The following is a 116424-nucleotide window of genomic DNA, read 5'->3' as shown; positions in this document are numbered from 1 at the left end:
AATAGTTCTACATAATTCCCGGACGACAGACATTGATCCACTACATTTGTGTTATCGCCTTCTAGCCCTTGAATCAGAACCGGGAACTGCGGACACCTCATGGTCAACCATGGAACAGCGTAATTCTGTACCTTGTTGGCCTTAAGGATGTCATTGCACCGAATCTATTTAATTATTCAACAAATGAAACTCTACTCATACAGGTTTATTAAGAAAATATCTTAAAATTAATTAAATCCGGATTTGGGTTGTAGATTTGAATCCATGAGCCTTAATACGTGTTTTTAATTAAATTCACAAACCAACTAAATGTATAAGTACGGTCTAATTGTTAAGTAATTATATCCAATCTATCCTTAATCATGCAAGAGGACAAGACTGGTCCATTTGGCCACACCTGCTCATGCCATCACAACATAACGCCTTTGGGAATAGAACAGGGGATGCTTCCACAACACACTTACGTGCCTGCCCGATTACGCTACACATCATTTGGCACAATCAGGAGAGAGAGAAAGAGAGGTCACAATAGAAAGCTATTGAAGCACTTCAAATTTACAATAACCAGGTAGACATTGAAATAATTTACACCATTCTTTACAGTTTCTTACTTACATACCATTTCCAGTAACTTGTCCATAGGAGTAGCCTGATAGCGAAGACAAGGTTTAAAGTTGGTAGCAATGCAGTGTGCAGATCTAAAAGTGCAACTTGTATTATGGGATATGGTCTTCCACATGATTGTAGAATACATACTCCTCTTCGAGCTTAGTGGCATCTCCAGTTACTGAAACCCATGATTCTGCTGCTCTTACTAACTTCCCATCCAACATTTCAACAACTGTAAATTCACGAACACTTCCTCTAGGTTTAGGTACAGTGAGACGACTACTGGTTGTTGCAGAATTGGAAATGCTGGCTTCTTGTGTATGCATCAATCTTTTTACTCTTGGAACAACAGCTCCATTAAGATAAATGATGCCATCAGTTCCATGAACAACCATTTTCCTAAGGCCTCTTCTATATGCCAACTGCTTATGCATATGACCAAATATAACCAATGGAATAGATAACTTGTACCCTTCTTTCAAGTCAGATATAGCTTGTGCTAGATCTGTACCACAGGAAAGTTGAAGATGAGGGGCTGTTAATTCCCATGCAACAAAAGGGTAAACAGATGCTGCAGAAGAAGGAACACTGACCTGGGTCTCCATGGTCACCTCCTTCCAACACCCAATCCCTTCCACAGATGGCACTTATCTGGGAGCCCAAACCTACATAAAAAAGAATGCTTCTCTCAGAGTATTTCCACCTGGACTTCCACAACATCCAAATATCATAGCTTGAGTATCTGATATAATATCAAAGGAACCACAAAGCAATAACTGAGAAAGTGTGCCTGTGGGCCCATTATGTGCAAGAAATATGATGGAATGACCCTCAGGAGTTCCTATTGCTGCTTGACAGATCTTTCTTGCGCTTTCCTTCATATCATGGACCCCATATCTGAAAAGCATATGAAAAAACTTTCAGTGGTCATGTATGCAAAGAAAAACAAAGAAAAGGCAAACACATAAAAGCTTATCAAGAACTAACAAAGAAAATGAAGGTTAAAAGAAGCAATATGCTTCTAAGGAGACTAGAAAAATCTTCACCAGCTGTTGAATGTACCGTGTTTCCCATAATGCTAGCAAATAGCAATCAACAGCTTATTCAACTTTTGAACTTATTCATATTGACATGATGCCCAACACTATTGTCTCTTTTTCAGGAACATGTTTGTGAATGACTAATCTCAGTTTGCATGAGAAACATTTGCAACCAGCCAAGCAAGCCCATTTACCATCTAACAACCAAATTCAAGTTTGTATAAGTAAACGAGCAGAATACAGTTGCCCAATCAAACAACGCAAGCTTGTATAAACACAGAAACACTTGTAAAGAAAAGGAAGGCAACAAGTCAAGGACTCCAGACGAGCAAACCCTGGATACTTGGCTCTGGACCCAGAGCAGTCACTCTCTTTATTGGGTCAGTAGGAGACGCAGACATCAAAAGTCTTACATGAGTAGACACGTCAAAATATTTCCAAATTAACTAAAATTTGTGACAAAGCAAATGGGATAGAAAAGGCATTCATGAAATTTTCTGATTAAGATCAAGAAATTGACTCTTAATGAAGGTTCAGACATCATGTGTGGAAAGCCAGTTGAACAAATTTGAGGACTGCGTATAACTTGAAAGGGGAGGATGACAGTAGGTAAAATCATTTAGGAACTAATTAACGGAATTCTCCTCTTGAATTATTCCCAAGCACCAATTCTTGTTGCATGGGGTTGTTTTATGTTTCGGTTTCAAAGTAGGACCTGTAAGTACATTAATTTATGGTTTGTGTCCATGTATATGGGTGGCAATCCTGCTCCAAACTCCATGAAATTATTGTAAGAATTCATCCACCATTCGAGAAGTATGGACATTTCCTTTTACATGGTTATGACATTTTGGGTTTGCACCATCCCTTTGGAAATAGCACTGTTCGTTGCTCTACATTGACAAGTACAGGCTTCACACTCCAAAAAGAAGAAAAAAAAAAGAATAAGTCGTCATGGCTATCTAAGTGCAACTTAAATGAGCATCCATGAAATTATTGTAAGAGCTCATCCACCATTCGAGAAGTATGAACATTTCCTTGTACATGGTTATGACATTTTGGGTTTGCACCATCCCTTTGGAAATAGCACCGTTAGTTGCTCTACATTGACAAGTACAGGCTTCACACTCCAAAAAGAAGAAGAAAAAAAAAAAGAATAAGTCGTCATGGCTATCTAACTGCAACTTAAATTACCATCAAGATAGCCTTGTTCTCTGGGGTGTTCAACAAGTTACACGGTTGCACTTCTGACTTCCCAGATCTTCGCATTTAGCTGTAGGGATTCTTTTTCTTTGTCCTCCAAAACATAGAACAGGAAAATGTAGTGCTTGTAAAAGTCCAAAAGGATCACTTTTTACGATATTGGGTTACTTAAAGACATTTAATTATGGGATCCAACCACCAATACTCACTACAGCAACCATTTCAGGCTTCCAGCACTGTGCTGAGGGTCATAAGATGCAACACAAAATACAGCTTCAATTGGATACACAGAAAGGTTAGAAAAAAAAACCGCCAATAATCAAATGTAGAAGTAAATCCACAGAAGTCTATTAATTCAAGGAATACATCACATTGACATTTTACAACCATGGCTCCTTCTTTAGCCATTGGTGCATTTATGCGTATCCACTGACCTTGCAGAAATAAGTTCAGGCCGAAAGATGACATCACCACCACAAGAGAATGGGCGACCTCCAACAATGCTAAGCTTTAAGCCAGGGAAATCAATACGACGATAACCAACATGCTCCTCACCAAGACTGATTCAGTAGCATAACGGTGAGAATATTTTCCTAACAAGAGCAACCAACATATGATAGCAGCACAAACTTTTTAAGCAAGTAAAACTATTATGATTATGCCCATATAGCATTTGATAACAAGAAGGATAAACGATTACAAGGTCTACTCTCTCTCTCCCTCTCCTCGTTTCCATTTTTTCTTGGACCATTTGACAACATATTTGGATCTGACCCAGGAGTAATGAACTTGCAAAGGCTTTTCTGACATGCAATATTTGATTTTCTTTTCTTGGATTTGAAAAAAAATTGATCTTCCTAAGGCAGGAAAAGTTCTTTGTAAAAGGCAAATTATTTTGATAGAAAAAATAAGCCGTGACATACAAGCTCTTCATTTTGCATGCATATCACGTATTGCATGATATGGTACTCAGAATGCCAGGATATTCATGAACGCAGTTAAATCAGTATCGGAGATAATCAAACACCATTTCATTATCTTTATGTGTTTTCTTGTATAATCCTGATTGCTCTGTGCAAATTCACTTGCATCCTTTTCCTTTAAAAGCATCAAAATTACATGACATTAATAAAGTACAGTTCTTCACCAGGCTGGTAGTTTAACTCCAATGATCTATATTTTGTATTCAATAGTTTGGACTTGAGATGGTATTTATATCTTTACTGCTTTAAGTTCTACAGGCATATTTTATTTATGTTGACATGATACGACTATGTCCCTACATGACTTTTGAATTGATCATGTCATTAAACTAGAGATGATATTCAAATTTTGTTGCTTTTAAATTATATATGCTGCATATATGTGTATTTCTAAATGTTGCTGTGCATACAGCAATATCTATATGTCCTTTTCAAGAACTGTCCCATTCGTAAATGCCAAGTATACGTACAACCTCTCCCATTCCTACATGCCAAGTATACCTATATTACACCTCATCATACACTTGTATCCATGTGACACAATATATGAGTCTCACCATGCAAGCAGGATTTGCAAAAATAGACTGGACTATGATTTAAGGAAGAGAGGAAATTCGCTATGGCAACCAGGTTCTAGAACAAATAGTAGGTATCTAGCGCAAGAAAAGGGAAGGTTGAGCAACAAAAATTAGGTGATATAGCCAAAAATCTTGTCATGGATGACAGGCAGAAAAGATGCCATGAGTTCTTTAAATGTTACAACAGAGAAAGATTCCATATTGTTGGCATGATGTTTGACTTTAGGAATCCTATGGATTTGGCCCACTCGATTAAATTAGCTACTCTTTGAAAGACAAATAATTAACAACTATGAAGAAATAAGGAAGCCAGGAAAAAAGAAACCAGGTCCTCTCATGGCTATAAGTTATAACTGAGATCATTCAAACGTGTGGAAGGAATGGAACTGAATCCTTCTACTATTTCAATGAAAAAGGACTCGGGATATCAAACTGGAATCCCAAAATTTCCCAAAGAAGTTGATCGCCCTCCTGCAGTACCCGGAGATTGCATTTCTAGAACACTATCAGAGGCGTTTCTATCTCGACGGTGCAGGAACTCAAGGAGCGGATACCTGCTAGCTTCAGTGAAGGGCATGCAGTGGCACCTACTCTCTCTGAGATTTTGAACTTGCAAAGCAAACTCTAACCCTGGCAATTGTTCAAGTAAAGGAACAGAAACCAGATTCCAAATAGCAAATAAAGTGCCTTAGCAGCATTGTGGTTTCTTCAGTCTATGTAACTCAACAGTTCAGGAACTTCCATACACGAGAAACCAGAAAAAAGTGCTAGAATAGTTGGTCAAAAAGTAAAAAATCTATCCAAGTGTGATACTCTTAAAAAGTTAAATCGATCTCCCAAGGTCAACATCGACTAGAAGAAATTTTGGAGCTTCAAGCCTTACAGAACATCCCACCTTCATGGCTTATTGAAGATGGCTTTCATCAAATAGAAGATTTGGATGTGCAAAAACCCAAAGTGAATAAAGTGAAAATAGAAAGGTGTTGTGCTTTAGAAAGAGAGAGAGAGAGAGAGAAAGTGAAAACAGAAAGGTGTTTGAGTTGCTTTAGAAAGAGAGAGAGTAGAGTATGAGGTGGTGAAAGCCAATGATATTGTTAAAGAGACTTGCCCTCTCTTCACACTTTTCACACTTTTCTTCTGTGAAGAACATGGAAAGATGTTAAGTCCTTCACCTAATTCAGAAAGTCCTGAGAGGTGGTTAACATGAAAACTCAACAAACTTGAGGCAAAGATAGCTTTTGAGGTTAAGTGCTATTGAAGAATAAGGCCAACATCCTACTTGCCAATGGTAGCTCACTCTGCCATGCAACACTACATAATCACACTCTTAGTGATTTCTTTCTGTAAAGAAAGTTAATGCCCTTGGGCTCACAGGCCATATGGGGTTTGTATTATAATTTTCAATATCAGGTTATGGATGATGCCCATGGTCAGTTCCACAGAGAACAAGAAGAAAGAGAGAGAGATGTGTGCAAAGACTGGGGCAGCAGGCACAAAACTGCCTCCTAACCCTATTTCATTATATTAGGAGAATTGAGGTACTTTATTGGGGTAGAGGTTGATAGACAAGGGGATGCATTGATACTCATGCAGCAAAAAGTATACTCTTGATCTTTTGGAAAAGATGGGCATGACAAATTGTAGACCGGTTACTACTCCTAGTGTATTACAACAGAGATTAAGTTCTGAAAATGGGGAGGCTTATGCCAATCCTACAAGATATTGAAGCATTGTTTGTATGTTATAGTATCTTACATTTACCATGTCTGACATTGTTTATGTTGTCAATCAGGTTTGTCAGTTTATGCATGCTCCAAGAGAAGGTCATATGGAGGCAATGAAGCACATTTTAAGATATCTAAAAGGCATTGTAAAAGACAGCCTTGTTTACCATAAGAATAACAATGTGGAAAATGGACATGAGATAATCACTTATACAGATGTGGATTGGGCAGGTGATCCAAATGAGAGGAGATCAGTGAGTGGCTATTGTGTTTTTTGTAGGGCATAATCTTATGTCTTGGAGCAGTCAAAAACAAAAGACTGTGACATGATCTAGTACTGAGGCAGACTATCGGTCAATGGCTGCAGGTACAACAGAAGCTACTTGGATTAGACATTTGTTGAATGATTTAGGGGAGAAGATTGCTTGCTCAGTGCTCTTATGTGACAATCAAAGCGCAATTAACATTGCTTTTAATCCCACTCAGCATAGCAGGACCAAGCACATTGAAATCGATAACATTTTATTTGAGAAAAGGTGAGGAAAAGGAGATAGAGCCCCAACATGTTAGAATTGAAGATCAACTGGCTGACTTATTTACTAAAGGATTAACAGGACAACAATTCTGGTCACTAAAGAATAAGTTGTACATGATGCAAGACCATGTACAACTTGAGGGAGGGTGTTAAACCTGTGTAAGGTTTGGGTCATGATGTTTGGATCTAGATCCAAATCCAGACGTCATATTAGGTGTTTCCCTTTTAACATTATGTTTTCTCATCAATGGCATGGCTGTAATATTCTTTGTTTTTAATAGGACTTATTAGTCCATGGTGTAAAAGATTGATTTTATAATATAATCTTAGGGTTCAGCAGACAGTTATTGTTGTTGCCATCCCTATCCTTTGGCACTTCTCTTCTCCTTCTTTCTTGTTTTTCTGTGCTAAGTCTTCCGTGGATGACACAGTAATCTGATATTACAAAATCTTACAGCCATTAACGATGCATAACATGTTAAAACGGAAAATGCACCACCAGAACAGACATGTCCGGATCCGGATCCAGATCCAGACACATCAAACTTATATCTTAACAGTTTGTGCACTATAAATGTGTCACCACTGTTGCTAATAGCCTAATTAAGCAGTCCAAAGGCTTGGAAAATGAATACTGAAACAGTTAAAACCTGTAGACCCCTAGAAATTTTTTCCTCTGAGTAGCTGATTATTTATTTGCTCCACATTAGTATTTTAATAATTATTGTACTTATATTATTCTCTTAAATAGGTAATTGTATAGTAATCCTACACATTAAGCACAAGTTTCATGCAAGTTTGACAACCATGAAATCGAAATTCCCAGAAAAGAAAAACTGTAATAGAAAAGTCTTGCAGGTCCTTGACTGCTAGTTCTTGAAATATATATCCAAGTCAAACTCACCATTCTAACTGAGCTTTGACACGATCTTTCCCCCTGCCAAGCACAGTACATAAGAGAAGAGCGTAGATCAAGAAGTCTTCATAGAAAAAAATGCACATGAAATGCTTGCCACTAGAAAAGCACAGACTGAAGCAAAATTTTGATATACTTTTCCAGTTTGCTATTGTTCCTTGTTTAGAGTTAACCTAGAAAGTCTTAAGCAAGAAGGAAATAAAATGTAAACTGGGTAAGAATGTCTTACTTCATTGAGAATCTCCTGGTGTACCAGCAATCATGATTTCCCAGAATAGCTGCTTTTGGAAATTTAAGACCAGCAATGCTCCTAACAAGGTCAACATTTTCATTACCAAAGTCACCTGGCATGGAAGAAAAGTTTCACATAGAACAAGTAAATCACAGAACTAAAGTATGAAAATAATCAAGAAGTGAACCGCGAGGGAGGGGAAAAAAAAAAGGAAAAGGAAGGAAGCTCAGAACTAAATCACCCCATTCCTTTCAACAACTCCAAATGTAAAGTGTCCAGGAAGAGGAAAGCATGCCTGTAAAAAGTACCAAATCGGGCTGCATGCCCATGCATATTGTCAGTTAAAAACGCCTTCTAATGCAATTTCCCAATATGTAAAGAAATTAAATTGGACTATAGTAGTGAGTAATAAACAAAATATTACAAATTTACAACAGACCAGCTTCTATGTACTATATTGCATTCTACGAGGACCATCAAGCATTTCAAATTTAAGAGAATCAAAGCTGGAACATCACTGCCTTGAAGGGAGCAGTAACAACTACGTCTGGAATAATCTACGAGTAATTTAGCTGTAGGAACCATTCTCAGTGATTCCCTGAAGATGCATATACAATAAATAGTTCTCAACTTCCCATATGTATGCTGTCTTGCAGATAACTGCAACAATGCATAAAAACCATGATCTGAACATCATTATGCCCCAAAGAACAAACCAATTCCACAATTGTCATCTATTCCAAAGCTTTCAAATGATTTAACTTGGATAGGGATTAAATCAAAAAATGAGAATTTCAATTGGATAATCAAGGTTTATAATTCTTTCTAGTTTCTTCCACTCCTGGTCTATTCCAGATTCTTTCATTACTTCACTACCTGGTCTCTGCTAAGGCATTGTTTCTGATTTTTTTAACCTGCAACATATAAATGTGCTCTTTGTAACCAAGAAGACACTTGCTCGTTTGGCTTCTCTGCCATATTCAAGTTTCCAAATTTAGCATGGAGTGGCTGTCCTATTAGTTATTTAGTCTCCTGAGCTTCAATAAAATTTATCTAAGCAATATCCTACACAGACACTTTCTTGAGAAGAGAATCACTATTGATGGGTTCAAGTTAGGTCCTTTACCTCTCTTCTTGATCATAACTTCAATTTTTCCATCCAGCAGAACTCATACTTATATAAATCAAGTAGATTGATCAACGGATTTTTCTTTGCCTATCCTGAAGGGTGTAAATGTCTAGTTCTCATAATTCATGATTTTGATCGGATATTAGTACATTGCTGCTACTCTTCCATTTTGTTATCAACTATTCTCCAATAACTTCCCGAAGTTAAGGATATTAAATGCACCAACTCTCCACAGATAGCTTCAACATCCCTGAGATTAACCTCTGAGAAGATAAGAAAACTCCTATCAGGCTAGCATCAATACTACCACCACCCCAAGCATGAATGCACATCTTTGATAGGTCATACAGATTATTTGGACAGAATGAAGGTTTGATTTTGTTTTAATATGCTTCTATTCTATCCCTGACAACCCCTTGCCTGAAACTAGCCTATTATTTTCAACACTTATAGTAAAGCATCTCTGTTAATCCCATAAACAAAGAATTACCTGTAAAAATTGAAGTGCTTTTCCATCTTCTTGCAGGTCCCAGTCGTCATGCTTCATCAACAAAAGAGGAAAAAATTATTTTTTCTAGGGGTATATAATACTTGTATTTAATTTTTAAGCTGTCACTCGAGATAAGTATTGCACTCTGATAAATTGACAGATCAGTATATAAGAAGCCAACAGAGAAACTAAAAGTCTGTGACAGTCAGCTCAATACAATGACATAAGGATGCAACAATGAAATATAAGTATACAGTCAAACAGGAATGCTGCATGAAGAACCAATTGGTAAAAGGGAAATGATAAAGACATATTATGAGTGGAAAATGTTCAATCGACCTTCAATGATTACACAAACAGACATGCAGTAGTGGAACTGGACCACTTCAGGAAACAACAGAACTGCACATCTCCCAGGGAGATTGAAAGAAAAAAATATATTAAAATACCCATATAATGCAAACATGCACAAAAAGAGAGATTATCAACAACTATATTTGAGTAGAAAAATTTGCCAAGAAGTTATAACAAACTATGAGGTTGTCTGATCACTGGACAAATGCCCTGTTGCAAGAGCATCGTGTTCTGTCCGATCATTACCAAGATCAACAAAAAAGGAGGAAGAATTGTGTTTGGTTTGATCACTACTAAGATCAACAGAAAAGGAGCAAGAACTGTCAAGAAGATCAATATAAGCTAATTTATGTTCTCCTAGCTAATGCCATCGGGCATAATCTAAGAAAGTCCAGGCACTTGAAGAACAATAGTGTAGCTGTCAATCTACTAGGAAATACTGCAACCACAAAAGAACACAAGATATTTGGTCCAATGAATGGATTGGCATGATATTTCTTTATATCATACTGATGATGCACATGCCCGACATACAACAAGTGGACATAACAGCTCTGCTTTTCACCCAGAAACTTGCATCCAAGATCAAACTAAATATCAAATAGAGTGAAGAGTTATTACTAAAAAATCAACTATAATTGAGGTAAGTCTCATTAAAAAAAGCTTAGAGAGCTGAATGATGCTTTCTTGCCAAAACATCAAATATAAACAAGGATAACCTTTATCTGATTCTGACCCATTGATTTATCTCCACGTGGATGAAAACTAAATGAAGAAAAGATGTAGAAATATCTGTGTGATCCTTTTGAGCCGTGTAATGAACCTATTGATGTCACCAATCAAGCTCTTCCATTTTCTTCTAGTTTCAACAACCAAAACCATAACTCCATTGATCCAGTGTAAATTAGAAAACCTTCCTTTTGTCAAAGTTGATAAAAATCTTGGTCAAGGGGAACAACATCATGGAACCCATTGAGTGACAACATCCCCATCGCTTTGTTATTTTGCAGCTCCTCCCCAAGGAGTTTCAACAAAACCCAACACAGTGTTACAGGACATAGCGAAATTGTTAGCCAGCATCCCCGGTTTCAGGATGCTGTTGTAGGTTCATTTCAAGTTCTGAACTAAATAGATCTTCGTGCATTGAGCTGGAATGAAATATGGTTCACTGACGAAGTAGACTACTCCACAAGGTATGAGGGAGGACGACGGGCATCCCACTGCCACCTTAATAAATAACTAAGGATCCATTATCCTCAATCAAGTAAAAAGAATGTAGTCTTCCCAACCACTTTTTCTTCTTTGTGGCTTTCGGTGGGAAGGGGTGGTGGGAGTTGATAAGAACACTTCTATGCAAGAAATGCTGTTGAAAGACTCGGACTAATAATTTTTCTTGGGAATTAAACAGTTGGCCATATCCGGAATTTTAGGCGGAATCTCCTAGATTCATATCTCCCAAAGAGAACTTTTGGCAAATGTTTAAGATTATTCATAATGAATTTTATAAATTCTGCTTATATGACTCAGCTTATTTTACAATGAAATATCTGTCAGAAGACCTGTCGTTGTGTAAGGCTGGCTCAAAATATCCCAAACAGAATTGATGATGTGGCAGATTGCGTAAGGCTACAAAACTATTCGGTTTCTCTTGGAATCTCATTGTAATATCTTGTATCAAATATACATTAAATAATTTTATTTCATTCTTTATTTTTCAGCAGTGTACAAATATCCATTCATCAAATGAATGAAACGAGAGGCTCTGCTTTCACTCCCTTCAACTTTTCATACCCTGGTTTCATTAAATTCTGTACACAGAAAGGGTCAACTGTCTGTTCCTCCTTTCACCGACCAACTAAGCTTTCCTCATAACGACTGTATCCCTCAATAACAACGGTAAATTGGAGTCCATTCCCAAACAACTACTGTTCATGAAAACGTGTCAATCTCTTAATACGTAGAGAACAGAGTTGAACAGATTCCAGTGAAGTACATCACACGCTGTTTCTGCATCATCGAATTTGACACCGATTTCGTCCTCTGGACAAATCAAAAGACAGCTCAACGCTGATTGTTCGAAGAGAAGAGGGAAATTTAGGACTGCCCATGATCCCGTACCACGATAAAGAGGCCAGTAGAGGAGCAACAGCAAACAAAAAGAAAGCAAGGGAAACAGAATATAGAAGGAAACACTACGACGCTATGTTGGTGGGGAGAGAGGCAAGAGGATTCAGAGTACTACTCACGACATCTCCAACGACGGCAATTCTGATGGAGGAACGAGTCATTGTGAGAAGACGCCTCTTTAAGGGAGATGTGGAGGAGGAGGAGGAAGCGGAGGAGAGTGATGAACCGCAGGACACGGTCGCTCCGAAGCCGCTAGACGGCCTCATAAGCATCATCTCTCCCTCCCACAGGTCCCAACGACTGCTGGTCGCCGAGGCTTGGCCCCATTGGTGCAACCATGGCTTTCTAAGCGGCTCAGTGCAGACACAACCAAGGCCAATTTTTACCACACGCTCCGAACGTGCTGGTTAACGAGGAAGTGAATTATAGTGAATGGTACCGGCCATCCGACTCGGAGCATCGAGTCAGGTCAGAGAGCGACTAGTCCAGCAACTCGACTCGGAAAGCTCGAGTTTACATTCGCCTGGAGCAGATCGACCTCCACTTATTTTATATTTAGTTTATTTATTGTATTTTGTTTGATTTGATTTCCCAATATTTCGTTTGTATTGACGACTATATAGTGTCATGGTCGAGCTCACTCAACTCATTTAACTAGGATGTGTTGACCTGTCTCATTTTTTTAACTCGTTTAGTTTGTCAACCTGTTTAACTAGTTTGGTTGTACTAATTCAAGTAGGATGAACTGGTTTTTTGTAATGAAACCACCTTGAGTTTAAATGAGTCGAGTCCTCGAACCTGACTTGTTTAACATTTCAAGTATAAAGTTAAACTCAAGCTCGACTCATTTATAAAAGAATAGATGTCGAATTGAATTTCTTTAAGCAATTTCGAGTCAAGCCCGAGTCGTTGTGCAGCCCTAGGTCAGAGCTTGCAACATCGAGTGGAGTAGGGATGAGAACAGTTCAAACTTAGGTTGCTTTCACCTTTTCTCTTATTTGACTTCCTTAAATTCGAAGTAGAATCAATAATGTGTAAAGCCTATTTTGAACTCAAAGGCAACGTATTGATGATGCATGGTCGGTTTGATTCCAATGACTACTACTCCACTAAAACCATATATTGTGGGATCACGACATTCCTTGAAAGGTATACCATATTCAACCCAGGTCACCGACGTATCCCAAGATCCCAGAAGGGAGAATGAGGGGAAGGGGGGCCTTCAGACCATTGTTAAGCTCCTGCTCACAAAGAAAGTCTGGATGTTGCATTTGGATTTAGATTTAGGTTTACAACGAATGTTTGGCACCTAAAATGACTATAATACCCTTTATGATATGACAAAAGCAAGCACTGCAAGGGCAAAGATTGAAGGAAAAAACATCTTTTCATAGAAATGAAAATACCCTCCCGTGTAATCTTGCAGCAGATCACAATCTAGAATTTTTTGACTTAAAAGGTAGTAAGTTCCACAAATCCACCAGGTGGAATACGATCGACTTGATGACTTTTGAATACCTTGAGCTAAGACGCTTCCACAATCAATACCTTTCGGGTGAGCGAGAGGTTAATTTCATCGCCCAAGTGAAGGCCAAAGCTGCCTCCTTTGGTTTGGTGCCTTGAGAAGGTGCCCCCACTAAGCACTATTTGCATATCGTTGTCTTTTCTTTTGCAGCACAAAGGGTTGACACTAAGGGAGATCAAAACAGAGACTGGCAGCCTCCGCCTCGGCCGTTGCACCAACCCCTTTGAAAATAATATTTTTATGATGAAATTGACCACAACTGGACCAGCTCTATCAGTTGGTTGTTGATATCTGGTGGCCCCTCAGATAGCCTCTCTTTCTCGGCTCTATGCCTCTATCAGTTGGTATCTCGGGTAGGTTGGTTAATGTAGCTCAGATAGAAACTTGGCTCTCTTACCATCATTACCCACCTCCATGGAAACAGCAATAATCTTCAATTAAGCTACCCTTGTAGATGAGCAGATGACAGACCAGACCAGTGGCACGAATAATGTCTAATTACCACATCCATTCACCATTTAAATGGTTTTCTAGAAAAAAAAAACAATTCTGCACTCCTCAAAAAGCAACTCTTTCAGTAACTTTGGATTTGATGATTGAGAGGGTATTCATAGTGTCCACAGAACAGGAAGAACAAACATGACCCAAGCGGGCCACATTTAAAAGTTAACTGCAAGTGTAGAGACGAGAGAAACTGCGTAGAAGCTACTGATCTTGGTATGGCGAACCCTGAAACGATCTAACTTTAGTACCGGAATACTAACTCTGAATTAATCAGATATCTGAGGTGGTAAGGCTATTGTACAAAACTGCCTTCTTAATACACTGTTGGGATCTCCAAATCTCCAGTATTATCCCTCTAAGAAACAGCCAACAAGAAAAAAAAAATATTACTAGGCAAACATCCATGCTACATTACCCAACCGGAACTAACTTTTTGGGCTCATAGCGTAGATGCAGAATCAAGTTGTAGGTCTGCTTCAGCCTTGTCAACCCAAAACAGGCACAGCTGACAAACGTCCAAAAATGTGGATGGCCACCGGGATAACTGGGCATGAATTTTAGTTTTACTGTTGCTTTTATTACACGGATCCTTGTTATGGGTGCTCGATTTTAGATCAGATCACCCATTGCTTTTGCTCAACAAGGCGACATGACACCGGTCCACCGTTTAACTTGTCAATGTCTTGACAAGACCAAAGGTGCAGTCCACATTATTTCGCATGCGAGACAAGGATTTGATCTCAATCCCACCTGCTAATCCGTTGCACCAGCTCAGGCGAAAGTTCCGGAAATTCAAGAAGCTTGAGGGAAAGTGTACAGACGGTGGCTATCAACCAGGGGATAGAACTAGACGGAAAAACCCCTTTTGTCCCACGTTTGTCATTTTGCTGACACAGATTAAGTTCCGTCCAAATCTTCCCCTACAATGAAGGCCTTCATATCCGGAAAGTGCAGCCCATCTTTCGAAGAAATTAACATGTTAACAGGCTGATTTCATTTTGATGAGACAAAGATGGCAGTAAATGGTAGGCCCCATGACCAAAAGGGGAATCAGGGAATGCCCACTGTTGTACATATACACCAAAAAATTATATGACCACAAAAATGTTGCTGGAACTCAGTTATCGAGAACAACAACATTGCTACCTGGCTGTGCAGCCTTCTCGTTCTGCAGGGCGCCAGAATCTTTCCTGGTTGGTGAGCTCTTCACATTATTTATCTCCATAGGAGTATGTGAATGTTCCGGATGAGGTGCCGGCTTGTCAGTTTGAGGAAGTTCTGTTGAGGGAGGAGCCCGTGCTTCTGTTGAGGGAGGAATCTGTGCTGCTTCTGTTGAGCGACCTGCCTGTGCCGCTTCTGTGCTTTCTGCAGGTGGTGATGACAAGGTTGAAGTTGTTTGGGATGCTGAATTGTCAGACCGTTTTCTAGCCAAATTTGATTCATCAAACTTGGACTCTGGACATGATGCATCAGCAGCAACACCTGACGAAGCACTAGCGCTCGTAACACGCTGACTTTCCTCGGAACGAAATAATCCATTGGACTCCATATTTGGTCCACCGTGTGAAGATGTTTGTTGCACAGATAGTATCCGAAACACTTCTTCACAAGTAGCATCCAGCTGGCGCATGTTTTTTCTTAACCTTGAAGCTGCAGACTTGTTTCCAATGTATGCTTGGACCGCATCATGTTCATTGTCATTTAGCAATTTACACATCTAAGAAGATAAGAAGGTGGCATCAGTACCAAGTAAAGTTTGCTCCTTCTTAAGTGCATGTTACCAAGACCTACCTCATTATAAAGACGAGGCAAAACAAAACGATTTGGTTCACTATTACAGGCTGCTCCAAGAATTTCTATAGCGCCTGCAGGACATAATGTAATAGGATAATTAGCAAACGTATGGAGGCAAGTTAATGACAGCTAACAAATCACCACATAAGCAAAGTGGGAGATGAAATAACATCAGAACTGAAACAACTGAACTAGAAGATGAAAAGAAAGCTTCTCAGACATTTTTATTGATGATTTATGAGATTTCCTTCTATTATTGCACAAAGAAGTTACACTGAGAATGAGCGGCAGAGATGCTGAGGTACTCACCCAGCAGCATAAACCTTGATTGCAACCCCATCACTTAGGAGCAGCTAGATTCAGCTTGGACATGTTAGAGCGTCTGGTTACGTATGTGCACATGTATGTACACCCCATTGGGGTATACATATTTCGTATCTACAATTTTGTCCTTATTTATCCATTGTCTTCTAAGATCATTGTAGTTGTATATTGTAATTTGTCTTTTATTATTGTTAATTTTGCTGTTTGCTCAGGATTCCTACATTTCTATGGTTCTTCATTTCTATAAAAAAAAAAAAAACTCATTTGTGGAACACAAGGTGTCAGACAACCGAGGGCCCTGGCTGGTAAGTGGCAGATCATAGGTTCAAACTTCATTGTAGCCTTCCATTGGGGCGGAGCCACACCATGCTCACCTGGTTGAAGGTTCTTGGGGTTCAAACGGCCTTCGCCTTTAAAGTTTTACACTTGGGGAGGTGAGCATATGTATCACCAAGCTAGGTCTCCCCACCACAATAGTGGTTTCTTTGTTAATTTATATATATACACACACACACACACTCATCTGTTGCAAGAAAGCATAGTCTGCTTTAGGTACTGAAAGAAATTGTTACTAGAGGCGGCGGCTTCAGGTATCTTCCCCGACTTTGAAAGATTATATAAAGCTTCTGTCATAGCCATTCACTCCATTACACCATCGATGCATCGTAAAGCTAAAAGTTGTTCTGCACTAAATGTATAGAAGCCACTGACAACAGAAGCAGAAGCCTCCAAAAATATAAAAATTCAAAATTAACAATCAGAAGAGAAAATCATAGACCTTATACAGCCCAAAAAAGTCTAAACCAGTGATAATAATCTCTAGAGAAATACAGTATAGAATAGTTTCAAAAGACGGTCGTACTTAAATACTAACTAGGAAATTTTTGCACAATGAGTTTTGTTAGAATCTGTCCGTTGAAAGAAGTTTAGTAGCCAAAACTGCGCCTAAGTGGCCCACCTAGGCAGGCCCTAGTCATTTCACCTAGGAAGTCAAAAAAATGCTTTTAAATTTCTTTTTTCTCCCACTTCTTCTTTCACTTTTTTTTCATTCTTCTTCGTCTTCCTCCTGGTCTTTTTCCTTATAGGTGTCACATGTATTCATCCTTGCCCTCTCTTGTTTTCACCTACTGTGAGAGAAGCAGCAACTTCAACAACTTTGAACAAGATCCCCTTTTGGTGACTACGATATGATACAGGCGATCACACCATACATGAAACTATGACCTGTCATGCTATACTTTAGAACTCATTAACCTATGTTACCTTTGGTAAACACAAGACAGAAAAAGTAATTTGTTATTTGATGTATTGTTAGTCATTATTTATGTGTCAATAGACAAAACACAATGATGCAGATGAGTAACATGTTTCTGCACCTTGAGTTTTTTGAAACTGCCACATTGCACCTTCTGCAGATGCACCACATTCGTGACAGGACATTACAACATAAACTGTCTAGGTGGCTCTTTCCTTGGACTTGGATGTCAGCTAAAATTAAGTAGTGCTGTTTCTGATGATTTGAGTGACATTTAAAATCTCAAAAGTGTATTGAGTACATTAAGATCAATCTGTATGTTGAACAGAAACATGTCATCATTTTATAAAGTTTTCAGCAGAATATTTAACTTCTCAAAATTTTCACGCTAGACTGGTGAGTGGTGATAAGCCCTGTTGAAGCATCTGAAATTTGAGCGATGAATATAATATATTACACCAAATACGCTTTTGTACCTAATAGCTGTACACTGAGAAAAATAAAGCCAACGATTATTATCTTAGCAGCAAACTTTCACCCTTACTAGGGTTCTCTCATTTTCAAACAAATGATATTCTGCACAAGGACTGGAAGAATATTTCCGTCCAGCTTGCAGTGAGGATCAAAACTAGTTCCAAATGTCCTTTACCCTTAAGAATAGAGTCAAACAATGCACTTTTTTAACTCCCTGCAACTTTGTGCAGCAAACACACGTTTTCAATGCTCACGATTAGTACCTTGTTCTCTATTGAGTTATCTTGGCATTCACTTTATAAAAAAATTTCTTTAGAGAGAATGTTGAAATGGTTCTTAGTTCTTCCTATGGTACACATGTAATTTGTCTGGCGCATGCATGAAGTAGAAAAGAAATAATCATTTTACATCAATCAGTCCAACAGATCCAAAACAAACTTACCAATCGGCTCTAAAACTGATAAAGAACTGTACACAGGTAGATCACCATCAAAAGAATTTGGACTGGGAGTATCTGCCGACAATGGAGCCTCAACATTGACTTTGGGGTCAAGTTCAATTTCTTCGTTGGCAGATCCACATGTCCTACCATCCTAAATTTCAGACAAGTTGAAAGAAGTTGTTGAGTAAGCATAGTAAGCTTAGGTGTCACAACAATAAAATTTAGAGATGACAAAAAAAATCTAAGCCAATGAAGGCAATAGAAGAAGCAAAAGCTATTGTCATTTTTTTTCAGGCGAAAAGGCATATGTCAAGATCAAATCTTATGTACAGACTAACATATATAGATGTCCATAAATAGGTTAAGTACATTGAGCAGCAAACTACATAAAGTTAAGTTCATGACATCTATTACCTAAGTATTTAGAGAATATCGAACAATAACCGGTCTTATAAATGTGCAAGTACTGCATTTGTAGCATATTTGTCTCCACATATTTTGTTATGTTGTACTCAGTATCGATTAGTTATATTCTCTCCAATAACATAGAAACTACATAACAAGGAAACAACTGCCATAACAAGAAAATGGTAATAGCCAAAAATGAAAGATTGGATAGAATATATGTAATCAACCTATGGCTAAAATCTTGGCTTAGAGATGGAAAACCTTGATATTAAATATTACCACACATTATACAGTTTCACAGTTCACGAAGGAACAACTTGGGAAAGTGGCAACAACCAAAACTAAGGTCTGGAGAAGAACCACTGTGTGGCTAAAAACTTAGTTCAGACAGTGGATAAACCGTCCTATAGAACATCATACACGTTGCACCTTAATATGAGATGTTACCACACACATTACGATTTCAGAGACAGACTGAGAGAGAAGGGGGAAAAAAGATCAGTTCATTTAATAAACATATTTTCAGCATTGTATACAATTCCATGAAAAGTGTGTCCATTATATATTGCTTCAATATGGGGTTCATGAAATTTGAAAAAAACTTCCTTTCCATATGGAATCTAATAAAGGCTTTAATGAAGAAACAATTACATATCATAGTAATTGATGCGAAGAAGATTATATAAATTCCATACACATAAAAGTGGACGTTCAAGAAAGACACTGGTTCCAGATCAATTGAATTTCCTGCTTTCTTATTGTTTACGTTTATGGAAAAGTGGATTACAAAGAACCAGTGAATAATAAAACACATAAAGATGGAAACAACAGAAAGCAAAAAAACAAATCACAATAAAGTATCTAATGCATAACTTACAAAAAGTGTCTTCTGGTATTCTAAGCTAAGGGCTTTCTCCAAGAGAATAACCCTCTTTTTGACAAACTCAACAAGTCTCCGTTGCACTTCTCTAAAATGAATAATCTGGCTTTCTGACAACACATAGCTCTCTTGCTGCAATTGATTCCCTTTTGTATTTTCTTGGATATCCTCCATAGCTGCTTCAGAGACAACCCCGGGACCATTGGCTTTAGTAACACCAGAATTAGGAAAATGTGCACCTTCTTGCCCTAGGACATTGCCCATAGTCGAACTGTTCAAATAGGGAAGGTTTTGTTCTTGGCAGACAATTTCTTGGATCCCAAGCTCCCTATCCTCTATAATAGCTTGCCATCTCCCATAGCCATGCCTGGGGACACAAGTGCCAAAAGCATCATCATGGAAATGTAAATAACAAAAAAGTCACGGAAGCCAATTGCTGGCCAGCAAATGCAGGAAACATGACTCTTGGCATGAGAGTAAGACATTAGAAGCAGTAGAAAAAAGATTAAATCAAGAATTCCCAGTAAAGAAATTCAGTGATGGTAAATAAGACAAGTTTAGCAACGGTGAATAAACAACACATACTTCATTACAGCACGCAGTACGCACAAATCATGCTCCTCCTTCCAGACTCTACCGTTCATCAATCCGGGAAACCGTGACAAGACGTCTTCAGAAAAAAGTGGAGCTCCAAGCTTCTCAGACAACAGCTTCACCTGAACAAAAGACACAAAAATGATAGTGACATAGCTTCCACATCACATCAATGCAACTCCAGGAACTTGGATATTCCCATTCTGGAGATGTTTAAAAGATATTTCCATTCTGGAGAAGTTTAAAACAAAGCTGCTCATAAAGGGAGATAACAAATGGAGTACGAATGAAACAAACAGGAGTTTCATTTCACACAACCTAGTCAGCTATATCAGTTAACATATGGTAGCGACCATCATTTTAGCCTGTATTAATTAGTGTAGTTAGGATGCCCAATTGTCGTAAGGGCTTGGCCAGCCCCATTGGGTAATTGCAGGGCCCATTACCCAGCCCACTACTAATAGGGCCTGGCCAGGCCCAGAACTCGCTTCCCAGTACCCATCCCAATAAACTTTTTATTAATTAGCCTTACAAGTTTTTTCTTTTTTTTAAAAAAAAAGGATCAGAGCCCTTTTTATAATTTTCCATGGGGGCCTTCTTGAGTGCTGATCAATACAGGACTAAATGTTCTCCATGAAAGCCTTAACATTGAAGAATGTGCTCAAATTTGAAGTGTTGCATTGAAACCTTTTGAAAAAAGTGTAAAAGAAAACAAGAAGAAAAGCTCCCCCCTCACGTTTTTTAGTTCTATCCTGAAAAACTTGAAGAGTGGTAGCTCCTTTAGTGTATTAAGCAACTGGAACTGTGGTACACAATGATGATTGAACAACACGAAAAAAAGTTTTTTTTTTTAAAAAAAAAAAAGCTTGTGATATATCTTGGCCCATTGGGCTGATGTCTGTGCCTGGGCCCAGCCCAATCCGCAGCCTTAAGTGCAATCAACCATAAGAAAAAGGCCATAAAGCCATGGTTTCTTGAATGAGCAAGGCCCCAAACCAAAAAGAAACATTCTTCAAAAGGATAAACAATTTGGAACCATAAACAGATCAATGGAATCAAGTTAAAAGAGAATAGGTCCAGGTTGAATAAGTTGATGAATACATGAACCAAATAAAGAATTAAATGTACAATATTTCCTGCCACTAGCAATTTGCTTTGGAGCATGAAATATAAGAAAGTAAATAACCCCACTATTCTTATCAACGAAAGCTATAAGTCACTCCCACTTCCCCCTTTTTAAGATAATGACATTTCCTGTATAGCCCACACAATAGTTTTACTGCAAGTGATGTTCAAGATCATAAAGACAATAGTTTTACTACAGGTGATGTTCAAGGTCATAAAAATCTATTCCCAGACAGGATGCATCTTCAATATTATTATTTATAAATATATAAACATTACCAATAGCGACTAGTAGGACAAAGGATGACATTCTGATTGCTACTTAATTAATTAAAACATTCAACATCAATATCATACATGGCCTAGCTTTTAGGAGTTCTATCTTACTTGGTCATCTAAATGGTCAGGGCAATGAAGAACCAGGAAGCTGGCAACACTAGGCAAATTCACCAAGTCATTTGAATTTTATCATGACTCAGTTCAGCCATTCATGTATCTGACTCATGTGTATATATCACATAAACATACTATATGACAAATTGTATTTCTATGTCTACCCAATGTAATGCATGTACATCTGTGAGATTTTTTCACTATATAGTATATACAATCGTATGTTACATGTGCTGTAACATAATTGAGAAATATATGCTCCAGCTTGAGGGGGAGTGTTGGAAAATAATATTGTGTTGGGTGTTTTTAAGTAATTTTTGTTTAAAGTTGCATGGGTTATTTATTCTTACTAGTCTTTCTTGGTTATTTTTTATTTTCTTGTGGACTTTTTTTTGTAATTGAGGCCGCCGCCCCTTTCTTACCCTAATCATATATTATGTATGATTAAGGGATAATGAAATTAATCTTCTCTCTCTCAAAACTCACATTCAACAATAATCATAGAGATATCTTAAGTTCATTCTCTTTGGCCTCAAAGGAAGCATTTCTCATGCTTTGCTGTCACAACAAAATTCACTGACTGACTTTCCATGTGTCCTGTACAAACCATGATCAGAAACCAAAAGGAACTCCATGGAAATATTTCTTCAACTACAGATGGTGAGGGAACTTATACAGAAGATTATGGACAACTGAAAGAATATGCAAATCATCCTCATGCTCAGAGACCCAGATAGAAGCACAAATTCCAGCCACAAAAACGTGTAATGATGACGCTCTCAAGGTAAATTTTGCACGAAACTTGTTCAAACTTTTTGAGCCCCCAAAGAACTATATGATACTACAAGCTCCCATCATTGTCTTGAGACATCCTTAAAAATGATTCATCTGAGAGGAAAATGAAGTCGAACAAAGGAAACACATTAAGGCTGCTTTGAAACTATATGTCAGGATGTGCACCGTGATTTCCAACCCTAATATCATGTGACCATGATGTTCACTAACAAGTTGGCTGTGCATCCAAAACATTGATCTAAGGACCTTTATGAAAATCATTGGTTGCCAAAAGTTAGTTTTCTGTTTCAGTAAGCAAACCACATAACTGTGCTCCCAAAGCCGTTTCCTCAAAATTCCAATCACATTTCCTCAAAATTCCAATCACCTTCTTCATAAATGAAAAAGGAATGAAAAGCATCCACAGGTCTAACACTTTTTCAGCCATTTACTATAAAATACCAGAAAATAATGTTCAGAAATGAAACTCTACTATGATAAGTTTGCAACATACCTTGTCTCCGATTAACTGTAAAATGGCAACTCTAACAAGCACATCTGATATTCTTAATCCTTCTTTTGGAACACCATCTGGCAACCATCAATAAGAAATGGTTAGGGTGATAAAAAATGTCATACCATTGCAAATAAGAGGAATGAAGTCAATTCACCTGAAAAATATGGCGAATCCGTTATCTCTTCAGAAATGTGTGTAAGAAAGAGTTTGCCATATCTACCAAGAGAAAACATAAACTGACTGACATTATCGCAAGGATTGTTGAAAAGCGGTCAAGAACAGCATCATGTTAACCATACAATAATGAATATAACCATAAATAATCATGAAGTCTTTCTTATTTCCTCTACATGGACATAACGTGCCAAGCAATAAGAGGAGTCTAATAGATAGCCCTACTACTTAAGCAACAAAAACAATCTAATAGAACTAGGACAAGACAGATAATGTTCTCCAAGACTAGCATAGAATCCTAAGACCAGCCCAATAGTCAAGCCTTTGAGGTCAATTGAGTAGGCCAGAAAAGCAATTATTCTGACCCATATCCACGTCAACTACAGTGCTCCAGTGGAAGCACCCTGTTATGTAGGTTTTCAGAAAATTTTGTCAAGAACAAGAAATGGTGCCTACAATAAAGCAACAAAATTATTAAGATTATTAGATAATTTTCCAACCATAAGTATTTCCTCTCAATGTTTATAAAGGGATATTTTTCAAGTAAAATGAGGAACAGCCACAGGCTCAGGGTTCGCTTAGTAGTGGCAACAACAACTACTGCAAGGGCTCAATACCCATCCATAAGACAGTTTCTATATGGTTCCTGGTTCCAACAAGAAAGAAACTGGCAAGCTGGCCATCAATGGCCGATGCCCAGAAGGAAAGCAAATGTAGTCAAGAGATGGAGCGAGAACGATCAATATTGCAACTGCATATGAGCTTGAAAAGATGAGTCAGGAGATATATGTACATTAACTGTCAACCACTTCACATTATTGTTTTCTTTTTTTAGCATGATTAAATCCTATATTTCTTCAAGATTTGTTCATTGAAGCATGCATATATAGCATGCATATGTCAATGAATTAGATATTTTTCTAGGTGTGACCTCATTTTTTAAGGTCCAGTCGTATGCAATCAATGCTTGTGAAATACTGAGGTCATGATAGAAACCCAAGAATTTACCAGAATACTTCTGCTTGATTTAGACAAGTATCAACTAGTCTATCAACTGGCTATTTGAGCACTGTGCAAGTGTAAAATGTCAGAATCAAGTAAGTGATTAATGGAAGCTCAAAGCCTCCAGTTATGTTGCTCACATGCTTGGCACGACAATTGGACTAAGATGTTGTCGACATTGAAGGTAGATAGATAAAGATGTCTAGATTACAAGAAAAACACCTTCCGACATGGGCAAAAGTTTTCTTAGCATCTCCCTTAGGAGGCTGCTAGGATTGATGCCAACACAAGAAACAGTATCATCACCCATAAATGCAGGAATCAATCCTTTCCTATAGGTTATTTAGACTAAGACCACAAACCTTGGAAAGACGGAAAGATTAAGGGACTGATTTACTGAACTCAAGTACCCTCTCTATCGCCTATATCAAACACTGAATCCTATTAGACCTTTTTTTCTGCTGAAAAAGCTTGTGCGGAACAGGGACTACTTTGAGTTATCAGTCTGGTCTTGTTCCGCTTGGATGCCGTTTTTTTGTGCTGATGACGGCATGGACCTACTTCTAAGGCATTTGATCCTATGGCCCTTGCAGAACTTGCAGCATTGATTTCTAATAGCTATTAGAGAATGGAGTCATTTTCCCTAATGTTTTGCCTTGAGTAGCACCAAAGTTTTTCGTCAAGGAGAAGAATGATTCTCCATAATACTACATTGTTGGACTAGATTATGAACAAAAAGTACTTGTTAGACTAGCTAAACACCTAAAATCTACCTGAGGTATCTTCAGGAAGAGATCTGATAGCAGGATATCATCAAATAGACAACCAGCCTTCAAGATTAACACTTGACAAGGATGTCCTTCAAAACCAGATACAGACACTGTGAGTTCTGTTGCTTGAGACCAAGGGAGAAGAGAAGAGAGAGAGAGAGAGAGAGAGAGAGACGGTGAGAGAAAAGTTCTTTACTATTAAACCTAATCTGATTAAAAGAGATAAGGGAGAGCAGTAAAGACAAAAATTACATATGGGTCCTCAAGAAATATAAAAGATAACAAGTAAGACATGAAATTTCTTAAAATTCCATAAAACTACCTAACCCATCAACTAATATTATAGCACTCCTCCTCAAGCTGGAGCATAACTGTCAATCGTGCTCAGCTTGTCACAACCTCTCGTAAACTCGCCAATAGGTAGTGCCTTAGTGAGTAGGTCTGTTGTCCGGTTTTCTAATGAAACATGCACTGTAGATATAATTCTTTCCTGCACCAAATCCCTGATGAAGTGCCAATCAACCTCGATATGTTTTGTCCTCTCATGGAATACAAGATTGTCAGCTAAATATGTGGCAGTCTTGCTATCACAATACATCTTCATTGGAAGTATGACAGAGATCCCCAAATTTATAAGCATAGACCGAACCCAAGTCATTTCTGCAGCAGTTTAGGCCATAGCCCTATATTCAGATTCAGCACTAGACCTAGCCACCAGATTTTGGTTTTTGTTTCTCCATGATATAAGATTGCCTCCTACAAAGATGCAAAATCATGTAGTAGACTTTCTATCTTCTACTGAGTTGGCATAGTCAGCATTACTAAAAGTTTCAACTTCAAAAGTTAAACCAACCACAACCCTTTCCCTGTAGATGACTTTAAGTACCTGAGAACCATCATGGCTGCTTCTCAATGTACCTTCCTCGGTTTCTCCATAAATTGGCTCTGACATCCCACTACAAAACTTATGTCTGGACGAGTGATAGTTACATATAACAGTTTCCTAATGAGAGATCTATATGACCGTGAGTCTACAACTTCAAATTGATCTTCATGCAGGAGTAGATGAGGATTCATAGGGAGATTAGCAGCTTTTGCTCCAAGCATCCCAGTCTCCTGTAATAAGTCCAGTGCCTACTTACTTTGACATAAAATTATTCTTTTATTACTTCTAGCAACATCAATGCGTAGGAAGTATCTCAACTGACCAAGATCTTCTGTTACAAACTATTGTTGAAGAAACTTCTTTGTAGCAAAAATATCTTGATCATTGTCTCCTGTAAGAATAATATCATCCACATAAACAACTAGAATAACCATACATGAAGCCCTTTTTTTGATAAAAAGGGAATGATCCAATAGAGATCTCTGAAATCCATACATCAACAGGACCTCAAACAGTTTATGAAACCAAGCACGAGGGCTCAGTTTGAGTCCATATATAGCCTTTTTAAAGCCACACACCTTCGAACACTCCCCCTGACTTTCAAAGCCAGGTGGTTGCTGCATATACACTGTCTCAGATAGATCTCCATAAAGAAATTCATTTTTCACATCGAGTTGATACATAGGCCATTCGCTCTGCACGGCAACAGAAATGATAAGCCTGATGGTCCCAAGCCTGGCCACAGGGAAAAAGGTCTGAAAGAAGTCAACTCCATATGTTTGAGTAAACCTTTTCGCAACTAAGCATGTCTTATACCGCTTGAGAGTCCCATCTGAATGATACTTGATAGTGAATACCCACTTGGACCCAACAACATTACAATTAGGTGATGGAGCCACCAACCCCATGTGGCTCTGGACGTCAATGCATCTATCTCTTCTTGCATTGCTTTTTTCCACTTTGGGTCCATATGTGCTTGTTGATAACTTGGAGGAATAAAATGAACAGGCATAGCATGAATGAATTGATCGAGGCTACTACTCACATAGTCAGTACACACAACATGTGAGATAGGATGCAGTGTACACTGCCGTTTTCCTTTGTGAAGAGCTATAGGAAGGTCATCAGCCCCATCAGAGCCATGAGTGCCATAAACCAGGTTTTTATGAGAGCTTACCTCCTGATGAGACATTGGTGGAGTAGCAGTGGTAGCCTTATCTCGATGGATATAAATTTGTGGAGGATCCTTAGAGCGACTATTAGAAGGAGAAACAAACTCAAAGTGAGAATGAACCGACTACAATGGGAAGGGAGGAGTAGGAAGAGGAACATTGGGTGACACCTTCTCAATAGGACGAGTGGAGATGTAGCAAGGTTGAGACTCAAAGAATGTCACATTTGCATTGATAAATTCCTTATGAGTTAAGGGATCAAAACACTTGTAGCCTTTTTTTACGGGAAGTATAGCCAATGAAAACACATTTGATGGATTGAGTAGCAAGTTTATCCTTGTTTGGGCCAAGAAGATGAACAAAACAAGTACAAGCAATACCCTTGGAGGAATCTGAAATAGAGGTCGATTTGGAAACGTTTATTGGATGGAGATAGCATTTTGAGTAGCTGAGGATGGTAAAAGATTAATCAGGTAACAAGCAGTAAGTATGGCATCTCCTCAAAAACCTGCAGGGACATGAGTGTGCAACATAAAGATACGTGTCATGTCTAGAAGTTGGTGATATTTTCTCTCAGCAACCCCATTTTGTTGAGAATGTGGGGGCATGTAAACTGATGTCGAATACCATGATTGTTGTAAAATTGTATTAAATTGGATGCTTTGAATTCTAAAGCATCATCAGTGCAAATGCATTTGACAGTAGAAGAAAATTAAGTCTTTATTTCTAGAATGAAATTTTTGAGAATATATGACATCAAACCTCTCTCAAAACAAAAACACTCAATCGACTCCAGAATAATCATCAACAATGACCAGATAATAACGAAACTTAAACCTACTAGCAACTGGACTGGGACCCCACATATCAACATAAAGAAGATCAAAAAAACTCTGACTGGTTGGACTCAAACTAGAAGGAAACTTGCTTCGAGTGTGTTTGCGCTAGTCCCTTTTTTTTGTTGTGGCGCTAGTCCTTTTTTTTTTTTCTGATCAGCCTTATTCTGTTCTATATATTCTCTTTCGGCTGAACTATTGTGGACAGATTTACAATGGCTGAAAATCTCAAACCTGATTTCTCTCATGAGTTAAAAATTGGAGGCAATCCATTCTCATACGGTTCTACAGTTAAATTGGATGGTCTTAATTATGAAATCTGGTCGAGGTCATTCATGATGTCAGTCACTGGACATCGAAAAAAATACTTACTTGAGGAAGATGAACCAGTTATCAAGACTGGAAAGTATAATTCGTGGAAAGAGGATAACAGCATGGTTATGTCTTGGATCATGAATAGTGTAGACTCTTCTATTTCTCCTACCATTGCCTATTATACTACTGCTAAGGAGATGTGGGATTTTTTACGTGAGACTTATTCACATGACAAGAATATGAGCAAGGTATTCCAGGTAGAGGAAGAACTATACAAACTACAACAGGGTGATATGAGTTTGCCCAATATTTTGCAGCAGTCAAGGCCACTTTTGAGTTACTAAAATGCCTTCGGCCTCCATGTACGTCGTGCTATAAGACTCATTATGAGCAAAGTATGGTCTCCAAGTTTTTGGCAAGTCTTTCTCTAGAATATTCAGTGGCAAAGGCACAAATGCTCACTGGGAGTGATATCCCTAGTTTGGCAGAGGCATATAATAGGCTAAGTCGTCTGGCGGTTACTCTACCTTAGTCTGTCAGTGACACACTCCCATCAGCATTGGCTGCATCTAATGGGCGTGGGTCAAGTTCTTCCTCTATCTCTAGAGGAAGAGGCATAGGTAGAGAGTTCAGAGTTCAGAGGACATGGCAGATTTCACTGTACCCATTGTGGGAAAATAGGTCATCTTGTGGACAGGTGCTGAGATATCTATGGTTGACCATCTGGAGGCTCACAGGGAAGAGGGTCTAAGACTCCCACAGGTAGAGGTACTTCATCTTTACTTCCTACAGGAATGGCTCAGGCAGCAACCATTGGAGAGAATCCATCTACATCTGAGTCTTTCTCTCTTAGCCTGAATAAGGCAGAGTATGAGCATATATTATCTCAAAGAGCTGCTTCATCTTCCACATTAGTCTCTGCCTCGTCTGGAATAGTTGGTTCTGCTCTTTCCTCAGTTTCACACGACCCAGGTACAGTTTGGATGATTGATTCAGGTGCCTCGAGGCATTTTGTAGTCAGCCGCATTTGTTCTCTTCCTTGACCAAGTTTGATCGGCCACGGTTTGTTAAATTAGACGATGGCAGGTTCTCTCCCATTATGGGAAGTGGTGATGTTAAAATTTCCCCTTCATTAAGTTTATCAAATGTTTTATATACTCCAGAGTTTCCTACAAGCCTATTGTCAGTACAGTAGCTAACATCTAGTTTGCCATGTCATGTCATGTTTGACCATAATTCTTGTGTATTTCAGGACTTACAAACTGGGAAGATGATTGGTGGAGGTCATGAGCAAGGGGGAGTCTACCTTTTGTCGACATCTGTGGATTTTGCAGATATTTTTATGTCTCAAAAACCCACTCCATATCAATGACACCTGTGGTTGGGTCATCCTTCTCCATCGAAGCTGCGTCATGTTCTTCCCAATATGTCTATGTTTGACACCTTTGAGTGCGAAGCTTGTCAACTTGGCAAACACACTCGAAGTAGTTTTCCTTCAAGTGTGAGTCCATCCAGTCAGAGTCTTTTTGATCTTCTTCATGTTGACGTGTGGGGGCCTAGTCAGGTTGCTAGTAGGTCTAAGTTTCGTTATTACCTAGTCATTGTTGATGATTATTCTAGAGTCAGTTGGGCGTTTTTGTTGAAAGAGAGGTCTGATGTCATATGTATTCTCAAAAATTTCATTCTAGAAATAAAGACTCAATTTTCTTCTACTGTCAAATGCATTCGCACTGATAATGCCTTAAAGTTCAAAGCCTCCAACTTAATGCAATTTTACCACAATCATGGTATTCAACAACAGTTTACATGTCCTCACACGTCCCAACAAATGGGGTTGCTGAGAGAAAACATCGCCAACTTCTAGACATGGCTCGTACTCTTATGTTGCACTCTCATCTCCCTGCGGGTTTTTGGGGAGATGTCATACTTACTGTTTGTTACATGATCAATCGTTTACCATCCTCAGCTATTCAAAATGAACTTCTCATCCAAAGAATGTTTCCCAATCGACCACTATTTCACATTCCTCCAAAGGTGTTTGGTTGTACTTGTTTTGTTCATGTTCTAAGCACACACAGGGATAAACTTGCAGCTCAGTCCATCAAGTGTGTTTTCATTAGCTATCCTTCCCATCAAAAAGGCTACAAATGTTTTGATCTCTTAACTCATAAGGAATTTATCAGTGCGGATGTTACCTTCTTTGAGTCTCAACCTTATTACATCTCCTCTTGTCCTCCACAACAGGTGTCACCTTCCGTTCCTCTTTCCATTCCTCCCATCCCATTGGAGTCGGTTCCTTCTCACCTTGAGTCTGTGTCTCCCCCTAATAGTCGCTTTACAGATCCACCACAAACTTATATCCGTCGACATAAGGCTCCCACTGTCTCTCCACCAATGTCTCCTTAACCTCTTATGAAAACCTAGATTATGGCACTCATGGCTATGATGGGGCTGATGACCTTCTCATAGCTCTTCGCAAAGGTAAACGACAGTGTACTCTTCATCCTATATCTCAGTTTGTTTCTACTGATCATATTGGTGGTAGCCTGCAACAGTTCGTGTCAGCCTTGTCAGTGCACTTTGTTCCCTCTAGTCACCAATAGGCAGTACTTGACCCGAAGTGGCGGCAAGCTACGCAAGATGAGATGGAGACTCTACTACAACGAGGGACATGGGACTTGGTTGATCCTCCATCTGGTTGTGATGTCGTTGGCTCCAAATGGGTTTTCACCATCAAGTATTTATCCAATGGCTCAGTGGAATGCTACAAAGCTCGTCTTGTAGCCAAAAGGTATACACAAACATATGGTGTTGATTTCTTTGAGACTTTCTCGTCTGTAGCTAGGATGGGGACCATACATCTTCTTGTGTCAGTCGCAGTGCATTATGATTGGCCCTTATATCAGTTGGATGTCAAAAATGCCTTCTATATGGGGATCTTGATGAGACTGTTTACATGCAGCAACCCCCTGGCTTTGAACGTCAGGAGGAGTGTGGTAAGGTGTGCAGGTTGAAGAAAGCTATCTATGGATTGAAACAAAGTCCTCGTGCTTGGTTTCACAAATTCTCTGAAGTGGTGTTAGAATGTGGCTTTACGAGGTCTCAGCTGGACCATTCGTTGTTCATCAAGAAAGGATCTAGAGGTACAGTTGTGCTAGTGGTGTATGTTGATGATATTGTTTTGACAGGTGAATGTGAGTAGAAGGTAGCTCTAACAAAGCAGTTCTTGCAAAAACACTTTGTTACCAAATATCTTGATCAGCTACGATATTTTCTTGGCATCAAAGTTGCTCGTAGCAAGGAAGGAGTTGTGTTGTCGCAAAGGAAGTATGTTCTTGATCTTTTACAAGACACAGGGATGCTAGGAGCTAAACCAACAACTCTTCTTATGAATCCACGGGTACATCTATACGAGGATGACTCGAAAGATGTAGCTTCACAAGCATACAGGTCATTGATTGATAAGCTTCTTTATGTGACAGTGACTCAACCAAATATTAGCTTTGTCGTGGGAAAATTAAGCCAATTCATGGAAAAACCAAAACAATCACATTGGGATGCAGCTATGTTGATTGTCAAATATTTGAAGTCCTCCCTTGGCAAAGGCCTTTTCTTCAAAAAAGGTACATCTCTTGATGTTGAAGCTTACAGTGATGCAGATTATGCAGGCTCAATTGATGACAGGAAGTCTACAACAGGGTTTTGTGTGTTTGTGAGAGGAAATCTCATTTCCTGGAGGAGTAAGAAACAAAGTGTTGTTTCTAGGTCTAGTGCGGAGTCAGAATATCGTGCGATGGCTTAAACTGCTGCCAAAATGACTTGGTCTACATCCCGACTTGAGAGTCTTGGTATTCCAACTTCTTTGCCTATGAAAATGTTTTGTGATACCAGAGCTGCCACATACATTGCCAATAATCCTGTATTTCATGAGAGGACAAAGCACATTAAAGTTGATTGTCATTATATTCGTCATATGGTTCAAGGGGGAATCATCTCCACTATACATGTAGCCTCAGAGGATCAAACAGCTGATATCTTTACTAAGGCATTGCCTATTGTAGAGTTCTCTAGATGTTGTAACAAGCTGAGCATGATTAACATCCACGCTCCGGCTTGAAAGGGAGTGTTGAATAACATTTATAATAGGTGGTCTTTTGAATATTTAAAAGGTGTATTAACAACTTTTATTAATAGTTCTTCCAGTCTTGGACTGTTTTTGTAATTTCTTCTTTTTACCCTAATTCTCATTTAACGTGAGAAGTGGGCAGCTTAATGGATTAGATCGTGCAGCTCTCTCTCTCTCTCTCTCTCTCGACCTCTCCTCATCTCTCTTGATCTCTCGCAACACCTTCCAATCCCCCGGCCTGTACTTCTTCCTTCAGACAGGTGAAGAACTTGACCCACGTCCATTGGAAAACACCAATGCTGATGTGGGTGTGTCACCGATAGGATGATATAGAGTGACAACTAGACGACTTAGTCTGTTATATGCTTCTGCCAAACTAGGTATATCACTCCCAATGAGCATCTGAGCCTTAGCCACTGAATATTCTGGAGAGAGACATGCCAAAAACTTTGAAACCATACTTTGCTCATAATGAGTCTTATAGCACGACTTACATGGAGGCCGAAGGGATTTGAGTCACTCAAAAGTAGTCATGACAACTGCAAAATATTGGGGCAAACTCATATCACCCTGTTGTAGTGTGTATAATTCTTCCTTCACCTGGAATACCTTACTCATATTCTTATCATGTGAATAGGTCTGACATAAAAAGTCTCACATCTCCTTACCAGTGATGTAATATGCAATGGTAGCAATAGAAGAGTCCACACTATTCATTATCCATAAGACATAACCATGTCGTTATCCTCTTCCAAAGAAACATACTTTCCGGTCCTAATTACAGATTCATCTTCCTCAAGTAAATATTTTTTACGATGTCCAGTGACCGACGTCAGGAATGACCTCGACCAGATTTCATAGTTAAGGTTACCCAACTTAGCTGTAGAACCATAAGAGAATGGATTGCCCCCAATTTTAAACTCACGAGAAAAATCAGGTTTGGGATTTTCAGCCATCATAATTCTGTCCACAAGAATTCAGCCAAAAGAGAATATATAGAAAAGAAATCTGATCAGAAATGAACCATTGACTATCACCACACGGAAAAAAAATCTGTAGACTGTCAACACACAACAGATTGTAGAATAATGGATGGGAAAACTCCACATGGCATACTAAACTTCTGTTGAATCACAAACAAAGTACTCTTTTACCAAGCAGCCACTGCAGAATGACAAGAAAATTGATGGACGTCAAATGCCGAACTGAAAACTGATATACAATTTTGCAATGTTGCAACAGACTTGAGTAATCAACACCAACTACCATGCAGGAATAAGGAATTTTGGTCCAGCAGTAGGGAACTTAAAAAAAAAAAAATCATACCAGATAATGTCGACAACATCATTAACATACCAGACCAATATATCTTTGCTTCTCTGGCAGGCCTATAAAGTGTAAACTACAACCTCAAAACAAACGTAGACCAGCACAAACGTAAACCATAGTGCTCAAGTGATGTATTTAGACGTCCATCCACCTTGAAGACCACTTAACTACGTTCCAACCACGTCAACTTCAACAAAGCATGTCGATCTAGGGTTTTGACTTTTTTTTTTTTTGAGAAAACCCTAGATCAAGCCCAACAAACATGACCCAGCTGTTTTACCCAAAACAATAAGTAGAGTAGAAGAATGGGAAGACAATGGGTATGAAAAAGGAGTGGAGATGGCGATGAAAAGGAACAGTCTCAAGAAGAAACACGCTTTGATACCATGTTGCGTGAGACCAAGGGGGAAGAGAAGAAAGAGAGAGAGAGAGAGAGAGGGAGAGAGAGAGAGAGACGGTGAGAGAAAAAGTTCTTTATTATTAACCCCAATGGGCCTAATCTCTGATTAAAAGAGATTAGGGGGAGCGGTAAAGACAAAAATTACATATGGGTCCTCGAGAAATATAAAAGATAACAAATAAGACATGAAATTTCTTAAAATTCCATAAAACTACCTAACCCATCAACTAATATTCTAACAAGTTCTTCACGTCACTTGATTCTCAAGTAATGCATGGACAAGTCTGTCTAAGCACCACCAAGGATGTGATCAATAAATGCAATCCAGGAAACTAATCAGAAATACTTCAGTTACTCTGTTGGCTTCTATCCTTTTCAGCTTTGTCAGAAGGCAGCCAACGAAATGGATAATCAAAATATGAAGTTGAAGCTTAAAGCTCTTCTTTGTTATGACAACCCTTTCTTTGAAGATACAAAAGAAAACAGAGTGCTCAATATATGGACAACTAATGGAGAGGAATATGAGAGAAACTCTACAGAAAGAATGGCAAAAAGCTTGGGAAACAGATAAAAGAAGCTTGAAACACAGCAAAACAAGTAGAGGAGTACAAAGGCGGAATACAGATCTATCGCATCCACTATTGTGGAGGCTACTTGGGTGTGGCATATCTTAACAGAACTTGGAGAGAGTATACCTTGATATGTTCTTTTATGTGATAATCAAAGTGCAATAGATATGACCATCAATCCCGTCCACCACAGTCGAAGTAGAAGACAAAGACATTGAACCTGAGTTTGTTCGTACTGAGAACCAAGTTGTAGATCTTTTCACCAAAAGTCTTACGAAGGACAGATTTTGGATGTTAAAAGGCAAGTCGTTCATGCTCCAAAACCATGTACAACTTGAAGAGGGTAAAAAGATAGTGTGTTATAATAAATAACATGGGAGAGAAGTCGTGGATGATATAGATCCAGATCGTTACATTATAGACAGGGACATAAAGAAAATAATTGGTGGCATACTTCCAGTTATGTTAGTTTATGTTTGTATTTTAGTCATGAGCAGATAATTAATATAAGCTGAACATGAGGGCACGCCTGCAACTGCAGGGTTCTCTTCCAAATTGTGGGCTCTTCTTCAACCTTGTGCCGAGGTATTTCTGGTTTCTCATGATGTAATATTATCTATTGGTGCAGCTAAAAGTTTCAGGTATTTCATTCTGTAACTAGCTATTGTATGGAATACCATGTGCTAAAAAGACTTGACACATTATTATAGAATACCCTGTAACAGTCTGCCAAGCCAGTTTGTAGAGTCCAAAAATAAATGCTTAAATTATAAGTCATTTTGCTCACTCTTTAATCTCCTCCAAAGATTTATTCTTTAACCTAGGGACAAACTCGCGCCAATCATATTCTCCAAGGCCAAACCTGAAGAAAATACAAAAAGATTCAGACAAGCTAAATATAATTATAGAGTTCAAATTACAAGAAAGAAGGCTTGACAAAATGATATTGATTAAAGACCTCATTAGTATTTGAACAAACGCAGCCCGTTGTAGCCGGTTGAATCCCAGAACTCTGAAAGATTTTCCTTCACCATCCATAAGAGGAAGTGAATCCACATCAACTGAAATTTTTATCATGCCGTTCGTCAGAAGACTCAGAACATAGTTACCTCAGGAAGCAAGTTAAATGTCATGACAAAACTACAAAAATGTTAATCAGCAGGGTTACTAATCAGAAGATAAAAAATATACCACGATGTTTCTTCCTTGATCCATGTATTTTTCTAGCTTGTGCATTTCGAGATGGAAATGACTCACTGTCCATCCATTCTGCTTCATCTTCCTCAGCATCTGAAGTAACATCTTCCAAACCAGCAAGATCATCATCCTCAGCCAATACCATCTAAATTAAGCAAAAGAAAATTTCAAAGTATTACATAAATACAAAAAAATAATAAAAAAATAAAACTTGGAAGGACATTAATATGTGCAACATTAGAATCATCAAGCAGACATATAATGCAAGGTAGATATAATAGGAAGCAACCTGTCCTTGAGCAAAGATATATAAAAAAGGAATTTGTATACAAAGGCTGAATGCGACCTCTATGTTTGATAAAAAAATTAATAATACTTTAAAATGATTTTAAAATTAAAAAATAAGTGTCCACACTATGAGGGATGAAAGCATGTGTCACAGTACAATAGCGCTGAAGTGTGATGCTACTAAAATTCCATGAGGCATGCTGCAGTGAAAAGAATGACAATTATTTTGTTAGCTAAGAGAAGGTCAAAGCCCTCTAGCATCCAATTTTAATTATTTTGACCTAAAAAGGCTTTAAAACAAAAGGGCCAGCCATCATGATCTAGGGCTACTATTTCCATTTTTTGGCCTGGTTGCATCTGCATCCATGATTCCAAGAAGACTTCTCCAATGATCTCCAGCTGCCAGCAACATCCGTGCCAGATATTAAAGGACTACGGGGAGATCTATCTGTTCTACTTCTACCTCCTTCACCCTTCCTCATTCTTCTAACAGAAAATACATTTCTGTAATTTGTTCAGGTGCCCCTTTCTTATCTAGAGCGTTATTTTTGTGTGTTATTTTGTGTAACACATTACTTTGTAGGTTAAAGAAATCAAGTATGCTTCATGTTTTTGTTCTTTTGTCTTGTTTTCCTCCTTTTTCTTTCCTCCAGGAAAAAACCGGTATAATTTATGTGTTTGAATCACCTCAATCTCAATGTTTTAGCAACACTGGAAAAAATACATAATCTTTTAGGCATTAAGTGGTATGAATCATATGATGTATATCAGCCAGTCAGTCAAGCCGATGTGGTACAATTCCAAAACAATGGCATAAATAATCCACCAGTGGGGCAAAATTTTGATGGTTGGAGATTTTTAGACAACATTTTGCATACCCTGTGTTGTCTTCAGCACAATGAATAGAAAGACAGATAATTATATGAAGTATACTTTCAAATGATTTCAGGAATCTTAATAATGCAGCATTTGCAGCCATACTCTCCATCCAGAAATATAAGGTTGCCCTTCCCTTTATGCTATCGAGCAGGTGAGATGGTGAACTGTGAAGCTAAGGTAGTAAGGTACCTGTTTTCGACTGCGTTTCCCCTTGCCCAAAGCAGTGAACTCTTCAACTTGATGCACATCATATCTATCTTTCAGCAACTCTTCCCAGTAACTTGCTCTATCAGAACTGCTGACTGCAGAGGCATTTGCTTCAGCCTGTTTCCTGGCTTCTACTTCGTTGGCTGCAGCAGCTTCCACTTCGTCTATGTATTCAAAGTTCGCAACCTAGAAGTAATTTGATGGCATAAGAAACTGGCAGGTTTTATGCAAAACATAAATTATAATCCTGAGAACTCTATGTGAGCATGGGGGCACAGAAAAGACACAGTCAACTGTCCACTGATGAGTTATGCAAAAAATAAACAAGAAAAACAGATAGCAATAGCATTATAATGTTCACATAGATGAGTCATGCCACAATTTTTCCATGATGTAGCCCAGTGAAGGAAAATTCAGAAGAAAACCTATGGAGGAGCTAAAACTAGAAGCAATAGAATGTATATGCTTTTTCATCCAGAAAATGAATTTAAGATTTCAACCTCAAAAGGCCGAGAGAAAATGTTGTTCAATTACTCTAACAAAGGAACTATTGACAAATTGGAATCTCATGTAATAGAAGTGGATGGCTCCATCACCATGAAATTCCCCATTAACGCAGAAGTTGCTTAAAAAGGTACAACAAAGAAATACCCTACACAATGTTTAAGATGCAGAGAAATATGGAGGGTACTCTCCACAAAAAATAATGTCAATGCCAAACTAGAACCATACTAGGGATATCTTCCTTAGCTGCTGATTTACAGAAGGGAAACCAGGGACATTCAAATGACGTAATAAGTTTGATATGGATGAACCATCCTCTTTGCTCAATGACAATCCACACCATATGTGCATCTCTCTATACACCTAACAATTAACATAGCCATATACCACGTAACCACAGAGTTACTAAAGTAGCTGACAGATAGAGGTTGCCCTAACGCTTTATTTCATAAGAATGGACAATCATGTTCCAGAAATCGAACTTAGTCAAATGGTAGAATAACCAGAAAATAACACAAGTACCTTGAAAGCTTTCAGGAATTCATCATCTTCATCTTCGGTAACTGAAGCCTCTTCACCACCAACTTGTTCACGATCAAGCAACCTATAGGACAAGTTTCCAGTCAATATATCACATTGGCCCTCATAATAGTGAGAGTTAAAGAAAACAGAATCCAACCTATCAATTGCAGTATCATCATAATGTATGTGGCGTGACTTGCCACTTTCATCATTTTCGTCAGCAAATAACTCTTTTGATCCATATCGTATGATGTCATCCAACTCTTCCTATACACAAGCCACAAAGATCTCTGACATTAGGTTATTCACTTGAACACAAGGATGCCAAAACATGTCCATATCTCCATGAACAGTTTCTTTTTCCAAAACTCACCAAACCCATTATCATGATCAATGTAAAGGCAAGGAGAAAAGAAAGATCTAAATTTGAATATAACTTGAACTAAAATACTTGATCATTCAAGTAATAAAAACAACCAAAGCAAACAAAGTGACAGGTTAAAAGGTTAAATGCATTAGTCAAAGCGTAGTCACAAATAAATGTCTTGGAGTTTTAAACGGCGAGGTTTTTCTCGGGTATAATACAGCGGGCTTGAAAACTATGGGAAAAAAGGGGGAAAATAGTATTTTTTTAGAAAAATTAAAAAAACTAAAAATGGGGGAAAATAAAATAAGTGAGAAAATAATAACACAAACATCAAAAGATAAGTAAGTTTGCAACAAATAAAAAATAGAAAATGAAAAAAAAAACTGTTTGGCATTAAAAAAATGAAAAAAAAAGTGAAAAAAAAACGAAAAAACGCGTTAAAAAGACGTTTTTTTTGTTTTTCATGTTGTTTTCAAAAAAACGCATTTTTTTTAAGTTTTAAACATCATTTCATTTTCTGGCGTTTTTTTGCTTTTTTTTTTTAAAATAACATGTTTTTGTGACTATGAATCAAAGTAACTCAAACCAGAACCCTAAAAGTGTTACAAAATAGGAAAACTAGATTTCTTACCAATTTCCAAAGAGAAATAAAAAAAAAAAAGAGCAACCTTTTATAACTTGGCACAGCACAAAAAATTAAACTGAAAGAAGAAAAGAGTAACCTAGAAGTATTTCCAAATCAAACGTTCATTCTGCAACCAACTGCGATGGTGGTTCTGAGTGTTGAAGAAGAAGAAAAACCAAAGAAAGCAAGACATCAGACGGAATATGAAGAAAAGCTTCATTCAACCATGAAAGCAAAGAACTTTACATTTTAATTGCCTATCATGGAAAGAAACAAGTCCTGATAGCACTTCTCCCTTTTGTCTTGAGCTGAATGAAAAGAGCAAGCAAACAACCTATCTGAGGTTTTCAAAAGCATGATAAAAGTATCTCTGTCGTACAGATTATAAAACACATTCATCAATAATTCTTTGTGAAAATTTCTGGGTGCAAGACCTCTCTTGAAACTTCTTTTTTTTTTTTAATTGTGGAGCTTCTGGGAAAATCTTGAAAGGCTTTGAAATGGAAAGACAACAAATATAATCAACCAGACAACAGAATAACAAGTCCACTAATATCTTTCTTGCGAAGATATAAAGAAACAAGTAGAAAGACCTCAAAACATAAAAAGAAACAGAAAGAAGAAAGCATATAGTCCTGAGGGAAATCAAATAAACCACAGCTACAATATGACATGCTTCCAATAGCTTGAAGATAACACAACCCATTTGCCATTGTCATTGCCTAAACCTCATCTACAATACGACATGCTTCAAATACCTTGAAGATAACACAACCTATTTGCAGTATCATTGGCCGGCAAACTGGCTAACCCTAAAAATCAGTAAAATTGGTGATAATGATAAAAGCCACTAACTTTTATTGGATACCACAAGGAATATTTTAAATATAAATCTTGAAATAAAACTTAGTAGATTTCCTCTTTTGTGTCAACCACAGCTCAGGGGATACCTAAGCAAACTCCAGCCCTAAATGTGATAAAAAGAAAGCAGAAGATGCTCACAAAAGGTCACTCATATCAAGGTGCACGAGAGAACCATACTGACAGTTGGATCATCACAATTACCTGGTTTAGCATTTGGTTCTTTAGCCGTCCCACAACCAGATGTTCTAAAACCATTTTCTTCTTTGTCATCTGCATCATTCGCTCTTCAATTGTTCCTCGTGTAACAAGCCTATAAATCATTACCTGCAATGCATAGAATGAAGAGTTTGAACCATGTTCAGACAGAAAGAACAATCTGAAACAAGTACAACATTCACTGCACATGGCCCAACCTTGTTAGTCTGTCCAAGTCGATGAGCCCTAGCCATTGCCTGAAGATCGGCATGTGGATTCCAATCACTAAGGGTATTGAAAGGAAACATCAAACATGTGTAAGAAGATGTTGAATGACAATGAGCCACCACAACAACATCAAGAATGCAGCTTACCAGAATAAAAGCTACCTGTCATATATTATTACAGTATCTGCAGTCGCAAGGTTTATGCCAAGTCCACCAGCTCTTGTAGAAAGCAAAAAACAGAATCTTGTTGAGTTTTTGGCATTAAAACGATCTATGCGGATCTGCCGATCTGCTCCACTAATCATGCCATCAATCCGCTCATAGCTCCAATTCTTGAAAATAACAAAGTGTTAGAACAGGTTAAAAAATATAAGCATAACATCCTGTTAGTTACCTTGTAACTCATGTAATCTTCCAGTATGTCAAGCATGTGTCTGAACTGCGAGTAAATGAGGACTCTGTGGCCTTGCTCTTTAAGCTTTACCATCATCTTGTCCAACAAGTGCAATTTACCAGAAGAGTCCAATAGTTTTCTGAGAATAAGTAAATAGATTCATAATCTCAGAAATGAAAGTTTGATACAGCAAACCAGTGCTCAGGACACTGAGAAAACTGTAAACTATGCCTTGGTTATAACAAGAAAGTTACTATATGACCAGGGCTACTGAAAAAAGAAAGTGTCTTTTTAGCTATAAAAACGTAGTTATATACCAACTTAAAAGGCCATGTTAATCTAGTAAAGGAGTCAAAGACAACAACAGGGGATGAAAAGAAATAGCAGGTCTTCTTTTTAGAAAAAGTGGACAATGACAAATAACTAAACTTGGCTAAGTTCATGATATATTTGAAAACAAAACTCATTCTAAAACCACCTGTAGGCTTCACTCTCATCCTTGACATCAGGCTCTGCTCCTTCTATCATATAAGCGTGGCAACATATTTTTCGCAACTCCATCACCACGTTTATAAGTGAAAGCTGAAACCAAGTAGCTCCATTCAGTCATGCAATGAAAAATAGTAAGTAAAACGGTTATGGTGGCTTCTGTGATGGTTGTAACCTGGGGACCGCCTTTTCGAGTTAAGACCTGATAGTTACGTGTAAGAACAGCTCTATAGTATTCTTTCTGAACGGCACTTAATTCAACACGTAAAATTAGCTCCTTCTTTGGAGGAAGGTCCTTCATAACATCCTTCTTGACTCCTATAGATTGTGAAATCATTCAGAAAAGCATTTCAAAGGATTCTAGCCAACAGAGACAAAGTACAGACATTAAGAGAAGCCTTAAAGAGTACAAGTTGAAAGAGAAACAAAAAAAACAATTGAGAACATAAATTTTCATTCATGTCATCCAAAAATAGTGCACAAACAGTAGACCTTAGAGCTACAGGCTGGCATTTTTAGCATAAAGAAGCAACTCCTATATATTAACTTTTAAAAAATAATAAATAGCATTCCTCCAAACACATAAATAATTTAATAGAACAAAAGACATGCTGAATAAATAAAACATAAACCTACGCGTACAAAATCAGGAAGGTAATCAACATTATGTGTTAAGACGTGTTTATACTCAGTATTAGGCTTGAAAGGGCACTTGTGTAATAATGTTTCTTTTAATGACTTTCTTGTAACTTATCCCTCTCCTCTAGTCTATATAAAGAGGAGTTAGGGATTCTTTCGATGTTAATCAAAGATTAGTTCTCTTAACTTTATCATGGTATCAGAGATCCAGCCGTCTCCTCCTCAGCGAGTTGTCGCCGACTGAGCGGCGCCGCCGCCGCCTCATCGGCGTCAGTCGCCGCCGCCGCCCTTTGCCGCCCTGTCCATTGCCGCCTCGCCCTTTGCCGCCCTGTCCATTGCCGCCTCGCCCTTTGCCGCCCTGTCCATTGCCGCCCTGTCCATTGCCGCCCTGTCCATTGCCGCCTGATCCATCCCTGCTGCCCCTCGTCGCCCTACCCATTGTCTGCCTGCGCCGCCTCCGCCTGTGCCTCCTGCGCCCGTCCGCCTGCGCCCGTCTGCCTGCGCCGCCGCCTCCGCCTGTGCCTCTTGCGCCCGTCTGCCTGCGCCCGTCCGCCTGCGCCACCGCCGCCCGTCTGCCTGCGCCCGTCTCCCTGCGCCCGTCCTCCTGCGCCCGTCCGCCTGCGCCGCCGCCGCCCGTCTGCCTTCGCCGCCGCCTCAACGCTGATTTTTCCTCTCTGCGTCTTTCCGCTGCATGCTGCTCCGCCGCTGCTCTGCACGCTGCTCCTCCGCTGCACGCTGCTCCGCCGCTGTTCCGCCGTTGCTCTGCCCGTGGTTCTGCACGCTGATTTTATTCTCACCGTCGTCTCTGGTATCTCTCTTCGTTCAGCTCTGCTGTTGCCTCTTCTCGCCGATCGGACTTCTGGATTGCTACCTGCGTTAACTACATATTGCTTCATGATCAGCATGTTGTCTTTTGATATGTGATTGTATTCTTTTGCCTGCACTTCCTATTCCGTGGCTCGGTTTCCTCCTTTGTGTTGAAAGATGTCTGAAATTAGTAGTGGCGCTAATACCTCTTCCTTTGTATCGTCGGGAGAGATGAAGAGTTCCCCATTTTCCAGCATTATCACCAAAATGGATGGGGGTAATTACGAGATGTGGGCCATGCAAGTAAAAAGAACTTTGATCGCCCATGAGAAGGAACATCTCATATTGGAGCCCGAGCCCGTACAGAAGGTAGGAAAATATACTACTTGGTTTAAAGATAATTCATTGGTTATGGTATGGATTGTTGGTACTCTCTCACAAGAAATTGCAAATGAAGTCTTGCACAAGGACAGTGCAAAGGATATGTGGGATTCCCTTGCTGCCACTTATTCACAGGCAAGAAATGAAACGCGCATTATGCAGCTTCATCATGATATCCATCAGATGCGCCAAGATGGCAGACCTCTTCACACTTATTATTCTAGTCTCAAGTCCATGTTTGAGAGACTGAATAGCTACTTTCCCGCATGCAAGTGTGAACAACAAAAGGCATACAGAGATATGCTTATGGTAGGGGTCTTTCTTTCTGGTTTAGACTCTGTTTATGAATCCGCAAAGAATCAAATGCTTACTAGTCCCTCGATTCCTCCTATTGATGAGGCTTACAGTAGGCTCAGCAGAATTCCGATCTCTGCATCGACTGTTCCTGATACCACTTCTGCTATGCTTGCTACTCGTGGCAGAGGAGGACCCTTTTTTGCCAGAGGAAGAGGGGGCCGTGGCCGTGGCAATACCCCTTCGCGCCCTGTATGTCAGTTTTGTCACCGCATTGGTCATACTGTGGATAAGTGTTGGCAGAAACATGGTCGTCCAGCTTTTGCAAATCAGACTGTATCTACTGATTCTCCTGAGCAGCCTAAGCCTCAGCACATGGTATCCTCCAGTGAGTTGCATGTAGATGACATTCTCTCTCAGTTGAGGCACTTGATTGGCGACAGCGCCCATCCATCCCCTGGTCCGACCACTTCTACTGTTCCTACCGCTGCGAGTGCTTCTTCATCTGGTATGTATTCTGCTTGTACAGTCTGCTCTCCTCCTGACACTACAGATTGGCTTATTGATTCTGGTGCATCGACACATCTCTGTGGGGATAAGATGCAATTCACCTCTTACGTCCCTACTCCACCGGGTCGTTCGGTTATTCTAGCAGATGGAAAAGATTCACCAGTTGTTGGACATGGAGAGGTCCAACTTACTTCATCATTGCCGCTGCAGCACGTTCTTCATGCACCAGAATTCCCCCATAGCCTACTTTCTATCAGTCAGATTACCAGAGAATTAAATTGTCGTGCTATATTTGACTCTTCCTCTCTTGTGTTTCAGGATATACTGACGGGCAGGGTGATTGGCAGTGGCCGTGAACAGGGAGGTCTCTACAGGCTAGTGCACTCCTTTCCCTTTGCTGGATCTACCTCGTCGGGGTCGTCCTCATCCTCGGCTTATACTTGGCATTTACGTTTTGGACATCTCCCGTTTCAGAAACTGCTGCATGTTCTCCCTCAGCTGTCTCATAAGTCGTCTTTTCAATGTGAGTCTTGTCAGTTAGGCAAACACCATCGGTCATCCTTTCCTCCGCGGTCTAGTAGAAGTAGCCACTCTGTGTTTGAGTTACTTCATTTTGATGTTTGGGGCCCGAGTCGTACTCCTGACCTTCAGGGTCATCGGTATTATCTTGTTGCTGTTGATGATTACAGTCGTGTTAGTTGGGTTTTTCTTATGAAACACAAATCTGAAGCGGGTCATGTAATCAAAAATTTTATCAATGAAATTCTGACTCAGTTTGATACTTGTGTCAAGATTGTGCGCTCTGACAATGCTCTTGAGTTCTGTGCTTCCTCTTTAGAACAATTTTTCAGGGATAAGGGTATCATTCACCAAACTTCTTGTGCCTATACCTCTCAACAAAACGGGGTTGCTGAAAGAAAACACCGCCATATTCTTGATGTCGCCAGAACCATTATCATACACAGCCATGTTCCCCATTCTTATTGGGGAGATGCTGTTCTTACAGCATGCTATCTTATTAATCGCATGCCGTCATCCGTGTTGGGAGATCTTATTCCTTTCTCTGTTCTTTTTCCTGACAGAGAATTGTTTTCTGTTGCACCTCGTATTTTTGGATGTGTTGCCTTTGTTCAGTTACTTGGTCCTGGGCGAGATAAGTTATCCCCTCGGGCTATCAAAACGATCTTTGTTGGTTATTCCCGCACTCAAAAGGGATATCGTTGTTATGATCCTTCTACTCGTCGATATTATGTGAGTGCTGATGTTACATTTTTTGAGTCCACCTCTTATTTCTCTCCCAATGGAACTCAATTAAGGGTGCCTGAATTTAGTGATGAAGTCCACCTTCCTTTACCTCTCATGAGTTATCCACAACCCGTTGCTTCGCGTTTTGGGGCTATCTACCAACGTCGCACTAAACCTGTTCAACCTGCCCCCTGTGCTCCTGTGCCTTCACCCAGCATGCCCAAGGTACTTCCTGAACACACAAATCCTGCTGACCATTCTTTATGTGATGATGCCACAGGGGACTCTCCAGAGCATGCTACTGGTCCTCATATTAATGAACTTGATATGCCTATTGCTCAAAGGAAAGGCAAACGCAGTTGCACTATGCATCCTCTCTCTGGTCATTTGTCCATGGCTCGACTCACTCCTACTTACCGCCAGTTTGTCAAGGGACTGTCGGCTGTAGCTCTTCCACAGACTCCTATGGACGCTCTTTCTGATCCCAAATGGGCCGCAGCTATGCAAGAAGAGATGGATGCCCTTCAGTCTAGAGGCACCTGGACACTAGTTACTCCTTCATCTGATGCAGCTATTGTTGGTTGTCGATGGGTATTTACTGTTAAATACAGAGCAGATGGCAGCATTGAGAGATATAAGGCTCGCTTGGTTGCAAAAGGCTATACTCAGACTTATGGGGTTGATTATTATGATACCTTCTCTCCTGTGGCACGACATGCTTCTTTACGGGTTCTTCTCGCTGTTGCCGTCAGCAAGAATTGGTCTCTATCACAGCTTGATGTCAAAAATGCCTTTCTGTATGGTGACCTACATGAAGAAGTGTATATGCAGCAACCACCAGGGTTTGTTGCTGAGGGGGAGTGTCAAAAAGTGTGTAGATTGAGAAAGGCAATTTATGGTCTGAAACAAAGTCCTCGAGCTTGGTTTCAAAAATTATCAGAGAATATTGAGTATGAGGGCTTCAGACGTTCTTCGGCTGATCATTCCCTTTTTGTCAAGAAAACTTCTACAGGTACAGTGATAGTTCTTGTCTATGTTGATGATATCATTGTTACAGGGGATGATATTCAGGGGATTTCCAACATCAAGGGCGTCCTTGGACGACACTTTGTCACCAAGGATCTTGGTGAGCTACGCTATTTCCTAGGTATTGAGTTTGCCAGAAATCAGAAGGGTCTTATCATGTGCCAAAGGAAATACGTTACTGATGTCTTGCAAGAGACAGGTATGCTAGGATGTCGACCTGCCTCTACACCCATGGACATCAATACTCGCTTGTATGATGATGATACTGAAGATGTTGATGCTAGACAATATAGAGGGATTGTTGGGAAGCTCCTATATATCACTGTTACTCGACCTGATATTGCCTATGCTGTCAGCAGAGTGAGTCAATTTATGGATAAGCCCAAGAAAGTCCATTGGGATGCTGCCATGATGATTCTCAGGTATCTGAAAAATTCACCAGGAATGGGACTCTTCTTTCAAAATGGTACATCTCTCACTATATCTGTGTATGTTGATGCTGATTATGCGGGATGTCACCTTGACAGAAAATCCACTACTGGGTTTTGTGTGTTTATTGGATCCAACTTGGTTACATGGAAGAGTAAGAAGCAGACAGTGGTTGCCAGATCAAGTGCAGAATCTGAGTATAGAGCTATGGCTCAGGCTACTGCTGAAGTTATGTGGGTTAGATCTCTGATGTTGGATCTTACTGTGGAAGTGCCTCTTCCTATGCAATTGTTAGGTGATAACAAAGCTGCTCTGTTTATTGCTAATAATCCTGCTTTCCATGAGAGAACCAAGCATGTTGAAGTAGATTGTCACTATACCAGAGACATGATTCAAAAGGGGTTTGTAAGCACCTCCCATATTTCAACTACAGGGCAAACTGCTGATATTTTTACTAAAGCTCTTGCAAGAGGACCATTCCAAAGTTGTTGTTCCAAGTTGAGCTTGTTTGACATATACGCTCCAACTTGAGGGGGAGTGTTAAGACGTGTTTATACTCAGTATTAGGCTTGAAAGGGCACTTGTGTAATAATGTTTCTTTTAATGACTTTCTTGTAACTTATCCCTCTCCTCTAGTCTATATAAAGAGGAGTTAGGGATTCTTTCGATGTTAATCAAAGATTAGTTCTCTTAACTTTATCATTATGCATGTTAAAAGACCAACATTTTAGCTTCAAAAGGAAAGGACTAGACGAAAAAGAGTATCAGGCTATCAGGCCCTGTGACCATTGGGATGCTGATCTCTAAGTTTAGCTGCCACTGAGCTTGCGATGTTAGTATCCCTCAGAAAGGGAGACATAAAACTGCCATTCACCCAATATATGGAGTTTAACTTCCACAAAACTAAATCCAGTAAAACGTAAAAAATACTTCATAAATTGAAGAAGAAATTTGGCTGATATCAATGGGATCTAAGCATTTTTAAAATCCCTCGGTATTAATGAGTTTTTTGAAGAAATTAGTGACAACATCATTCTGTCGCATCCAGCAATTGAAAGCTTTAAACGTTAGGTTGATATGTAATTTTTGTCTCTCACTTTCTTCAGGAAAAAAAATGATATTTGCACCTTGGCTGAACTTAGGGTAAAGGCTAGAGAACATTCAGCTGACGTAACTTTCTGATTTACTTCTTGCAGAAAATATACAGCCAAAAGTTGTGCACATGGCACAGACACTTGGAGAGCACCAGATGTCAACCTCAGACAAGGCTGGATAATGATGTTGTCCTTTTCTGGACACTGCTCTGAATGAAGAGGGTTATTAAGCATAGCAAAGCAATTGACACTTCGACTGTCAACTCATGGACACTGCAGCCTCCTGAGCAAAGGAGGGTTGCTGGAGTTCACAAGGATCAAAGACCCTAGAAACACAGCATTTGTTGGAATCTTCCCATGATATTAGTATTAATTTACCCAAACAAATCCCCCCTTTTTATCACTTTATACCTCTCTCCTCTCTTTCTGCTCCCTTTGTGCTCTGTTTCTGAATCTGCTGTACTGGTACATTGCTCATTGGTTCAACTCTCTTGGAACATGTATTAGTAACATGGGTAATTTCTCGCTCCCACTCACCCCCCAACCCCCCCCCCTCCCTGAACAAATATATCATGTAAAATTTATTATTTTACTTGTGAAGGCTGTTAAGCACAGTCCTCCTCCTTAGCCCTGTTCCTTTTTTGACCCTTTACTTTATTCTGCTCACATAATCTTTGGCTTCTATTTTCTCCTTGTATACACTGCGTCCAAGTATTTGATTATTCAAAACTTGTCATATCCATCATTTTCCACCATGCTTAGATACTAACACCAATACCAATGTCAATGCATGAATGCAGGTACAGTGACAGCCTTTCATGGCCACATAAATGGTGAGTGCTTAAGCTCTTATTTAAAAAACCTTAACACATGTATGGTTTTCAACTGTTTGTGGCTATCTGCAATTTATTTTGTTTCATTTTTTATGAATTATTCATATTTCCAGTTCCAGTGTTCCATTTTCTCTATCCTTAACGAAACACTGTGCAGTTCTCCCCAGACCCCGCTCCCCCCCCCACCCAAACCTTCCCTTCTCCCCTCCAACAACCCCAACCAAAAAAACAGTCCCAACCCAACTAGGCCTTCTAGGGGACAGGCTGCTTTAGGCACCAGTACCACCTAGCTCTTTCTACTACTTAGGATCAAAGTGGTCAAAAATCATAACAGCTCAAGGATTGGACACGCTAATACACCACATACAATGCTGACAAAATATTACCAGGGATTCCTGAATCCTGAGAATAGGTCAAAGTAGCCTATAGCCATTGAGAAGAAAACTGTAAAAATTAAGATGTATCTTGGATCATCTACTAAATTGGATTATAAAATTGGGACCTGGAGCCTGTGGAGAGAAAAGACCTAAACACATGGAAATTAGACCAAAAATATTTATCTTCTTTTCCTTTTTTAATGAACAGAGAAAATTTATCTTTATTGCTCTTTCCACTTTATAGGTACAAATCGATTATTTTACAAACATAATCAAAGCTGCAAGAAGTTAGCCTTCCACTCAATTTCATGTTCCTCTTACCATTATCACAACAAACCAAACAAGCATAGTACCTACAATCCCATGAACCATGACACCAGGAAACATATCGATATAAATAACCACCTTAATGCAAGAACAATAAGAAAGGATATTCCATGTGCATGCATGAACAGTCAAGGTAAAGGAAAATGAGATGCCAGGAAAACAAATTAATGGAACTAAGAACATGACCTATTCTGCATATTGGACCGGACAAACCTCTTTAAATTTATTCTCTATATAACAAGTAGGTAAAGTGGCCATCTCAGACAAACTGACTTAGCATTTATAATCTACTAACACAAATCAAGAAGCAACAGGAAGACAATTAACATTAAAAAAGGCAGGAAAGGTGGAGCAATGAGAATAAAGCTTCAAACATCAGATGTTGACTTGAACTAACAAAATACAAAAACTTATAATGCAGAATAAAGTTTAACACGGTAAAGAGAAAGCCAAAGCAAAGTGCTAAAGCACAACATAGCCATCAACAAGAGTCTTTACTCCGAAGTAGATGAGGTGCTAGCATTTTGTGAAGCCTAGCAACTTGTTCCTCTTGATTAATGTCCTTGAACTCTTCCTGGAACTCCTCTAAGCTTGCAAACTAAACAAGAAGTAAAGAAAAAATTTGCTATAAGGGTTGCAAACCAAAAGGTTTTAATTGTTAAAAAAATAAATCAAGTGAAAAAGCCGAACCTTCCCAGCATCAAGAAAATGCATCAGCATAAATAGCTCGTCCAAGTTATTCTGAAGGAGAAAAATTAAAAAAAAAAAAAAGAATTCAGAAGAAGATGAAAATTGTTCATCATATATATACCCATGAGAGGAAATCTGCAAGCAGCTATCCATAAGGGTCTCAAATTGAGCTATCAAGAATGGAGAAAGTTGTATCTTTTAGAATTTCAGTTCAGAATTCAAGATGACACCATGAGAGACCTGGCTGCCCAATGCCTTGACTGAATGTTCTAGTCTGTGACAAGTTTATGGCTATCTGCATCTTACATCCAACTCCTTTTTGTTGTAATGAGATTTTGAGATGATCACTTACGAAAAGAAGTGGGGAAGCTAGATAGCATGACCACTGTGTACGTGCTTCTGGGCATAAGTACAGGTATTTCATGTGCAAAGTATCTTGGAGAACTCACAACTGGCTCTGTAAGCCAAAAAAAAATCAAGTCTGAAAGATGCCAACCTGTAAAGGAGTCCCAGTTAGGAGTACCCGGTGGTTAGTTGAGTAAAGCTTCAATGAGTTGAACAGCTTTGAATCTTTGTTCTTTAGCCGGTGACCCTCATCTACGATCTACAGCAGTAGAATTAAAAGATAATTAAAATGGTGCACATATGACATGAAGGAATCATCAAAGCTTAAATATTAGTACCATGCACTCCCACTTTATTGGCTTCAAAGAAACAGTGTCCATGTTAATCATCTCATATGATGTTAGGAGAACATCAAATTTCACCATGTCCTGCTTGTTTTTGGTGACACCTGTGGATTTCCTTTTCTTCTTCAGCTTCTTCAACTTGCTTTTAGGAAAGTAAAACTCGTGTTGCCTTATGACACTACGTGCATTAGCAGAACCAACATACAAGACCTACAAAAGAGTGTGTTTTACTGAATTAAATTGCACCATACTGAGGAAAAAAGATAAATAAGTAACAACAGCAAAGCCAACACGAAAGAAATTATCCATCATACCACATTCATATGTGGTGCCCAAGTTGCAAATTCACGTTCCCAGTTCCTCAGTGTAGAGAGAGGTGCCACAACCAAATGAGGAAACATCTTTTCTTCAAAAAGTGATGCCAGGAATGCAATACTTTGTATAGTCTTTCCTAAAGGAACAAATTGATCAAAACTTTTTTATTCAAAAGGCAAAAAACTGAAAAAGAATAAGTATTAGGGAAATTTAAAGAATAATAAAAAAAATTAAAAACTCACCAAGGCCCATCTCATCAGCAAGTATCACATGAGTTTGTTTAGCCCAAGAAAACCGTAAAAAATTCAACCCTTCAAGTTGATAGGGATGTAATGATCCTGTAAGAAGCCACATCAGATGACAAAATGTAAATGAAAAACTACAGACCAATAAATACACGTATACAACAGCTTTGAAGGAAAGCAATACCTCCAGTAAGAAACTTTGGACTCTCTTCATACTGTTTAAATGAGCTTTGTTTGCGTTTTGAATCTTTTCCATCTCGTGTGGAGCTTTTTGACTTGGCAAAAGATGATTTAAGCTTCCTATCATTTATTGAATTAAATCTCTCAAGTTGCAGCTTAAATGCACATATGTCTGATTCAACTTCCCAATAACATTCATCATATGGAAGGTCCTTCCATTTCACAAGATACTCACGTTCACCACTTCCCTTCCTGAAATAGAGGCCAGTTAGTATATGCCACATAATTGCAGACACAAAATACTGAAAACATGATCAACAAAATACTAGAAAGAACCTGTATAACCAGAAAAACACAAAGGGAAGAAGGGAGGTCTTCAAGAAATACATTTTTTATAATTAGGAAAGAGAACTTAGACAGCATTTCATATATGATTCTTCACCATCCAATTGTGATCCTCTAATCATGTGTCAAAATGGGCAGCTTTTCAAATCATTTTCCAGCAAGAGATTTCATGCAGCATGATGCCCCAATTTCACACATCTGCCATATACTGTCACCTTATTTTATTTTTAAGTGTTCTGAAAGGCGAGAAGCTTTAGGTGAATTACACAAGCAGACAAGGCGTGCCTCAAACGAATAAGGGGCTTGCAAGCCGACCCAAATCTAAAACTCTCTTCAGTAAGTCCACAGTAGCTCTAGATTCAGGAAATATCAATAATAATGGAAAATACAAGAAAGTGAATCCTGCAAACTGAACCTCTGCTGTTGTCATGTGCAGACATTGTACATCAGAGGTACAAAAATGGGAAAGAGTGCCTGCATGTGTGAATGCATACATTCATGTGTACGCAAAACTACATAGAAGGCTCTGCATACAAATTTACAGGTCTTGCACTAACTTAGAGTTATGTCAAAGACAATACCTAGTCAAATTATACATATAAACCCACGAGCAGCAACTTAGCTATCAATCTATGTCAACATGGCCATGGAACTGAGGTATCCGATGTACAGAGGTTTCTCTAGAAATTCCTCATTTTGAAAAGCTAAGCTGTTCTATTTTATTAAGAACTTAAGTTTTACTACTTAAACCAATTCCTTAATTTTCCTGACATGTAATTGAGGCAATTTGAAATGCTTTACATATCATATCTATTAATATACTATACTAGTGGAAAGCCAAACTATCAGAGATCATGAACGAGTACTTCCATACTAAAATTCCCAAAAAGCTATGGGGCATGATAAGAGGTTTAAGATACTATAAATGTTATTGTTTCAAAATCAACTCTTTCTAAAAGAAAATAGCTTAAAAAGCTATTAGACGCAGCATTCTTCTTATTTGGAGTACTTACATTTAAATTGGTCACTGTGAAGTTTTGATTTATAATTATTTCTTGTGAAACATGCATGTCCTTGATAATAAACACTGTTCATTACTGTGTCTAATGTGTGTATTTCAATGGTTATGCCATGTGACATCAAGTTTTTAAGCTAAAAAAGAGAACAATTTTTTCCACCACTATTGACTTTTTCATTTTTCTTGAATTTTATAAGAGCAATTTTGGGTTTTCTAACTTTTTTTGGAAAGATATAATTTCCAGAATAAGCTAAATACATTATGCACCTTATTTTGCACAGGACAAATACAACTGGCGCACTGCATTTAACTTTTTAAGTATAAACTGTAAATTTAGAACCATAACCTAAAGGTTAAACTCATGTATGTGTGAGTATCTTCTATACACCCAGAATTATTGCATCTTGAACAGGAAAACTACAACTATTGGCTGGATCAAGATATCCTCACATTTGAATTGTTTTCTTGACAGTGATTCCATTTCAGCCTGTAAATACAACATGATGACCCAGAAAATTTAATAGTGAAAAAATATGCCACAGAGATGCGGGGTGCAGATGCTGATGTGAGTGCTTCAAAAAAAACATGGGTGTTGGCTTGGGGAAGGATATACATAAATATATAGAAAAAGAGAGTTTTATGTCACTGTGTTTCAGATGTTATTGGATGACTAAAAATTAAAAATATGTCATTAAAAAACAGCCATCACATGAGCATTAGCGACAGTTTATGATGCAGCAACAGTTCATAGTGTTTTTAGCAACATTCATGGTGTTTTTAGCGACAAAGTTTTAACTTTTAGTCATCTAGAAAAATATTATAATTCAATAATTTCATCAATGATTCAATGAAAAAAAAAACAATTTGTTTGTTGTCGCACACAACCTGCACCCAGGCCGCACCTGACACAATGGGGTGCAGCAACTTTTTTGAAGAGTCCATGTTACTTGGGGTCATAAAATGGTCCACAAACTCTTCACAATCATAAGACCAAAAAGACAAACACAGAAGCACATAACAACCACTTACCTGGTAGCAAGTATTCGATCCACAGTTGTCCACTCAGGTCGTATGGCCACCCAGTCCTCATCTGAACCATTCAAATCCATCTGGCGATGAAAATTGTTTAACTTCGTCCTCAACCTTGGATTTGATTTGAAAGCCTTTTGAAATTCTGAATCTGGCACCCTATGAGAGCCCAATTCAGAGAAAATGAGAGAGAGAAAGAGAGAAAAGCAACAACTTGTTCCCAACAGCAACATCATGTGACTAAAAATATGAATAATACCATGAACAGTGCAAGTAAGATAATCTTTTCCATTTTACTAGGTATTGTTTGACAAACTTCTGCTTTGACACCTCCTTAGAATCATCGGTTTCGTTGCTCCCATAAGGCCTCATTTCACAGTCCAATATCTTATCAATTTCACTTAAAGGATTGACCTGCAAACAAATACAATTCATTTTACTCACAAAGCACAAGTAAAATAGCAGAAGATACACTCTGAGTTTTTCTGAGAATTACGCATTCTGGGCAGCTCCAACTTCCTTCAGGTGCAATTTTAAGAGGTGGGAGTAAACACTTAAGATGGTAGGAATAAGTGCAAGTATAACAATAGACCAGCTGCCCATTTCCTCCACAAGCCTGACAAGAATCCTCCTTCTGCATTGACATGTAAGATTTTTTTTGGTGTATTGGTTAAGAAAACAGGACAACATGAATAGTTTCAAGAATGCACATCGAGCAAACAACTTATTCAGGAAATAAATTTTGACCAGTGTTGTCAATATTAGTCCAGTAGGATCCACAAACTGAAATGATTCTGGCTGCTTACAGTATTTAGCATTTTCAATTTATTAAATATTGAAAGTTTACTAACCAATTTTAAAATAAGAAAAATAAAAATGGAAAACAAAGGTTTTCACAAACCCAAAAAAATATTGAAAAAAACGGGCGAAATATTGCACAATTGTCATGATAATGTGTGATGATTTCTTCAGGGACAATTTCAAATTGTGATTACATTTTGTCTTCTTCTTTTAAGGTCATATTATTGTAGTATTTTCAAGAATGTAGTGATATTGATGACAACTATTTAACTTGACCATTACATCTAAGATTAATTAATTGGAGAACGTTGATGTAAAAATAAAACCCTAAAGAAATTTTTTTCATCAACCTCTAAAACTAAAACAACCTATTGAGTATGTAATGCTCCAAATATAGAATATTCCAGCAAAAACTAATCCAACATAACACCTGAGGCATGTGAGGCAAATGCTGCACAAATTTTTACATCTTTCCAAAACCCATCTGAGAATATGGAAGTCGAGTTTCCTTCTACATGTTAAACCTTTATGAAAATCTGATACTTATCAATCACAATTATGACATTGTACCACGCCCATTTACCAAATAAATGGTGACAGAACCCTGAAATTCCATAGATTACAGTTTGCAAGCTAATCTCTTACTAAGAAGGTTTGGAGGAAATGTTGGTACTTAAAAAAATGGAGTTCAATGACTCTATAAATGATATGCAGATAAAAACGGAAGTAGCACCTTGAATGCAAACTCAGCAGAAAAGAAGGTAAATTTGTCACATCTGACGTGCATATGGAAACTTGAGAAACATCAAATATCACATTGGTGAGATTCTGCGGCGCGGCTCGAACAGCCAGCTTATTTGACGAGGAATTATAATGCAGACAAGCACGCGACCATGGACGAGCATGTAGAAAGAAAGATACGTAGAAAATAAATAATCATATGCCACCAACATCTGTATAAGATTGAAAAAAACTTGGAAAATCACACCGATCGGAAGCAGAACAACCATTCCAAACCCCACCAAAGACGTTCAGTCCATATCACGTGATCCAGGGGGAATGGGGCTCAGAATAAAGCCTCCGGTTCCCTAAGGACATCATAATGAGTGATACCGCTACGATGCGCCAAGAAGATCACAAAATCGACCTGAAAACTCTCAGGACTACGATCGACAAACTAAAAAAGACGTTCTTCTAAAATGCGAAACAACCCGTCTAAAGAAGCCTACCAACGCGAGATCAGAGAGCGATTCGGCTGCGGAACAGTAAAAAAATTACAGATTCAGTCGAAGCGGAACAAAAATGCTCGTGAAACGAATTGGCGACAGATGAAAACATGAATTCAACTGGTTGGCTACCGTGTACGCACGTCCATGTCCACGCAAGAAGCTACGAAGTTGCATGAATTCAGTAAAATTCAAATACCGGACAAGAATGAGCCGCTCGAAATTGATAAAATATTTAAAAACGAGCGAAGGAAAAGAAGGTGAGTACGTACCGCGTCGTCTCTGAGAACCTTCGACTGGCGCTTGTCGGAGTGAGATGACCGTCCATCCGTGACGGGCTCCATGTACTCGTCAAAGACATCGTCGTCGTTGTAGAGGGGCTTCCTCCCGGACCTTATCCGTAGCCTCTCCGCCATGCTCGTCATGTCCTGCACAGACGCACACATTCATCCCCGGTTCAGAAAACCAAACAAACAAAGAAACAACAAGAAGCCAACAATTGAATTGAGGAGTGGAAGCATAAGCAGTAAACAACGGCGCCACCACCTTCGACATGCTACGCAATCGAGGAACTGATTGTCTGAAGGGAGAGAGGACGAAAAAGACAGAGATCCAAACTCCGGCGAAGGGCCGATCTCAGGCCCCGGTGGAGGGATTTCGGAGCCCTAATGGCGGTCAAGCCCGGCACCGGGAAGAGACTCGTCCGACCCCAGTGACTGGGCGGATCGAGTCAATGACTTTATTAAAAAACCCGGTCCGATTACCCGACCATGAAAGCGGGCCCGATCAACCGGCGGCAGGTCTCGCCTAGAGATTCGGAGCTAATGGTGGCAGAGGTCGAGCCTGACCCGAATCCGACCCATAAGAACCTTTTGTCGCCTTGTCGGACGCCAAAGTAATGCGAATTTACGAGTAAAGAGGAAAGGTTGAAAGACAAAACAAGTAAGGCTGTTCAACAGAGTAGAGTTAACTCAGTTCAATTCAAACTCACTTCATAAACTATAAACTTGACTCGCTTATTAAACAAGTCAAGCTTGAGTTAAAAAATGAACTTGACAACCTAAACGAGTTGAGCTCGAGTTAAGTGAGTCAGTTCGGTTAAACTTAATTAAGCTCGAGCTGGCTCAACTGGGCTCGAACTCGCTCATGAACAGCCCTAAAAACAAAGGGTTCATATTGCCATGTATCATAGTTAGTTGGGCCAATGCCTATAAAGCACATAATAGATTCAAATTTTATAAGGTTTTATTCTTTTGGACGGTAAAAAATGGATCATGATACTCAGTTGACGGTGCCCTATGCAAGTCAGTTCAAAACCTTGCCGAGGAGTGGATTTGTTAACTTATTGCTCATCTTGAAAACAAAAGTGAGGTGGTTTGTGCATTTTGGTATCTTATATTCTCAGAGCTTAAACTGGCAACTATAGAATATTAAAATCTTAAAAAAACATAGGAAACATGTTGCAACTCAGTGACCTTGTATGGACAAATTATAACTTCTAGTACTTACGGCCTGTTTCCTAAAGTAGTATTTCTATGCCCAGATAAGTTATCAGTGAATAACTTATACAAAAAAGATTGTTCGTGGCAACTGCTGCACTTGATTGCTTCAGATATGCATTGACTTTAGATTAATAGATCATTTGTTGTCCAACACAAACACGAGGGTTCAAACAATAAAATATGCACAAACGTATGGAAAACATTATATATATATATATATATATATGAGCAAATTCATTCACATTTGGGTTTAACAACGTAAATCTCATATCATCTTGCTTGCTTCCGATATGACAGATTCCACCCCCATGGGAGAGTGAGGGATAGATTTAACAACCGGGGCCCTTGCAAGGCACTGTTTATTTCAAAGGTCTCCCTCTTGTTGGCCCTTTGCCCATCTATCTTTGGATTCCCAACATACAAGTTCTTCACCTTCTAGATTCAGGGCATTGGGCATGACTGTTCTTGATCCCTTTTACGGAAAATGATGTTTGTTTTTTTGTGAAAATATCTTTTACGTGTTTAAAAGTATAGATTCTTGCACCAAGCTGAAATAAAATGGCGTTCTGTTAGAGCTTCATTTGAGCAATCACAACGAAGATGACGATGGGACGGTGGAAGAACGCCAACGTTTAAAAGGCCTCCGAGAACTGGAACCAGGCACTTCATAGTTCATTCTCTATCGCTCTTTGCTTTAGCTCGTCAGATGGAGGCGACCGCCCTCCTCTGCAGCAGCTGTTCCTCGACCACCCCGCAGTTTCAGCCGAACACGGAGAAACTGAGGCGGCGGCTGCTCCGCCGCGGCGTCACTCCGACACCCAAAATCCTCCACGCCCTCAGCAAGAAGGAGCTGCAGAAATTCCGCCGCCGCTCCAACAAGAAGGAAAAGCAACCCGCGGAAGCGAGCTCCGTGTCCGTGGCTGACGCCGAGGAATCACGCTTCCGTGATGCCCTCGAGGAGTATCGGATGGTCATGAGGGAAGTGAAGGGAGGGGAGAAGGATGAGAAGGGCGGTGGATTAGTTAGGGTTTCCGGGAAGCCGTGGGAGGGAGGAATTCAGCTGCTGCGTGACAGTCTGGAGTTCGGTAAGGAGGATGTCGGCGAGAGGCTTAAGGAGGAGCACCTGGAGGAGTTAAGAGGAATTCTGGCCCAGCGCAACCGCGATAGTCTGAGTTGGCTACTGGACGACGATATGGGGGAGGCGGGAGGGAGCGAGCCAACTTACCGGAGAAGGGTGGGTGGTAATGAACGCATCCAGTGGCTTGTGAAGAGGTATGTCTGCGGCGCGGTCGTCATCCCACCATAACTCCGGTCGGTCTCTGTTTCTCAATTATGCAACGTTACTTCTGTTATCTGTTCGTGGTCATCTGTCGCTTCGCTGTATGGTGGTGGTGGTAATCCCGGTCTCCCTATGTCTTGTTCCTTCGATCAGATGCAACTAATCGTCTAAAGGAAGATGCCCGATTTGTCTCGTTATCCAGAATAAGGAAACGTGGACAAGCATTCTTTGTTGACAAAGAAATAGCTGCATTTTGCTACCAACACCATCACTGTTAAGGCAGCGGCAATGCAGTTCTACATTGCTTTTAAAAAGATCGACGTCAATAGAAAATATCCTTTTCTTGTTGCAGGACAGAGGGGTTTCTACCTCTACCATATAGGTTTTAACTTTTCGGGGAAAAGAATGTGGTACGAGATGCCATTTTTATGTTGTTCTATGTTTTAAATATTGTCAAACCCATCCTACTTGTCTCATAAATGGTACATTTACCCCTACCTTTGTTGCGGCGTTCTTGCGGATTGTTAAGTGCATAACCGATTTTCGACAGCTTTTTGACATGTGATTTCTTTGTTTAGGCTCTCCGCCATGGATCTTAGAAAGCGAGATTGGAAGTTCTCCAGATTAATGATCCAATCACGATTGGTGTTCTCTGAGGTGCATTTACTCAGGATAATCCAAGGACTTGGAAAGAATGGTAAATGGGAGCAGGCGCTGTCTGTGGTTGAATGGGTATACAGTAACGAGGAATATAAACATTATAAGAGCAGGTATTGTATTTGAAAACATTGCAGCTTCCATTGACAAAAGATATGACATCAAGGAAGTCTCGTAAGGTCCCTGTTGACTGGGTTAACATTTGTTCTTAATTTTAAAATTGACATGTAGAATCGTAGATGCTTATTCAAGTATATCTCCCAGGTCTCAAGTTTCAGTAAGTGGCTGTCCTTGGAATGACCCTTATGACCAGCTCCATCATAACAATAATTCGTTCCAAAGTACCTGTTATGGGTACAGAGTTCACAAATACCCCAGGTGCACAAATGTGGATTATTGTGGGGACATAATAACTCTCCAATGTCCATGTTTCTGAACATGCTTGAAATAAATATGTGATATGTTATTATCATTGTCACAGATATCATCATTTCTCAAAATATAACATTAAAACTGGAAAAATAAGGACAAGCAGAAAAAATGTGAAAACTTTACAATATCTTGAAAAAAATCTCTGAGACAGAATAATGCCTTTTTATCACACTTTTTTGCAAAAATATTTTTAATATATTTCAAAATTTTTTAGATATGTTTTACATTTAGTGACTATTTTAATTTTTATCAATGTTTTTGTAAAAAAATTAATATAAAATTCAAATTTTCATAAATTTTCAATCATTTTTATGTTTTTTTTTATTTTTTTGAATTCTTGAGATTTGCTCAAGAAAAACAAACATTCTGATTAGTATCTGAGAAATGTTGCCGATAAAACCCTGGGAACAATATGTCACAATGGCTTATATCATAATTATATGGGGATCAATTAGTTAGTTTTTCTGGTCAAAGAATAGATACCTGTATGCAAGTTCCTAAGGAAGGTGGTATAGGCATTGGGTCCCCCTTTTCAAGTTATTACTAATATTAATTTTCTCTGCATGCATATCTTTTATGTGCAGATGTGCATGAGCATGTGTGAATGCATACGTGCATGGTCCCTATTCGAGACACTGTGTGAAGCGTTCGACATGTTGAGTTTTGGAAATAAATACATCTACACGTTAGACATTGTATTAGTATATATGAGTCTACTAATGGTTCTACTGAGAGGTATATCTGTAGCTTTAGTTGTTTAATGGTAACTAAAGTCTAAAAAGGGTAAAAAGCCTTTAGTAGCTTTCAGGTCAATAGGTAACCTAGGGACCTACGCTTTGGAAACTAAACAACTTTTCTCTTTCTGAGATTAAGAAGGTGCTTGCATCACTACAATCATCTTCATTCTTTAGGTATACATCCTTTGGAAACTCTGAACTTACTCTTTTATGATATTGAAGAACTGCTTGCATCAATAAAATCGTCATATGCTAGTTGAACTTTTGATACTACTTTGGTCCGTGACCTTCATGCTTAATCACTCTATGGTTTCAAACCTGATTTTAGAGGGGTGCTTTTTGTTAACAAGTGGTTGTGTGATTTGTACAGTTAGCAAGGTGGGGTTTGCGCCTGCACCTATGTTTTTTCTTTTTCATTTACATTATCATATCATTTTATGTGGCAGATATGTATACACAAAACTCTTGGCAATCCTTGGAAAAGCAAGGCGACCTGTAGAAGCTTTGAACATTTTTAAAGGAATGCAGGTACTGTGTTCTTTCTATTACTTTCGGGTCATGACTGTTTCTTTATCGCAATACACTAATGGAGTTTTTTTAGTTTTCATAAATCTTACAGGAAGACTACCATATATATCCTGATATGGCTGCATACCACAGCATTTCTGTGACTCTCGGGCAAGCTGGTTTGATAAAAGAGTTACTGCATGTAATTGATTGCATGAGGAAACGACCTTCAAAATTATTACAAAAAATGCATCGTAAAGACTGGAATCGTTGTTTGGAACCTGATGTGGTGGTCTACAACTCAGTAAGTATTAGTGATGTTTATTGTCTGGATAGGCCGTAAACTCATAATCCAAGAATGAGGTAGGTGCAACACCAGCAAACCTGATGAGTACTTAAGGCCTAAGGGCATCGCTATTTACATGGTGTTGGGTTCTGGGGTAGTTTTGGCATTTGTAGTGCCTTTTTAAGCTGACATCTGCCTGGATTTACTGGACAGTGGCCGAAAGACCAACCAAATTCATCTTAGGTTCGAGCAGCTGAGTGGATAGGCATTTAACCTATTGTTTTCATTTTTTATTTCTAGGTGTTAAATGCTTGTGCCACTCATAAGCAGTGGAAAGGAGCACTTTGGGTGCTTGAAAAGCTCAAGCATAATGGCCTAAAACCTTCTTCAGCAACTTATGGCCTTGCAATGGAGGTAATATTCTCATAGCTTGTTTTTGAACAGTAAGTTTGTATGGTTGGACCTTTGGACCTTCTTTTGAATTTTGAAAACAAAGGAAGCACAAGGTGGTTGGGGATGGAATGATAGTGAAGCAACTCAGAATTCGAGGGGGAAAAGGTTCAGACATTGATAATCACTAAGAGAAGGGACAGTGATTACTGGAGTTTTGCCTTTTTTTTTATTATATTTGTATTAATTGGCCATAGATGGTCTTACATGTAGTTTAATGGTTATTGAACTATCCCAATGGATAATGATGCCTAATAGCTAGCAAATTCTAGCTAAAGCTATTTATGAAAAAGGAAAATGTTGCAATCAAATGGGCTAATAAACTTATTTATGAGCAAAATGTTATTGCTTCTGTGTATATGCATTGTGTATTTTTTTGGCTGATTTTGCTCGTACTGTTGTAAAACTGATTGTGTTTGTAAATGGAAAGTAGAACTGACACGTGAGAATATCTTTTATAAAATAGTGTACCTACAAGTTCCATGATATTGAGAGATTTCATGTGAAAATGAGGAGGATATGATATGAATTCATTATGGTGAGGATGTTGCCAAAGCTTCATGAAGTTGGGCATGATGGCATTTTGACCATATTGATGCTTTGTGGAAATTTCTTGAAAATGAGATGCTGCAAATTGCAATACGCCTAGAAAACATGCGTATATGACTTTGCTGGTTTCATGAAGATGAGAGCAATATGGTTGTGATGCATATGTACTTCATGAGATGTATTTTTGCTTCGTGCTTCTTATTAATGATTTGCTTCTGTCCTGAGATTCACTTTACATGCTATTTATAAAATTCCTCCTTTGGAAGGTGATGTTAAAAGCAGGAAAATATGAGCTTGTTCACAAGTTTTTTGGAAAAATGAGAAAAAGAGGACTTGCTCCAAATTCTCACACATATAAAGGTGACGTCATCTTTACTTTTTGGAAATGCATTTCATAGATATTAGTTAAGGCTAAAGTATGTGTTCTTCCTTTAACTTCTCAGTTCTTGTGACTGCCTATTGGAGAGAAGGTAAGATAGATGATGCTGTTGAAGCAGTTTTGGATATGGAACGGAGGGGAGTAGTTGGGTCAGCTAGTGTGTATTATGAACTGGCTTGCTGCCTTTGCAATAAAGGAAGGTGGAGAGATGCTATGGTTCAGGTTTGTTATTTTTAGTTTTAGCAATTATGTCAGTAGGTATATTTTTCAACGAATTTCCTGTCTTCATGTCTTTCCTGATTTATGACATATTTTTCTGTTCCTTTGGCGACTTAGGTGGTTTATTTTGTAATTCCAGGCTGCTGACGTATGAGTTAGTAATTTTCCTAGTCGATTTCATAATATTTAAGCGGTTGTTGTAGATGATCACAAGGATTTTAGATGGCTACAAAATCTCAGGATGGCTTGTATTAAATTCTCTGTAGTATTTGTCTTGTGCTGAGTAACAAATTGACAATTGTGGAACATTGTTCCTTGTTGGATAAGCTTCAAACAGGGCCGACTCTGTGCAAGTACTGTCAAAAGAGGGCCAGTTCCCTTAGTGCTTTCCCACTTAACCGTCTCTACTGAGAACCAAAACAAAAAATGTTTTTACTCTTCCTAGTTAAGGGTGTTAAACCAGTATAGATGGAGATGCAATTACTAATATCAATCTCATGTTAATTTTACTAAGTGTTTTCTTAGGAAAATTAAAAATGATTTAATTTTTCTGGGGGAAACCTCAGATGATGATTTCAAGGAACAAAGTAATGCAATGTAAGCATCTCAAAAATAATGTTATTGTCATTGTCTCAATCATATCTTTAGAACTACTATGCAATTTTGGAAATTTATTGTTAAAGAACTTTGGAAGCATAGAAAAGTGTAAAATCATAGATAATATTTGGTCACAATTTGGTTTAGGAACTTCTCAGTTTGGACTTCAAGATAAGATACTAGTGTGTTGAAGATCGTATCATAAATATCTTCGTCAGCAAGCTGTAGAGGAAGCACATAAAAGACAAAACTTACTAATTCGTCTTATAAGTCCATACCTTGAGTATAATCTAAACCCCTTAAAGATTGTTTTGTGTATCTAAGAGCAATGTTTTAAAACCGGGTGACTCAGGACTGGACTCGTTCATTCTTGACTCGTGACTCGGCGGGTCAACTCGGTAACTTGGTCTGGGTTTTGTTAACTATTGTTTTAAAAGAAAAACAATATGTAACTTGCCATTTAAATATAAAAAAATTGTAAAATGACTTGAATACATGTATAGTTCATACCATCAACTCATCAAGTATTAACTAAGTAATATTATCTCTTTTGATAACAAGAAATTGATGACTTGATCTATAATTGCATTTTTCAAAGAAAATTGTGTGGCAGGAATCAATATATCAACAAAAAACAAATCAATAAAAATCAAACACTAAGATTAAGACATTCAACATTTACAACTATCTAATGGTTAACAAATTTGACATCTATGTTAATATGATATAAAACTAAAAATCGAAAAGTAAAGAGTTCAATGTCATAAAAGCTTGAAAAAATACACCGTACAAGAAGTTAAAGTATTAAAGTTAATTAGTTTTACCTTTTCATTTGTAGTATATAAATTTAATAAATGAAAAACCATTCTAAATTCTTATATTTCAATAAGTTAGAAGATTCATGTCAAAATTTAAGTAATTAAATAATTAATAAACAAATGAACTTGTTAATTACAAAATACGAAATTTATCACTATACTAGACCGAGTCAAACCGAGTTTCGGCCGAGCCAGACCGAGTCATGCCAACTTTTGATAAAAACTGAGTCCCCTTACTGGGGTGACTCGTTAGAAGGGTGAGTCAAACTGAGTCAACTGAGTGAACGAGTTGACTCAGCAAGCTTTTAAACAGTCTAAGAGAAATAATATCTTCTTGCCATATATTTTTATTAGGGTTGCAAAGAGGTTGGATCCGATACAGCAAAACACATAGAAGGTCAGGTTTATAATTCAATCGGGTAAATGGGAAAGGAAAATATGAAAACAGTCCTGACCAATTTCTGACCCTAAATTCTTATGTCTCTAATGATTTTACCCTGAACAGTGTGTTTTTATTTTGACGTTTGTTTGGATTCTCTGCAGAAATATATTGCCCTTCAATTTCTTTGTTCCATCATGCACTTGGAAAAAACAATGATCAACTATCATATAAATGGTATGCCTAATCCTGTGAGGCAAACTTGTTTCAATAGTACCCTTTGGTGGGCAAATTAATGTCATATGTTTTTTGTATATTTCTGCTTACCTGGACGATCATTGGTTTCGGATACTGGATATTTTTCATCCTCTTCCTTCTTATGCTGTCTGAATGATGTTTATCCTGGTCTCTGGCAATTGCTGCCAGTTGTTTTTACAACAGCCTGTGCTCTTTCTGTTGGTTAATCGTTAATGTTGTATAAATTTCTAATGCTTGTTTAAGTGTGATGAAGCATGTGCTCTTTAGAATTGCATGATTTAAATAATTTATTTAAGTGGTTTGTTTTTTAATGTTTTGTTTGATGTACTTTCAGATTGAGAAGCTGAAAAAAGACCCTTCTCATAGGCCATTGGAGATAGCATTTACTGGCATGATTCGGTCATGCATGGAAGGTGGACACATGCAGGACTGCATATCTATGTTTGATCACATCAAGAGTTTTGTTCCTCCAAGTATAGGAATCATAAATATCATGCTCAAAGTTTATGGACGGAGTGATATGTTTGCTGAAGCTAAAGGTCTTTTTGAATCAATTAAAATGCTTCCTGCCTGTTCACCTGCATCCTTTGATGGTTCTGCTACTGTTTCTCCTGATTCATACTCCTACAGTTCTATTTTAGAGGCTTCTGCTGCTGCGCAGCAATGGGAGTATTTTGAATATGTGTATAAGGAGATGATACTCAGTGGCTTCCAGTTAGATCAGCAAAAGCATGCACTTTTGCTTGTGGAGGCATCCAGAGCTGGGAAGGTGAATTTCTTTTGGCCATTCCTCGTATCCATTCCTTTACTTTTGGATTTAGATGAGAAACAAAATAGGGGGAAATAACATGTTGAATTTATAAATCTTCTCCTTGGAAGCAATGTCCTCAGTTACGGAAGCATATGTCTCTTAGTGGCTTGAAGTTTTATCACACCCGTACCATCAATGAAACTTTTCATGGAGAAGTCTTTTCGAGTCTTTGACCCATTGTACCCTTTCCTTGGTCTCCAGTTTCCAACAATATTTTATGCTAGCTGGGATCATATGGTGTTTTCTCCTATCTTTGAAGCTTTGTTACATAGAGAATGCGATGGCTTTTATTCTGAAATGGAACATGAACTTTTCAACTGCCTTTTATGTTTCTGAATATTCATACCCATGTACATTCACATGACAAATGAGGTGGGAAACTTATAAAGTTTGCGTCTTCCTAAACCTTTGTGATGGTTACTTTGTAAAAGTGCAGCATGGCTATTGCATTGCATGTGCACCCGCATAGTCACATGCACACACTGGGAGAAAGGGAAAAACCTGGTAAATGGCTTTGTCATGCCTTATGTTATGCTTCCTTAATCCTTGGATATTTACATCAAATAATGTAAACTGCGGTAATGACAAATTACATGTACTGTCAGCAACATATTCAGTTGTTGTATTTGTTCTTTCCTGTATGCAGTGGCATTTACTGGAACATGCATTTGACCTGCTGTTGGAGGCTGAAGAAATCCCTTGCCAGTTGCTGTTCATGGAAATGATATGTCAGAACATAGCTCGGCTTGACTTTGAAAGAGCTGTCACTCTTATCAAAGGTATGGAGCATGCATTGCTTCATGTGAATGATAGGCAGTGGATAGATCTATTTAGAAGAAACTGTGTGCGTATTGGCAAAGAAAAAGTACAGAAGTTATTGAGCTTTTTTGATCACTGCAATACAATGTCGGATACCCCCATCTCGAGCCTGTTAAAAGCTTTGAACTCTCTTTCTTCAGTGGATGATTCTACCTCTGTCTGCAATAGTGCATCTCCTGTTCCAAGTGAAACCTCGAATTCAAGTTTGGAATGCCACAATGATCTTGTAGCTGTCACTTTAACCAGTTCCACTGATGAAGTTGGGCAAGACTGTTCTGGTGAAATTATTGGTCTGGGGTCTGATAGTCACAAGGGGGGAACGTGGGATATATCTACACGAAGCAACAATGTAGAAAATGCTGATTTTGATGTGCCAACCGATATAATAACATCTTATTTCAACAGTAATTCTGGTCATGTTGTCACTGATTTATCAGTCAATGATCAATATGATCTCGAGGCTGTAAATGGCAGCCAGCTACTTCATTTACCCAGCCATAGTATTCTGTCAGCCGTTTCCGAGTTACCATCTGCATCTGAAATTCTGAAGTCATGGAAGAAAGCAGAATAAGGGGTAGCATTTTGCAAAGACATGGTTGATTGGTGGTCCTGCAGACTTGCAATGTAAAACTATCAGAGCCAGAGTTTAATGTGATAACTGGTGTATTTTTCAGAAAGTTCACCAGAAACGAAGTTGGGTGTGTTCACTATGTATATATGCTGGTAAAAGATAACATAAACAGGACATGCCTGACCTCCGTGTTTATCAGTAGTTTGGTCTGTTTGGTGATAGCATTGGCTGTGAAGACTCCAAATCGCTGTGTTTCAATCTTTTTTTATTTTCCTCTGAGGGGAAAACGAAGAAATTTGCATTGCCAAACAAGAGTGGCAAGACATGAGAAACCCAAGAAATTTCAGATGTCACATGGGCATCCTATTCTGTCTGGGTGATAGCGGGAACCGATCTTCACACAGAATTGATATTCAACTAATTTCTATGGTCCTTTGTAGTCTCCAGTGCATGAGTATTAACAAAAAAGCAGCTTTCGAAATTCAATGGTATCTTCATGACTTAACTATGCGGAGTAACCAGAACTCAAGTGTTTTGGACAATTTCTGCAATCTGGCCTCTGCAGCTGGTGCTATGCGTAATAACAAAAAGGTGGTTGTGGAGAGCAGTAGTTGCTTAATATGTGCTGGATCAGAATAGATGGTTCTCTGTTTGCCTCTTGCGACAGCACGTCGTTCTGTGGGAATCTGAATCTTCAGAGCATTGTTGTCTGAAACAGGATTAACAATGAGACGGCCCAGCCGATTACAGTGAGTTGCTTAGATCTTCATGTATAGAATGAAAATATTGTGTGCACAGCTGCCTTAACCTTTTCTAACAACGACATCTCATTCTTTAATCTTGATCATTATATGTTCCTGTCGTTGTCAAACGTGTACATGTGATCTGGTGATTATTGGAAACTCCGTTTGCTGTATTTCAAGCATTTTGCACCTCTGCTTACAGACATTTAAATGGTTTATGGTGGAAATATGCCTTTCCTATCAAAATAACTACGGTCTATATGCTTAACAAATGAACCATGATGATCACATCTATGGGGTCAAATCTTGGAAAAGTGATTGGAGATACGGCTGCACTTTCAATCTGGTCGTCATAACCCAGTTATTCGTGTGCGCGTGGGCAGCCAATCATGTCACCAGAAGAATTCAGGATCCTCCCTCTCATGGTCCGGCACCCAAGCTACTCACGACAACATGCTGAGTATTGCAGGTGACGTTTGATGAGGTATATATATATATATATATGTGTGTTTTTGAATGATTGCCCTTTAGTGGCGCACAAACTAGGTTGCATTGGCCTAATTACAAGTGAGAGATTTACTTAGGCTATGTTTAGATGGATGGAAAAGAAAGGATTTTTGTGGACGAGGACGAGACGAGAATTCTTTATTTGGCAATCAACTTTAATTACTTAATAAGATCTAAATTTTGGAAATGACGATTCCATAAGTTACAGTAACCAGCGTGGACCTTCCCACGGTGTATACTTTTCTGAATCCACACATCTGACATTACCCACATCTGAAAAGGGACAAAACAATAACGGCAATGCTGAACATTATTAGACACGGGAGGTCAAGTTACAGTGTTTTCCCCAGATTTGAATGGGATCCATGGTAAACCAAGTCAATAGTGTAGCTGGTTGGTTTGAGGGTGCTGATGGTAGGTTTTTAGTTTGATTCTTATGAGTGCTATTCATTTGAACTGCAAACTGTGGCGTATCGATTCGAAGGGTTTATCATATATGCTGACAAAGGTCCTAAAACAAATGGGTGGCCTATGCAACCCTCTTGCATACCTCGAAGTCGATTAGGTGGCCGATTCAAATGTGCCACAAGTTAGCTTTTAGCTATAGAATATTTTAAAATTGATTGCATTTTAATTAATTATTTTATTTTATTTTTGGCTGATTCACAACGAACTCAAGGTGGGGCTCAAGAACCGATTCATCCCCTACGGGTTTTGCCAACACATGAAACATAACGTGTTCATTAGGCAACAGAAAACATTGAACGAGATCTGGTGCTTTTTAGCGGAGCCAAAACCTGAACTTAATCTTGCAAACCTAAATCCAGATCCATGCCTTGTTCACCAAACTTGATCCAACGGATTACTGATCACTTGGATATCTGACTTTGACAACGTTGTAGCAGAGATGGGTTTACCATTTATCATGTAAAAGAAAAGCAAACGTTTAACAAGAACAGTACCTGTGTTTTATTCATTAAACACAAAATCTTGGCCAAGAAAAATGTGTAAATGAGTCACATCCCTCCCTCGTTTGCAAAAACAAACAAACAAAAAATGCAGTACTAAAGATGAATCCGATTCAAAGGTTAAATTCTCTTGTTTTGCCTCCTGGCCATACATACTCAAATAGGACGTTTTTTGCCTTCTTCAAACGCAATCCGGGAATACAGACATTTTTCCTTTTTGAAAAATACTTTGCTCGTAACCGGAAGCTCAAGCAAAAAAGTTGAAAAGGGAAAAAAGGGAAGAATTTAATTCCCAATGCTTGATCATATGACTTCATTATCTACAGCATCAAATACATATCCAACTGCTCGAATCGCCCGGAGAGTCTCTCAATGTCATGAAAAATATGGTTTTCTTGGAAACAATTTGAGAAGACATCAGTCCATATAAGACTATATTTACAGACAAAACTATTAGCATAATATAGAAAAATACAAAAATGAAATGAAATCATTTCAATCAGGTTATCATGTTTGATGTTAGAAACACGATATTTCCAAGCAAGATGGCAACTTGTAATTGAAAACATTGGCCATTAAAAATGTAATGGCAAAGCTAAGATGGCTACGTATGGCGGATAAGAAAACCAAGGACAAAAGATGAACCGAAATGCTATTCTTGAAAGATATATTAGACATACTTGCCAGAAGCAGAGATCACTGAGTATGATACTGATACTTGAGACAGAACAAAGGATGGTCGACTGAAACTTAATTTTGACATACGAAACAATAACCAGACAACCTGTACAAGCAACTTTATTAACATCTTATATACTGTAAAATGTGGACAGAGCATGGGCCTTCATGATAAAGCTCAAGGTCACACCATCTTAACATTTGGAATCTTGAGAAGGCGCCTTTCACCATTCTCTGGAAGAAGAAATAGTTGGCCACAAACCACAAACTGTTAAACTCATAGAATTTAAGTCCCATCGATACAAAATGCTAACAGCTTAGACAAAATGCGAAGGCCAAGTTTTTTTTTTTTTTTTTTTTTTTTTTTTTTTTTTTTTTTGCAAATATCAGCAGAAAATGCTGACCAGCAACTAAAGAGTCCTATTCAGTCAATGAAATTATGTATGCCCAAGAAACACAATATAACCATTTCAAATAGGAGCTTAAACATAAATCATGCACGACTGATGCTGAGGAACTGTCACTTGAAGAAAACAAATCACAACTATACTGATGTGGACATTTCAAAACCACATAAAATAGCCCCACACGCTAAATAATTTCCTCCTCCTTTAGAGTTGTCGTTCACAACTAGTTAATTAAGCCAATATCCAATTATACCACTAAATTACTCCTGTGACAGGCTGGAAACCAGTTCAAGATTGGCGTCCCCAATGACCATGTAACGTGAAATCTAAATAGCCACGTTTAGATCCTGTCAAACAAGAGCATTGATCCAAAGGTTGTCTCCCACTTGGCACACTTGGCCAATGGTATCCTAAGGATTGCATAGGATATCACGATCACATGCATTATCAACTGAAACTACTTATTAACAAACATACTATACCATAGGCAAACATCACATTTATTACTTGCACCAAAATATCATTTTAAAATTTTAATACAGGAATACTCAGTCAAAGGGTTAATCAAATTATGACATTCTGCACATGTTATGAATCTGAATGACAGCAAAATAGTTCTTATCAAGGTTTATCGAATTGAATACTCAATGCCATGATTTTGATTTTAACTTAGTTAATCTAGATTTTTTATTCAATTTCAATTTCACCATGCATTTTGATGATAATTCCATGAACTGTCCTCCACGTACTCATATGGATTCTCATTCAGGTATTATGTCCATGACATTTTCTTTTCAAGAAACTGCCATATATGGCTAAAGTTTCCTTTTTCGTTGTGAAGAACAAATTACAGCGCGATGCCTTCCTCCCACTTCCTTTTCTTCAGTTCTCTAGTTGTATATATCTATAGATATGAGGTTCTACAATAACCAGTTTTCTTGTTCTCAACCAGATAACTGTTTCAGTGCATAAAATTAAAGAAATATCTTAAGCACATGCACAGGACATAAAAAAGTGTGTGAATACTAGTCAACCTGCAGTGACGCCTAGCAGGTTGACATGAAAATAAGATCGATCACGACTACCCCTATACCAATTCAGGAATCTGATTGAGCTGAATCAAGAGAGGACATGGTGTGACAGTGTCGATTAAAGATTTTCGTGGAGGGGGACAAGCAATAGGAAGACTCCTATCTATTTTCCAACCTACAAGTTTTATGTCCCACTATGGGCTAAATACGTTCCTTGGTTGCTGCACTTTTGTGGGTCCAGTTCAACCATTCAATTATGCCATTACTTTTTTTGTGCAATCTGCAATGCCACCTAACAGAAAATTAGGATGACCGGCAGATTTTACCTATTAATTCAGATTTGTGGCATCCAATGCATATTCCAATGAGAGACCAACATAATCAGGTTCAGTTCATTTCAAGTTTTTATCGGATCTAAGGTCAATAAGTTCATCACGTCTAATGACTGATCCTCTCGCTACATAATCTATGCATGCCTTGTTTGGAACATTTGAAGAGTAAGCGTATCGGTACTGATATCAACCCTAAGAATCAGAGAAACGTCAAATGAAGAGATCCTTTAACGTTGCATATAAGAATCAAACTGAAACAGATCTCACATCGTTCAAACTATCTACAGTTCCAAGCAAGTTTCAGCGCCCAATAATGACAGCTTTTTGTAGAAAATTCACAGCGAAACCATATAACGCAAAGATTATAAGCATAAAAGATCAACGCAAACTTACGTTTGTTCAAATTGAATAACAGAATAATACATCTGCATTTCATCCCATTTGCCACTGTAACAATTCCAAAGTAGAAGGCCAGTGAGAACAATAACGAAAAGATGATTTCTGGATCCAAAATTCTGAAGAAATGGGAAAAAAAGAAAAGCAATCACCTTCAGAACTGGCTCTCCCGTGTTGGTGGCCTGTGACTGTTTAGCTTGTGCATTGATCTGTGCACGCGTGGCTCTCCCATATGCAGATTTTTCAAATTCTTCTTGCCTACGTCACGTTTCCGGCTCCATATTAGTAAAACAACCCCGTCCAATTTACAGAAGCATTCGGAAAGCAATCAAATTCCAGATTAGAAAAAGAAAAAGCACTAACTGGAAAAAGCAACCCCCACCAAGCATTTACTTCCTGTTCCAGAAACCAACCGTGAAAATCCCCAGTCAATCTAAAGAAGATAATCTGTGGCGCTCAAAATTCAATTGGATCAAACTCCGAGGCCTTAACTAATTCAAGCAGTATCTAAACCTACCCACTATGAACAAGAATCTTGTCCGACCAGGAAGTTGACAATGCCCAATAAGAAGAGGAACAGCGAATTCATCAATAAATTGTCCCACATATCTCTCAAACAGACTAAAGAATCCTATGGAGCAAAGAGGAAAAGAACAGAAAAGGCGATGGAAGTGAAGAACGGACACACAAAATTCGCACCAAGAAATCGAGAAAAGCATTAAGATGAAGGAAAGAGGAAGGAGGAGAGGCTGGGAGGGAGGAGATCCATGCCTTCTCTCAGCGGCTTCCGCCGCCCTTTTTCGAGCTTCCTCAGATTGGAGACGATCGGCCTCTGCTCTCTCTCTTCTGGACTCCTCTCCGGCGCCAAAGCAAGAGGAGCACGCCCCCATCTGCCCCTCGCCGATTCCCTCCCTCCCCACCACTCCTCCCGACTCCCGCGTTGACGAGCGCGTCGTTTTGATCGATGGTAGTTATATTCCATGGCGCCCTGTGTGGGACTCGCCGTTCTAAGAAAAAAAGTTCAACTTCTGAGAACCAGAATGGTAAAATCAACCACGTCAAATGATATTCAGGTCAATTTTTTTCCATTTTGGGAAGCTACATTTACCTTGATTTTTCTTTGTTCTTAAATCTAATTTCAGTCTTGGATATTATAAAAGTTGGGAGGAAAGATAAGCTAGAAAATGCAGTTTTTGTTCTACTGGTTTTAATTTTTAAGAAAATTTTGCCAATTTTCTGGTTTTTTTTATTTCAAATGGCAGTCGATTATTTGATTGTATTAGTTCACATGTTAAAACTCAAGAGCAGCCAATATGTCAAAGGTAATTATATTCCCATGGTACTTCCCCTGATACAGGCTGATCCACATATATATTGTTTTATGAAGTATCTGACACGATATGAAATCCGATATATATCTACAATATTGCTCATAGTAACTCCTAAAAACAAAAGTAAAGTTTATTACTATGTGTAAACAGACTAAACTTAAGTGGCTTCAAACTCCTCTAAACTATAATCGGTAAATGTATTGTACTCTAGTTGATGGGTATCTCACTTTTTCACCCAGATTCCAAAACATCCATATTTTCTTGGAAAGCAGGAAGAAATGGGAGGCAGTTTTGATCTCCAATCACCAATTAGTTTCAAACTAAGTAGCTTCTATGTATGTTGCGAAACGTTTTATAATTGATTTAGTAGAGAAAACAAGTCGAACCAAGTAGCTGTGTTGAGAAATGTTTTCCGATAATTGCTCGTGTAAACATTTTCAGTATCAAATCAAAAGATGGTGCAAAACCAGGTGAATCAGCCTAGCTAAATAATTTCCACATAAAGAGCAAGAAAAACACGAGATGGGCGGTAGAAGTGAAAGAAGAGGGGAGGCCAAGAAAGTTAAAAAGTGAATAATAATTAACAAGAGTTCAGTCCATTTGAGGGCTGGATTTAAGGCCTTCAAGTTGAAAGAATCAAGAGTTTAGTACACACAAAGTTATTATATAAATTAGAAGGGGTTTACCTAACCCCAGAGGGGCCGCATGGGCCCTGGCCCCACTTCACTTTTTTTAAAAAAAAAATTTACATGTAAAATTTAGAAAATTTCACTTGTCCTACATAAAAAGATAAAAATTTTGAAAAATGATATTAGAAACTTTAATTCGGATCTCCTCATGAAAAATTCGAGCTCTGCCCCTTTCTAACCCTAACTTCAGCCTATCAAAGAAGAAAGCGGTAACTGTGCATTTTTGTTTAGTGCTTCTTTCTTCCAAATTGCATTACTAATACATAGATCTTTGCCATTTCCACCTTGCCCTTAGGTATAAGAGTAAAAATTCCAATTGGCTTCGATCTTGGAGGGGTTTAGTGCATTGACTTGGGCCAATAACTGGTAGGCTGTAGCTCGCTAGTTCTCTATTATGGGTCCGGGCCGTAGGTGGGCGCTCGGTATAGGTGGGAGCTCGACACACCCAGCATGACACATGGGCCCTGCATGACACACTGGCCCTTAGGCCACCACATGGGCTGGGCCATGTCCATTTCACATCACCTCTAACCAGGGGACACATTTTTTTTTTTCAGTTTAAAGGCAAGTAATCCACCAGTTGAGATGCTTCAATTTAGACACCGATGCAGCCCTGGACCTTAGAAGTGAGGAAAGGACTTCAACTCTCGCTCAGGCATCTCTTCTTCTCATCCCAATTGACTTGACAACTGAGGATCGATGCAAATGGTTCTAGTGTCTCAATTAAATTTATAGTTGTATTAAATCCATTTTCCTTTGTATTTTAGCTAATTCGTGTATGAACCATTTACAGCCTTTCTCAACAAACCTTTTTTCTTTTCAAGGCTTGATTGTCGGTACTCATTCATGGTTCCCCTTATTAAAGAGTTCATTATGAAAAAAAAGCATACTTCTTTAAGGCCCTTCATATTTCCCTATATTGGGCACTTTCACCTCTTTATATTTCCCTATATTGGGCACATTCACCAGTGGTGTATGCAATACATACACAAAGGGGACGGGATGGAGGTATTTTAGATTTTTTTTTTATAAAAAAATGTACTTTTTAGATTTTTTAAACTTCTGACGATCTTTTTTACTCTTGTAAAAAACTCCCTTTTTACTTAGTCGAGGTATTTTGGTCATTATATACTCACATGGACAATTATTTGTGTACATAACCAGTTTGGCAGCAAGTAAAGTTATCTAGCATATCCATGTCTTTGGTGCAGCAGTTCTTGCTTCCCAAGCTTGGCTCTAACCTTCATGACCATTATACTGTCGCGGTTGCAAATGAGACAGATTTAACCGCTTGAAGGTTCTGTCGTTCTATATTATATTGGATTTGATTCGGACCCTCCCTTTAGGTGTATTTTTTTACATTGGATTTGAGATTCGAGGTGTTTTGAGGTTACTGAGATCAGGCCTTCCCTTTTATCACTGAGGATTTTAGTAGCATATAATGTGGATATCAAGTCTAAGAAATCTACTATTTGTTTAATCAGCGGGTTGCCACACAGTATGAGATCCGATGCTATCAAACGCAATCTTAAGGTAATAGTTAAGGACTATGAAAGAAATAGAAGGAGCGGGAAATGGCCTCATTCTTTGCTAAACATCTCCACTCAAATAAAAAAACAAGCAAACCTAGTTTATTTTTGTACATACATGTGAATTTTTTGATGGACAAACAATTAAGTAGGTACTTCCTAACAGAATAAACTTTTAAAGGTCAAAATAAACGACTTTTCAAATTAGTCCGGGTTCCCTAAATGAATTTTAAAGACGGAACTCCCAATCAGCGTATTGGTAGAGGTGTCGATGGTCAAATGAATATAATCTGGTAATTATTTCAAACTTGATTTCAAGTACTTGAATATGGCAAGAAAATTACATGCATCCAAATAGTAATCGGATGCAGATATGTAGGGCTTTTGTTACTGAATCCAACAAATATATGTAATTTCTGTAAACATAAAAAATCTGGTAATAGTATTATATATACATGTGTGTGTCACTTATATATTTGAATCTAAATCTGTTCTCCAATCAGATTAGGTAATATGTAAATGATCATATATGATAGTAGCTACATCCAATATGAATATATGTAAGTTGATCCATAACAGATATATAACCCAGTCTGACCTGATCAATGTAGATTCTTGTATAATAAATGAACTCTTTCAACACCCGGACACTCTACTATTCATCTATCTCCAAAGTTGTTGATACTAAGTTATTTGTTCGTCAACTGTTTTGCTGCTAATTTATTCATCAACTGCAAGGCTCACAGAAATCATAGTTCTGTAGCTGCGCTCATAAGCCTGGGAGTTGCACCCGCACAGGAGACTTCAAGAAAGTAGTCGTGTTCTTGCATTTCGAGTAGTATAATCAGGTGGCACAGATGGCGGGAGACACTGTCTGATGCCTCAGGCCGGTATTGTTCCTTGCTATATCAGATCACATCTTTTGTTGCAGACATGCGAGTCTTTTGATGAAGTCTATCTACCAATTTCACCCTCCCCAATAAAACCTCGAGTCTTTTGTTGCAGACAAGTGATCAGACCCCATGATCTGCTCACCTTTCCACCATTCTCCTTTTCCTTGATTGACTTCCATCATCTACAAGTGAGAATTTAAAGAAGGAAGAAAAATGAGGAGACAGGAGGAATCACAAGCATTCATGAACCTAAACTAATCAAGGGAGAGATGAACAGTCATGTAATAAGAAAAACTGAAAGTCTGAAAGAAACTAATGGTTGCTGCTCAAGGTTGTAAAGGAGACTTTGGCATGCCTGCTCTCTGCTGCACTTACCATTATCAGTACTACTGGAGAGTAAGTTTCAAGGTAAAGAATTGTGAAGGGTGCACTGTTACCATTTCTACCATCATTACTGGAGAGCAAGTTGCAAGAAATTAAAGAACTTTGAAAGAGTGTTGAGATGAAGCCTCGGAGATGAAGCTTCAACTCTTCCATTATGCACTCTGGTTTTGTCAGCATGATTGTTGGGGCTTACTCAAGGTTTGCCTTTTAGGGGACATGGGCATTAAACGGTCCAGCCATTAGAGGGCACCTCATCATTGAGAGCAATTCACTATCAGTTATTAGTTTGAGACATGAGAGGAGACAATTTCTTACCCTTCCGAAAAGCTATCAGGTTTCTCAGCCATTTCTTGATACAAGATGCAGATCTTCCGAACAACTGTACCAAATTATAAAGTGCGCCACATTGGAATATGAAAGTATGTGTCTTCTGTCTTTTGAAGTTGAAAATTAATTGTTTACTGTCATTTAGAAAGAGAAAGGCATTGCTGGTGTTTTGTTTAACCAAAACGCTTAACTAATCAAGAGCAACGGTAAAGTTAGGCAAGTATTTGGTTATTATATGGCAACAAAACTACGGCTCTTATAAATTATCTAGGAGTTTTAGAAGTGCCTGACATATTGCGTTGCTGATGGAGTTGATGCTAATTTCACACTAATCTAGAACACTTAGGTATTCATAGTGCAAGTTTTTGATGCAGCTTGAATGCTCAGGCGTGCATGTTAATTAGTTTCAAGAAAAAAGCCAAAACCATTAAAAAAATCAACAGGTGTTGTAAAGAAAAACTTGCAGAGTTCTTAATTTAACACATTTGAAAGCTATGCTACTGTTGAACGCTAGGCCTATAGGAAAATTCAAGTGGGGGGGACTTCCATTGAACGGGAACAGAGAGCAAAAGAGGAAAGTGGGGACTTGGGGCTCTGATATTGAGAGAGATGGCGTGGCTAAGGCATCATGTCCCCCATGCCAAAAGAACATGATCAATATAATAGATTATAAGTTTTAATTGCATCATCTACAATGAAATATCAACAGCATACAAACTCATACGGCCCCTCAAACATGTATTTTAGAAAACAAAAGGCTATCATTTTAGAAAACAAAAAGCTCTTGGGTCATGACTGCACTTAAGAAACAGGATAATCTTGGATATGCCTTTTCAGATGAAGTGGAAGTTGCTTCTGACCACAAACAAACAAGGCATATAAGGATTTCAGAGCACCATCGAATCTGTCTTCATATGGATGCATAGACTCTCTCTCTCTCTCTCTCTCTCTCTCGCTCAAGGAGAACTACAGTTGCTATCATTTTCCTTGGTCCCGGAGAGCGAGCCAGTGAGGGAGCAGGAAGAATGGGGAAGATGGTGGTCGCGGTGATGGCCTGGTGCACGCGGGGTTGCTTTTCTTCTCTCTCTATCTCTCTCCACACATTCCATGCCATAAACGGCCCCCTTTGCACGCCTGCGCCCATGAAATTCCTCCCCACCCTCTTCTCTTCTCATCTTTTCATACTTCTGTCAGACCACCAATCCCGTTTATAAATTCCCCCCATAACCCATTTCTCACTGTCTCTACATACAGCAGACACCAACATTCACTCTGTAATGGAAAAAGAACTTAAAAAAAGAAGAGATTCGAGTCTCCTTATCGATTGTATCATGCAAACCCATCATAGATTCTCGTCCACCATCATTCCCTTCATAAAATAAAAGGAAAAGTTTAAGAAGAAATCCTGCTCTCTCTCTCTCTCTCTCTCTCTCTCTCATGACTTGCATGGAAAAATCCCTACCACCATAGGAGACCCATTATAGATTCTTGTCCACCATCATTCACCTCCACCTCATAAAACCTCACTCTTATAGAGGAGAGAAAGAGAAAGGGCATGCACGTCAAGCGTCGTACAAGCCAGCCTGCATGGATACTCTCTTTAGGTTAGTCTCCTTCCCTACAGAGCCGCAAACATCCTTCACCACCACCACCACCACCACCACCAACAGCGGCGCCACCACCAACACCACCATCTCCTCCTTCCACCAAGAATGCTGCAACCCACCTTTCATGGATGACGATGATGCCGATTTCTCCTCCCCTTCCTCCTCCAACAAGCATTTTCTTCCCTACCAGACTGACTCCCATCAGGTGTTCGACCCCATTCCCACTGACTACCACCCGCCGATCCCCCACGAGTTTACCTCCTCCACGCACCCACCTCCCAACTGGGCGGCCACCCTTCTGGCCGACTGCGCACAGGCCGTCGCCGTCAACGACTCGGCCCGCATCCAGCAACTCCTGTGGTTGCTCAACGAGCTCTCGTCCCCTTACGGCGATACCGACCAGAAGCTGGCCGCCTACTTCCTCCAGGCTTTGTTCGCTCGAATCACGGGCTCCGGTCAGCGGACCCACCGCACCCTGTGCGCCGCCGCCGAGAAGGGCCTGTCGTTCGAGTCGACCCGCCGGACCATGCTCAAGTTCCAGGAGGCCAGTCCCTGGGTGACGTTCGGCCACGCCGCGGCCAACGGCGCCATCCTGGAGGCCTTCGACGGCGAGCCCAGGCTCCATATCGTCGATATCAGCACCACCCATTGTACGCAGTGGCCTACCTTGCTGGAGGCCCTCGCCACGAGGTCCGACGACACCCCGCACCTCCGCCTCACCACCCTCGTCCTCGCCGACGCCGCCGGAGGCTCGGCAACGAACGTGATGAGAGAGATATCGCAGCGCATCGAGAAGTTCGCTCGCCTCATGGGCGTCCCGTTTAAGTTCTCGGTGGTGTACTGCGGGGAGGGCGGGCTCAGCGAGGACGTGCTCAGCCGAGTCGAGATCGAGCACGGCGAGGCCGTCGCCGTCAACTGCGTCGGGGCGCTCCGGCGGGTGCCGCCGGGACCAGGGCGCGACGCACTCATCGCTGGGTTCAGGCGGCTCGGGCCGAAGATCGTGACGGTCGTCGAGGAGGAAGCCGACTTCTTCGGGAGCGAGGAGGGGCAGTTCATGGCAGCGTTCCTGGAGTGCGCCCGTTTCTTCTCCACCTACCTGGAGTCTCTGGATGGGAGCTTCCCGAGGACGAGCAACGAGCGGCTAGCGCTCGAGCGCGCGGCTGGGAGGGCGATCGTCGACGTCGTGTCGTGCCCCGCCTCAGAGTCAGCCGAGCGGAGGGAGCGCGGCGTCGGCTGGACGAGGCGGCTGGGCTGCGCCGGGTTTTCGCCTGCGGCCTTCAGCGACGAGGTGTCCGACGACGTCCGGGCGCTGCTTAGGCGGTATAAGGATGGGTGGTCGATGGTGCCTGCAGGAGATTCTCCCGGAATATTCCTGGCGTGGAAAGAACGTCCGGTTGTATGGGCGTCGGCGTGGAAGCCATGAGGGCAAGCCGCGCGATAAAGGCAGCCGAGAGATTTGGCTCGGGTTGGGTCCGAAATGGAGATCAGAGGAAAACAACCAGACCCGACCGACCCGTTTACCTTTGTCATAATGATGGAAACATGAGAGAGAGAGAGAGAGAGAGAGAGAGAGAAGAAAAGAAAAGAAAAGAAAGAAGATGAGATAACAAAAGGAGTGGTTCAATTTGATTTGAAGTTTATTTTTCTTAGTTTTTTTTTTTTTTTTAAAAGGGAGGATGGTGAATTAGGGACAAAGAGAGAGATCATGATTGCTTTTAGTGTGATTATGCTTTTGATGAATGAACAGCTTTTTTGATTTGCTTTTTTTGATTGTTTACCTTTTCCTTTTAAAGTAGGAATCATCTACTGAGCACAGCTCACTAATAGGGGTAAAAATGGCATGCAGGATGGAAAAGTGAATCCTGGTACCCTTTAAGTTTTAACTTGTAATTCATTTTAAATTTCATATTCCCATATTGTACATTTTAATTAAATTGAGCTCTAAAACTAATTTGCAGGCATTTAAATAATTAAAACTTAATATGTTTTATATGTTTCGACCTAAAACCCTCAAGGTCATTCCTCCTTCTTCAAGTTTAGACATATGCGTCAGCTTTCGACATTGTAGTTTGAATTCGTAATCCTCGATATGTTTTACAAGCTTACCATAAAAATTTACCTATGAGATGAATTCACAAATGTGCTTGAATGAACATAGGGCTGCACAATGAATCAAGCCAACTCAGGCTCGAGTCAAACTTGAGTTTAGATTTATGCGCAATACAACTCCGCTTGTTTAAACTTGGCTCCCCTTGGGATACACAAATATGTCATGAATGAGAGATTTTGTGATGCTAAGTTTTTCATTAGAGGATATTTGGATGTAAAATATACACATTCTTTCTTTGGATTTTTTATTATACAGTCATTCATGGTTCAGTTATTTAAAAAATTAGGCAAACAAGTTAACGAGTTAAAAGAAACTAAATAGTTTAAGTTAGTAGAGAAGAGTTAAGCAGATTAAGCGAGTCGAGCTCAAGCTCGAGCTCGGTGCTGTGTGGTTGAGTCGAGCTCCATAGAACAAGCTCTTATATGTCAGCTAGTACACTGGCCCTATCTATTTCAAAGGGGGGTTGAAGCTCACAGTATACTATTCCAATAAGTGCTTGGCCGCCTACCAACTATTGGCTTGAGCATGGCAGAATTTGCAGATGATGTTGGGCAGCAGCTTATGGGGGTATAAATGGATCAGATATTTCCGACTTTCGATCTGATTTCGGATGTGTTTAGCTGGATTGACAAAAAAAGTTTGGATCCATTTGCATATCTAATTCAGATCTGGCTTGCAGTCTTTCAACCAAATCTGGATCTGACTTTGGTATCTGAACAGGATCTGATGAAGAACCAACCCGGTTACGTGTCAATGTCAGATATTATGCAAGCCGGATGATCTGAATTCAGTTGAGAAAACGGGTGTGCATCTGAGTTCGAATCCGAATCCAGGTCCACATGGTCCACATTACACGTTGTGGAATGGATCATAAGCTGGGGAGACCATGAGCCTGCAATCGGATCATGACTGCCTTTTGCAGTCATTGGTAATGGGCAGCCCACTGAGTTTATGTGATGTTTGGTCCATGCTATTATCATGGCTTCACATTCTAGTATTTGTCGTTTAAGTGCATGCATGCATGCATATGTGTGTGTATATGTAGGGATTTCATTCAATCACGTCTGCCTGATGCATTGTATTGGCAGGCACGATCAAACATGCACTGGCCGGAAGAATCCATGTCATATATATATATATATATATACACACACACACACAGTTATTATTATTATTATTTTTTGAAAACCATCCATGAATATATATATATATATATACACACACACAGAAACACACACACAGTTATTATTATTATTATTTTTGAAAACCATAGATGATAACCAGCTGTTCTCCTCTCTTAAAAGGAAAAGTGGAGACATGAAGTCTTGGATAAAGTCTTGAAAGGGACACATCGTTTTTAGTAGAATCAATTAAGATGTTTATATGGTCCTACCAATTTATACATAGACATGTACACACAAATGATCTCCATAACTTTGTTCCTTTACCTCTTTTCTTTTGACTATCAGGGATCATTGCCCTTTTTTCCTTCTGGCCTTCCTCTTGGCTTTTCAGCATAAAGCAACTCCATGATGAAGTACAAAGTGTGGATTCTATGATTTTGCAAAAGGTGATAGTGAAGATAGGAGCTCATATAATACAGACACCCACTGACTGTTGCTGATATATATATATATATATATATATATATATATATATATATATTAGCATATGAACAAAGTCTGAAATGTAGATCTGGAAGAATATGATCAGGCAAACTTTATCTTCGATATTGATTCATTGGACACTAGCCTCTATCATTCTCTAGATCTAGATCTAGTGCTTAACCAGCTCCTAAAGTGTAATTTCAAGAATATCTATTAAGATAAACTAAAAAGTCATCAATTTATTTGTTAGCATTATTTTAGTTGAAGAGGTCATGTATGCACACAGTTGGTCAGCTTAGAGTTTTATAATGGATTAGTTTGATGCCCAAATCTGCTAACTATTTGAATCTCTTTTATTTGGAAACGGGTTTGAGATGAGAAGCGTTGAGCGACGTATGATCTAAGAATATTATGTTCTTATTCTAATTAAACATGGTGAGATTATGGATATTGTTCGTAGATCTGACAAGTGAGCACTAGACAAGATCATATATCTTGTTTTTGGGAACAAGAATACGTTGTTCTTAAAAAACACAGAGTTCTAGAAATACCAGTGTCAAGGACACAATACCCTTCTTGCTAAACACCCACTAAATTGTGTGAACAAGTGAATTTATTAATCTAGATTTGAAAACCAAGGGAGAAGAAACCCCCGCCCGTTCCCCTAACCCTTGATCCAGGGTTGCGTCGGAACGTAGGTGGATAACGGTCTATTCATCAACTAGAGTGTAACACATCTACGTTTGCGATTTAAAAGAGTAGTGCCCATAGGAATCAAACTGACAATCAAACTTTTACTAGCATGCTAACTTGATCAACTACCCTATCCCCATCAGCATTGTAAATGTATTGACACATAAGATTGCGCATCGAGTCGGGACAGGCTGGGCCTGACCATTCAAACCTGGGCCAGGGCCCGGCTTGATTAAATTTTAAAAATATTTTTAATATAAAATAATATATAAATATAACTAATCATAATAAAATATTATATATATATTAATAAAATAAATATAAAAAAAAACATTATCTGGCCCACCTGGTCTTCCGAGCCCATCCGGGGCAGCCCGGAACCCCTCTTTCTGGGCCTAGGCCGGGCCCAAGTTGGGCAGGATACCGAGTACAAGGCGGTGGCCCGGCCCGGTCAGGTAACCAGCCTTACAGACATATCCGATATTAGTGGGTACATCACAGCAGAACAAACAATAGAAAAGGGAACCAGAAGTGTTGTAGAAGATTGAAAAGAGAAACAAGCTTGAACGTGTTTGAGAAGAAATCAAACAATTCGAATGTTCTAAGCACATTCGGTTATGCACCTAAGTCTAGTGATCCTGTGCTATTTTAAAGCTGTTGTGCTTGAATTCCATGATCGACCAGCCACAAAGAAGACAGGTTTTTTCATTCATAAGCCATTCATAGGGACGTGCATGCTTCCTTGGGCCCAAGAAGTGTCTTGAAGACACGATTGGCACTACTTGTCTCCATTGTATGATGGTGCAAGCAAACACTCGACTAAGTGTCAAGGAACTTTTTTTCAATTGGATGTCCCAATTAGGAATGTCAACCAATCATATTTGAATTGGATATACCGTTAGTATATCAGTCTTTTCAGATATTTATACTCTCGAATTCAAGTTTGGATTCAAACATGAATAAAGAATCAAATCCAATTTCATACTCTCAATGCGGTCGATTTTCAAAATGTGAGAGGATTGGATATAGGATATTCATTTAAGTTAAATCTGATCTGAATCCGAATCTGAATCAGATCAAATGTTGATGTATACATCTGAATCTGAATCCAAGTCCGATCAGCTGTCATTTTAAAGTTCTGAATCAGATCCAATTTCTTAATCGGATATTATTTTTTTGCCATGTCCAATTTTTTAAAAAGGGTTCAGTTGCACGGTGCAATTTAAATTGGATACACTGACATCCCTATTCCCAATTGGTTTGGACCAGCTAAGTTCACTTGTTTGGGTAGATATTGGGCCTTAGCTTATAAATAGTGCAACCTTATCCTAGACGGTGTTTGATAAGAATGATATTGGGTTCTTAGAATTCATAAGAATATTATGTTTTTCTTTTAAGAAACATGGCATGATAATTTTGTCTAACATTTGATTATTGGATACGTACATATTCACATTATGTGCCTCAAGAATGAAAAAACAAGTGTTCTTAAGTCTATGTTTTAAGAGAACGCGTTTCAAGAGCACAATGTTTAAGAAGATACTTCCCTTATTTCATATTAATATCAAACCAAAGAGGAAACAAACTTGGCAAAATTTTCATCCAACTGCTTTTACTGTCTATCGAGCAGCTAATCATCAACCTACATGCTTTGACTAGTACATCAAGAATGCAAACTTTTTAGACTTTGAATGACAAAATCATTGAAATGTTTTTCCCCATACAACTTACAGCGTGTTTGATGGACTAGACATTTCTTTGTACATCTCTTGTTAAACGTTACTTAGTAAGGTCGATTGAAAAATCCTGATATTTCTGACTGAATTTTCTTATAGCTCGAAGGAGGCATTTGATTACTCAGGATCTTAAATCCGATTATCTAATTTATCAAGACGTCCACCTCGAATTTATAGTTATGTCGAACTTTTGATTTCACAACCGTGGATTTATTCAATTATCCCTTAAATTCATGACCTCTAGACCGAAGGAAGGGAGGCTTACACTCAAGAGATCTAAAGTTCGAATCCCATGGTCATTGATATGTCTTGGTGTATTACACTCGAGTTGATGAGTGTTCTATAGGTCAACTCAGGTCTTGAAGCAAGCTAGAACTTTGAAGATGTAAGGGTATGGCATTGGGGGCTTTACATTGAAGGCGGTTTCTGCTAAGTAAACATTAAACAAAATGTATAGTTTACAAATCTGTAGTGAATTACTTGTATCTTAATAACATAAGATTTTAAGCTATTGTTAGAAATCATTAACCTAAAATCCATGAAACTAAGATCCTGATTTCTGTGCTTCAATGATAGCCTTTTTGCTAAGCCTGATTAGTTAAAGCTTGATTGGGTTTACCAACATTGGGGGCCCAGTTTAATTGGAAGATTAATTAAAACATATTTAGAAGTTAAAACCTACATAAAATTAATTAAAAACCTACATGAAATCCCAAAAGATTTGGGACCTGGTGCGTACTTTCATAAACGCCTTCTTGTACATCAAATATCTTGGGTGAAGTTAAAGATCTTTTTCTTTTTGGCTTTCTTTAACATTTTTCACTTGCTTAAATTACAAAAGGATGTAATGCAAGTCATGGACTTTCTTGTCATGTATTCATTGGCCTTAACATGGAGAATAATAACTTTTAAACGAAATAAAAGGTTGTTTCAGTTATCCAACATGCTGCTATTAATATATTTATCATCGACAAACTTCTGATTGGAAAAGATATCTATCATCAACAAAGCTATCTCCAGCTAATAAAGAGAAACCCTGGAAAACAACCAAGCTCCCCCAGTCCCCCCTCTCTCTCTCTCTCTGAACTGCTTCTAACTTCTAAGACAGTGAAGCCATGTTAGCAACTCAACCTTTGGCACCAACTAATTTAGGAAAAGTTGTTTCGATGCCGAAACTTTCTGCAAGATCATTTTTTGTGGTTTATAAACAACCCGTGCACCACCACACTCAATGCCCCGTTTTGAAAAATTTAGTTTTTAGCTAAGATTGTGAGAAACTTAAGAAACTTATAAACAGAGCTATTAAAAGGTAGATTGTCCTTGTTCTTAACTTTTTGGGTTCTAATTCAAACTGTTAGGGAGTGAGTTAAGATCCATCAGACCAAAGACCAAGGGCCCAAGGTTGGTGTGAGAGTAGGTCGGGTTATTACATTTTATAAGTTGAATGATTGAGAATGCACCACTTGCATCATGAGTTGTGGTAACAGAGGCGCAATGAGTGCTGCCTCCTGAACTTTTTCGGTCAACTTCAATTTGGAAGTCTGCAAGTCCAACCACCAAGAAACAATATATGAAATAGATGGACAGCATGAATTAACCTTTTGCGTTTCTTCTCTGAGTGGCGGATGATTTAGAGAGACTGCAATTAGGCAACTCAAATACAAGCTTCGCTCGGTGTTCATGAGCAAGATGAACCATAACCGATCAATGAACATATGGTTCAGCGCTTACCGGCTTTAAAATGTATCATCCAATGTTTAGCAGAGATTTACCAAGTTAACAAAAACTAAGCAGCTTTAAAATGATCGTCCAATGTTAAGCAGACATTTACCAAGTTAACCAAAAAGAGTAAAGTGGCTAATTCTCGGCTTTGATATGAGGATGTCATCATATTTTAATGTGCTGGGTCTGATTCTGCCCAATTTCCAATATATTCAATCTAATGTTTCCAGTGGTCGCAGACAGTTAGATACCAACCAGTTCCATCCCCTGAAAAAGGAACAGAGGTACTAACCATGCCAAGAAACACTGCATTTTCTCAAATTCAGGATAGATTATTGCACAATAGACCTTACAAACCACACCATACGAGCAGATACACAGTGCAACGGGACATTGCACACCGCTTATTTTAAGTTGACCACTTAAGCAAAAGACAGAAACGAACTACTAATTTCAGGAAAAAAGCATCCAGAATGTTTCACAGGAAACAAAGAACAGATGCACCTCAATGGAAAAAAAAGACATGCACCAACCGATTGGCGCTTGTAACTGGCCACACCTCTGTTGCCTCTACAGTTTGAGGAACACAAACTCTTCGATGGCTGGCACCTCCCCAATCCTGTTTAAGACATGTTCCCCTGGCTCCTCATCTACTCCAATCGCCATGACAGCATGTGTTCTTGGCGCAAGCCTTCCAACACTCATGAAGTTCACATTGACATTCTCCTCTCCAAGAATACCTCCGACTGTGCCAATCATGCCAGGCTGGTCCACCTGCCTGCACAGGATGAGGTTCCCCTCCAAGCTGACGTTCACGCTGAATGACCCCACTAATGTCAGGTAAGGCTTCCCATCCTTCACCTTGCCCCTGACTCTCACTTCACCAGAATCACACAAGGCACTGTTAAATCGGGACTCGACGTTTTCTATCTGCACCTGAATTGATTCAAGAGGGATCTCTGGTGATCCATCATGAGTGATCCGTTCCTCAATGATCCTCAGTCCCCTCTGTTTGGCAGTATAATCAGCATTGACAAGGTTGACAAAGGTGCTGGAGATAGGCTCCACGATCCCCTTTATGAGCATTGCTCGGAGTATTCTAGTGTCAAGGTCATTAGGATCTCGTGCAGATGTGTAGGCAACCTTGACCGACTTCACGCCACTTCCTCCAGCTACCAGTTGCACAGCTAGCCTGCCAAGCTTCTCTGCCAGCACCACAAAAGGTGCCAACTCTGATAAGACCTATAAAGATCGAGGAGAACCAAAAAGATTAATCAATACCTCCTGAAAGGTTTTACCATATGAATTGAAGAGACAAGAAGGGCCTAGATAAATCATAGACATATTACCTCAGCAGGAACCATGGGCGCATTGACAGCAGTAGCAGCAAGTTCACCTTTCAGTGCCCCAACAACAGCTTCTGCAATTTCTATAGCTACACCATCCTGAACATTTGCATGTAAAAAAGAAGTTAAAAATTCAGAACTAGAAGGTTCTGGTGACAACAAAGTAACACATTAAAATACAGGTGACAGGGAACCTGAGCTTCAATCGTGCTGGCTCCAAGGTGAGGTGTTAAGGTGACCTTCTGATGCTGCACTAACGGGCTATCTTTTGCTGGAGGCTCTTGTGCGAAAACATCTAGTGCTGCCTGTTTCAAACATAAAGAAACAACTTATTAAACCAGCGTAAACAGAAAGTATTTTTTCATGATCAACAGAAGACTGCACACATCTATGAGTTTATTTATGCATGCGTTCATCCAACTAATACATTTGAAAGTAGAAGCCATTGCTTCTCTGAGAATTTTCATAGAAAGATGCCAACCAGAAATTTTATGCATGTCGAATGGGCATGAATTGAGCTTTATAACTTGGGCACAAAAGTTGCAAAGCTTAGATTCTGTACATGCTTTTACAGAGAAACTGCTATTTCAAAACTACTCAAGCTCTGCTGAAAGAAAAGAAAGAAATTAATGAAGTTAGTACCTGAGCAACTTTGCCACTGTCAAGTGCTCTAACTAATGCCTCTTCATCAATTACACCACCCCTTGCGACATTAATGATGCGCACACCCTTCTTCATCTTTGCGAAAGATTGATCATTCAACATCTTTGAGGTAGAAGGTGTTAACGGCATATGAAGTGAGATAAAATCAGCTGTAGATATTGCATCATCAAAGCTAACAAGCTCAACGCCAATAGCACGAGCCCTGTCAGCAGCAGCATATGGATCGTGCGCGATAACATGCATCCCAAGGCCTTTTGCACGTCTAGCAACTTCAGTTCCAACTTTTCCAAAACCAATAATTGCCAAAGTCTTACCAACAAGGGAAACACCAACATACTTGTTTCTTTCCCATTTCCCTGATTTCATGCAAAAAGAAAACCATGTCAAAGAGTAAACAAGCACTTATTTCACAATAAATGAATCACTATAGAACACATCAAAAGAAGAATTATTCCGCTCGAGCACAAAAAGAGCAGCAGCGACAAGAAAATGCATCAGCCACAAGGCAGCCTGCCTTTACAAACTAGTATACTTCTTGGAAGTAATGATTTAAAACGTTCACGTTCTGAAAGTTAAAATTCTGTCATATTTATACAGTAGACATTTTCAAATGCTATAGCAAGTCAAGGTTGACGAGGCAGCACCTTCTTGGTTGAGATGAGAAAGATAATGGTTAAAATCAACAAAATTCAACTTTAAAATTGATTGAGGTGCTTGGGTAGGCAGATCACTTGAAGATCATGCCAAAAGAAGTTCCCATATTTAACTCTTGAATTCCAACTTGAAGGTCTTAAGCCGGTCTGGTGCAACCAGGCGGACAGAGCAGTTGCTTGCAAGATCTGAACATTTACCTTCATTTTATTTTAAGAAAGGAGAACTTGCCATTGATGTAAAAGAAAAAAAAAGGAGATCTTACCATTGATGTAAAAGAAAGAAAAGGAGATCTTACCATTGATGTAAAAGACAAAAAAGGAGACCTTACCATTGATGTAAAATAAAAACTATGTAACAAAAACCGCCGCATATGATCAGAAGACCTTTCTCAAGAGCAAAGGTGAGCTAAGAAGCTCCAAATCATATATTTGGCTAATTATTTCCTGATCTCCAGAAGTAATGGCGCCCAGATACCGTAAAGCTGGCTACAATCATAAAAACCGTAATCCATATGCTTGACCAGGGGAAAAAAAAAACTCCCTAATAATTGACAACTAAATTTTCATGTACTCTTCCAATAAAAACCAAAATGTCTCTGCCGTGATCAACAGGCAGCAAAACCGGCAAATACCCAACAAACTATTTGTAATGATAAATATAACAGACGCAACTAATCCCTAGACAACTATGTGAAACTGCAATCCAGAGTGGAAAGAAAAAGTTTTTGTGGTTGCGCAAACAGAGATCTGATCTGTTTTCAGAATACAAGACGAATGAAAAAGCATCCATATGAATCTCAATTGAGATCTCCTCTTCAAGTTGGCAGCAACTAAATGGAAATAAGAATACGAAAGAACGTGGAATGAATACCGCCAAAACATATCGACGAAAGGACAGAGAGGAACAAATTAAACAGGCAGAGGGAATCGAGATCTAGACCTAAATTGGTGGGGATGATTTACCAGCTTTCACGGAGGCGTCAGCCTGGGCAATGTTTCTGGCCATGGCGGCCATGAGGGCAATACCATGCTCGGCAGCAGCCACAGTGTTGGCGGTGGGGGCATTGACGACAAGGCAGCCGCATTCCGTGGCCGCTTGCAGATCGACATTGTCAATGCCGACGCCGGCCCTTCCCACGACCTTCAGTCTTCCCTGGGCGGCCTGGAACACCTCCCGGGTGACCTTGGTCCCGCTGCGGACTATAAGAGCATCGCAGGAGGAGATCTTGGCGCAGAGATCCTCCTTAGAGAGACCGTAGGAGCAGTCGACGTTGCCGAAGCTCCTGAGCAGCTCAAGACCGGACTCCCCAAGCTTCTCAGAGACAAGGATAGTGGGCTTCTGCGCCATCTTCTTCTTCCTCCTCTTCCTCACTGTACAATCACACACTCTCCCTGCTCGACCGTGAGAAAAACTGAAGACGGTCGGACTATTTATAGCTCTTAGCCGTAGCCCGTAGCTGCTTTTCCTTGGATGATGAATTTTATATCACGCTTGGTTTTTTTACCATAATTCCACAAAGGGATCTATGGTTTCTCAACTTTTTTGGGTAGCAAAAGATGATTTTTTTTTTTTTTTTTACAAAAAGAACCTAAACAAAAACACGGTTTATGTAAAATCAGTGTTTGTAAACATGTTAAGAGCTTCATATTTTGTTTAGAAGTTAGAACATTTAACACAAATTTAAAAGTCCGGTTTTTGTCCGTATTGTCCAATTAATTCATGTATTACTATATATTCAATAAAGCACAAATTTCATTTAGACGTGGGCAACGGGTCGGTCCGTTTGGTAATAAAAAAATATTTTTAAAATAAAATTTTAGTAATATAAAATATATTTTTAATAATAAAATACATATTATTCAATTTTAAAAATTTTATTTTTTTTTAATTCTAAACTATCAAGCCTAACCGGCACATCAAGCACCCTGCCTGCCAGGCCATTTTCTCAGCCCGAACCCAACCAGGCCGGGTACGAGATACCCAATGGGTACCCAGCCCGTTGCCCAAGTTGCCCAAGTCTACTTAGCATATGCTGGTTATTTGTCGTTCTAATTTCTAGACCAAGTCTTTGTGCATCCAACATGCAATGGGTCCGAACAAGAAGTAGGTGAGATCATAAATATTACATTATATTTGTTTGGCTCTTGTATGACTTCTGTAGATGGTTTGGATCAAGCATCTGGATTTAGTACATGCATCCAAACTGTTTTGGATTTGGATCAAGCATCTGGATTTAGTACATGCATCCAAACTGTTTTGGATTTGGAGCAAGCATCTGAATTTAGTACATGCATCCAAACTGGTTTTTTTGTTTTCATGAATGGTCCTTCATGTTCACTTTCTGGAATCAGGGCACCATGGTGGTCCGACGGCGTTCTCTCCCCCACCTCCTCTCTCTTAATTTTCCGGTGAGCTAGAGAAAACCCTACAGAACCCCACCATCGGAGTGAAAGACCGAAATTCTCCGTCATTCAAAGGAGAGAGCATGATAGATAGCGTCTATGGGGATTAGAAACCTAGACACCTTTTTCATAAGTCACCTTACTGCCCTGTTGCGCTATACTCATTGAGCCTCCTTTTAGAGGTGAAATCAGAATTTTTTCATGAAAGAAGCTGAATTAAAGTTTCTAAACTTTTGCTAGAGCAAAAATATCATTTTTCAAAATTTTTATATAAAACAAGTAAATTTTTTTAAAATTTACATACATATATATATATATATATATTTAAGGTGGGGTGAAGGACCAGGTCTGCCCCTGCCTTCTTCCTCTCACTTTTGAAAAAAAAAAGTTTTAAAAAAAATGAATATTTTTTTAGATTTTAGCTTAAAAAAGTGAAACAACAATAGAGTAAAAAGAACACTATGTTATAGGGGCACTTGTTTCTACAACACACGTTCTGAGAAGACTATTTTTGTGTTGTCTAGGAAGCGTGATATCAGGTGTTCTTGCGGAATCCAACAAACAAGCAAACGCTGGACATCATCACAAGGTGTTTCTTACAAACAAAGAACACGGTGGTCCAGAAAAATGTGTTCCAAGAATATGTCTCCTAAGCTTTCACAGTTCTGATCGCCAATTAAGAGACAGTAACTCAACGCTTGAACATCATTCTCAACTTGATCAGAATTCGAGGATTCCAAGCTCTCCAGTTCAAGAACACATCAGCTTCTCATCAAGCTTGCTGAGAGGAACCGCCATGCTTGCATGAAACCGCTTCTTTTTTACACGCAAATAACAAGTTGGTAGGCTCTGGAAAAGAAAAGAAGACGGTAGTCAAAAGCAAAGTTGAATATGAAGTCTCTCACTCGCATTATCAAATTAATAAACTGACGACAGAGTGTCGTTACTACGTAAGAATAGCTAAAGTTGCCTTGCACTCCAAGAACACATCATACATATATAAATATATATATAATAGCTAAACAAATTGTACGAGGTCAAAAGAGTTCAAACCATTAATTTCTACATTTTATGTAATATATATATATATATTTATTTATTGATCACATTAATGATTGTGTAAAAAAAATTTAAGATGCCCACAAGATTTTTCTGAGCTGCTGCGTTTGTCTTCTTCCACAAAAGCATAGGCATCCTTCCTGTGCGCCCACCATGGAGCTCATTGATATTAAAAACTAGGTGTTATTTTGTCCAGATTTAATATTGGTGGGTCTCACAGTGGTTAGGTGTCTGAATCAGCATGCCCAATGTAGAGGCAGGGCTCTTATTCCAAGATATTCCTTTAGATGCTGTGGGGACATCTGGTGTTTGAAGAACAGTTGAAAAAAGCAAAACAAAAAATCTATTTTGTGATGTTTTGGCTGAAAAATTTGCAGCGTTTTTCGTGACACTTTAGAGATAGCTTCTTCTTTTATCAATGTTCTTAAATAAATATAAATATACATGTAAATAATACATATATATATATATTATAAAAAACTTGCATTGTGATTTTAGTTATTCAGTATCACATTCACTCGTAAGGATTGTCTCTTCTATTAAAGAAAAAAAAAATGATAAACATTTTTGTCACGTAGTATTAGCTTATATATATATATTTTTTTGTATATAACTTAAGGTTAAAAGACAGCTCCGTACAAAAAAAAAACTCAATAATGACTCTCATTTCAACAAACAAAAATTTTCAGCATCCTAGAATTTTATAATGTTGAAAAAGACTTTGCGTGAGACCTTTTTCTTTAGCAGTACTTATATGGCATATAAGCACACAAAGAAGATTAAAATATCAAAATATTTTGATGGCGCCAACCATTCTGCTCCTCTCTATGTAAAAAGTTCAATACCCACTAAGATCTTCCGCAGAAATAATTAAAATGTTTTCCAGTTCAAGACGCAAGATGCATCGTTCATCATACAGTTTGATCAGATCTTTGTTTCTAAAAACCCGAAAATATGATCAAACAATAGTAAACTCTTGATCTTCTTCAACTGAATGATCTTAAGAAGATGAAACCTAATAAAGCGGGAAAGCTTGTGCAGTTATGCAGCAAACAAATAATGGTGGGCTGTGATCTCAGGGCTTACGTGAGCTTGAGGAAGAGACATTGTACGAGCATGAGCGACCACTGCCTGTCCAGCTCACAAAAAGATAGAGAGAAAAGACGTGTGCCATCAGGACTTCACAGAAGACACTGATTCAGATGATTGGTACACGTTTCTGTTTTCTTTTATCTTTTACGGCAAGTGGTTGATGTGGGGAGATTCTATTAAAATTTATCATTTATTATTATGATTTGACTATTATTATTCACTGCCATATTTCTGCAAAGATCAACCCACTCACTGCTCCGCTTATTCTCATCTGAAAGTATGCTGTTGTTTAGAAGTATTGAAGTTGGTATATTTTTTTTTGTTACATAAATATAAGCAAGTTGAAGTTGAGGTCCTTATCGTTGATTCAGCTTTTGGCATATAAACATGAAGTATGATGCATTAACTCTAGAAAATATAGCATTTTGAGTCATTTCTTTCTTATCTTAAAAACCAAATTTGAGTTCAAGAACTAATGCCAAGTGAATGCTTACGAGACAGCTGAAAGGAATAGTATTAATGGTTAAAAATTATTTAATGAAAGAAAATGATAATCTAAAAGATTTATTCGAAACGAAATAAGCAATGGGCCATAAGTTAGGTATCAGTATCTCCCTAGTCTAAAAAAATAAAAAAAAACCAAGAATGAGATACTGAGGAAGAACATATTTATGAGGTTTCCTTTCAAGTAGTGTATCCCTTTGCTACCATTGTTTTCATCTTTCCTGCTCACTCCCTAGGTCTTGCTTCATTGAGGAGGTCAAGGAGAGAGAGAGAGATTGGCTTCTTTCAAGTTCCATGCTTATGGAATTGATTGGAGGATGAAGATAAATATTCTCCTTATGATATCAGAAAGTTTTTCATACTTCATGTATATTATATGTATGAATCTCCTCTAAAGTTCGGAAATCTGTGGGGAGGGTCGTCTTCCATACTGTGTGCAACCTGTCTCAACACGTGGGCTATCTTCAACACAGAGCAACCGCAGAACTCAGCGGCGCCGGCGAATTCGATCGTCTCCGGCGAAAGACATCGATGGAGGTATATATCATCCTTGCTCATTCTAAGTTCTAGTATTCTGTGGTATTTGGCTGACAGATTTGCCTCCTACCCATGATCTAATTGGATGGTCTGTGGATCCATGCTGATGTTGCCGGAATTAACTTTTGTGGGTTGGCCTGAAATGGACCAGCTACTGCTCAGCTGCATTATCGCTTTACTTAACTTATGTATGTTCATGGCCAGGATTAGGAAGTTGGTTCAACCACATTGTATGTATGAAGCATGGAAGCTTATCTTGAAGCTTCACAATGGCACTCATTCATTCAAAAGAGGATCATGTGATTGTGCCCGAAAATTCCCTGATTGTAATTACTCTATCGGGAGATCAGCATTTCCCAAATGATAAATTCGAGGTAATTAACTACTAATGAGCTGAATTTATGAACCATGAATGAGTTTCATAGGATAATTTTGAAAATATAATATATATATCTGCATCCAGGTTTTGAGAGAGAAGGTCTCTCAGAACCAGAAGATTTCAGCTCTCTCTCTCTCTCTCTCTCTCTCTCTCTCTCTCTCTCTATATATATATATATATATATATATATATATATATATATATATATATATATATATAAGACTCGTCCTAATTTCTGGAATCTTCAAGGAAAATCCCCCCTCAACACACACACATATATATATATATAATGAAGTTGGCCTTTGCATGTAAAATTAATAAACTGCGGCAATATTCATGATATTTAATTGAAAGCAGGGGGAATTCACAACAATTATTTGTCACTTTGTCCTTATATATGTGTAGAGATGCATTAAATACTCTATGATTTTTATGCCTTTTTGTGGTTAAAGGCACATTTCAACCACCGACTTTATAAGTTTCCTGAGCTCAAGTTCTCTGTTTAGAAAATGGCCTAAAAAAGATGCACATTTACATCGTCAGTATTTTGCCATTGTTAGAAAAAGCAAAAAAAAAAAAAACACATAATTATTAATTTCGGTTGGCTTTAGAAGGAAAACCTAGAAAAGCTTACTTTTTTTTGTTGTTGTTGTTAACATTGGCAAATTTAGGGAAAATAAAAATAACAAAATAAGTTTTCGTAATTAAAGTTGTAAATTTCAATTTACCGTTGGCAAAAGCAGAAATGCCCTAATTGTGCCTCTAATATTATCCATCAAGATTGCATAGAAATGAATGTTGTCAGGCGTCAATATTGACAAGATCGGTGAAAAATGGAGTGCCGTTAATGTCAAAGCCCCCATCTTGTATTTGTTTGCTTCTCCTTTCAACGTCGGAAAGATTTGTCACAAGAAATATCGGGGGAAAAAAAAAGGAACGGAGTCAGAAAAAATTTGAATGGATAAACACTTGTTTAGAGATACCCACATTTTGAGGCGCACATATATATGTATAATTCTAGTGTAGAACTAAAGAAATTTTAAGGAGTTAATATGGGCAACTGCCTACACCAAACATAGAAGAGAATGATCACAAAAATATATATATTGTAATTAAGCAGGCCAGCGAGATATATAGAGAGAGAGTGGTTAAAATGAGAATTCATAACAACATTTGATGTCAAAAAGTTTCATAATTAAAAGAATAAACCAGAAAAACAAAAATAAAAGATGAATATTCAAGACAATCACACAATAAAACGAAAATAAGAAGAGCTGGAGAGAGAGTGGATAGATGGCGGAATACAGTCACCAGCTGTAGACGAAGAACGGCACTGTAATAAAAAAAAAAAAGACATCCCCTTGCACCAGACGAGCCACAACATGCGATGAAAAGGTACTCTTGAAGACGTTGTTGTTGCACTCTTTCCAAATGCATTATCAAGAGGAAATGAGCCACAACATTGGGGGAGACTGAAAAAATAAAAAAAAAAGCAAATGAAAGGTGAATCTGAAATGCTGCTAACAATAAAGAAAATGAGTGTTTTTAGCCACCATAAAAACCAACACAAAATACTTATAAGATAAATAAATTTAAAGAAACATATTGAGAGGGAGAAAAAGAAAGCACTAATACATTAAGATAAATTTAAAAAGGGAGAAAAAATACATTATAAGGAGTTAAAAAAAGGGTTAAAGGAACCAAAAATATAAATTTTTAAAATTTTCATAGGTTAAATTAAAATTTTTGTAAATTACATTTAAATTTCTGAAAATGTGAGGAGGCAATGACCCCTGCTAGGTCCACTGCCAGAGAGAGGAAGAAAGGGACAACATAATAAGTCATCAGAAAATTCAGAAAAGATAAAAAAAAAAAAAGATACACTATACGATAATTTCAGGAAAAACTGTAAAAACAAAGAGAGAGAGATTAAAGTTGTGAAAGAGCAGATCTATAGAGAGAGAGAGAGAGAGAGAGAGAGAGATGATATCATTAAAGTTGTGAAAGGAGCAGATCCCATATATATATATATATAATATATATATGTGGTCGTTTTCCGGGCAGCATCAAAAAGCTCATCATTCTTCCTACCGACACCCCTTCCTCTGTCCATTCATCATAACATGAGGGCACTTATAAAATTAAACATAAAGTGTCATTATTAATCAGGCCGAGCTACTAATTTTTCATCTCATAGGCATTCAATTATAGTTTCAAAATTTCACATAATTTATCAAAACATTTATATTGGATAAAACTTTTTTTTAAATTTTATAAATAAAAATTTGATTTTTTTTTTTTTTTAAATCCTAGGGGGACCATGGCCCCTGTGGGCCCTAGGCAGGCCAACACTCCATGCTCATTGCTTACTCATTAAAAGTATGATATGTTGCAGATCTCTTATACTTTTCTTTTCTAATAAGATCCTAAGTCACAATAGATTTAATGTAAACTTTTTAAAAGCAATAGAACTAGAACTTGAACTTTCATTCATGCTCCGAGAGATAACCTAAAGAGATAGAAGCCTTTTCATTTTTTTCTTTACACCTAGGGTTTAAGGGTGGTTTGATATCTTAATAGAAAATTGTACACCCATCAATTAGAGTGTCACACATCTACTATTTGCAGTCTAAAGGAATAACATCTATACAAATCAAACTGACAACCTGATCAACCAGCTACACTTCCTCAAAGTTGCTGCTTTCTTTCATGTCGGGATAAATACATTGTAAAAGTTGTGAAATAGATTATTGTTTACTACAACAAAGGTGCTATCTATTAACCAAAGAAATGCCCCGTTTGTTTAATCTGTCTTGAGTTTACTCTTGATATGACTACTCAGACTCATTTGGTGACGGAAGGATCAACTATAAACATAAACTTAGGAGTAGATTACCTAGCTCATTGCAACATGGGCCTGCAATTGCTGGCACATTAATTGAGAATCAAATATGTACTCATAAATGTGTTCAAATGTGTGTGTGTGTCTTTTTTACTCACAAATGGTCCCTAAAGTTTAAATGTATTGTTCTAGTCATAAAAGACTTAGTGCCTCCTATATAATCAAAATTTTAATAGTAGAAAAATCAAAATGCTGTATGAAAATAACTTGAATTATCATACTTAATTAGTCTTAAAAAACTTGTGGACATGTTTATATTTTATTTATGACATTTTTAACAAGAACTTAAATGATCTGGCTTTTATTTTGTTAGGATCCTCGCCGGCATTACAACAGTATATTTTATCCACAATAATAATTAAGATGACTAGCTTTATTCAATTTAAGAGATTTAATAACTTAGCAGGAGCTGCTCCAATTTGAATTATGATCAAATTAGCTATATGTGGGGCTATTAGGGTTTGATCATTTATAAATAGATGAGAAAATAAGTGAACTCTATGTCTCCAAGGGAGGTTGGTGCAGCAGATGGGTGGAGGTTGATAGACAGTCAGTTTGTACGATCTCTCGTGATATCAACTCATTGTATTATAAAAAAGAACACCAATATGCAAGTTGAAACATAGCCGAGACTTAATCACTCCGATGAAGAAAAAAGTAGGCCTACTACCTTGGGGTGATGGAAAAAAGGGTGAAAGCTTCAACTTTCCAATAGAGAAGTAAGATAAAATACTCTTCTTTCTCACTCTAAACTCTATGATTTTTAGTCAATTAATTTTATACAGACTTCCAATGGCAAGAGAGTTCCAATTACTCCTCGCGTTCCCTTGAGAGTGAGTTTTTCATGAGATTTTCAAATATTTTTCTTTCAGGTTTTTAAGAACTTTTTATTACACACAAGAAAAAAGGGTTTCCAGATCTTCAATGTAAAAAGCTGACACGATATTATTTAATCAATTGATTTTCTAAAATACAATCAAAATTATTTAATAGTTGACACAAAATAGAATTGGTTTTATGATGCTGATTTAGATATCAATAAAAGAACACTAATAAGCTCGAAGTGCGCTAATCATCAATTAATGTTAATGGACACAATGACTTAGAATTGTTGAAGGCATTTTAGTATTTTTTTCACGTCAACCCTAACCTGATCTAGCGATAACCTAATCAAAGAATTAACAGAGAAAAGTTTTTCTTTTGTTATTTATGCAAAATTAAGGTGCATTTATAGCAATACAAAGGAGTTATGCATATTTTTTATTATTCCAACTTTTGTTGGGGGATCAACAGGAGTATTTCAGCTTACCCTCCAACAAGAGGGCCAAATAGGAATGTTCAACGAGTCGAACCGCCTTTGGCTCAACTCGTACTCGCTCGGTTAAGCTTGACTCAATTAATCTCGATTAGGCTCTTTTAATGCTAATACTCATTTTTGTAATTTAAAAAAACTTAAAATGACTTAAATAAAAATAGAAAAATTTTAACCATAAAATATATATTAAGGGACATGAGCTTAAATGACTTGAGCTCGAGCTCAGACTCAATTAAGCAAGTAGAGCTCGGGCTCACCTCACAAACCTCGAGTCAAGCTATTTGTGAGTCAAGTTGAGTTCGAGCTAGCTCTGTACATCCTTAGGGCAGAACCTCCCACTCTTCCTCCATCCCCTAGTGTACTAGCCCCCTTTTTGGTCCTATCTTTGAGCGTGTTCATTGGGAAAAAAAAAAAACAAAACAAAAACAAAAAGAATATGCCATTTTCTTGTACTTGAAAATTTCCTTTTTCAAGAGTATGGGCCAAAAAACCAAGTGGGTCTTTGGGTCAAGGCAGTAGCCGAGCTACTCGTTGGTTGGGGTGGGCCATTGCCCACTCCAGCCCATCAAAATTTCATTATAATGCATTAACTTCGACTCCAAAATTATATGCAGTGCCCGCACCATAGTTGTGTCACCAACGCAAGTGCTCTACCAATGAAAAATCGTAGTTTCCATTAGGTCAAGTCAAGGTAGATACTGTATAGTGACAAAATTAGAGGTGCCGGTGATTAAATATTTCAAGGGGTTGGTCCCTTACAAAAGTTGGGCAGTCAACATCTTTGTCCACTTGAAAAAGTGCTACATTATTGTACAAGTTTAGATTTTACAGATTTTTTCAACTTTTCTCTTTCTTTTTTTTTGCGTATCGCTGATACGGTCCGGTAGACATGAGTCGGCGTCTCAACTTTCTATGACAGGTTTTCGCCGCTTTAAGCAGCTTCCTATGACGGAAAAATGTCACTAAATGTAGAGGAAGCGACCAACACAACCCCGTTCTTCTTACCGTTTGGTAATATTATGTATGACGTCGGCGTGGGTTCTTCTCCCTGCCGTTCCATACCTCCCCCTCGCTTTCTGTCTCATCCTTTTCTCTCCTCGCTTGGAGGGAGAGAGAGAGAGAGAGAGTGGTAGAGAGAGATGGCTACCGTCATACTGTCAGAAGCAGTCGTTAGGCCTGGCGTCTGCTCTCTTCCTTCTTCCTCTGCTTCCACTCCTCGTCCTCCCCTCTTTGCTTCCTTCGCAAATGGTTCTCTGAGGTCTTGCCGGGAGGCCAGACTGGCGCTTTTCTTTCGTCGTAAGTTGCCCAACAACCGGATTCCTGCGCGAAGCACCTCATTGACGGCGAATGCTTCTGCGGTAATCCGATCGCTCCCTCCTTTTGTTTATTTCGTGGCCTCGTTTCCTTGTTTTCTGTTATCATTCGGTCATTGCGTGAGTTCCTAAACTTGTTCTCCAAGTTTATTTCCTCGAATTTTGAGTTTCCGAAGGAGGGTTTTGTTTTTCAGACCTCTGTTCTGTGCAATTATCTTTTGGGTAGCTTTTATTTTATTCTTTTAAAGTTCGCTAGGTTAAAAGGGCTTTGGTCCGCTTGGAGTGGGAGATTTGTGGTTGGACCTCTCAAGCATCTGCAAAGTCAGCGATTAGTAGTTCAAATTTCGGATTGTTTGAATTGTTAATTCTATAGTCACGAAGATTTGTTCCGAGTACGCAGCATTTGACCAATGAACTCCTGTGTGGATTCTTCGAAAGTTAGGTGATTTTTTCGTTTCTCAGGTGGATCTGTAGTTTTCAACCTACAAAGGGTGATGGTGGAAACCAGAAATAAGGTTACCGGGTCATTTTTCATAAACATTGGCAAAGCCACATGATATTTTTTAAATTTGGGGCACAGCTTTGAGAAAACATATCATTGTCGAGGCTGTTTTTTTTTTTTTTACAATTTTCTGTGGATAAGCTAGGATGTTTGAAGCAGCCTCTTAATGGAATTAGTATTCATTCTGAATGCATGAGGATTTGTTTGGTAAACTGACATAATAAGGAAGTGTCAAAAGACTCATAACTTATTAAAGAAGTGGAAATATGAAAAATAAGATATATTGTCAAACGGGTGATTGAAAGAATCTTTCTAACTACAAGGGAATGATGACCTTTTCAGATATAGAAGTACGGTTTAAAAGATCTTTTTGATAAACAGCGAGAGGCACAAACGTTTCTAAGTACATTTTTGGAGTTGGAGCATTCGGTCCCATTGTTAGGAGACCTGCTTGTTGAGTTGCTTTATGAGGGCACATTCTCGTAGCGTTTTGCAGAAAGAATTAAATCTTCAGGTGGTAACGTGCTTGTAATTTGGAAGAAAAGGTCTGAGGAATCCTCTAATTTCTTTAGCCAGAATTAGTCTTTCGACTGGTCTATGGATGTGTTATGCGGTTTTCCTTGTAATGCAGTTAAAAATATCTTTCCTTCACTTGCATTTGCTGGTGTCGTTGGAAACACTTGAATGGTGAAACAACAGTAGACTAGTTGCAACCAGGTGCAAGTTATAAGACTAGCTACCATTGCTGTGCTAGCCTATCAGTACCGTGTATTGCAGTGATTAGGTTTATCAATTTCTTTTCCTCCTTTCTTGCTAGATTGGAGAAATTGTCAAATACTCGACGAAACTTTTACATGGCCCATGTTGCTAGTTTGAAGCATGGTATGATGCTGATAGGTGTGGGAAAAGGCATGAATGGGAAACGTATATCTAACGTGAGGTAAAACAAAGTCACTGCGAGGTAAAACAAAGTCACTGCACTGAAGTAGCTCTTACAAAATTATTATACAGTTGTACGTTTAGATCATTAAGTAAATAAGTTTGAAGAAAGTCCTAATTATGTTTGTAAACTAAACTTCTTATCAACACACTCTTGAATATGTACACCTAGTTAGTCAACATTTATTAACTTTATATGCTTGTAATTGTGTTCCTTATTCTTGTTAGCTACTTGCAGAATAATTTTTCTTCTGAGCTATGGTCTTTAAGGGTGGTTCAAGCTTCTTTTTTTCAATTCTTTTCAGGAAAAAGAAAAACCTGGTTTTATATGAAAGTGGGGTTTATATTTCATTATAATTTGACAAAATGGACTCCATGCAAACAGTCATCTTCAGTGTTTCAGTTGTGTGATTGCTTGTCATATTTTGTATGTGTGGCTGATCTGCCAATAATTTTCAGCCAAGAAATGGGGTTTATACAGTTGGGGACTTTATGACTAAGCGAGAGAATCTTCAGGCGGTTAAACCTACCACCAGTGTAGATGAAGGTAAGGTCATAGTTTGGAGAAGCTTTTTATGCTAAACCTAATATAGGTTTTTTCCTTAGTTTTGATGTTTGTTTTGTTGGTATCAACAGCTTTGGAACTTCTCGTAGACAAGCGGATTACTGGCTTTCCTGTGATTGATGATGATTGGAATTTGGTAAATATATCGATTTGCTCGTATCTACTTGTTATTTGTTTTGTGGGAATGATTATGTGCTCATAAGACTATTTTGTTTCCCAATTAAATTTGTGCTATGTAGGGGTGATATTTGCTCATGATCACATTATGTTGTGCCTCATAGAAAGCATTCTCCATTTGTTTATTTATTTGTTTCTCAGGTGGGGGTTCTCAGGTGCAGTCACATGGTTAACACAATAGGGAATTGGTTAAAGTTCATATGTTTGTGGCAACTTTGAAGAGGCCGGAGTATCCACTCCAATCCCAGACCTTAAAATATTGTTCCTCAGCATTGAAATATATTTCATCCAAGTGGCTATATCATATTGTAGGATGCACCTAATGGTAAAAAGCTGTTTCACCCAAGGGGCTATGTTATAGATACACCTGATACAAGTTGCATATACACTAATTTTTACCGCTCTACCTTTTCAGATTTCTCTACAGTTAATGGTACATGACAGAGTGTGCTCTTTTACATGTAGGATGGTGGTTCTGATGACTTACTACTTTTATTTAAATGGGTGCATATACCTTTTGCTGCAAATTTATAAAGTTGTGAACTTGACCTTCTTGTTAAATTTGCTTCATGCTTCTTGAGCTAGATGTATTGCAGGAACATGGTTCTATGGACTTTCTCCACATGTTCATGGCAATTTTGTTGTTTTGATACTCCGAACATCTTTTCTTGATGAAGTGGCTGTAACATATTTAGCTCGTTGCAGGTTGGGGTTGTGTCAGATTATGACTTATTGGCTCTGGACTCCATATCAGGTTTTAATATTAACTTTAGAATGCTTAAACATGTACCTGTCCTTTGGAAACAGAAATTATGCAAATTTCATGAATGTAGGATTTTTTCTTTTGACCCGAAAATGTCCTGCTCTGGTTGGGTTCAGGAACTTACTTTTTTTTTTCCCCCTGCTAACAGGAGGTGGAGGAAGGTCTGAGACCGGTTTATTTCCCGAAGTTAATAGTACCTGGAAAGTATGTTTGCAGAATATCTGTTGGACTTTTACTTTTGACATTTAATTCCAGTATCTGTTCTCATGTACATATCTTAACATATGCCACTGGACATGGTGTGGTCCAGCCAACAGCCACATTAGCAAATTTACTTGGTTTCACATTGCTTTCAATTTTGACAAGGTGAAAAGAAACTGATTTTTCTGTTAATAGTGAGAGTGTCATTCCGATGATACTAACTTGGTTATGAACGGGGTTGCTGCTGATGAGGTTGTATTGTGTGCTTTCCTTTTGGAGCTATCACATGGGTCTTTCTCCATGTCTATAACCATACATTCACCTTCAAATATTACAGAGTGTTTAGAAATACGTAGTTATGTGTTTTTTCCCCCCTTTCATAATAGCACCTTTCTTTTGTATGGCAGACATTTAACAAGATACAGAGGTTACTTAGTAAAACCAATGGTAAGGTGGTGGGCGATGTGATGACCCCTGCACCACTTGTTGTTCGTGAAACGACAAACTTGGAAGATGCTGCCAGGTATGTAATATCTTTTTTTTTCCTTTGAACTTGATTAATTACTGGATGCGGGCACAAACTTTTAGGTAAAGTTCTTATCCCCTTTTTGGTGTGGTCAAGGTTTTTCCTAAGCTATAGCTTTTGACAATTTTTTTAGTATGATTAATATGTTATGACGTATGAGGACCATGTTTTCATCCAATGGTAGTCAATGGAAGAGCATTTACCAGAAAACATTGATTCTATGCATTCTCTTTATTACCTGACAGCAACATTTGCAGGAAATGGTATTTTCAAAAAAAGAGGGAAAAATTCTTGACCTCCAGAATTTGATCGTCTTTACCTCCCAGAAACATGAATCCTAAGTATTTTGACTTTATTAGTGAAGCATGACAAAAACTTTCTTGTTGTCAAACTATTGTCAAGAGTACATTTTGTGGTAAGAAGGTTGTTGACCACCATAAATAGGTAAATTTTTTGCTTAAAACCTTACTGATATGATCTTTTGCAAACAAACAGATGAGTCTAATCTTTAGCTGTATGCTTATTTAGTGCTCCATGTTGGCTACATGAAAGGTGGTTTCTGATTGTAATGTATATATACCAATTTCTGGAGTTAACAGCCATGCTTTTTATGAATATTTAAGGTTACTTCTTGAAACAAAGTACCGCCGCCTGCCTGTGGTGGATGGCAATGGCAAGCTGGTAAGCACGGCTAGCTACATGTGCTTGTACAGTTGTACTTGTCGTTCTTTGGTTGTCTCAGATGCTAATTGGATTTTGATTATATAGGTGGGGATTATTACTAGAGGCAATGTGGTTAGAGCTGCTCTTCAACTAAAACATGAAAGCGAAAACATGAACTAGAGAGATGCTTAACCAGTGCATTGGAAGGTGATTGACCAGTACAAATGCACTTGAAGGTGATTGACTAGTGCCAAATGCACTTCAGGAAGTTTTGATTAACAAACTCAGGTTCTACTGGAAAACATTCTTCGACGGGTTTGTTGTCTTGCTAATCTTTGAGTGCTATAGTGGGGGCTCACGTGGGGAAAGTTGTTTACGTTCACCATTGTGACATGTTCCTTAACATTGTTTGTACCGATGATCTCCAAAGTGGTCCCAAGAGATAGAAAACATGTATTGCACTAAATATTTTCCCATGTCAAATCCAGGCTATCTAGTTTTCCACTTTCTTCTCCATTCCTGAAGATGGACTTTTTTTTTTGCGATAATGGAGATCTATCATCAGAAAAATTGTAGATTTATAGGCACGTCTGCATTGGTATACGGTAATTTTCGTTAAGGATGTACAACATATGGTATCTGTCCTTCAACAGGTGTAAGCTGGATTCCTACATACGCTGCCAGTAATGCCGAACTGAGAATGCTACTGATGATTAAAGAGGTAATATGAGAATGTACTGATCTAAACAAGGTAAAGTCTGCATTTCTTAGAGATTGTAGCTTTCATCAATAGGCATTGTTTATTGTGTTGAAGAAAGGAGGTCGGTAGTTTATGTTGAATACCTTGAAATTTCTCGACCTGAAGTGCCGTTGTTTCTGTCATTGATCGATCAAGAACTGAAATGCTCTTCCACAATTGCCTGACTTGTCAGGCCACGATTGAAAGGCTCAACTCTCAACATTATTGTATCCTGGGAAACTTCTTGCGAACTCTACTATCTGATTACAGGGGTATCTTTTTTTTATGAAATCTGGTTACAGTGAAGAACTAGAAGTTCTGTTGACGAAGGATCTGTAAGAACGGATGTTAGAGTTGGAGCACGGAAGGCTTTCGGGAATGGCCCAGCTGCCTTCCTGGCTTGTCTAGTTTGGCTGGGCGGTATAACAGTAACACCAAGTCAAAGAATGGCGACAATTTGATCATCATCCATATAGGATTTTAATTGCGTCACATACAGGAATACTGATCTGAGGTTCAATCATTTCCATAAGGATTATAAACAGAAACTCCTGCAACCATTGTTATTCCAAAATGTAGCAACTGCCATTTTCTCAGTTCCATGACACTGAAGATTCTATAGAATTCCAAATCCAATATCTTCCATGTGTCCAATATTTCTCAACGTTAGACAGCCAAGAAACTATAAAATTCATATAGTTAGTGTGCGTGTGTGTGAGAAAGAGAGAAAAAGCACGTATAGTATACTTGTGCTTAACCCATTGAGGGTGAAATGCCATCATCATTCAAAAATTCTCACTTCTCTGTCATTCCTATCGAAAGGATTGAAGATGACCATGTGGGGAGAAACACTGAGCACTCAAAAGCAGCGATAGAAGTTAGCTTATGTGCAAGGAAGAGAGCTGTCTTGTATCATTTTAAAGCACAGGAAGGCCAGATTGGTGAGTTCAGTAATCTATTTCAGATATTCGACATTCTAATCACTATAATTTTATAAGCAATTATTTATGACAAAAACATACAAGGAAAAAGGGTTCCAGAATCTCTTAAGCTAGACGGTCTTCCATTTCGGGGATCATAGTAATGCAGGTAGAAGCTAGAGCACCACACTACTCTATCCTTGGTAAAGAAGTCGACAACGGCTCAAGACGTGTCTGATTCGATAGTATTGCCCATGTGGATCACACTGATGTTTAGCAAGCTGGTTCAATCTTCAAAAGTAGTTTGAGAAGAAGCCTGTTTTGGGGCTAATTTCAGGTTTCAAACATGGTTTTAGGGTCACTGGTGTGGGCCTTCACTTTTTTTTTTTTTATCCTGAATAGCATGATTTTGTCCTAAATAACATGGTTTTAGTATCATTAATGTCAATTTTTTATCATTTTTTTAATCTCTTATTTGTTACTCATTCTCCAACAACCACACAAACACATATATAAATGTGTTTCTGGAGATAAAACTTTTAAAATTCACTTGTCTAAATATTGTTGACTTCTAAACTCTTTTCACAAGCCCAATCGTCAGAGACGATGGGGAAAATACAGTGTCTGGTAGTACCAGGTTCCAGAACGGATTGGTTAATGCATTCCTTATGTAGATATAGCAGGCCTTTCCTTTAAGATTCTGTTAAATATCAAACAAGTATAGAACTTGAATTTCATATTGAGTTACACATTCTTTTCTTTAATGAAGCCTTAAGTTTTGTTATGAAACACAGTGGTTCACACAAAATGGGTCAATGTTTCAGATCCTGTGGATTGCTCCGGTGCATTATTCTTGTAGGCTGTAAATAGTGGTAAGCGTGACACTCAAATGAAATAGCATAACATAATTCCATAAGTCTGCCCAAGAACTGGAGCAAGCCAGAACTTGGAGGCATAAAAGTATAACCTTGGGGGCTTTAAGTTGAAGGCGGTTTCCTTCAACAAAACATTTGAGAAAATTTTATCGACAAAACAATACATGGATTTATTTTTGAGAAAACTTTATCGACAAAACAATACATGGATTTATTATAGGAGAAACTCAAAGGAGGCATTTGATCGCTTCTGCTTTTAAGTCTGTGTGGTTTGCTTTTTGTTAATGTAGTACAAGTTTCACGCAATATCTACGGTTCATCAAACTAGATTATAAATCAGACCTAAGACTTAAACAACAAACCCCCGTTTAGTGACACAAGGTCAGATTTTCAAGTTTTTGAAGAAAAAGATAATTTTAACTTCCACGAATCTCAAATCCTGAGATTGGTAACCAAATATTGATCATAAATTCTATGCTTAAATCATGTCTTCATAAAAAAAGATATCTGAGATTCAACTATAATCACATTCAAGATCGAATTACATAAATAAAGTGTCTTGACTTCTGAAGGTCTCAGGTTCGATGAGGCTCCGCCATGACGATGAGACTTCACCTCCCCAAATGATCATTATCCAAATCCAACCACAAGATATTTGTAATGGGGGAAGATCCCTACAGAAAGATAGAGAGAGAGTGTGTGGGGGAGGAGAGAGCGCCATCTCTCATCCTTGTAAAGAGAATGGCAGCATCGTCGTCATCATCCATTCTGCATTCTCCCTTCCTCAAGCCCACAAACGGACCCCAAATCCGACCACCCATCCAGATACCCATCAGCTCCAAGAGCTTCTACTTGCCAGCGACCCTCTGCTCATCATCATCTTCATCTTATCATCAGGAACAGGAGCATACAGGAGGAAGAGGGAGATCGTCATGGCCCAATACGCAGGCGAACACCACCCTGGATATGGTGAAGGACCGACAGGGAGTGTGGTCGGTAAGGCAGAAGAAGGTGGTGGTGCTGTGGGACCTTGACAACAAGCCACCCAAGGGGCCGCCCTACCAGGCCGCGATGGCGCTTCGGTCGTTCGCCGGCCGCTTCGGCGAGGTCGTGGACGTGTCGGCCTATGCGAACCGTCACGCCTTCATCCACCTGCCGCGGTGGGTGATGGAGCATCGGCGGGACCGCCGCGCCCTGGATGTCCTTGAGCGCAAGGGTCTCGTCGTCCCCGACGAGCCCTACGTCTGCAGCGTCTGCGGCCGCAAGTGTCGCACCAACCTCGACCTGCGCCGCCATTTCAAGCAGCTGCACGAGCGTGAGCGTCAGAAGAAGCTTGCCCGTATGCGCTCCCTCAAGGGCAAGAAGCGGCAGCGCTACCGCGACCGCTACGTCTCCGGCAACAGCAAGTACGAGGAGGCCGCGCGCGAGATTCTCACACCTAAGGTCGGGTACGGCCTCGCTGGCGAGCTCCGGCGGGCCGGCGTGTTCGTCAAGACCGTGGAGGACAAGCCGCAGGCGGCCGACTGGGCGCTGAAGCGCCAGATGCAGCATGTGATGAACAGGGGAATAGATTCCCTCTTGTTGGTGTCCGACGATTCGGACTTCGGGGAGATGCTCCGGCGGGCGAGGGCAAGCGACCTGCAGACGGTGGTGGTGGGCGACGGGCAGGCGCTAAGAAGGCACGCCGACGTTTGGGTGTCGTGGAACGCCCTTGAATTTGGTGAATTGGATTCCGCCGTCGACAATGCGTTCTTCACCGGCGGTGCAGAGGAGAACGCCTCGCGTATGTTCTCAACTTCGTTTCTGGATGAAGAATACGAGTTTGATGATGATCGGGATGATGAAGAAGATGATAATTATCATTTTGGTGGCCTGAGCATTTCAGTTTTCTCAGAAGGGGAGGATATTCTGTACTTGAGCAGCGAAGAAGATGAAGGTGGGGAGGATGTTGAATTCTTCATCTAAGAGTGCAGGAAGGCAAAAACTGTATCCATGAAATGGGTGGTGCTTCTTGTTTGTTTGAGACTTCAAACAAGACGGCTGTTGGAGATTCAAAAGAAGATACATTTCGCTCGATTTTGTTGGTTATAACTAACATATTGCATCGAATTCTTCGTCCAAGTAAGATTTGGATGCAGTTCAGGCAGAGGCATCTTTAGAAACAAGCTTCGTAAATGGTGTTGTCGAATTCTTCGTCCAAGTAAGATTTGGATGCAGTTCAGGCAGAGGCATCTTTAGAAACAAGCTTCGTAAATGGTGTTGTCGAATTCTTCGTCCAAGTAAGATTTGGTTGCAGTTCAGGCAGAGGCATCTTTAGAAACAAGCTTCGTAAATGGTGTTGCGCACTTCTTAGTGCTTACGCCCGACTAGAGCCTGAATCGTATTTCTCAGGCTCTGGCCAAAGGATCTTGCCGTCGCTTGTGGATTTGTGCTAAAGTGAAAGGCTACATCAACTGAGCAGTTTCGTTTCAATGCTTTTTCTGATCATTAATCAGACCCTAAATTTGCTTTATGTTGGTGAATGCGCATTTGCAACATCTTATGAATGAATTGCCCAAATGCTTCTCAATAAAATGTAATCCAGACAAAGCGGATTGGGAGACTCCCAACAGTTGAAAGTACCTTTCTTGTTTGTTTTTGTGTAATTTGCTTAAGATGTGAAAACTCAAAATCAGTGTCATTAAATCTAGGCATGTTAAACCGTCGATCGAGCCTCAGTAAGGAATGGACTATTGTCATTTGAAGAGGAAGACTTCCTTGTAGTCGGTCATTAACTGAAGCTGATCAAGTTAATGGAAATCCTTTGGAGTAGTAGGGAACCCTTTTTCCTTGAACCAGACACCTGTAATCTCCTCTTTCATTATTGTGTCTTTCATTTGTATTTCTCATGGTAGTTGAATTTTTTGGGAATGATTTCAGTTAGTGTCAAGATGGTATCATAGTGAGATACAATTTTTTCGAACAGGATCACATGAGATTAGCTAGTGCGAGTCAAGATATACTTATTTTCTTGGTTAGGCTTGATGCTTGAGGTGATTGCATCTGATTCAAGAACTGAAATGGTTGCATCTGATTCAAGGACCGAAGAGTTCAATGCGCTCTTCAATGCCTCTATTGCAGCACGAAGAATTGCAACACAGCAGAGGAAATTGAATCTTGAAGCCTACATAAAGTGCGCAATGGGTGGTATATCCAATTGTTGAACTAGTTCTTAGAAGCCGTCCACATATTCGATGAACAGCCATTGAAGAAACCTGCAGAAGGTACATCTGATCACCGGGACAGGATCTCATATTTCAAGCGATGGTATGTTTCAATCGGTGTTGGAAGACAGTTGGGATCGAGTATAAGCTTACGTACAAGGCTACGTTAGTGCCCTCTGATTCTGCATTTTCCTAAAGGGTAGTACAAACAATTGCACAAGCATTACCAGGTAAATGTTCAACCCGTGTGGATGGATTGGAAAATGTCACGGCGGATTTTGAACTAAAACATTGCACCTTTTGAACTAGCATGTTTTACAAACAAAACCGCAGGAATTTCCCAAGAAAGAGCTTAGCTGCTCATTATCTGAGAATCCCTTCGTAGTAGCCACCCATTTCGTGGAGATAGTGGAACACAGAGCCAAATGGGACATTTGACCCTGGAATCAGGGGGCTGCAAATGGACTGGATTTTTTCCGTTGCTGATTTGGGCCTTGGCCGTTATGTTTGATTCAGATTGAATTTGAATTTGCATTCATATTTAGATCAATGTTTTAAAGCTGGTTGTAGTTGGACCTCGTTCAAAATCATAGTCAAGGCACAACTTGTACCTGTCAATGACATGCTTCGGATCAATTCAGTATTACGAGACATATTTTGGTTCTGAAGTGGGCTGTACATTGGATCTTGTGTTCTTGAAATTGGATCTGAGGCAACACGATTGTCAAGGATCTCACACTGATCTAGATTCCCAATTCAGCTCATACCCATCTAATTTTTTCGATCCAATTTGGGTTTCACAGCATTATGTTTTCCTTCTTATAGTTTCAATGCAACTCTGCAGCAATGTCTGCATATTCCTTCATATATTTATTTATACATATGGGTTGTTTGGCAGCAAGGACATTCTGTGAGTGTCTCATGAACGTGTCCCAAAGATTAAACCATCTTCATGGCATATTAGTTCTCGTATTTTATGAATCTATCTTAATCTTGACAGACAGATTCGTATTTTATGAATCTATCTTAATCTTGACATATTCACAGAATGTATGACTTCATATAAGTTTGTGAAATTTATTTGCACCAAGATTTCCAGAGAATAGCAATTTTTCTTCAAACGTTATTAAGCTCTTGGTGGCCAAGATTTTCTCCAGATCTATGACTATATACACACATCCTCCACTTTTTTCTCGTTCTCTATCCTCTTCAGTTTCCTGCTAAACTTGGGGATAAAGTTCTGTTAGAAATTTATGGCCTTCTTCCTAGCTAGCGCAGAATATTCTCTGCCTTTGGACCAAATCACATTTCATGGAACTGGTTAACAATAACCACAATGAACGTTAGCGGTTTCATCACCCAAAATTCTGACTGAATTTAAGGAGAGGAGAGACCAAATGGAGGATGTAGAATTGGCTGACGGCCGCAGAGAAAAGCCAAGAGATGAAATCACTGTTCCATTGCTCCTTCCCCTGACAATCTTCAATGTTGTGGTTGGCATCAATGGTTTCCTGAGTCCTCCATGGCAGCATGATTGCAAACTCGGGCCGCCGATCTTCTTAGCCTCGAACTCAATCTCACTGATCGGTTCGGTGATCATCTTGCTGAGTTTTTTCTTTGTTGATTCACAGAGAGTAATGAGGTGCAGATGCTATGCTTCATGGGGGTTGCTGGCCTGCACAGGGTTCACTGTTGTGAGCTTCATATCAGCTTCCTTGTCATTGTTTCCTGATACTGAGGGAATGATCTATTGGAATATCAGGTCATTCTCCAAGGGCCTGGTTGTTGCCTCAATCTCTTATTTGGTATGATCAATACAAGCATTTTTAAGGACACTGACCCACAATTCCAAACAGGAAAAGGAAGAAGGATTGTTAGAGGAGTGTATACAAATCTCATTTAGCTACTATCACAATGCAGTTTATATGAAGAGAGAAGATTTTGGTTCTTTCTCCCAACAGCTAAAGGGGAATCGACTAATTGGGCTTTGCAGTTTTGATCTCAACATTTTTACATTTTTTTTAAATAATGAAATTGGACCATGTGGACATGTTATAAGGCATTTTTTAGTTCGCAGTTCAATGAGAGGTCGAAACCTTCCCCTTTCCCTGTTCTAGGGTTCAAGACTGTTTTGAGACTTGGGTGGGGAATAGGGCACCCATTAATTAGGGTGAAACATATTGACTTTTTACGTGCCATTAGCTCGACCAGCTACTCTATGCTCATAGAGGCATTTTTTAGTTGATATCACTGGTATCACTATTATGATTAGATCATCCATTTACAACAAACAAAGAGGGGGGCATTTTTTAAGTTTGTATCATAGGTATCACTATTATAATTAGATCATCCATTTACAACAAACAAAGAGGCATTTGAAGTACATGATTTTTTTTTTTCTTAAAATCATTTACATTTTTTCGGGTGAGCGAAAGGTTCATCCCACCACCTGAAACAAAGCTTGAAGGCCCTTCCATTCCCCTTGCCTTCGGGGTCTTAGGCTGCATCAGTGTCAGTGATAGCAACGGTGCACCATTCAGCTTAGATGTTACGCCCTACTATCTTAAGACACAAGAATCAAACTAGAGACCTGCTTTTATACAATCCTTTAACCCAACCAGCTACCCTATGCCCTCTTGAGGCTATCTACATTTCTTCTAACAAAATATCTGCATAAATACATCCATAAAATCCAATTTAGGAACAAACTCTGCACAATTCGAGCAAAAAAATCTTCCTACATGAGTTTTTGTAGTCAAGATGAAGAAAATGGAACAGAATCAATGCAAAAGTCCAGTTGAATAGATACTATTTTAGAGTGTAGTTAAATGGTAGATCTGCAAGTTGCTTTGAAGAATTTAATCTCATTCACTAATATGTAGAACCTCGGCCTCATTGTGGATTCTCATATCAAATTTATGTAGTTAGTTACTTCTCCACCGGATTGAAAGAGAGGCCGTAGCTCTTCCCCTTCCCCCTCTTGGTTCTTCCTTAGGATTCCCGGAGCACACTCCGAGATCTTTTATGGTCCAAAAAAGTAGCATTGGTTTCTACCAGCAACCATGAATTTCTTAACATAGACATCTTTAGAGTGAACCGCCTTGGCGCCTAATACATTACACTTCTGGGGACTATTTATGTAACAAGTTAATTTCGAGTGGATTCCACACTGAAACCCCCTCCCCCACTTTACCTTAATTGTCCTGAAACTCCCTCCCCCACTTTACCTTAATTGTCCGAGGGTTCGAGGTTGCTTTTACTTTTTACTTTGTTTGGTTAAGAGAGAATATACCTTCTTTTTAATACCACCGTCAATTTTTCTCTTCATTTCAATTTTAAGATCATGAAAATGACAGGTCCAAAATTTGAGATTGGTTTATTTTCTGAAACCTCATTTTTCATCTCAAAGGAGGGAGACAATCTGATTTAAATGTGTTAATCTTTCCTTTTTTGGATGGAAGCTTACTTTTGGTTGATGAACACGTCATGAATGCGCTGGTCTCGAGTTTTATTATAGTTAAATTATTCCAATTAAATTTCTTGCAGTGGTTTTTGTAGTTTGATAACGTAATATTGGCAACTGCCACGTTAGAAGCAATATGGTATCTGTCTTTTTCTACAAAGAATTGAATCCACAGATGTCCTGATTATAGTCATAGGAAACGTGCTTTTTCGAGAAAAAAAAAACACTCATCTTATACTGTCTCACCACACAAAACTAGAAAAAAAGACCTGCCTTTTTGTAAAGATGAGAAAAACAACAGAAACTCAAAAAAAGAAGAAGAAAAAAAAACAGTTTTTTTTTGTATTTTTGGCATTTTTCCATATTTCTGTTACTGCATTTTTTTGTATTTTATTTTTATGATTTTTTAAATATTTTTACCAATTTACATAAATTTTTCTCCAAAAAAAAAAGCAAACAAACAACTTCGCAGTTTAAAATGTACAAACGATTTTTGTCGCTATAGTTCTGATTATATTCCATCAATCTAGCACTGAGAGGATTAAGATTATGCATCTTTCGCACACTAAATATCATTTCTCAGTGCATTTTTCAGTCGTAGTTTCTAAGAAATGGAGATATTGTATTCTTGATGCAATGTAATTTGTATTTGTAGTGGTGAAAGAGTGAAATATGATCACAATGTAGAATTACAGTTTTTTTTTTCTTTAATACAAATTATAAAAAATTTGTTTCAATTATTATTTTCTCTAGTGTTGCACTATTTTGCTTACTTCCCCAATTTGAACCCTTCTAGTTTGTCATTACTGACGCATGAAAGGGCCTTTCATTGATGCAAAATTTATGTCCGTAGAAATTAACTATGCTTTTACTGACGCAAAACTTAACCGCAGTGACTGCCAGATTCAGTGACATGGAATTGCCGGTGTATCTCAGTGGCGGCATGTCGGTTTCATAACCAATACAGCGTGTTGGCATGTATGGCCTTATTTTACATTTTTAAAATTTAAAAATAAATTAAAATGTTTTAAATCGATCTAAATAATGGAAAAATTAAAAAAAATACAAATAACATTGGATTTTCGTCAGTAAATACTTTTGATGACACGGACCAGCTCAGTACAATTGTGGCAAAGATACATGGGAGCTGGTGTGACTCACTACGTACACCAGCTCATCAAAAATTACATGAAAATTATTCAAAATTACATGGAACTCTCACATCAAAGACTTGGGTTAGTGATTCTTAGTGTTCGTAAAAAAAATACAAGATTGCCACTTAATATCAATGAATTTACGATTTCTAAATCAAAGTATAGTCACAAAAAAAATGTTTTCATGTTTTAACCGGGAAGATTTTTCACAATACAAGGGGGGAGAGGATATCTTTTAAAAAAAATTAAAAACTCCTAAAAATGAGGGATAGTTAAGAAACTAATAACACAGAGATAAAAAAAAAAACGTAGATAAACAACGAATAAAAATTAGAAAATGAAAACAAATAGTTTGGTATTAAAAAAGTGAAAAACTGTCTCAAACAAAAAAGAGAAAAATGTGAAAAAGAACATATTTGTTTGTGTTTTTTCATTTTGGTGTTTGTTAAAATAACAGCCTTTTTTACTTTACATCGATGACATATTTCTCCCATTTTATACTCATTTTTTCGAGAAAAACACATTTTTTGTATCTACTAACAGACGGATGAGGAAAGATATTTAGAAAGGTCAGGCAGAACGTATGATTAAGATGGCGATCGATTGAGATAGAGCTGTCTGGTTGATCTCTATCGACTATCATAATTAACTTATGAAATAAATAAAGGATTTATCCACGAAAAAATTACTGTCGTTTCCTTTGTGTATATAGAAAACTCTGAGCTTCTAGACTTTTATGAGAAAGAGAAAAAATTAGATTATTGGTACCATCTTTTTCGATTCAGACGAACCTTTGGCAGTTTCACGAAACGCAACTGTCATCAGGTTCCATCCATATCAAAGAATTCAATGATCAATCGGG

General features: G+C 38.7%; 7 protein-coding genes and 1 long non-coding RNA gene across 8 annotated transcripts; 4 read left to right on the top strand and 4 right to left on the bottom strand.

Moving 5' to 3' along the window:
• Positions 1-505: 505 nt before the first annotated feature.
• LOC116252654 (uncharacterized) lies at positions 506-12573 on the bottom strand. The gene is made up of 9 exons (XM_031627072.2): positions 12040-12573; positions 9440-9490; positions 8116-8137; positions 7818-7932; positions 7577-7609; positions 3287-3412; positions 1400-1506; positions 1203-1274; positions 506-1114 (listed from the first exon to the last, which is right to left on the bottom strand). Exons 1-9 carry the CDS (start codon positions 12193-12195, stop codon positions 717-719), a joined length of 1080 nt encoding a protein of 359 aa, XP_031482932.1. The 5' UTR covers positions 12196-12573; the 3' UTR covers positions 506-716.
• Positions 12574-14920: 2347 nt separating this feature from the next.
• Positions 14921-56471, bottom strand: LOC116252405 (CHD3-type chromatin-remodeling factor PICKLE). Its single transcript, XM_031626636.2, has 31 exons — positions 56313-56471; positions 56039-56194; positions 54236-54373; positions 53999-54153; positions 53740-53898; positions 51352-51599; positions 51165-51260; positions 50922-51058; positions 50602-50817; positions 50415-50522; positions 49919-49969; positions 49727-49826; positions 41442-41584; positions 41256-41359; positions 40778-40916; positions 40546-40715; positions 40375-40441; positions 40163-40285; positions 38263-38372; positions 38106-38187; positions 37062-37265; positions 35700-35850; positions 35467-35569; positions 35296-35370; positions 23084-23145; positions 22927-23003; positions 20112-20242; positions 19524-19893; positions 18239-18389; positions 15741-15814; positions 14921-15666 (listed from the first exon to the last, which is right to left on the bottom strand). The coding sequence occupies exons 1-31, from the start codon at positions 56319-56321 to the stop codon at positions 15067-15069; spliced, it is 4509 nt and encodes a 1502-aa protein (XP_031482496.1). The 5' UTR covers positions 56322-56471; the 3' UTR covers positions 14921-15066.
• A 1186-nt stretch (positions 56472-57657) lies between these two features.
• Positions 57658-67932, top strand: LOC116252732 (pentatricopeptide repeat-containing protein At5g67570, chloroplastic). Its single transcript, XM_031627209.2, has 9 exons — positions 57658-58540; positions 59126-59317; positions 60820-60901; positions 60993-61184; positions 61467-61580; positions 62432-62525; positions 62609-62766; positions 65150-65584; positions 66273-67932. The coding sequence occupies exons 1-9, from the start codon at positions 57975-57977 to the stop codon at positions 67014-67016; spliced, it is 2577 nt and encodes an 858-aa protein (XP_031483069.1). The 5' UTR covers positions 57658-57974; the 3' UTR covers positions 67017-67932.
• A 1942-nt stretch (positions 67933-69874) lies between these two features.
• Positions 69875-72335, bottom strand: LOC116252367 (uncharacterized). The gene is made up of 3 exons (XR_004172153.2): positions 72231-72335; positions 72076-72129; positions 69875-70146 (listed from the first exon to the last, which is right to left on the bottom strand). It is a non-coding gene; the product is annotated as an uncharacterized LOC116252367 (long non-coding RNA).
• A 5674-nt stretch (positions 72336-78009) lies between these two features.
• LOC116252280 (protein SHORT-ROOT-like) lies at positions 78010-80577 on the top strand. Its single transcript, XM_031626437.2, has one exon. The coding sequence runs from the start codon at positions 78819-78821 to the stop codon at positions 80259-80261; it is 1443 nt and encodes a 480-aa protein (XP_031482297.1). The 5' UTR covers positions 78010-78818; the 3' UTR covers positions 80262-80577.
• A 6551-nt stretch (positions 80578-87128) lies between these two features.
• Positions 87129-90785, bottom strand: LOC116253482 (D-3-phosphoglycerate dehydrogenase 1, chloroplastic-like). Its single transcript, XM_031628305.2, has 5 exons — positions 90332-90785; positions 88695-89071; positions 88247-88357; positions 88056-88151; positions 87129-87948 (listed from the first exon to the last, which is right to left on the bottom strand). The coding sequence occupies exons 1-5, from the start codon at positions 90714-90716 to the stop codon at positions 87277-87279; spliced, it is 1641 nt and encodes a 546-aa protein (XP_031484165.1). The 5' UTR covers positions 90717-90785; the 3' UTR covers positions 87129-87276.
• A 9808-nt stretch (positions 90786-100593) lies between these two features.
• Positions 100594-105712, top strand: LOC116253486 (CBS domain-containing protein CBSX1, chloroplastic-like). The gene is made up of 8 exons (XM_031628310.2): positions 100594-100917; positions 102773-102860; positions 102950-103014; positions 103761-103809; positions 103967-104022; positions 104427-104542; positions 105169-105226; positions 105314-105712. The coding sequence occupies exons 1-8, from the start codon at positions 100699-100701 to the stop codon at positions 105386-105388; spliced, it is 726 nt and encodes a 241-aa protein (XP_031484170.1). The 5' UTR covers positions 100594-100698; the 3' UTR covers positions 105389-105712.
• A 2635-nt stretch (positions 105713-108347) lies between these two features.
• Positions 108348-110563, top strand: LOC116253601 (uncharacterized). The gene has a single exon (XM_031628508.2). It carries the CDS (start codon positions 108403-108405, stop codon positions 109705-109707), a length of 1305 nt encoding a protein of 434 aa, XP_031484368.1. The 5' UTR covers positions 108348-108402; the 3' UTR covers positions 109708-110563.
• The last annotated feature ends 5861 nt before the right edge of the window (positions 110564-116424 follow it).

The sequence above is a fragment of the Nymphaea colorata genome, chromosome 4 (genome assembly GCF_008831285.2).
Source record: "Nymphaea colorata isolate Beijing-Zhang1983 chromosome 4, ASM883128v2, whole genome shotgun sequence".
Lineage (NCBI taxonomy): Eukaryota > Viridiplantae > Streptophyta > Magnoliopsida > Nymphaeales > Nymphaeaceae > Nymphaea > Nymphaea colorata.
This window is presented reverse-complemented; position numbering and strand designations above follow the sequence as displayed.

Excerpts from the sequence above, each read along its gene's own strand:
- LOC116252732 (XM_031627209.2), top strand. The coding sequence starts at position 57,975 with ATGGAGGCGACCGCCCTCCTCTGCAGCAGCTGTTCCTCGACCACCCCG. Across the intron at positions 62,526-62,608 it reads AAATTCTCACACATATAAAG|TTCTTGTGACTGCCTATTGG; the intron begins GTGACGTCATCT and ends TTAACTTCTCAG. Across the intron at positions 62,767-65,149 it reads GGAGAGATGCTATGGTTCAG|ATTGAGAAGCTGAAAAAAGA; the intron begins GTTTGTTATTTT and ends ATGTACTTTCAG.
- LOC116252654 (XM_031627072.2), bottom strand. The coding sequence starts at position 12,195 with ATGATGCTTATGAGGCCGTCTAGCGGCTTCGGAGCGACCGTGTCCTGC. Across the intron at positions 1,507-3,286 it reads CCTGAACTTATTTCTGCAAG|ATATGGGGTCCATGATATGA; the intron begins GTCAGTGGATAC and ends TATGCTTTTCAG. Across the intron at positions 1,275-1,399 it reads TGCACATAATGGGCCCACAG|GTTTGGGCTCCCAGATAAGT; the intron begins GCACACTTTCTC and ends TTTTTTATGTAG.
- LOC116252405 (XM_031626636.2), bottom strand. Across the intron at positions 51,261-51,351 it reads TCCAAAGTTTCTTACTGGAG|GATCATTACATCCCTATCAA; the intron begins GTATTGCTTTCC and ends GGCTTCTTACAG. Across the intron at positions 23,146-35,295 it reads TCTTTGGAGGAGATTAAAGA|ATATGGCAAACTCTTTCTTA; the intron begins GTGAGCAAAATG and ends TTCTCTTGGTAG.
- LOC116252280 (XM_031626437.2), top strand. The coding sequence starts at position 78,819 with ATGGATACTCTCTTTAGGTTAGTCTCCTTCCCTACAGAGCCGCAAACA.
- LOC116253601 (XM_031628508.2), top strand. The coding sequence starts at position 108,403 with ATGGGGGAAGATCCCTACAGAAAGATAGAGAGAGAGTGTGTGGGGGAG.
- LOC116253482 (XM_031628305.2), bottom strand. The coding sequence starts at position 90,716 with ATGGCGCAGAAGCCCACTATCCTTGTCTCTGAGAAGCTTGGGGAGTCC. Across the intron at positions 89,072-90,331 it reads TGACGCCTCCGTGAAAGCTG|GGAAATGGGAAAGAAACAAG; the intron begins GTAAATCATCCC and ends GCATGAAATCAG. Across the intron at positions 88,358-88,694 it reads ACAGTGGCAAAGTTGCTCAG|GCAGCACTAGATGTTTTCGC; the intron begins GTACTAACTTCA and ends TGTTTGAAACAG.
- LOC116253486 (XM_031628310.2), top strand. The coding sequence starts at position 100,699 with ATGGCTACCGTCATACTGTCAGAAGCAGTCGTTAGGCCTGGCGTCTGC. Across the intron at positions 103,015-103,760 it reads TTGATGATGATTGGAATTTG|GTTGGGGTTGTGTCAGATTA; the intron begins GTAAATATATCG and ends AGCTCGTTGCAG. Across the intron at positions 104,543-105,168 it reads AACTTGGAAGATGCTGCCAG|GTTACTTCTTGAAACAAAGT; the intron begins GTATGTAATATC and ends TGAATATTTAAG.